Source organism: Tiliqua scincoides, chromosome 4, assembly GCF_035046505.1.
Source record: "Tiliqua scincoides isolate rTilSci1 chromosome 4, rTilSci1.hap2, whole genome shotgun sequence".
Classification (NCBI taxonomy): domain Eukaryota; kingdom Metazoa; phylum Chordata; class Lepidosauria; order Squamata; family Scincidae; genus Tiliqua; species Tiliqua scincoides.
The window spans coordinates 54,256,734-54,383,763 of record NC_089824.1 but is presented as its reverse complement, the minus strand read 5'-3'; the positions used below and the strand labels follow the sequence as shown (position 1 = coordinate 54,383,763).

The following is a 127,030-nucleotide window of genomic DNA, read 5'->3' as shown; positions in this document are numbered from 1 at the left end:
TTTTGTTTGTGTATGCTTTTTTTAATTAACAGTCCAAACCCAGGCTTATTGCCCCACTGAGAACTAGGCTAAAGTCTTGCGTTCTGCAGTTACATGAACATCTCTTCTTACATCATGGCATTGTTTTTCCATCTACCTAACTTGAGTTACATGTACAATATTCAAGTCTGATCTGATTCTCTCTTGGGTTTCTATGTCAATGCATGTGAGGGCATCAGTTGTGAAGGCTGTGATTCAAATAGGTAGTTTCTGCACAATGTACATGGCCATGAAGTCCTGATTCTTTTCTTTTAGCCTTTTTCATGTATATTGTAGGGAAATCCAACTATCTGATATACATATGCCTTTCACATTTGATGCCTGCCATGTGTATTGTGTATTATTTTGTACTTGGGTATGGCTACTCAAATAATGTATGGATTGGCTATCCATTGTGGTTTGTACAAGAGTATTTCACATGTACCCTAAAAGATCTTTATTCCATTTTTTTCCATGCAAAATCTTTACTACTTGACTCCCTTTTAAATATTTTCTTATGAAGCAAACTTTGTGTTCTGCCGCTAACTTCAAATGCTCAATTCTTTCTCTCCACCTTTGTTTAATAAAATATGTAGTACCTTGTTCTGGCTTGGCCTCTTCATTTTAAAAATATATTAAAAATATATTAATATATTTTAAAGAATATTTAATATTCGTATTAAAATATTGTCCTTATGTGTCCCTAATTTACTTACACATATTGAAGCAGTATTTTGGGAGCATTATTGTGTGATCTAAGAAGATTAAAAAATGACTGTCATAGCACTCTACAGATACAGAGGGTGTCAGCACTAAGAGAGCCATTGAGTTTTAGAGGCGTGTAAAGATTCAGTGAATAAAACTTGGACATTCACCATTTTCATTTGAAAATGGCAAACTGTTAGATTAGAAGTTGTGACATTTTAGGAGTTATCTCACTAGAAAAGGAGTCTCTAAACTTTTAGGCCAGAGGGCCACATCAAATATCTGGCATGGTGCTGAGGGCCGGAAAAATAAATAAATTTTAAATATAAAATTTAAATAATTACTTCAGACAGCCTCAGGCCTTCAGATGGCCCCAAAAGTCACTTCTGGTTTTTCAGGAAAACCAGAAAGTGATGTTTTTAGGCCTTTAGAATGTATTCTGAGGGGAGGCGCATAGCCTCTCCGGTCCTCAGAACACCCTCCAGATGCAACTGGAGCCTAGCTCTGGTCACATTTGGTTGAGCGGCCAGAGGCTTGCCATGGGCTGAATAGAGGCTTGTTGCGGGCTGCACCAGGCCACCAGGTCAGGGTTTGGAGACCCCTGCACTAGAACACTTGAGAGCAGAGATACTCATATTGGCTTTCATGACAGATGTATAGATAGACTTCTGAATCTGACACGGCGTCTGTAGTAATGCCCAAGTTGTATTTTTGTAGCATTTTGTTCAACTTCATTATTAGCATTAGAAAGGATTTTCTCTTTAAATTGAATTGGCTGGAGTCCCTGGGTTGGGTTTTTTGTATTTAGGGTTGTTAGCCTTCCCCTGATAGTATCAGGTTTTGGCTCGCTGACTTGCTTGCTGTGCTTCTCTCCTTATAACTACACTATAACCTGTCCTGGACCATGCCATAGGTTGATCTGTCTTTATTGAATAGTCACGTCCTTTTATGTGTTGTTGAACTTAACCAATCTTTAATTCTTTCCAATCAAGTGACTTTGTTTGACAGTCTATAAATGACTCAAAGTTTAGAATTTCTCTATGCCAAACTGATGATTGAAAATATTGCACCTCTGTTTTTAGGTACCTGAGAAGATAATGTTCTTGAGAATATATCTGTGACATTCACCTGCAGATAACTGAGGGCCCAATCCTATCCAACTTTCCAGCATCAATGTAACCTCAGTGCAGCCCCAAGGTAAGGGAACAAATGTTCCCATACCTTGAGGAGGCCTCTAACTGGCTCCCTCCTACAAGATGCAGTGCACACCCCAGTGGCATGGCTGCACTGACACTGGAAAATTGGATAGGATTGGGCCCTCAGTTGCTGCAGGCTTACAGGCCACAACAGCATCAGAGACAGTATATTCCTGCCTGTATTATTCGTTGCAATGAAGAATTCCACATCTATAAATACAGCTTTTACTCCTTGCACATCTTCAGGCAATGCTAAGGTATAGCACACAATTGCTTATTTACCTGTAACTTGTCTCACAAGCCATCTATCTTTCCTTGTAGTCTTCACTCAGTCACTTGCCTTTGTATCCCCAAATATTCCGAGTTAGTGAGAATCAGAGCACTCTATTCCAAATAAGGAATTGTATGGTAAAATACAATCCCACAGCTCTGACGGTCAAAAGATGGTATGAACACACCTTTTTAACAGAAGCCATCTTCAGAACCATCAGGTCTGCTTTATTTAAGGGCTTCCTCACACACTACATGTTCATCCCAAAGAAGTGTGAATGTGCCTGAAAAATGCATATATGTGCTGCTTGGGGTGAAGATCAACTGCAGCTCCCTGTTGAGTGTATACCTGATGGCAACAGGTTTGTTCCTGTGGAATATGTGTAATGGTCCTTGGAGCTCTGTCGTGTCTTAGAAGCAGTAAAAAAAAAAGGGGGGGTAACATCTTAAGGGCTTCATAAGTTTGCATTAATTGACTGTCGGGAGTATATTCACCTTGGCATTAAGAAGAATTGATCAGCAGAATTAAGTAGCTTAATGTTAAATCTATGTTAAATCTGGCATAGGTTTCATTATATTCAGTGGAGTTTATTCCTGGAAAGTGTGCATAGGAATGAAGTAACATCGACATGGACTGCAAACCTATACATACTTACCCTGGGAATAAGTCCCACTGAACTCATTGGACTTACTTTTCAGTAGACCTGTGTAGGATTGCTCTGTTAGATGCTAGGTGCCATCCTGTGCATGTTTACTGGAAGCAAGTGCAGTTGTATTCAGTGGGGCTCCCTCTCACTTTGTGAATAGAGTTGCAGCCTAAGGTGGATCCAGATGAGCATTTTACCCCCCCCATCTGTATGATCTGTGGTCAAACCTACCTGCTTGCCCCACAGGATGCTGCGATTGGCTCAGAGAGTGGATCTGTGCACATGGTGGTAGCACCTCATTCCTTGATAAGCGGCCTTCTGTATCCATTTTTATTTAGCTTAAGCTGGAAGGGAAAATATCCCATCCACTTTCTTAGTAGATGAATCTAGAAATGGTAACTAGAGCTAATTTACTTTGCATAGAATGCAGTGCCTTCTACACAACAATTTGTGTCTCAATAAGTCAGCTTAAAACGAGAATAGAACAGCTGGTTTCTCTGGGATTTAGGCAAATACACCATCTTAAAATAGTGCCTTCTATAATTAAGAGTGGTGTGCTTTAATGAATCATTATGCTGAAGTCAAAGCAGCAGCTTTTCCTCTTTGGGATAATTTGTGAGAAATGGTGTTATCTACTGTACCTGCAGTGCTAACCAGAATTTTCCTCCCGGTACTTTGAAAGTATTAATTTCTGAGTAAAGGAGGGCAGTATAGTTTGTGCCTCCACTTTTATTTAGAGTGAGCCAGGAGAGAACAAGGGAGGTGTGTCAGTATCAAGCCAACAGTGCATTGAAAAGAGCTGGACAAACAAGACTAATGGGTGCAGAGTTAAGCGCATGTTTTTGTAGAAATCCATGTGTGCACAACCACAATTGTTGCGCATTTTTAAACATTAACACATGTTCCCGAAACAAGATAAAATACAGCTGTAGAGAAAGCATGCATTAAAGCAAACGTGTACATCAACATAATTAAAAATGGAGGTATAATTAATGTAAGCAGTATAGTCCGCAAGCTTATTATGCACTTCAGGGTGAACGTGGGAAGGAAAGGCTGCTGTCTCAATGAGTTCACCACATAAAGGCTGACCGCAGGGAGAAGAGAGCAGAGCGATGGAAGAGATGGAGGGGGAGAAGCCTGGGCTCCAGGTGTGTGGCACACTGGCACAGTGCCTTCTTTGCACAATAGGTGTCCAACGTTAAATTCATTTTCAAGGAGGAAACGGTGTGTCATGCTTGGTACAGATACTTGTGGCTCTGTTACCTGCTCTGCAACATGGGGGTGCTGGACCACAGGGCAGGGTGAGTGGCTTTGGCTTTGCTTTGAAAGAGACTTGTGTCCCCTGGTGATGGAAAAAGGTGAGCCTTTCCGCACAGGGCAGAAAAACCCGTATGTGTGAAGCAACTGATGCTTGCTGTTGGCCACCTGTAGGGACCACAGGAGTATGATGCAAACGCAGTCCTTTCAAGCCCCATTATCTTCAATGGGAGAGTTTTTAAGCAGGTGCTCAGCTCTGACGTCAGCAGGACTTGAAAAGTCTTTGCTTTGTTTGCCCCTGCCCTATTCTAGATAAAAAAAACACATACATAATATATTAAACATACTTTATATGTGTATAAAAAATACACAAATACGACCAGGTGCACTTTTCCCTGCCTATTCCCTTATTGGGGGGGACGGGACACGCAGCTTTCCTTGGACGCTTTGGCTCATGCTGTAGTATGACGTGCGCTTTGTGACATCATAAATGCACCCGCTCTAGCCCCGCCCACAAAGACGCGCCGCTATAAAGAGCCCCTCGCGCTCCTCCCCCCCTCCAGAGGAGGCTCCGGCAAGGGGCGAAGAGGAAGCTTTAGCGCCGCCTATGAGCGAAAGTTAAAGAAGGTGGGCGCCTCTGCAGAGCGAGGGCAGCGCTTTGGCTTGGCTGGGCAGCCCCCCAGGGGCGCCCTCGGGGTTGGAGGGGAAGGCGCAGGTGGAGAGAGGCGAGAGGATGGCCAGAAGGGAGAAGGACTCGCTGGACCCTCATCGGGGCTAGCTCTGTTTGCTGGCTTAAGGATCAAGGGGGCTCCTTAGCAGTGGACTGTAAGCCTGTGCTCTTAAGTGGTTTAGGATGGCACAACTATGAGAAACCTGGCAAAACTGCTGTGTGGGGCACGCTGGCTTGAGACCTGATACCTGTCTGTGTTTCCATGGTGCTTTTAACACGAATGGAAGACATTTATGAGTGCACCCCCAACAGAAGACAAATTCCCTGCAAGCGGAAAGCCAGCCCATCAGGGACAGGAATCCTTCTTCATGTGCTAGTTTTAGAAACTGCCTTGTGCGAGTAAGATTATTGGTTCCCCCTAACTCATTACTTACAATGACTGGCAACAGCATTCCAGGGTTTCAGACTGGGGTCATTCCCAGCTTTTCTGGGCTTTGCTAGGAATTGAAACTGCGACCTTCTGGATGTAAAGCAGGGGTGACACCACTGAGCTGCAGCCTTACTAGCTTGCTACTTGCAGGGGTTTCTTTTACGGGGTGCATTCAGAAGAGAGGCCATGTCTCCTCTTTGGGATGTGCAGTTGCAGCTTTGTACATGCCAGGCTTCCCCAGTGCTATTTACCCAGCAGTACTCCAAAGTTGGGCTTGTGTGATGGCACCTGCCATGTGGTGTTGGGGGAGAGAAGGTGAAGCCGCTCAGTGTTCAGGATTTAGACCTTCACTCCATTTCTTTTTTTTTTTTCCCCTAGTTGTGAAATTGCAGTTTTGTCTTCAGAGGGCCATGATGCACACTGCAAAGCCCCGGATGGTCGTTCCGTACGGCCTGAAGACTCTACTCGAAGGAGTAAGCAGGGCTGTTCTGAAAGCCAGTCCCTCCAACATCACTGAGTTCGCTGCCGTCTATTTCAGGGAGCTGATTGTTTTCCGAGAAGGTTTGCGTTTGCTTTTTTCATGTCAAGTCTTTTATTCCATAGAATAATTCACTGCACATCTGCACTAGTATCACCTTATTGGCAGCAATGAAACTTTATCTCTGCCAGATGTTAGCAACCCCCTCCCCCATCTTTGTAAAATGGAACCTTCCAAATTAATTGAATGGGCCTTTTCAACTTTCCTTTCCAGATCATCCTAATTTGGACATTAAAGATCTGGTTAGAGAATTTCATCTCACTAGAGGTAAGAAATTACTAATAAGGCAATGATTCCTAGGGCAGACCCATGTGCTATATATTCTTCTGTGATTTTTGAATTACATATAATGCAGCCATTGAGACCTCATACGATCAAAAATCACCCCTCTATCTTTTCCCTGGTGGGGAGAAAGCGGTGTGGGCAGCCAGGAAAATTGAGTGAGGGAAGAGGATGAACAAGTCCCTATGTCCCCACCGGATGCATGTCTTCTGCTCCAAATCATAGCCTCTGCAGCATCATCATGCCTTGAAACACACACCACACCACACCACACACTCAAAGAATAATATAACTACATAGAGTACATCATTCTACTCTCAAATGATGGGATGGGACAAAGCAGCAAAACTGAATTTAGAGAGTCTGCACTGCATGAACTGTACTCTGGGTTCGCAAAGATCAGTGCAATAAGCTTAGTGCAGCCCCCTGCTGTATCAACAGAATCTTTATATGGAACCCTTGGCTAGGCAGAAATTGACCTGGAGCAAACAAAAAAAGATTGGTGGACCACTGTGAGATATAGGAAGCTGGACTAGATGGGCCTTTGGCCTGATCCAGCGGGGCTCTTCTTAAGTTCTTATGTCTTATGGAAGCAAGAGGCAAGTCTTCCTCTTGCAATTCTTCTGTTTTTTTTATTGGTAGTCTCCATAGACTACCAATAAAAACATGCATGCATTGCTGCATGTTCCCTTATGGCTATGGGGGCCATCCAGATTTCCTGTTCTTCTCATAGCTCTTCCTATTGCATCAGAGACTGCTGTGAAGGGTCCTCCAAGTTACTAGAGAGATTTGGGGTGGAGGCAATGCGAACTGTAGTGGAAAGCAAGTGCTGCATAAGGTCCAGAGTGGTGTGTGTGCACATGTGGTTTGTTCAAATTCCTCCCATTGTTCAGACAGAAGATGCAAGTGAGGCACCCCTGTTTTTGATGGGCTATGGAGATCTCCTTGGATGTCTTATGGGGAGAGGAGGAAGTGGTCAAGCCTGTAACCAGAATTGGGCATCATAGTGGGAAGTGGGGAAATAGCAACAACCCAAATCCAAGTAGTCGAATGCAGTTAAAGTTAGTTATATCATTAAGGGTGCAATGCTAAAGTGCCCTTGGGCCAGTGCAAGTCTCTTGTGCTGGCCCGGGAGGATCGCAAACATGCCATAAAATATGCTTGTACCTCCATTTAAGTTGGGTAGGGCGGTGTAAGGATGTGTGCAAGCCTCCCTGCACTGACATGGGCCCCAGGACAGGTGAGTTTGTGCCAGCCTTTCTAGGCTGGCGCAAGGGTCTAGGGGGGTGTGAGAGGGCAGGGAGGAGGTGTTTCAGGGTGGGGGAGGAGGGCAGGGAGTGCAAGTAGCCTGGCACTTATGTTGGATCCTAGCTCCATGCCTGGGCCAGTCCAAGGCTGCTTGGATTTGTGCCACCTCTATAGGTGGCACGAATCCAAGTAGCCCCATTGGGGCTACTTCAGAATTACCTGGGGTAAAGGCAATTGTTTCCCCTTGCCCTGGGCTGGCCTGCAGTCAGCCCTAAACTTGCGCTGGATACAGCACAGGCCCACCGGCCTGCCTATTCCAGTGCAAGTTAGGATTGCGCTGCCCAGCATTTTAATCAAGCAAGGGGAAATGTTTAATGCATGTTTGTTACTGACTGACTGTTCAGTGTGAGTCACTCATCCCTTTGCTTTCATCAGTGAGAACCCAAGAAACAAAGCAAGTTTCTGTTTTCCTGAACAAGTGTGCAGAATATGTCCTTTGTTTTTTTCCCCCCCTTTGTACTTTCATGAGGAAAAGAGGCCTAGTTCATAACTCAGTTAGGGAAGAGGTGCAGCTACAGATCCATGAACCCATCTTGGGATAACGCTTTTCACAAAACAAAAGCAATAATATCAGTCCATCTTTCTCCCCTTTCAATCACCTGACAACTTTTCCTGTTTGTATGTGCTCTTCACTCTTCTATTGTTTTTCTGTTTGGGGGAACAGAGGGAGTATAATTTTAAATTTGCCTGTTCTGTAGTCGTCCCCCATATCCGTGGGGTTACACTGCTGCTGCCACTGTGGATACCCAAAACTATGGATTGTAGCAAACTGTATACTTAACTGTGGCACTGAAAGGCATTTTGGGACACAATGCTAAACAAGAGGTGATTCACAAATTCCCCCCCCCTCCTGAACTGTTGCTGTCTCCTGTGTTTCTTTGTCTCCTGTACTGTCCACTTTCTGTTAGCATTGTGTTGCTTGCAGCCCTCCAACCTGCTTTGTGTTAGTGTTGCACAGGGCTACTTAGAGGAAGCGGGTTGGAGGGCTGCAGTCAATGCAATGCTAACAGGACGCGGACAGCACAGGAGACAAAGAGACACAGGAGACAGCAATAGGACTGCAGAGACAGATAAGTCATTTGCGTGATGAGGGAATTTGTGAACTGTGGATAAGGAAAATCACAGATTCAGGACCCAAGGATGGTGGGGGGCTACTGTATTGGGGAAATATGCAGCAACTTCAACCAGACAGCACATGGCAGTTGCTAAATCACAGGGACCAGGGGTGTCAAACTCTTTTCATACAGTGGGCCGAATAGCATTCATGATGCCTGCTCAGAGCCAGAAGTGATGTCATTAGGCAGGAAGTGATGTCATTAAACAGGTCAAAACCAGAAATAAGCACTCTGAAGAGAAATACACAAATCTTGATCATATTTCATGATATTGGAGAGCCCAATTATCATGCTGGCAACCCTTTCAGCAGTGACACCTCAGCATAGCTCAGCAGCTGAGAGCCCACGGGCCAGATAAAAAGCTTCTGTAGACCACATCCGGCCCCAGGGCCTTATGTTTGACACCCCTGACACAGACCATTCTGCTCTTGGAAACTTGTCTGCCTCTATTTCCTTCTGGTCCATTTTGTATGTTCTGTGGGGAGTTGCCTTCTCTACCACAAGAGGGCCACAGGGTGCCTTTAGCTTTTTTTTTTTTTTACTTGAAATCTTCCCTTTTTCTGCCTACTGCTATTTTATTGGTGATATTACAAAATCACAGTGCTGAGAAGGGTCTGAAATCTTACCCTGTTATCTCTGAAATCTTGCATATGGGGAAATCTGCCTTTAAAAATATCCAAACAGCTGATTCCAAGAAAATAGCTAGAGATGTCTTCTATTTTAGTGGCATTGTGTGATGTTAGAGTTGACACCACCAAGCCACTGTATAGTTGTCATTTCATGATCCAGTGATCTAACAGTCTTTCCCTGGTGTGTAGTAATCTTTTTTTTTTTTTTACCAGGGGGGAATCTTCTGAAGGGTGAATGCATCCCTTTTGGAGCCTCCCCTGTTCAGAGATGGTTATTCCAGTTACGCATAGAACTAAAAAAGAGAGGTATAGGACCAACAGGGAATGAACATCAAAAATTGGGTGGGGTGGAGCCTCCAATTGGTGCTTAAAGTAAAAGAATTCAATTTTGCAGTCGAGTGTGCCCAGTCTCTTTCAGTGTGTCACTTTTTTCAGGGTCAAGAACATTCTTGTACTGTACTTATTATGGCAATTCATTTAGAGCATTTCCAGTTGTGTATCTTTCATTTCTCTGGGCAGCCTTATATGTTCTGGACTTCCAGGCTGTGGTGATCCAGCGCTCTAGCCCGCCACTCTTTTTGGTGAACCGCCTTAGTTGCCAGGAACTCTTGGGCCAGCTGATCCATTCCCACCCACTCCCCATCCATCTTCTGTTGCATTGCTTATTTTAGGGAATTCCTCTTTTGGACTAGCTAGCAAGGCTCAGTGCAATTACCAGATTACTGTGCGGCCTGAGGAAACTCTGAATACCCCAGAAACCTCCAGGTGGAATTGCCTTTGAGGCTGGTGCTGTAAAGAGAAACACCTGTCACTTGGAAGGGGCTTCTTTAGATTGCTCTGTCAGCAGGACAAACCATTTTGTGCAGCTGTCTGGCCTGCAGATTGGGGGACTTGGTCTTTGCAATCACAAATATGATTTGTGTCACCAAATGTGTCCCTTATCCATAGAAGTAGCTTGCCATATGCAAATAGAGCTCCTCCTGTGGTGGTTATTTAGTGTACATCACCCCTGAGATCAGATTCCCAGGACCTGGGTCTATCATTTGGTAATACTATGCAAAGTGGGGATGTGAATTTAAGACATTTGTTGACATGGAGATGACTCTATTAGACTCACATATGATTTTGTAGGAATTCAGAACTTGTGGAAAGTGGTGGTCCGCAATCATTCCATAAGGAATGAAGTCATTGTATAAAAAGGGGCCAACACTGTTTGGAGCAATATTAACTTCTCCATAGATGGTCTATCCATGAGACCAACTGACACAGTCACCTCAGATTGTGGATTGGTGGGGGCATCTGCCTGCACCCGCCCCTCCGTCATGCCTCCTTCTTTGGTTTCTTGGATTGGAAAAAGAAGAGGGAGTGTGGGGGAACAGGAAGGTGGTGGGCTACAGCATCGGAGAAGCTTTAGCTTTCCACTCCCTTCTCATCCACACTTCCTCTTTGATTCCCTCTTCCTTTTCCAATCCAGGGATCAGGAAAATGGTGGAGGCAGCCAATAGTGTGCTGCCAGATTTTTTGGGGGGTGGAATGGCACATTGCAGTGCCTTAGGCACTGAGAGGTCTTGGGCTGGTCTTGGAATCCCCAGCTAGCCTGCTGACTGTGTTGCCTTCCTTGTGCTTGAAAAGGTGGTTTCAGACAACCAGGCACCACATGACTGCTGCATATAGGCGCCGCATGTGCTGGCTGCATCCACAAGGCAAGCGACTTCAACATTCTCTGCAAAGTGTGAACATGAGCTGGCCATCCTTACTCCATGGCCAATTGTGACCAAATCTGGCATCCCAACTACAGTCCTGAGATTCTAAGCAGTTGTTGTTGTTGCTGTGTTTATGGTGCTTTTCAACAACAAAAATTTCAGTCACTTACACAGTAAAACAAACAAATATATAGTTCCCTGTCCCCAAAGGGCTCACAGTTTATAAAAAAGTAGAAAACCAGCCAACAGCTGCTGAGAAAGATGCCATGCTGGAGTGAAGAGGGCCAATTGCTCTCTCCCTGATAAACACAAGAGGTCCTCTGCTTTGAAAGGTGCTTCTCTGCCCATTGTGGCACTTGGATGTATAGAACCAATCCCAACTGTGCCAGCCAGCTGTGATCACATCATAGCTGGCTGCCTGAGTCTCCATGGGATTGCCAAAAAAGAGCAGTAAACTTTTGTGTTGGGTGAAAGTTCACCCTACTTTGCTTTTCAGAGAACTTCTTTTAACTTGGCGTTGTGTTTGTTCTCCTGCAGTAGAGGGATGGGCCGAAGGAACAGGAGCAGCTGTGCCCCGCTCCAAAAGGGCTGACATTGGCGATGCATTTCGGGCAGATCTAGACCGCACACCTATGTCTGACGAACCCAAACGGAAGGAGAAATCGACTGACACCGAAGAGGACCAAATCAATGAAGAACCAGAACGGGAACTGAGCACCAAGACGACCCAATTCCCATCAACCGTGGATGACTTTGTAGAAAAGGCTGGAGACGAGAAGGGAGCAGGGCTGGCCTACGTCCCAGCTGACCCGGCCCAGCTAGCCGCACAGATGCTAGGTAAAACCGTTGAGGCTGTTGTGTCCGAGGCCGAATTGAAGGACGTGGCCATCTCTGTACAGACCCTCCCCACCTTGTCCCACAGTAGAGCGGACATTCAAGCGGCATCAGCAGAAGGGGCTGCTGTTCAAGAAGAAGCCCCGACACCTGCGCCCGCTCCTGAGCCTGAACCTGTGCCTGCAGAAGCAGAGCCAGCACCAGAGCCGGAGCAGGCACCAGAGCCCGAACCTGAAGTATTGCCTGAGCCAGAACCAGAGCCAGAAGCAGCAGCTGCCGAGGAAGCACCTGCGGCTTCTGCACAGTCTCCCCGGGCTGCGTCAGCCGCTCAGAGTCAGTCCTCCGTTGCCGGGGAAGTAGCTCCCTCAGGCAGTCAGGCTGAGCAGCCCCCCGCTGACATAGTAGATGTAGAGCCCGCCACCACAGACCCCTTGCTGGAAGAACAGCCGCCCCCGGCACCACCACCACCTCCTCCTGATAAAGACCTATTGCAGGCTGTTTCTTGTGCCAGTGAAATTGAGGTCACTTCCGACCTAGAGTTCACGCCCATGTGTGACGACCCCGATGCTGGTGGAGAGGCACCACCACCACCTTACGTAGAGCAGTTTCCGCAGCAGATAGTCATTCCTTTCATAGACACGGTAGCTTGTCTCTTAGACCCATTAAAGGCTTCACTAAATGCAGGTCAGTTTACATGTACTAGTATTCTAGATCCATCTGCAGCTGGTGCAGAATGTGACCCTGGCAGAATGGATGCTACAGAGGAACTGAGAGCAACTGAACCAGGTTTTATTATGTCAGGTAAGAAAGTCAAGCTATTTCTGAAAGCTGTCTGTTCCATGTTGTAGTCATAATTGTAGCTCCCTAAACTAACCAACTGCTCCGTCTCCTCAAATGCAAATCTGCTGGTGGGAGCCCAGTTGAAAGCAACAGGGCTTGTTCTGGGAGAGTGCCTTGAGGACTGGAGCCAGAATGATTTAAATGCAAGCACCCATGGCAGTGCATCGTGGAGACCAATGATTTCTCTCTTGTGCTTGGGGGAGTTACAGGCCCCCGCAGTTCTTGCTTAGCTAGAATGTGCATGTGTGGAATGTTCCCCTGTGGGTTGCTTCCAGGTGTGTGGTTGGCGCTGAGTAAGCTACATGACGTACCTTGCCTGGGTGTTGCTTGCCCCAGTTGTGGACTCCAACCTTATATTGTTCGTGTTGATTCCTGCAAACAGATTGGGCCGGGCAGGCCAGCACCTAAGAAGGCAATTACGGGGAGTCATGAAACAAGTTTTGGCCTTTCTGAAACAAGGATTAGCTTTCCTCATCGTAGATCATGCCTCTCGAATCAAAATTCCAGACATGCTCGTGGTGGCTATGGGAGAGTGATGTGGGGGGCTGCAACATGACATTTTCCAAGTATTTCATGTCCCAACCATGGCACTGACATTGGTTTTTGCATTTAGAAGAAATGGTGGTGGTTGCCTGCATTGTCCCATTAGGCCCAGTCTTCTGCATTTGTCTACAGAGAATGGACTAGTTGCTTGTTACTTAGAAGGGCAGAAGTTTCTGCAACTGGAGAGACTGGCTTCATGACACAGCCTCTTTCCCTTAGATCAAATTAATGCATATTGCTGTCTTTCACTGACAAGTCAGAAGTCCATTCCTGTTCTCACCTGGAGAAGCTCTCCTTAACACCTTTTCTCCCTTTTCTGAATTTAGTCTACTACTATAACATTGCATCCCAGTAGAGAGGTAGGTAGTTAAGGTATAAAAAGCATGTTACAGAAGAGAGGGCATTGGGGACACACACACACACACACACACACACACACACACACACACACAAGGTTTTGGCATGGCTGGACAGAGGGAACAATACCATAGCTGTAGAAGCAAAACTTGTGGTTGGCGAGCTGTTTTGCAAACTCCGATCTTTTGGGCCACTTCCAATGGTCAGCAGAATCTTGCCTAACTTTTGCAACCAACAGGAGTACCTATAGACAAAAGTGTCCAGTTTTGCACTTGTAAGTCCGATTTAGATTTATTCCAAACGTTTAAGAAGCTGGTTGATTGGGATTGGAGTTGGATAGCCATCTCTTTTTGCCCCCAAAACTTTTGCAGCAACTCAGTGATGAGAAGGCTGTAGAGCAAAGTCCTGGGAAGAGAGTCAGTGCATTATGGCATTTGCATTTTGGACAAGCGAGAAAAAGGAAGCCTTCCGTGGCAGAGAAAAGGATTTAAATCCACCCACTATCATGATTTCATTCAGAAAGTGCCTTTTGGCTCCTAATTCCAGCGTTGCTCAGCCATGCCTGCCTCCCCCCTTCAAGGCCCTCTCTTCCTGATAACATGCTTTCTTGCGGCATAAAGTTGTATGTAAGGATATGCAATATGACTACAGTTTGTTGCTCCTAGAAGACAGTCTTTCACGGCAGCAAATTTTTCTTTAAATTTTTATTTTATAGCCATGGCAACAAGCGAACCAGGACAACCACCACCATATTCTAATGTGTGGACTCTCTATTGTCTAACTGATTTGAAACAACAAGGTCGTAAGTCACCGCCACCACCTCCAGCACCCCTTCCGCCTGTTGGGACTGGTGCTTCTGTTCCCCAGGCCACCCTATTCCTATCTAGTGGTAAGGACCAGCCGCAGTATCTACAGCCGCAGATGATATCACAAGGTCAACCACCACAAGTGTCCTCTCCAACTTATGTGATGATGGAAGATGGGAAGAAGGGAAATGCACCACCTTTCATTTTAGTGGGCTCTTCTGTTCAGAATAAACAGGACTGGAAACCGATCCCTGGCCATGCTGTCCTTGCACAGCAAGACACCGGTGGTACTGTGAGGAGGTTCGCTACAATACCTGTACCGGTCGCCAGGGCAGCAGATCCGAAAATGGCCAACCCCAATTTTAACCCTGCACAGGATAGCGGTAGACCTCCAACTCCAGTTTTTCTTTCAGTTGCCATACCACTGGAAGATGTGATGAATGGGAAGAAAGTCACAGGAGCTGGGGATAAACCACCTTTTGCAGGAAGCTATGGTATAGCAGGAGAGATCACATTTGCCTCAGTACGCAGAACGGAATAGCAAAATGGTACGTAGATTACTTCACATGTGCTTAAGAGCCTGGTGGAGAGACCAGCCTGGCAGGCATACAGTTTGACATACATGTGCACGCACACCAAATTATATTTATGTATTGAAATAAAGGCCGGGTATTCTGTAGTGGGCTACGTTCTTCATACTCTATTACAAGCTGATTTGAAAGCATTCCTGGATTCTAAAAGATGTTTGATATGAAAGCATCCAATGGAGACATTGTTTCTGGTTCAAGCATACTATTAGTTTCTCAGTATGCCCATATTCAGAACCCTCATCAAACCCTTAGATAGTATTTTGTTGGTGTGGTTTTTCAAACTTGGGAGCTGATATTAGAAGAAGGCGCAAAACGACATTGGTGCACTAGGTGCACATATCTGTGGATGACATTCATAAGCCCTAATGTGGAGCTAAATTCCACAAGTTCACTGGGACACAGCCCTTGGTCGTGTCGCCAATCTAATAATATTATAAACCAGTTATAAAAAGGGGGAAAAAGCATTTTTGCTGGTTAGTTGTTTTGTGGAGGCTGAACCTGAACAGCTCATTGCTGAATTAAAAGGCCTAGTGTACAGACATCAGAACTGTGCCTGTACCACCCATTGTTGATTGCAGTGGAACTGCTTTAAAACTAGCACTAACATCTTAATTGCTTTGATGAGAATCTTTGTCTTCAGGTGTTGACTAAACACCTGACATTGGCTGGCCAGCTTCTGAGAAATAGCCTTGAAGATTGCTTCCTCTGTATCAAAACCTTTTGGCATTGCCTTGCTTTCATTTGGCATGCTCATTATCTAGCATGGTTTAGAATTAAGATGGACCACAGAATACTTGCTGCAGGTTGGGCATCCCTAATCCGGAATTCTGATGTATTCCCAAAACTGCCATTTTTTTGGCGTGCCAACATTATTAAAAAACAACCTTTGACTTTTTTGACTGCTGCTGGGTGCCTACTGACATAGTGCAAGGCATGCTGGGGCACTAAGGGAACCCCAAACCTGATGGCTCTCTTAGCTCACGCCCCTTGCCACGAGCATGTCTTTGGTTCCAGCATCGCTACAGAGCTCTGCAAGGCACTGTTGCTTCCCCTGCTTCTCTGCTTTGGGTCTGCTGAAATTTCACATTCTCTCAATTCAGGTCACTACTGCTGCTGAGAAGGTACTAGGTATGCAGATATAGTACACCAAAATTCAGATTGTGGATTTTTCTGAAATACTTCCTAAGCATTTCACATAAGTGATACTCAACCTGCGTAAGACTTTTAGGTTGCTGACAGTACTAATGAATGAATGAGTTCTGTCTTGAACCAAAGCAATTTTCCAATTGCTATTACATGACGCTAAAAGTGGTGCGTATTTGTAAAACCAGGACATGGGTGCAGGTTTATCTAGAGACTAAAAAATGTTGGTCGGTAGTTCATTTTTAAGCAGGGTGGTCAGTGGAAACTAATTTTAATGATCCGTCAAATCTTGTCTTTGAACTGGTGAAGGCAAATCAGAGGTAACAAACTACCAGCTCTAAAACGTCACATGCAATATGCTCCATTGTGATGTTTTATATAAAAGGATGTACAATGGCATGATCTTGAAGGTTGATTATTAAGCATAGTGTGCAGTGGTAGCCCCATAAGGAGAAAGTAGAATTACAAATAATTGGGGCAAATCTGCAAAATTGACTAGTATTTTCTAATGATTTACTGTTGCATAGCAATTGTAAAATGAAGGATGGACTCGCATTGATATGATGTAGCTGGTCAAATACAACTTGAGTGGCAGCTGTTAAAGCTACATATTTTAACTTGGTAAGCAGAAGCATTATGCTAAAACAGCTGTATGACAGGCAGGTGTGTTTTTTTAAACATGACTCACTGAAATGGTTCAAGGGTATGCTTGTAATGCAATGAGTAGCTTGCACATAGTAAGTAGAACAGCTGAGGGAGTTTATTTCATCCTTTCGCTTGGGAAATTGAAACCATGAATACTCCTGGTATACAAACATAGAAGGAACACATGCCTTTGGGAATAGATTCCAACAATAGAGTTGAACCTGACACTTTCCTCCATGCAAGGCAGAAAGCAGGGTCAGAATCAAAGGAAGATAACATGCTTTTCAAACTGTACTAGGTTTCTGCTAACTAGAGTTTTGGGCTAAAGATTAAGTGCACTGGTGTTGTGGAAAAACGCACTTAATGTAACCAGTTTGGAGGCTGAAAACTAATCTTGGGTTGAAGGGAATGAGTTCCTCATTCAGAGTTTGCCCCATGGATTGAACGCATACCCAGTTTTGCACTGGCGGACTGGGAATGAGCTGCAGGCTCAAAGGCCTCCTGTGCTTCAATTCAAGTTTCTCCTCTAAGACTCAGGGCACCATCCTAACTGTGCCCTAGGCACAGTCACTTGTGCTGGCCCAGGAGGGTTGCAAACATGCTGTAAAGTATGTTTGCGCCTCTGAGAGTAAGCTGCGCTGGCGCATGGAGGTGCACTGGCCCGTGGAGACCAATGCAGCCTTCATAGCAGCTGGAGAAGGTAGGTCTGTGCTGGCCGAGCTTGGCCAGTGTGGGGGGAGGTGAGGAGGAGTTTCAGGGTGGGGGACGGTGGGCCTGTGGGATCAGGACCGGAAGTTATGCCGGATCCTAGCCCCCGTTCCCAGGCGTTGCGAAGCAGCTCCTGGCTGCTCCGTTCTGTTTGGATCTGCGCCATCTTGTCAGGTGGCGCAGATCCCAGTAGACCCATTGGGGCCGCCGCGGCTCTCCTTGGGGTAAGGGGAAAGATTTCCCTTTTCCCCTGGCTGAACCACCATTGGCTCCAAACTTGCCAGCACAAGTTAGGATTGCACTGTCACTGTAGTTTGTCGTGGTGCCTGAATCAGCAAATGCAGGTTTGCATTTGACCTCCACGCCAGAATTTGAATCCTTCAAATGGTGGCTTTTTACTCTGAGCTTGGAGGACAAACATCTCAGTTTGCCAAGTCAGACATGACAGCAAACAGGAAACTGAAGCCATGTACAAGGTTGGGAGGATAGTTTCAAGGAGGCCCCAGCAGGATCTTTCAACTCCAGAATCCCTTCAATGAGTGAGGGGGTGGGTGGAAAGTACACAGCTGGCTAGTCAGAGAATTCTTCTAGCATTGCAAGAGATATCACTCTCTTTCTGTTAGGCATTCAGCCAGCCAAGTTTGTGAGCTGCTTGGAAGCAAAACAGAGTCACCCTAAAATAAAGTTGTGGTTTTCATATGTTCTGGGGACTCTTTAGATAAGTATGTTCTGGGGATTCTTTAGATAAGTATGTTCATAGGCAAGTTAAAAAAAAGTTTTATTTTTTTTTTTAAAGCTCCAACTTCCATTCTTCAGAATGCTGAGTTTGAGACAGGCTGATTTTATTTTTTTAATTATATAAACAATAGAGGGCAGGATGACAAGAGGAAACTGCTTGCTGTTCAAGCCCTTTAACAGCTTAAATTGGATGGGGGGTGTATTAAGATTAAGGGGCTGCATCTTGCAAGTTTGAAAAAACCTCTCTTCCCTGCACTCAACAGAGATGTTTCGTGGATGAGGAAAGTGACATTTTCTATTTACTAGTCACCAGAACCACCTTCCACTGGAAGCCAGACCCACATTACAACATCTAGAAATAGAACACCAGCAGAAGGCAGCTTTAGGGAAGTAAAATAGAAGAGAGAGTCCCTTCTCTTCCCCCCCCCCCCACTTGAAACTCCCTCTGCTCCCAGTCCAGGTTGGCTGAAGTGTCAAACACGGGCATTCCTTGCAGGAGTAGGGGATGGGGATACACTGCAGTGTTGTATTATGGCAGGTCCTGTGTAGGATATATACAATAGTGCTTTGAACTTTCATGGAAGGGGAAAGTATCATGTACAAAATAAAGGAATAAGATCAATTTTTAATATTCACTGCTACTGTTTTTTCCCCCTCCCAGATTGTGACGAGGTGCTGTCCAAATGTCACTCCAGAAAGGAAACCTGCATCTTTAAATAAAAATTAAACTAATCAATAAAGCACAATCAATTAAACGCAATCAATAAAGCAATGCAAGCAATCCAAATCTAAAAGCTCCTCTTTTGGGGGGATATACTTCCAATTGTTAAAATCTAATACTTGGCTACGTTGCAGAGAACTAAAGTCAGGACATTTGGATCAAAAAGGTCACACTATGAAAAGTTTGGAAAAAAACGTGAGTAGAAATAAATCTGACATAACAACGAAAGCTGCCTTTTCTTTATTATAGCACAAGCCCCAGACTAAAGATAATAAAGCATCAGATATTTTGTGGGTGTGTGCTCAGGGCTCACTGGGAGGAGGACACACCCAACAGTAATATGTTGAAGTGAATAAATTTTGCCCAGCCATAAAAGTAAGCTCCAGCAGGCTGTTAGGAAGGGCATATTTTTGAAAAGGGCTGTGCATGCAGAACAAGCAGAGGACACTTTGCTTATTATCCCTAGAGGGCAAAGAGTTGACAATCTGAATGGCACTTAAAGACTCTTAGGCTTGGGGGGCTCACTAAATTTTGAATTAACTCAGCCACAAGCCAAGTCAAGCTGACCATAACCTAAGGGAAGTGTTTAGAATGTTACACATATCACAATGAGTTGAAGAGCTGTGCAAGCAAATCATATATTCGAATCTGTTGCTGCCTTGTACACACAAAGTGCATCCTTGCTTCAACCTACTGCTTTTCCAGAAGTAAAACATTTTTCAAAAGGTGGCCTGCTTCCTGAAGCAGCTGCGTGTGACTTTGTTTTCTAAAAACTCTTGTTGCCCTTGCCAGCACAAAGAGAGGTTACCTTATATTTCAGCCCTCTCACCCCACATTACTGTCAATAGCTTCACCACTGGGCCTGAAGCTTATTGGTCAGGTCTGCTCCACGAAGACCTCTTCTCTGTACCCCCACTCCAATCAGCTGCAGGGCTAATGATCAGCTTAGATGAACACTTCAAATGCCAGCACAAACATCTGCTGCATGTGCTATTAAGTAGAGGTGTTTGTTTCTGGAGAGTAAGTAGGACAGCCTAAGTCTTACTGAACACAATGGGATTACTTTCAAGTAAGTTAATCAGTTTTCAAAATCTCTAGCCATAAGTGGATCTCATCTAAAACAGCTTTCTTGTGGCAACTTTTTCACCTTCCCCCCAGGTAGCTTGGACAGTCACAGCAACACTGAAGTAAGCTCACCATGTCAAAGCTATTCTCTCTCACCTTGTGGCAAATAGGAAGGGTACTCCCAACCCATATAGGTGCCATAGCATGGCCACTATACAATCCTAGTCCAGCCTCCTGTTTAACACCTATTTGCCTACTTGCCACTTTTTCAGGGGTGCAATCTGCTGCATTTTGACACCAGAAATGTTGTCTGGCTTTTGTAACTAGCCATTATTAGTGGACACTGTGGCCACCCCTCCTCCAATAAACTCAGAGGACTTGAACATATTTCACACAGAACTTTGTAGACACAAAGAAACAGCGAGAATCCTTAATGTCTCCAAAGCCTGCCATGAAATGACACAGATCTATTCCCCCTCCCCCAATTTACTGGCATGCTAGAGGATTTCAGACACGGTCATTCTTTCTTGCCCATGACAGGAAAGAGCAGGCCTTCCATCTGCGATGTATAGATCTTGGAGAAAGGCTCTCATATTTTGCTGGACAATCGGACAGGTGATCACCAGAATCTGTGCAGATCACCAATACCCAGCCGGTGACCACATTTGTTAACTTTTGCCCGTGCTACACAGACATTGTACTATGGTGTAGATATAAGATGTCTTTGTACAAAGTTGATACAACTGAAGAATAAAATGGAAGAATTAATGTCAGACATGTTCTCACCACCATTTCAGTAAACAATTCAACACCATTTGGGGGAGCAGTTCTGCAAAACGGCTGACATCTCCCTGACGCACACACCAAGAAATTCCAGCCATGGGACAGTTTAAAGCCTTTATTTAATAGCAATTAAATTATTCAGTTAACACTATACTTCCAAACAGCAATTAAATTATACAAGAGCAGCAAGCCCTCTGGAATTTATGTACTCAGTTTTATACAAATATATAATCCCATAAAGTTTAATGCACCCCAAACAAAGGGGTAAATCTGCTGTGTACAGTAGTCTCAGAGCTGCCTTACTGGCTTTGAAATGCACAAGACTTCTTTCTTGAGGGTCTGTGTCTGACAGCAATGACCCACATGTACTTGCAGTATCCCATTCCTCCTCCCCATCTCCAATAGTGCTGGAGCACCTCTCTTCTAGCGCATTGCAGATTTTTTAAAAAATACTTCATCATAGATCAGATTAAACTTTCAAAGACTCAAATGGCTCTTAATTCCTTAAAGATATGAGCATGGTAATAAAATATGAAAGAGCAAATTCAAAACACTGCACTAAACATGGAATAGACATTGCTGAGTAATGTTACCAGTTTATCCTACTTCATATCTGGGGGAGAGGGGAGGGACAGACTGGTGCAGGGACAGCAACATTTCCAGACTCACTATCCATAATCTAGTATTGCTTGAAGTAATGGAACGTCACCTTCAGAAAGTTGCCATTTTTCCCCAGGACTGGCATGCCCTTCTCTAACTTCAACGCCACAGTAGTATTGCATTTCATGAGTGTGCTTTTGATATTTCTGTCTCATAAGAGGTCTCAAATTTCCATTATGCCAGCAGATCTATCACTGACCTAAACAGACAGACAAAAGACCCAAAGGTATTCTGTTTTCCATATGACCTGGGACTGAACATTAGTTGTACTGCTTTCTTCAGCAAATACAGGTAGCTTCCCCCCCAAGTACAGCACCTTTAAGTGATGTGAGTGTGTGCATGTATGAGTAAGTATATATTATTTAGGAGAGGGAGTATGACAACAACTCCCAGCAACAAGCTTGGGTCACCATAGTTGCTGCAAAAGCTGCTTAATACATTCAATTAAAACTTGTCAGGTTTTTTTCTCTCTAAGAGTATAGGAACAAAAGGAAAACACTGAAAACTCATTAAGACTTATTTGTGTTAGCTTCAGGCTTCCCAATGCATTTTAATAAATATCAGGCAAATTAAAGTAGCTTCTGTCCCAGTAGTTCCCGGAGTAAATCCAGTCTTGTCCACCAGTGTAGGGATTAGGACCTTGATGGAACCACCTGGAGAGAGACAGATTATATATTTGTGAAAAGTGCAAATATGTTTACATTCACTAAGCAATACACACATCATTCAAAAGATATTCACACTCTCAAATGCTCATAAGAACAGGCTGGCTGGATCAGGCCCCTCTAACCCTAGTTCACATGAATGCCTAGAATAGTTCTAGTGCCTAGAACAGGGCACTAGTTCTAGTGCCTAGAACAGGGCACTGGAGTACACAGGGTTTAAAAAAAATTTCAAATTCTTTCTACATCTCCCTAGCAACATAATGGAGAGTGGAATAATGAAACAGTAAATCTGTTTACAGGAATAATTCCAACAACAACAAAAAACCTCTGTGCAGCAGTTAAATTTGGGAACCAACGCATTTGGCCCTTTGCCCAGTATTACTCTGGGGATGACAAAAGAAGCCCAGAACAGTCAAGCATTCATTTTTCCATGAAAAAAAATCAACAATGTCATATTGTCCTAGCCACTCACTGACTGTTTAAGCCTTCAGAATGGGACACAACCAGTGCTCAGTTTGCGTTTTTAAAGGACTCTGATTTGGTGAATTTTTCCGTTTAAGAACTGGAAGTTCAAATAGGTAAGGAGGTGAAAAGTAGTTTGACTGGGAATTTAAAATAATTCAGAAAATACATAGTCATGAAGGATAGGGGAAGAGGCCTGGACAAGTCATGAAATACCTTAGGAGGAACACATGTTGTAACATTTTGACATCAAAACAAATATTTTTAATGCAAGAAAGGGCTGCTTCAAAAGTTGCTTTTTCAATCCTTGAAACAAAAAGGCAAGAGCCTTATGACACTGACTTCAGCTATTCTGGTGTGGAAGCAATTCCACCCATCATGTACGTTGCACAACAGCCCAGGGTTACTCGAGTATAATCACCCACTGATCACATCCTGCTGAAATGAAGGAGTGATTGAAGGAACAGCACGGTTGCCAAGCATTTTTTCAATTGCTTCCAAAAACAGAGCATAAAGAATGATTCTGAACCAAAGCTGAACATTTTAGTAGTGACAAGTAGGTACTTTTTTTCTGTGACAATAAACATCATTTTAATCCTGCTTTGGCCAGATGTGTTTTAATGAATTGTTTTATATTATTTTATGAGCTGCTTGAAAACATTTAAGTGGAAGTGTGGAATTACTATTGTTAATATTTATATACTGCTTTTCAACAAAAAAGTTCACAGAGCGGTTTACACAGAAAATATCAAATTGCTAAATGGTTCCCTGTCCCAAAAGAGCTCACAATCTAAAAAGATGCAGAATGAACACCAGAAAACATTGATTATAAAAGAGAGCCGGGGTGGTGTCGTGGTTTGGGAGGTGGTTTGGGACTTAGGCCTGGAAGATCCAGGTTTGAATCCCCCCTCACCCATGAAGCTTCCTGGGCGACCTTGGGCCAGTCACTTTCTCTCAGCCTCACCTACCTCACAGGGTTGTTGTGAGGACAAAAGGAGAGGAGCGCTGTGTACGCCGCCCTGAGCTCTGTGGAGGAAGGGTGGTATAACAATGTGAAAAAATAAATAAAATAAATACTGCATGCGGGGCAAATAGGGATAGTTGCTCTCCTACGGTAAATATAAAGAGGAACACCACTTGAAAAAAGTGACTCTTTGACCTGTTTGCAGGGATATACAAATAGTTACTCTTGTTGACCCTCTTGGCTACACAGAGCCAGCCACACAGTAAACGAGATATGTTGCTCATGGATAAGATATTTGTCTTTTAGGCAATATACAGAAAAGAGCTATTCCAAATGACCCCTGCTAAACGGGCAAAGAGGCACCTTTTAAATTTCTCTTCCATAACAGGGTGAGAATTATCCTTATTAATCCCAGTTATAATGTCATTTCTAATGGCTGTTTGATGCTGTCTCCCTTGTGTCATTTTTTTAGATTGTGAGCCCACTGGGACAGGGAATCATCTTCGTTTCTGCTAAACAACTTTGAGAACTTTTTTGTTCAGATGTTGCACATAATTATTCATAATACATTTGCATTCTAAATTATGCAATGCAATTATAGGAGCTCAATGATCATTACTGAAGAAAAGGGCTTTAAATATCCTACTGATTAGGTACTAGCATACACAGAGCTATATTTGGGTTGAACAACTAAACTGATTAAAAACTGCACACATTTGGAGCATTTTTACTATTACAACCCATTAATGCTGACAATTTGTTATGGAGAGTGACCAGTGAGGTATAAGCTGTCCACAATTCGAAGAAATCCAACCCAGAAATGGTCAACAACCAAATTTTTTTAGTGTTATCGTCAATTGTCCATAAACAGTGTTTTCCAGTAAACATCATCTTGTCCAAGGCTGAAATTATTTTGCAACTATTGTTCCTGGTTATGAAAATACTCTCATTAAAACATGTTGTAACTATAAAACATTGCAGTGCTTCCCAAACTTTTTGGCACCAGGACCCACTTTTTAAAGTGACTGAGGCCCACTAGATAATGATAATGATTAAATATTAATTATTAATAATCAGGGCTCTGTACTCCCAAGGCTGCTAGAGACCTTACAAATAGTATGTGCGTGTAAACATTTGCTAGACCCTCCCTAGAAAGGGAGTTAAAGGATTGATTCCCCAAACCTTTACAGTCATTCCACAGTGCCCAGAAGGCTGAAATGGAGAGCAAAATGTGCAGTTAGGGACTTCCAGGCCACACATAAGGCTGAAACTGGGTTCACACATGATCTACGCTACGGCATGCCAATTGTAAAGATTGTAAGATATTGTAAGAGAAGATTGTAAAATATAACATTTTACTCTGGGGGTATGAAGATAATCTCATACTACAGGTGGGATATTATTTGTAAAGTATGTTCAGTAATATGCCAACTTGAAAGAAGAAGAGGATCATAGTTTGTTTTGCTCCTGAACTTTGTGCTTCATACTAACTGTCCTTTTTTTGGATTGCCTCAAAACCTTGTGCCTAGTTCCTTCAAGATGGCATAATTCCGAATGAGTTTTACGGCCCAATAACTACATGTCTTTACTGAGAGTATTTTCATAACCAGGAATGGTTTTCAAGTACCCTTTTCAGAATGAGCTATTTTCACAAAACAGTTCTGTTGCCACCCTGTTCAAGATACATGAAACAAAACTACCTCAGTTACAAAGACAGTGTGCATGTCAGATACGCGTTCAACAAAACAGGGAATTTCACATGATATTTTGTAAGAAGTATCTGAAACAGTGAAATGTGTATGCTTTCAAAGATACCAGTAATTGTTTCTAAGATTAAAATGTACAGTATCCAAGATTTACTTCCCAAATTCAAAAAAGTAAAATGCAGATAAAACACATTTTACGAATATGAATGCCAATGGTAAGTGACACATCAAATCTTGTTCAGTCATGAATACTGATATTTAGCACTAGTGAAATTTTTTCCACACTAGCACTTTGAATGTGTTCAGGCTTTAAGATTAAAATTGTGAGCTTTTCCCAAGTCTGTGTCCATCTTGAAGCATTGCTGGACTGACACGGAAATTAAGTAACCTCTCTTCCAAGATCACTGGGTACTATGTGGAGAAATTCTAGTGTCCCATCAAGTGGCCAAAAAATTATTGAATTTTTCCACAGCACACCTGTACTTTGTCCTGTACAAATAATGGATCTGTGCACTTGCCTACAAAAACTAACTGCACTTCTGAGAACTACTGAACAGAGGGCCTTACGAAAGCTTAACTTGATCATGAGTCCAGTGACAAAAAAATGTTGAAATCAAGCAGAACCAAGTAGCGTCTAATCCCTGCTATATACCGTACTACTATGTTAATTCCTGATTGAAGATTATGAAGCATTAGCACCTGTTACAGTTCTTAATAATGCCATTAGCCAGCAGAGTATAGCATTTCCTGGACTATCTTTCAACAAACCTGGATTTTCTTTTTGGCTTACAAACCTACTAAAGCAAGACCTCAAAACAAAATTCTGGAGTTAACCAATTCAAAATATCCAGCACGTTTATCAGCCTTTATTCTAGAGCTTGAGTGCCAATTTACTGACCTTGTCTTCCAGTCTTCCTCAGACTTGGACCTGTTTTTACGAGCAGCTCTTTGTTTTTCTTCAAGTCTTTTCTTCTCTTCACTGGCTACATCTGGTGAAAATTTTTTTTAAAAATGGTCTCAAGTACAAGTTATAAACTAGACAAATTCAAAAGTTGTTGCAATACTGAGAAAATGAGCAACAGGATAATTCTGATATTTTCTGGGATACAACCAATGTAAGAGTTTTGCCCATTTGTGAACTGGAATGTAGACTCTTCAACTATCTGTTTGTCTGAACTTGGACCAATGATCTCACAGTTATGATGCATCATGGAGGACACCAAGATGCAACTAAGATAATTTAGTTATTTGCAGCATTTCTGTATGTTTCTGCTACTTCAAAAATCCTAGCTTGGAAACCCACTGAAATGTTTTGTCTGTTACAGTAATCTCTTGTGCAAATGCATTTTTACTGGGGGGGGGGCAGGTTTAATAAGCAACACTGCCAACAAGATCATGCAAACAACCCACTGATTAAAGGCATATTTCTCATGCTGAAGTGCAACTTAAGACAAATACTTTCCAAGCAAAGTAGAAACCTTCATTTATGCACTTCTAAAAGTTGTAAGCACAATTAAAACAGAAGCGGAATTTCTGGTTTTGGTGCGCATATAACTTTCACTATTTAGAAGCTGTGGGGAGCCCTGCAAGCAATCCGCAGGGCTCCCCACACCCCTCCAGACCCTGAAAACATGCACAGTTAATTTAAAAATAGCCCCCCTTCCCCCGCAGGGGTGCAATCCTGGGGATCACTTTGCTGCCCCTGTCCCCGCAAAGACTTACCCCGGGAGTAGATCTCCCAGGAAGTTTGAGTACTACTAGTCTAATATAAAACAAAGTAAAATTTAAGGCTGCAATTCTAAACACACTTATCTGGGAGTTGGCTGCATTGGGACACAATGGGTCTTACTTCTGAAAAAACAGACCTAGGATTGGGCTGTCAGCATTTCCTACTTAACCTCAGCCTAGTCTTTATCACCAATGCTGGTATTCCTTTTGGGGAGCTTCCCTTAACAAAACAAACCTATACATGAAAGGTCTGTTCTGTCAAGTGTAGCACTGGGACACAAGCATTATAATAGTTACTCAGTGTATATACATTTTGAACTACATCTTTAAAATTACCTATTTCACCATTTTCCATAGCTCTTATATCTGGTCGTAACCTGCAGTCCGTTTTGGGAATAACACTTTCCATTTCTTGATCCAATTCATTCAGAGCCATAGCAAAGGTAGTGAAGTTATACATCTAAAAAAAAAAATACAAGGGCATGCTTTATGAATGTCCTTTTGTTTTATAAAGGAGTACCAGCTGTTAATAGGCTTTTACAATCTCAGAGGAAGTATCCAGTGGAGCTCCTCAGGGATCAAGTCTTGAGGCCTTTTTATTCAATTTTTTTTGTTACAGTGACCTTGGGGACAGCAGCAGGAGTGTGTTCACGAAATTTGCTGGTATCTACAAGTTGTCCAAGAGACTTTTTTAAATGCAGAAAAAAGATCCAGACATTGTGAAAAGGAACAGGAAGGACTTTAAGGACTACAATTAACATCAACATACATAAAGCATTAAGCTGTGCCTTTAAGAACAAATATTCATGTTATTGGCTGAAGGTTCATAAGTTGGAAGCAAAAGACAACATCAGATCCTGGAACTTGTTAGTCATAAAATGATTATAAGCAGACTGTTATGGTCAGCCTTTACAGACTGGAATAGAAACGAATCAATACTGTAGCCTTTCCCCACCATAATTTGCAGTTTGTAACTAGGCATAAGGAGGAAAAAACTAGGAAAGAACAGCCAATCTTTTGGTCTTGTACAAAATATTTGACTACGCAACTCCGGTACACATGTAGAGGGGGTGGACAGTGGAAGAAGAGTATTTTGGCTGAAGTTTTCAGCCATTAGTTCTTGAATCAAAACTGAAATAAGTAACTTGAAACTGGAAATCGAGAGCTTAAGAAACAGCATTCTAGAACCAACAACAGCTCCCATTTCAAAACACAATGATTTTTATTCTGGTATCTCAGTTGTGGCCCACTGGGATAAGGAAACATCATTGCTTGCCTACCCCCCACAGTTATGCTGTTGGAATTCTCTTTCTTGTAAAAGATAGCTACAACATAAAACACATTAGGTGCTTTTGTGTTTGCACTTCTGTACTCAATAGCAGCTCTGGGGGAGGGGGTAAGTCAAGTCAGAGAAATGGGGGGGGGGAAGGTTAGATTTTCTCCCCTCTGTGCTATGACCCAAATTTGTGCCTTATGTGGCTTTCAGTAAACGCAAAACAGGAGACACATTCAGAGATCTGCAATGTGACATCTAGATTGGTCCTGAGAAAGAAGATACACATATCTAAGAAAGTTAAACTGCACGTGGAGGATGGGAATTGCCTCTCTCTTATGTTAACATGACATATCTGAAAAGTTTTTTTAAAAGTTTGAACTGCCCATCAGCAACGACAGTGCCTGTTACATCACCCATATTACATACAGCAACCACATTAGTGATGGAAGTGTCAATGGGGAGGGGGAGAAGAATCACATTTAACTACTAACACCAAATTACAGCCTGACTGCTGGGTTTCTGCACTGGAAGCACAGTTCAGGGCAAAGAGATCTGTATTCTAAAACTTCCAATTCACCGGATAACCGAAATTACAAGTGGCCCATCATTTCTCAAAATACAACAACAGTGAAATACAGCAAACATTTGTATCAGCTCCATTAGGGAACAACAAACTGGCAACCAGACCTACTTTTAGTCCAGGTTCTTCCTTACCTGTGCTGAATTTTGAGGCCTTGGAGTTATCCTCCATAATAAAACACTCCCAGGAATAACACACACACTTTCAGAATCTGGCAAGGGCATTTCATCTGGTTCATCAGAACTGCCAATCTACAAGAAGCATATGTAAAAATCCAGCATATGAAGTTCAAAATGAATAGAATAAATAACAGTTTTCAAACACTTCTAATCATTATCAAAGAGACAATATCCAAGAGAAGGAAGAAGGTCTAAAATTCTGGTGTGTGCCATTTGTTTTGGTCACCTTAGAAATCTATCCAAACTAAGAATTTTACATAGTCTAAAAGCACAAGCTAGGTTTAGACAAAGATATTGAAATAAATCCTATACCTAGTATTGTAGTCTTGTTTTTATTGTAAAGTAGTGTATGAACGCGCAGACAACCAGCTCGTGCACAGTAAGGTCAATCTTTTCAGCAGATGTGTGAGAAAATTCTTCAGTTCTTTTAAATCAGTGCTTCTTAACCACTGGTATGGGTAGAACCAGTGGTACGTGAGGTGGTGTCTGGTGGTACTTGCTGGACCCCTGCTGCCCAGCAGCAAGACCAGGAACGTGACACAACAAACAGTGGTAGAAGGTGTACTCAGTGGGCAGAGCTCCAAAGCATGCTTTTCCATGATTGAAATAGTCCTTCCATCCACCCTGGGCCTATTACTGGTGTTGGTTGTATCACATCTGGCCTGCCAACCCAGAAGTAACTGGTAATTGTGTATCTCAGTATCTGTGGGAGTTCTGTTCCCAGAAGTCTGCATATTTGGGCACCTGAAATCCTCTGAACAGAACTCTGCTCTGGTAATGTCTGGAGAACCTTCTGAGGACCAGGGATGCCTCCCCGGCTGAAAATTGCGACTTCTAGTTTTCGGCTGAAAACCGAAAGTTGTGATTATAAGTTTTCTGGAGGCCTCAGGTTGGACTCACCCAATGGTTTCAGAACCCACAGATGATCAAATCATCGAATGACCATATACAGGTGGGCTATCTGTATTAGGGATGTCCCTTTAAGAACTCAGAGGAGAAAGATGATATACAGGGCAAGGTTATTGCAGTAAAGGATATAAAGTGCTGGGAAATTTTATATCTAGTTCCTCAAAAAGTTCAAGACATCACGTAGCAGGGAATATATAACAGGGAGACTTATAACAGGGACCCTCATTTCTCTATTTCCTGTTCATATTCTGCTAGATAATTGTTTATTTTTTCCTTTCTTTTTAAATCTACTTCTCTGCTTTCAGTCTAAGATTTAGCCACTCTTTCCTTCTGACTCTGCATCCAAAGTGCCAACAAACCATAGCACAGAGTGTTGCACCACCCTCCAAGGTCAGTGGGAGGGGAACATCCGGGAACTCTAAAAGAATGTGGGGGGAAAGGGGCATGTTATAAACCATGGTTTGCCTGTATACCTGAAACACAAGCTAAGTTATAGTTAAGAATGATGTTTGCAACAATCATTGTTTCTTTTTCTAATAGAAAAAGCTAGATGAAAATTTGGAAGTTCAGCTTCTACAGGGGTTAGTGGTATCACAGCTTCAAATCCCTGCAATTAATAAACCTGCTACTCTCCTGTTCCATTTTTCCTTGTAAATTCCAACTATATCTATGAGCCAAAGAAAGTCATCTTATTTTAAGCATTTTGTGTTATGAATTTTATTCCACAATCACAGCAATCTTCTGTTTAACAAAATTTTGCTGGCTAGATAACAGGCATATATGAATGTTTTTCTTTTCTTCTCCTATTCCCCTGGGTTCTCCACAGGTGCACTCTTGAAGACAGTAGCAAATCTCTAGAGCTTTTTCCTGCTCTTGGTAATAAGTACTGAAAACAGCACTGCAGGTAGCAATCATGAGAATCACTGCTGCTGGGGCCTTTATAACAAAGACATATTCTGAAGTAATAAAACAAAAGGCAGCAGGACTAGACAGGATCTAGCCAAAGTTCTTTTAACCCATTTCTGACCAGTCCACAGGTGTACAATGTGGACTTATTTTGTATCTGAACGCACTCAGGATACTCCTCAGCAGGAGGGGGTCGGGGCCTTCTTGTAGTGGGGGATTCGATTACTAGAAAAAATGAGAAGGGGGTTTGCGACGGATGTGAGGACCGCATGGCGACTTGCCTGCCTTGTGCAAAGGTTGCGGACATCACTTCTCATCTAGACAGGCTGGTAGACAGTGCTGGGGAGGAGGCAGCGGTTGTGGTGCATGTCGGCACCAACGACGTGGGCAAGTGTAGCCAGGAGGTCCTGGAGGCCAAATTTAGGCTATTAGGTAGGAAGCTAAAAGCCAGGACCTCAAAGGCAGGGTTCTCTGAAGTGCTACATGTTCCACGCGCAGGGCCAGCTAGGCGGGTAGAGATCAGGGGTCTCAATGCGTAGATGAGATGGTGGTGTAGGGAGGAGGGGTTTAGATTTGTTAGGCACTGGGGAACGTTTTGGGACAGGTGGGGCCTGTACAAGAGGGATGGGCTTCATTTAACCAGAATGGAACCAGACTGCTGGCGCATAACATTAAAAAGGTGGCAGAGCAGCTTTTAAACTGATCCCTGGGGGAAGGCCGACAGGAGCTGAGGGGCATCTGGTTCGGGACTCCTCATCCCTATGGGACGAGGATGGGGAGGTTGAAGAACAACAAGGTAAAGGCAGAGTAGGAGAAGAAATTGGGAATGGTAGCGTGATGGGATGCGATAGACGGTTTGGCACAGTGATAGGATGCGGGGACAAAGGAGTGAATAAGCAGCCCATTCTGGGGCATTCCATGTACAAATGCTTTTATGCAAATGCCCGAAGTCTCCAAGTAAAGATGGGAGAACTGGAATGTCTGGCGACAGGGGAAAACATTAACATAGTGGGCATAATGGAAACCTGGTGGAATGCAGAAAATCAATGGGATACCGCAATCCCGGGCTATAAACTCTACAGGAGGGACAGGGAGGGGTGTGTTGGAGGTGGGGTGGCCATTTATGTTGAGGAAGGGATAGAATCCAGCAAAGTAGAGACTGAAGGTGGGTCCGACTCCACCGTAGAATCTCTGTGGGTTAAATTACCAGGCCTCAGGAGCGATGTAATACTGGGGGCGTACTATTGTCCTCCAGACCAGAAATCGGAAGGGGACCTTGAAATGAGGAAACAGATCAGGGAGGTAATAAGGAGGAACAGGGTTGTAATCATGGGGGATTTCAATTATCCTCATATTGACTGGATCAATTTGTGTTATGGTCATGAAAAGGAGACTGGATTCCTTGACATGTTAAATGACTGTGCCTTAGAGCAGCTAGTCATGGAGCCCACCAGAGGACAGGTGACTCTGAATTTAATATTGTGCGGTACTCAGGACCTGGTTAGAGATATCAATGTTACAGAGCCGTTGGGGAACAGTGATCATGCTGCGATCCATTTTGACATGCACATTGGGGGGAAGATTGCTGGGCAAATCTCTCACAAAAACCCTTGACTTCCGACGGGCGAACTTCCCTCAAATGAGGAGGCTGGTTAGAAGGAGGTTGAAAGGAAAGGTAAATAGAGTCCAATCTCTCCAGAGTGCATGGAGGCTGCTTAAAACAACAGTAATAGAGGCCCAGCAGAGGTGTATACCACAAAGAAAGAAGGGTTCCACTAAATCCAGGAGGGCGCCCGCATGGCTAATGAGCCAAGTTAGAGAGGCTGTAAAAGGCAAGGAAGCTTCCTTCTGTAAATAGAAGTCTTGCCCTAATGAGGAGAATAAAAAGGAACATAAACTGTGGCAAAAGAAATGTAAGAAGGTGATACGGCAGGCCAAGAGAGACTATGAGGAACACATGGCCAGCAACATTAAGGGGAATAATAAAAGCTTCTTCAAATATGTTAGAAGCAGGAAACCCGCCAGAGAAGCAGTTGGCCCTCTGGATGGTGAGGGAGGGAAAGGGGAGATAAAAGGAGACTTGGAGATGGCAGAGAAATTAAATGAGTTCTTTGCATCTGTCTTCATGGCAGAAGACCTCAGGCAGATACCGCTGCCCGAACGGCCCCTCCTGACCAAGGAATTAAGTCAAATAGAGGTTGAAAGAGAAGATGTTTCAGACCTCATTGATAAATTAAAAATCAATAAGTCACTGGGCCCTGATGGCATTCACCCAAGAGTTATCAAGGAATTGAAGAATGAAGTTGCTGATCTCTTGACTAAGGTATGCAACTTGTCCCTCAAAACGGCCACGGTGCCAGAGGATTGGAGGATAGCAAATGTCACACCAATCTTTAAAAAGGGAAAGAGGGGGACTCGGAAAACTATAGGTTGGTCAGCCTAACATCTATACCGGGTAAGATGGTGGAATGCCTCATCAAAGATAGGATCTCAAAACACATAGACGAACAGGCCTTGCTGAGGGAGTATCGGCATGGCTTCTGAAAGGGTAAGTCTTGCCTCACAAACCTTATAGAATCTTTGAAAAGGTCAACAGGCATGTGGATGCGGGAGAACCTGTAGACTTTCTGAACTATCTGGACTTTCAGAAGGCATTCGACATGGTCCCTCACCAAAGGCTACTGAAAAAACTCCACAGTCAGGGAATTAAAGGGCAGGTCCTCTCATGGACTGAGAACTGGTTGAAGACCAGGAAACAGAGAGTGGGTGTCAATGGGCAATTTTCACAATGGAGAGAAGTGAAAAGCGGTGTGCCCCAAGGATCTGTCCTGGGATCTGTGCTTTTCAACCTCTTCATAAATGACCTGGAGACAGGGTTGAGCACTGAGGTGGCTAAATTTGCAGATGACACCAAACTTTTCTGAGTGGTGAAGACCAGAAGTGATTGTGAGGAGCTCCAGAAGGATCTCTCCAGACTGGCAGAATGGGTAGCAAAATGGCAGATGCGTTTCAATGTAAGTAAGTGTAAAGTCATGCACATTGGGGCAAAAAATCAAAACTTCATATATAGGCTAATGGGTTCTGAGCTGTCTGTGACAGATCAGGAGAGAGATCTTGGGGTGGTGGTGGACAGGTCGATGAAAGTGTGACCCAATGTGCGGCGGCAGTGAAGAAGGCCAATTCTATACTTGGGATCATTAGAAAAGGTATTGAGAACAAAACGGCTAATATTATAATGCCGTTGCACAAATCGATGGTAAGGCCACACCTGGAGTATTGTGTCCAGTTCTGGTCGCCGCATCTCAAAAAGGACATAGTGGAAATGGAAAAGGTGCAAAAGAGAGCAACTAAGATGATTACTGGGCTGGGGCACCTTCCTTATGAGGAAAGGCTATGGCTTTTGGGCCTCTTCAGCCTAGAAAAGAGATGCCTGAGGGGGGACATGATTGAGGCATACAAAATTATGCATGGGAAGGATAAAGTGGACAGAGAGATGCTCTTTACACTCTCACGTAACACCAGAACCAGGGGACATCTACTAAAATTGAGAGTTGGGAGAGTTAGAACAGACAAAAGAAAATATTTCTTTACGCAGCATGTGGTTGGTCTGTGGCACTCCTTGCCACAGGATGCGGTGACGGCATCTGGCCTGGATGCATTTAAAAGGGGATTGGACAAGTTTCTGGAGGAAAAATCCATTATGGGTTACAAGCCATGATGTGTATGTGCAACCTCCTGATTTTAGAAATGGGCTATGTCAGAATGCCAGATGCAAGGGAGGGCACCAGGATGAGGTCTCTTGTTATCTGGTGTGCTCCCTGGGGCATTTGGTGGGCCGCTGTGAGATACAGGAAGCTGAACTAGATGGGCCTATGGCCTGATCCAGTGGGGCTGTTCTTATGTTCCACATTTGATCCCTGTTGCATATATGCAACATTGGGCAGAAATGGCTTAAGCCACCCTGATTTCAAAGAAAGTTCAGCATGTGCCTGAATGTCCTCCATTGAAATCCAAGGGGCTTAATCTTAGATCTTACCCTGTGTCTTCTATTAATAAAACGAAGCATTAGAAGCACCAATGTGGCAAATAAGGCCAATGATTTCAGAACTGGCAGATATATGGTTTAAGATTATCTGAGGGTCAAGTTCTAACAAAGATCCAAGGGTAAAAGCATAATCAAGGACAAGCCAAGTATCAGGTTCTAGATTAATCAGAAAAGAGGACAAGGCAAGATGGAGTCCTTTTGGCACCTTCTTGGTCCAATGCTGAAAGGCTAAGACCAGGGATATTTTTAAAAGGGTATAAACCCTATCGACTGTACAAGTCATAAGAACATAAGAACATAAGAACAGCCCCACTGGATCAGGCCATAGGCCCATCTAGTCCAGCTTCCTGTATCTCACAGCGGCCCACCAAATGCCCCAGGGAGCACACCAGATAACAAGAGACCTCATCCTGGTGCTCTCAGCCCGTTTCTCCTGGGCTGACTGGCTGAAACGTACCTTATGGTATCCTAGCCTATTCCTTCTCCTGTTCTCTCTTCGTTACTCTCCTTGGACCTACAACCAGCAAAATGGCTGGCACAGATTCAAGGAGACCCATTGGAATAGTGGAGAAACAAATGCCCCTTACCTTGAAAAGACCTCTGTGACACCCTCCCTCACAGGAAGCAGTGAATGCATCCTGCGTTGGCAGGGTTTTTTTTTTAAAATAAGATTGGGTTATTGTATATTTTACTATTGTCTCACCTAGTGCTATTTCATGTTAACTACCAAGTTATTCAAGGTATGCATTATATTCCCAGTGAATAAAAGTGTAGCTTAGGGTGTGCCTACGTGTGCACAAAGCTGGCTAAATACACATAGACGGTTGTATTTGAACCTCAATTTGCATGACGAAGGCACTTCCATTTGTGCAAGGAAAGAGATGACTTTTGCTAATCCCCCCTTCCTCATCTGCTCCCTGTGCCACATTCCATACTGTTTCAGTGAAGTGGGTCTGTCGTCGTCTCTCTCACACATACACACCAAGCTCTCAAAATTCGATTTTCAAACAGAACTTCAGAAGTTCCAGAAATCTTCTTACGTACCCAAGAGAAAAAAACCTTCCAAAAATGCTTGACTTGTCACTGCTAGATAAAAAGTTAGAGCAAATCTTCCATTACTACTTACATTTACTAAGAACATCATAGTCACCAACAAAACCAAGAGTACTAAGTGCAAACACAATATTGTTGCTCTGCTACCTTTTAATGTAATACCTGCTTATTGTTTTTCTTCTCTTCTGTGTTCTTCTTGTCATTTTTTTTGTAAGCGTCAAATGTAGCAAGGTCAACACTGTACAAACACTCGGTCCATTTCCCATAGAGTGCACACAGTTTCTTTTTGCTGTAAAAAAAAAATCCCAAACACAGCTAATTTTGGAAAAAGCTGTAATATTTTGACTTATTCTACTATTCAGGTTTATACTTGGTACAAAGCTTCAGATGGCAGTCATCCCTCTGACATTAACTCATATTCTAAATGTGGAACATGAATTCCACTACTAAATACTTCCAGTCACTTTGGAAATCCATTTTAGAAGTAGAAGCAAAAAGAGTTCATTTACCTCTTGTCCTGAATGTAGCCTTCAACTTTGTGCAGTTCCTTTCCAAAAAGGCCACATGGTTTGAAATTTAAAATACATTTGTCACCAGTTCTGTGGAAAGAGGGTTAAGACTGCAGTTTAAGGATCTTGTAATGCATGCTTTTCCCATTTCAACAGCTGGCTGAACCATTCAAAGAGCTTCTAGCTATCAAACTCAGGTCTCTTTAGCATTCAGCACAACATATACAGTATATATATTGATTCTTCTTTGGACATTTAAGATTTACTATCAAGGCAGATCTTTGAGAAGAACGAAAGAAAAGATCTGGAGTCTGTCTAACAGAAAATAGTAACAGTGTTCCTTGATGTGGGTAGGAAGTATCTAATAAGGAGAGTTCTTCTCCATGTTAAGGTCCTGGCATAGGAAATATAGCTGGGACAAGCTTTCGCACTTTCCCAACCATGCTTTAAATCTGAACAACCAACAACCTAGAACAACAACAACAACAACAACAACAACTTTATTTTTATCCCGCCCTTCTCCCCAAAGGGACCCAGGGCGGCTTACAACATATTAAAAAAACAAAAACAGATTAAAACATAATTTAACAGATAAAAACATATTAAAAACACATTAAGAGAAACCATAAAAACAGTAATCAGATAAAAGAATAAAAAGAGCATAAAACAGCAGTTCAAGGAGGAATCACGCCTGTAAAAAACTAAAAGATGTATAAAAGATGTTAAAAAGGCCATAGAGTCAGAAGGCTTGTGTAAACAACAAGGTCTTTAGGCCTCGCCGAAAGGTCTCGAGGGAGGGAGCCATTCTCAAGTCAAGGGGAAGGGAGTTCCATAGCATTGGTGCCACTACTGAGAAGTCCCTATTTCTTGCCGCCGCCCCATGTACCTCTTTAGGCGGCGGCACATGTAAAAAGGCCTTCTCTGATGACCTGAGAGGACGAGCCGGATTGTACGGGAGTAGGCGATCTCTAAGATAGCCTGGCCCAGAGCAGTACAGGGCTTTAAAGGTCAAGACCAGCACCTTGAATTGGGCCCGGAAACGAATGGGCAGCCAATATAGCCCCCGGAGAAGCGGACTGACAGAGTCAAACCGCCTAGCTCCAGTGACCACACGGGCCACTGTATTCTGCACTAATAATCTAGGTAACATGACAACAGTGAATCTTTTAAGCATCTTTTTTTATTGTGCCTTGGAATTATTGCCCATTTTGCAGATACTTAAATGTAGCAAGATCCACTTAAAGACAAAGTAGCAAGTCACACTTCCTGCTTACTTGTGATTGGTTATTTCCATATTGCCATACTGCTCAATCCAAAGCTTGCCCACAATAATATTATGCACACAACATGTAGGATTTGTCCACGTATATGCTTCATTGTGCCTGGAGGGGGGTAGGGAGAAAAGAATGAACACACATTAGAACCTTTACAGAGGGTACTTAAAACTTGCTTATGGAAAAAGAACATAGTTCCAGATGTTGTCTTTTTTCTGCCATTGGCAATCAATCAAGTTCAGAGAATGTACTGGCCATAGATAGAGAACAAAAATAAACAGAAAGGTTGATTTTGTGTGTTCTTCGACATTGCAGCTCCACTGCATTCAACTGTTGATGGAAATGCAATATTTCCAGGTCAAAACAGCTCCTGGCAACTACAGCCCAATCTGCACAGCTGCCTTGCCTTAAACTATCTTTCCTGCGTCATCGGTCCTATGTCTGCAGGCCAGTTAGGGGAGTAGACAGGGAGGAAAAATTAGTTTACACAATATTGCAGTAGGGTTGTTGCTGGAGGCCTTGAAGCAAACGTCTGCTTTTGGCCCCCATGGCAAGCAGTGCTTTTCCCATGGTATGTATACACACGCTAACCTCCCACCCCAACTCAAGCTTAGGAAGTACAGGAAGGAGGAAGACTAGACATGCTCTCATTGCAGTAATGAGGAAAGTGCAGCACATTGGGGGAAGAAAGCATGCACTCCGTGCTCCAGAGACACACAGCGACAGAGCAATTTGCTTCAGACAACTGTGTTGCCATCACTTCCCGCAACTTTGTGTCTGCTAATGGGCTTTCTAGAGCTCTCCCCAGTCATCCCAAATACTCTCTGAGAAAGTTAGTTTGCAGATGAAAAGGCGGTGATAAAGTGAGAAACCCAGAAGAGCATGTTATTCTACTAGTACCTAAAAGGTTGGTATTGGGGCTTCAGGAATCAGCCAGTTAGACTCTCAGTCAGTGTCTGGCCTGGCCACCCTTAGATGCTGGCTATGCTTGGCAATACATATAACCTGGCATTCAATCTCCATATGCTAAAGCAGCCAAAACCTCTCAACATGCCCAACAAACTTACTCGAGAAGTTTCAGAGTTATTATCCCTTTAGGTTCTGCTTCAACACTCTTCCCCCAGAACTTGAGCTTAGGATAAATGGAACCATGAAACACAAAGTCGTTATTCAATCCTTCGGCATAAAAAGCACTGATTGGTGGGTGATGACTAACTTGTTCTGAGATGAGTCTGAATCCAAGATCATCTCTAAACACAGAAAGAAAGTGATTGGTTGAGCAATCTTTGTAGTTTGTTTCTAACAGAGAATAAAGAGAGAATGATACAAATTAAACAATACAAGAAGGATTTTCCTTGGATTAATTTCAAGTACGTTCAAAGGGGCAAATTATATTAACTTGACAGAACTATAGTTTTATGCTTGCAAAGCATGTTGAATATGGAATAGGTGTTAATGACCTGCCAAATTAAGGTTTAAATATTGTCTTCACTAAGTAGTGACTAAATACTCCAGCATACTACAAAGTAGGCACTGGCTAGTTTCAGCTAGTTGGTCCATGGCCCTGTAGAAATATTTGGGCCAGTTCATTGGCAGACCCAATTATTACCTGATCAGTTCATAGGTCTCTCCAAGTAACGGGTTGAACGGCTTTCCTGTACGTTCCCACTGAGAGGCAACAGCAGAGACAGCAAAGGCAGCTATACACTGTTGAAAAAGTAGGAACATTTAATATGTATTCTTTGAGTTTTGAAGCACTACATCCTATAAGAAAAGGTAATGTTCAGGGAAGGCAGGAGCATACATTACAATTTAAAAAGAAAAAAGGCAAGTCATCAACTCTTTTTTAATTTTTAAAGAAGCACTACTTTAAGCCACCACAGCAGGTCAGATATTAAATAACTGGACTTCTTCAACTCTACGGAGGTCAAGTTAATTTTATTTCAGCAAGCGCTCTTTAGATGCTATAGAAACATGGCTCTCCCTTGCCTCTGCATCAGGAAAGTATATAAGTTCAAAGAACACCAGATAGAAGTTCTTGAGGATAAGAGTACCTGCATTCTTTCAATTGAGTCAGAAAGCAAGCTGGCTTTGTGGATTAGGTATGTATGCTCCATATATTCCGTTAATCTCTGCAGGAAACTCAGCGGCTCATTAAAAATGACTGGCATAGTGATCTTGGACAGCTCCTAAAAAAGGAACGTAAAAAGCAGTATTAAATTGTACACAAGCTTAAATACCATACTGCCACTATCAAGATAGTGACATTTTAAAATTAAAGACAGCATGTTGACAGGGGAGCAGCTGGGGGAAGACTGCATGATATAAAGGAACGGAAGTGCCTCCTAAATGTACCATCCCCCCCCCCCCGCATTAGGGTGTAGCCAGACATGATGCTGGAAAGCCTGTTTTGTTCTTTAATGCTTAATAGCAGCTGTGAGGGCTCCCAAGCCTGACTACAACTTTACAGCCAGGGAAAGAATTAAATCTTTTCTCTTCCAATACCATTTTGCTGATAGTAGCTTTAGTGGTGGTTTTCATCTGCCACCCAAGGCAAGGTTTACAGGAACCCTTAGCTCCCAGTGTCGCATCTAATTTGGCACATTAATAGTTAATGTATAGTGCAAGATTTCTGCAGGGGATGTTCAGGTTCAAAGCGCACTCAGCCATGACATTTTACTAGCTGGACCCCTGGAACAGATAGCCAGTCTTAGCATAGCTTACCTCACAGGACTGTTGTGGGAATAGAGGGGGGCACACCATGCTCACTCTGAGCTTCTCAGAGGAAGGATGAGATATCAACATTACAAAATAAATGAAGTTTAAGTATTAGCCAGATGCCAGTCATTGAAATCATTCAATTCAAAACAAAGGGCAATCACTTATTAGGGCTTGTTTTATGGAGACTAGCTGCTGCCATCTGAGGTAATTATGCATTCATGTTCACAGGGTAACAGGGTAATTATTAATTAGGTTTTTAAAAATGTACACAGTTCTCAAGAGGAGAAAATACTGTTGAATTAAAAAACCTAATAGGCCCTGCCTGTTATGTTTACAAGTGAATACTGCATTTAGATATCTGAAGAGGCTCTTGATTCCTGTCTTTGACATGGTTATGATTTAAGTGTTTACATGCAACTGCAATTGATATTCTGTGATGTTGCCTATTGCTAAGGGGGAGGGACAAACTGGTACATGACTGATTGATTGATTGAGACTTTTATTGGCATAAAACAATTTCCAGGAGATAGAGACAATGGACAATATAAAATACACACAGTAAAAACATGAACGTGATTAAAAAAACATCAAACATGATACTACTGTACTCAGGGCACTAGATAAAGCAAGTGTGTGTGTGGGGAAATTATGGGTTATCCCATTTTAACAAATTATTGGGAATGATAAACTAAACTAACACAGTGTAACTCCTGTAGCTTTGTTAGCTACATTAACTATTATGCACCTCATCAATTCATATGTTTTACTTTTCAAGTGAGTAAAAGCTCTTTTAAATGGGCAAGGCTACAGTTTTGGAGAGGCAGCAGGCAATGAGTTAATATCTTTTCTAACAGGGTGAAGGGTTTTGCTGGACTGGGTATGAGATGAATTCAACAAAATTCAAGTCTGCTGCAGTCAACAGGAAAGTAGAAAGGAAAATAGAATTTAACAAACAAAGCATAAGAAATCCACAGTAGAAAATCATTACCTGGGCTACAAACTGGTACATGAAGACAGTGTGATGCAGCAATTGGCCTAGGGCAGGGGTGCCCAAACCCTGGCCCTGGGGCTTGCAGCCCTTGAGGACTCCCAATGCAGCCCTCAGGGAGCCCCCAGTCTCCAATGAGCCTCTGGTTTGCTGGAGCCTGCACTGGCCCTATGCAACTGTTTTCAGTGTGAGGGCAATTGTTTGACCTCTCACTTGAGCTGTGGGATGAGGGTTCCCTCCACTGCTTGCTATTTCATGTCTGTGATGCAAAAGTGGCAGCAAAGGAAAGGCCAGCCTTGCTTTGTGCAAGGCCTTTTATAGGCCCTGAGCTATTGCAAGACCTTCATTCATTCATATAAGTTCATCTTTAATATATTCATTTATGTAAACTTATGTACATTTATTCAAATTTTAAATGTAAATGAATTCTTTTCAGAGAGTGCCAGAGAGTCAGAGAGATGATGTGGCCCTCCTGCCAAAAACTTTTGACACCCCTGGCCTAGGACTAGGGAGACCTGGATTTAAATTCCTCCTACGTCATAGGCTCACTAGTGGCACAGACCTATGCAAATTTACACAGAAACCAGTTCCACTGAGTTCAATAAGATTTATTTCCAAGTAAGTGTGTATAGGATTGTAGTTCAGCCAATCACAATCTTTCACTCTATTCTACCTTGCAAGGTTGTTGAAGATAGAAGATGGGGTCCATGCATGCTTTCCTGAACTCTTTGAAGGAACAGTGGGATATAAGTATGACCATCAACACCCTTCATGCACATTAGATCTCTGTTACCTACCTTCAGTGTTTAATGTCACCAATTTTTGAACTAGGGTTTTCAATCCATTGCTCATACCAATGCTCTACACTGAGGTCAAATGTCTTCAAGATTCATAAGAAAACTTGGTAAAAAAATATAGGGGATATAAATTTTCAGGCATTCCTTACATTTCAGTGTAATTATTTCTTGATAACACACACCTATTTCTGCTTCATTTCCTTCCTTTGGGGGGCATTAAAGAATGAGTTCCAAATATTCTTACTATGTATGGCTGGAAGAAATTCACTGATGCTTAACATGCTTATGATACCACAACATGATTGCTGGTATCATGATTATGGCAGTTACTCAAATAACTCTGGTTATGTAGCGCTATATGCCCTGGTTTCACTTTCAAGTGAACTAATTCTAAGAAGGAATCGGGTTCATGCTTTGGTTTCTAGAATGTTTTTCTGACTGCAGCAACACACAACATTCTTTTGAAGGGATCCGAAATATCAATATTTCTTCAGTGTTTTAGCAGCTAGTAGTATACAGTTAACTGTATACTACTTGGAAAATGTAGTTAACTATATTGTTCCTTACCAAATATTGGATTAGGTAATTCTTTTTCTAGAAAGGCCTGAAAACCACCCACCTCATCCCTTTATCCCACATTTACTTCCCATTGATTTAATGAGGCTTAAGAGCTTAATTCTGCCCTTAAGAGGAAGACTTAGGGTCCAACCTGAGCTGTCTGTGACAGATCAGGAAAGAGATCTTGGGGTGTTGGTGGACACGTCAATGAAAGTGTCGACCCAATGTGCGGCGGCAGTGAAGAAGGCCAATTCTATGCTTGGGATCATTAGAAAAGGTCTTGAGAACAAAACGGCTAATATTATAATGCTGTTGTACAAATCTATGGTAAGGCCACACCTGTAGTATTGTGTCCAGTTCTGGTCGCCGCATCTCAAAGAAGACATAGTGGAAATGGATTACGGGTTACAAGCCATGATGTGTATGTGCAAACTCTTGATTTTAGAAATGGGTTATGTCAGATGCAAGGGAGGGCACCAGGATGAGGTCTCTTGTTATCTGGTGTGCTCCCTGGGGCATTTGGTGGGCCGCTGTGAGATACAGGAAGCTGGACTAGAGATGGGCCTATGGCCTGATTCAGTGGGGCTGTTCTTATGTTCACAGGTGAGTTGCTAGTGATTTGTGCAGACTTCTTCACAAACCAGAGAAAGTGAAAAGAGTTATAATGCTGTGAAACAGTCTAGCAGCAGTTTGCAGTGCTTTGTATAGTACCCACCACACACACTTAGGACAGAACCACACAAAAACCCACAGTTAAAGTATGCTACATGTATGCAAATATTTATTTTATTTTTCACATTTTTATACCAATAAAGACTAAACAAATAGATCTTTATCATCCAAGCTGTTGCATAAAGATGTGAATGTTTTGCAGCTCTGTGTGGGCTATGTACTAGTGTGTTATGGCATTTTTATTTATTGTACTAACTTTACTTTTTTATATTGTAGTTTTAATTGTTTTTGTATGTTTCTTGTACTGCAATGTCAAGCTGTCTTTATTTTTTTTGAAAGATGGGGAAAAAATCTTTTAAATAAGTACATGAAATATCCACCTACCATTCCAATGCACTTTCTTAAGATGCTCCATATACTGAAATCATTTCTAGAAAACATCGGAGAGGGCAAGCTTGTCCTAGAGTGTAGGGTAGAAGCAGATCAATCAAATCAGTTCTGAAAAACCATGCTTCCAGAGTTTTAAAATATTTGCAGATCACAGATCTACTTCTTTGTTACTGAACTCTGGCCGATCAATATGACTAAGAGCCAACCATGTCCCTTATTTCACATGTGTAGTCAATGGTGCTCAAACAAAATAGCTGCTGAAATAATTCACTAGAAGCCACTGTTATATACATACTCTATTGCAAATCCTCCAAATGTGCTGACCAGTAGCAAGCAAAACTGATTTATGAACAAAAGCTGCAGATCAGAAGCATTTATCTACCTAAGAACTTATTTTCCATCTTTGGGCTCTCAAAAGGGCATCCAAGGCAACATTGGTATAACATTTAATTATAATTTATTGTGAATTTTTGAATTTTTGTGAGCCACCTTGGTGACTCGTTAGATCAATGGCTTCCAAACACTTTTGCATTGGAACCCACCTAAAATAATTTAATTTTACCAGCTGCTCAAGTCTCAATGGCTATAATGGTGATTGGGCAGCAGTGCTCCCCCCCCCCAAGTAGCAGGTTGCTTAACCCTAGATGCACATAGTTTATTACGCCTTGTCAGTTTCTCTACCCATGAAAAACTGGGTCATGATCCAGTGGTGGGCCATGGATTCACAGTTTGGGAACAGCTGATTTAGATGGAACCCAAAAGGTAGCATATACGTAATATTTTAGATAAATAAATACATTAGCCATATGTTCATAAAACACATGGTCTGAAAACAAGGCTAAAATAAAAAAAAATTCCTTATAAAAATATAAACACAGTTATACAAACTTCATAAATCAACATAATTTTTTAAAAAGGGCAAGTCACACATTACCCCAAGATCTATTTAAGGTTCAAATGCATTTTGTAAGGAGCAATTATAGCTCGATTTAAAGCAATACTTTGAGACAAATACAAGGAAAGAGTTAAGTTGTGTACATATGAAAAATCTTTGAAGAGCACAGAGAGTGCTGCTCTTTCTAGGCAGTGCTAACAGTTTTGATAATTGTATAAATGTAAATTACTGGCCTACCTTTGGGGTGGGGGGGGAACTCATTAATTTTTTTAAGCAGCTGCTTTCCCTAGTCCCACAACTCAGTGAAATGACAAAGGTGACTAGACTGGGTCACAAGCTGGTTCTGGTCTAACAAAACTCAAATCTAACAAACATTTTCAAGAAGAGTTCTTGAAAGATACCTTTGCATGGCTCTCTCCATTGCTGATGCCTTTTAAGGCTACATGTGTTGGTGTGGGCGGATACTAATCTTTTACAGAATGTTTAAAAAAACCTCCCAAAACTATAAGAGAAGTGTTTGACTTCTTAAGGGCATGATCCAATAGATTCTTGTGTCAGTCACACCAGAATGCAGACAGGTATTGTAGCAGTGCTAAGACATGCCTCTGGAAGCCAACTGTGACCTTCTCCAATCTCCTATAACAGGCATAGAAACCTGAAAAACCAATTTGACTAGAGCAGGGTTGTGCATACCCAGGCCTGGGGGCCAGATTCAGTGTTTGGGAAAATCTGTCCGCTCAGTGAGTGGACCTTTTTGTTCTATTCTCATGCAACTTGTCCTCCTGGTAGATCTGAGCACCAACCAGGTCTGGGGACCAGAGCCAGTGTTTGGGTGAATCCGTCTGCCCAGTGAGCAGACCTTTTTGTTCTGCTCCTATGCAACTTGCCCTCCTGATAGATCTGAGCACCATGATGCTCCGGGCAGTTGCAACTGCCCAGACATCCTGTCACACAGCCTTCTGGAACACCAGGCAACAGACATGATATCCCAGAGCGTCCTGTTGCCCAGGTCTACCAGGAGGACAAGCTGTGTGAGAGAGGAACAAAAAGCTGTGGTCCAGAAGGGGTTCGCATTTTCAGAGGACCACAGTCACAGCTAGACTAGAGGAACAGAAAAAAGCAGACATGCATATCATCAGCACCAGAAGTTCTAAAATCCTGCCTCCAACCCTCTGAAAAGCTACACAGCCCATATCTCAGTAATAGTCATGGGATGTGTCTTCATTTTCCAGAAACAGAAATAAAAAAGTTGTTTCAGCAAGTACTCACTTAAAAACAAAGGAACACTATCACTAATTTTTTTTATTTTAGATCTGGGCACGCAGTCCCAGGATTGCCCATCTAGCTCACTTGAACACAGGGCAATCAATATTGCATTTCTAATTCACTTCAGTGTTATTGCAAGGATTGGGCAGGCATACTGCAACCTGACACAAGCTCTTATGATACATCAGATAAGATGAAGCTATATTTATCCAATATCTATTGTGTGAAACACATTTCCCCATCAAGGCAGTAAAGCCAATGAGTGTCTAAGAAACAAAGTAACAAACATATTGTAAGCCATTAGGATGATACAGTTTTAACTCAAAACAACTGTGTTCCAAGTTGAATTCTCATGCACTTGCGTAGCAAGAGATACTGCACTGTCAAGCATAATTTGCTTGATCATAATTTGCTGGTCAAAATCCCGTCTTCTCAAACAAATTTTTTAAAAATGCAACATAAAAACTCTGTGTTTCACAATGTACACACATTTCATGTTATTGATTTTCTCACAAGATACATAGAGAGTGGTGTATCTAGTGCCAATGGAAACTGCGGCAAACTTCTTCCATCGCCCTGCCCTTGGCTGTTCAAAGACATGGGTAGACCTGGCCTCCACCTTGAGATCCCCTGGGGAAAGCCAATTCTAACTGACATTTGAAGGGACAGCACGTTGGCACCTCCAGATAGTGTGCACCTGGGACAGACTGTCCCCTTCACCCTGCACCTGGTATCCTGCTGCAGAAAGGGTCTCTGTATAGCTGTGTGGGTCCCTCATATTCTTCTAGCTAACTACATACACCAATGATTAGAAGGGGCACTGGAGAAAGGCATTCCTCACAATCCTAACTAAGTAATTGATCTAGGAATAAACTGCTGTAGTCTCAAGCGATAGGGAGACAGAATTTAACTTAGATCTACCTCAAACAAAAAACTTTCTGGATTATCATCGTACTTGTGGAACTGCTTCTGGGGATCTATTAAGCAGATCCTACCTTAGAAAAGGGGATTGTGGTGCAGTAGACCCCCAGAGTCTTCACTCCCTTCTCTTTCCTCCTTGAGGGGATATCTTCTTGTGCAGCCCTGGACCACACTTTGGGAGGCCTGAATAGGGAAATCTGCAGAGTTGCCAAGATCTTCTCTTAACCCCATTCCCCCAGTCACATGATTCCCCAACACCTGTGCAGTTGAGTAACACAACTTTTTCCCAATTCCACTGAACATTTGCAGTGCTCCATTGTGCCTTTAAGACGGTAGGCCTCCAAGGAGAAATGCATGAGGCAATACATGCACTGAGTTCTTCCAAGCCTAACCAACTTTCCCTCTCTTCCGATTAGGTTGCAGTTTGCTTACATCTCACTGTTAGGACTACAGTCCAGCCAAGATGGAGGTTAACAGCATCCTACACTATCAAGTCTCCCAGATACTCTTTTATGGGCAGTAGTTTGGTCAGCTCTGCCAACGTTCACACCAAAACCTCCATTAGTTTCCTGCCTGGCACATTATGCTTATTCAAATGTTAGTATTTCATTTTAAACGACACGTCCATCACTTTATAACACAGAAGATGCCAAACCCCTAGAAAGAGCGCCCACGTGCAGAAGCAAGCATAAGATTAAGTTAGTTTTCTGCCATTTTCTACTGCAATTAATGTTAGATTGCATGAGATTGAGGAAGAAAGAAATGACTGCATCCCGATGATAAAAAAAGAGCTAAGGACTTGTTATGCACACCTTTAAGCACTGCAGCCTTTTGCAGAAATAGGATAACATGATTCTAGTAGATCATTCAAAAATTTTTTCCTTTAATGACTGCTTTTCCATGTTATTCCAATGACTGCTTTCCCATGTTACAAGCTGCAGTAACCGCATCTACTAGAAAGCATCTTAAGTCACGACTATGCTACATATTTAAAACCTGGTTAGACTGGAATGGCTTTCCCCAAAAAATGCTGTAACAATGGGGAGCATTCCTTGTTTGAGATGGCCGCAACAGTTTAAGGCAGGGGTATCAGACTCATTTCTTGCAGTGGGTCAAATTGCATTCATGGCACCTACTGAGAGCCAGAAGTGACATCATTAAGCAGATGATGGCCAGAAATAAGCACTTTGTTCTCACATAGGAACTCGTTAGCTGCACATGACAGAAGAGAAAATGTGCAAATTTTGTCCATAATTTCAAGATATAAGCCCAATTATAATAGGAGGTGGATAAATTGCTTCCAGGGGCCACATCCACCCAAAGGGCCTTATGTTTGGAATCCCTAGTTTAAGGTTTCCTGGAATGGGAGGACCCATTAAGAGTAAACCAGGTTTAAATGTGTAGTATAGACATGCTGCAAATACATATTACTTGCTAATGTATACTGTGCTTAAGGTCTTTAGAGGTTTCTTCTCTTCTCCCCTTTAGAGAATTTCTAGTTTTTCCAATCCACTAAACTAAGAGTACTATATCCGGGAATGAAGTAGGAGTCCCTTCACAGGGATGCAGGCCTGCATCCAGTTTACATTTTTACTCCATTGATGGGAATCAGGAAAGCCCTTTATTAGGACTAGTGCCAATCCTGGATATCTGAAAGAAAATTCACAAGTAAGATAAATGTTGTTTCAGAAACAACCTGCATAGCTCTAAAACTCCTTAAGAAGATACTACCATATGCTGGTTTGCAACCTCTGATTAGCAGTACGTACTTATTAGAACCCCATGGTCAGCTTAAGTTTCTAGATGCTCAGAAATCAGTGCAAAGCGCAGGAAGTATTTTGCAATCTGCAAATGTTTAGAAATATGTTAGAGTGCAAGATGTTTACTACATTTATAAAGAAGCTGGCAACAATTTTGCTTTACATTACTGTACTACTTTTTGTGCTTATACTACTTTAAAAACAAAAACAATTTGAGATCTAAGAGAAATGAGATTTGAAACCAACAAGAGCAGTTAAACTATGAATTTACCTATTTCTGTAGCATTTCAGTCAATAAACAGGGAAGATTTATTTATATTAAGAAAGAAATGACTTCAGTTTCAATCTTTCAAAGTTATTTATAAAAAAGACAAGCTAGGTTTAGTTTATATGCTTAACAATGCTTTGGGATAAGGTCTCAGAGTACTCTTACCACTTCAGTTTGAATGGGACACACAAACCTAAGAACAGAGGTCTTCATACTCCTTCAGATTACATCAAGTATCAGGTTTATTTTAACAACAGTGCTTCCCCCCTTTTTAAAGTGCTATGAAAATAAGCAAAAATGTGATAATCTTCACAACTGGCCAGGAGAATTTAGGTGTTATGGTAAACCAAATAATTTTTTTTAAGACTAAATTTAGCTAACAATGTTCATGAGAAGCCAAAAGATTGCTTAAAAGAGATCTAGAATGCACCAGGGCAAGAAGATACTGAGCTATATCAAATCCCCACTTTGAATCTCGTTTCTGCTAGAAACTCACTAGATTGCCTTAGGCAAGCCACTCTCACGTCTTCAGCTTTCAACTGTAATATGAGACATACTACTTACCTGCCTTATAGGTTGTTATAAAGACAAGGCAACAATTGAACACTCTCCAAATATTTTCACATAAAGTAAAATGCTATATATAAAGTTATCACAATGATGTCCTGAGTATTACTGAATATGTACAGACTTTCCTCGCCCAAGCCAAAGTCCCAAAATGTGAATGAAATGTCTACTTTCTCAACATTCCTCAAATTTGTTCATGTATTCAACAGATGGACGATGATGAAAAATTTCAAGAACCATAACATGCTGATGATCTTTTACATATATCAATTGGGTAACAACTGAAGGTGATTGCTGGTGACAAAGCAAAAATAAGACCTATTCCCCGTACATGAAGTTGGTTTTAGTTTCCCCTTTGCTGACTAAAGTTACTTCTGGTGTTCATGGCTGAAATGCACAGGAAAACGTTACAACATTTTGATAACTACGTGATGTAGATATATTTGCTAGGTGAGTGTTGGTTGGCAACCTTCAGTCTCGAAAGACTATGGTATAAACCTACAGCACCTGGTATTCCCAGGCGGTCTCCCATCCAAGTACTAACCAGGCCTGACCCTGCTTAGCTTCTGAGATCAGACGAGATCAGGCATGTGCAGGGTAACAGTTGCACCAGATATATATACACACACCATAAAGATTCTCAAAGCCTAAGTCTGTAGGAACTGAGACTGATCATGGACCCATATCTCCCCTTGAGAATTTGGGCAACAAAATTCACCACAACCACCACCCCAAGCAGTTCAAATATCATGCCTTCCATTGTTAGCTTGTCAAAACCTCCAACAACTATTTTCCTTCAGCTAGATTCAGGGTACTATAAGATGATCAACCACCTAAAGTTCCTTACCGGATTGCTTCCCCACCTCTCCTCCTCAGAATCAGGACTTTATGAAATTCATAATGATTTGGAGTACTTAAAATTTCAGCATATGTACCTGGTCCCAAGACAAAAAGGGAGAAGCATCCTGCCCCACACATTCTCTACATTCTGCCCTTCTGCTTCAGTAATTAGTGCCAATTACTTGGCAGTAGTGGTGTGGGGTAAGCGTCCAAAGATAGCTAAACAAGTACAGGAATTAGGGGGAGGGAAGATTAAAGTGGACCTCCCACATTCTTCCTTTCAGTAAAGGACAACAAGTTGCCTACTCACAGTGTTAGCAAAACATGAAATCGTTAGCCGGAAGGAAGCCTTCCTTCCTACCTTCAATCATAAAAGATATCTGAGAAGGAGAGCTACAGCCAATTAGTATCATGTCCCCCTACATAAATTGGGCGGGTTAGGACAGACAAAAGAAAATATTTCTTTACTCAGCGCGTGGTCAGTCTGTGGAACTCCTTGCCACAGGATGTGGTGCTGGCGTCTAGCCTAGACGCCTTTAAAAGGGGATTGGACGAGTTTCTGGAGGAAAAATCCATTATGGGGTACAAGCCATGATGTGTATGCGCAACCTCCTGATTTTAGGAATGGGTTAAGTCAGAATGCCAGATGTAGGGGAGAGCACCAGGACGAGGTCTCTTGTTATCTGGTGTGCTCCCTGGGGCATTTGGTGGGCCGCTGTGAGATACAGGAAGCTGGACTAGATGGGCCTATGGCCTGATCCAGTGGGGCTGTTCTTATGTTCTTATGTTCTTATGTTCTTATGTTCTTAAATGAACAACAAGCTGATGAAAAAACCAGTTTACATGTTACCTTTCTGCAAAACAGTTTCTATGTTCACATATCTAGGTTAACATAAAATATACATATTAGCAAGATGTGTGACTGACTCACTGATTACCCTGCTGTTGGTATCTCCCATGCCCATGTCCTTGTAGGGCTTCTGAATTACAGATTCAGTTAAAGGGTCCCATTCTAGAAGTTCAGATTGCAAGAAAATATGTTTTACTATTCAAAATCCTCACTCTAGGTTTATTAGCAATCTTCATTGCCTCCTCTAATTGTACACTCCAGAGAAAAACCAAATTCAGCATAGTTACACATCAGAGTCAGAGACTTATAATACTGTCTTATTCATTCTAGCATAACATGAATTCATTGTATACCTTGGGCTAGTTCCTCGTTTTCAACACTATGGCAGAGTGACCAGTACTACAATAATGAGTGTGTGTGTGGTGTTCTCATTCTCATCCAGAACCACACACAGTACAGGTGGAATCTGTTTATCTGTAGATCTGGTTCAACATGGGTCCCCGGACCGACACTGAGCCGGACTTTTTTCCACCTGAACCCTCTGAAGGGGACTAGAATGGCCAAAAAGGCAAAAAAGCTCCTTCTGGTTTTCAGAGGGAAGCTTTTCCAGGTTTCCTAATGTCTTATAAGGCATTAAAAACCATCACTTACAGCAGGGGTGCTCAATAGGTGGATCGCGATCTACTGGTAGATCGAGAGGCAAAATGAGTAGATCGCGGAGTGCCGACCCCCCCTTTCAGGTGCCTCTGGGAGGAAACGCCGGGAGTAAGGCCCATTGTACTCAATGGGGCTTACTCCCAGGTAAGTGTGGCTAGGATTGCAGCCTCACAGCCTAATCCTAGGTATGTCTACTCAGGAGTAAGTCCTGTTATACTCAGTGGGGCTCAAGGTACACCAACATACATTGTACACATAAATGTTATGTTGTGATGGCGTGAACATTGTAAAAAAAACTCTGGTAGATCTCCAGGCCTTGCTGGGTTTCAAAGTAGCTCTCGAGCCAAAAAAGTGTGAGCACCCCTGACTTACAGCTTCCCTCCAGAAACCAGAAGTAGCTTTTTTTGGTCTTTTCGGCCATTCTGAAGCCCACAGAGGCCACAAGATGTACGCAGCCTCTGTGGGCTTCAGAAAGTCCCCCCCAGAGGCGACTAGAGGGTCCCCTATGGAGGTTTTAAGGGGCTGAAAACTGCAGATTTGCTTATCCACAGTTTTTGGCATCCATGGGTAGTTTGAGAACAGATCCCTCATGGATACCAAGGCCCCAACTGTATAGACTTCCACCTAAAGCTTGTCTGAAAAGCAGATGATTCATCAAACATGTACTATAGTTCTGTTCAAGACAGACTGCTCCTCTCGTATGTTCTTATCGAGAACAACTATATTGCATGCAATTCCAAAATTTTGGCTCAGTGTCTATTTTATGCAAGATGAACATAACTGCAGTTTAAGTGTCATGACATATTTATTTACAACTTTCACCATAAATATTTACTTTAAAGCGATACAAGTTAAGAAAAAGGATTATATTAATAACACAAAACATATTTTCCCCCTCACACAAGTTATAACTCTGTAAAAACCCAAACATTGCTAAAACATAGTCCATATATATTTAAGTTACAACTGTAGTGTAACCAAATGACAAGTTAAGCAAACAGAGCCAAAGAATCCCAAGACAACTAGAAACACTGAACAGCTTAATCCCCTGATGCTGTTTGCTCCAAGACAAAATTTAGATCCATTTTCCCATAGAGGTCTGACAATCTGCATCAATATATTTGCAGACACCAATTCCCAAAGTGGTATCAGCTGACAGGTTGGATATTGCAATACAAGTTTGCAAAAAGGTGTTAGCCAGGAAAGTACAATAAGGTGCTTGAAGGTTTATTTTTCAAAGAAATGCATTACTGCCATGTTTAAAAACAGTATCCCAAAGCCCCTTTTAAAATAAATAAAATAACAGAAAAAATTATTCAATAATTACTGTTGAATGCAGAAGAAAGCCACTGAACAGGAAAGTGCACTAGGGCAAGATTATTGACAGGAAAAGCTAGAGATCAAAAAGCATAATGAGAGACACCTGTAGTGGAAAGTGAAGAAATGCCAGGGGACTGGAGAACAAATAAGAGCTTGGAGGCTCTAGTCACCTCTTGTTTACAATTTTGGTAATACAGTTTTACAACAAGCCTGGTGGAAACCAGCCAAATTACTGTTGTTTCCTATGCTTAAGTCTATGGCAAGCTTATCATTGTACTGTAACATAAAAATATTGAAGTTGTTTGATAGAGAATCCTGACTATTATCTTCTCAACAATTTGCAGACAAACAGGATGGATATATACCAAACTGCATTACAAAATTTTTTGCTCCAGAAAGGACAGGTGAAAAATAATGAGTTTTAACTATAACAAAGAATGCAAGGTTTGGAAAAAATGCATATTTGCCAAAGAATGTTATCATCCCTAGACATTTTTGAATTTTTTTCTAAACCTACCAAAATAGTTTCTGAAGCAGTGACTCAACTCCATTACACACAAGAGCCCTGGCCACATATTGCTTTGAACTGAATGTGTTAATTGAGCTACTAGCAGGCATTCAGGTGTTAGTACATAAGAGAAAGCAATTACTGAAGAAGAAGCCTGGTTTAAACTCCCATTTGCAACAAGAATGAAAAAAGTCACCATCTATATAAAAAAGAAACAAGTGCTAATTATAGATTAAATTTAAACCATGTTTAAATCAGGAAGCTGAAGTGTACACATATTAAATTGTCCCTGCACTGAAACTTGAGAAACAAGGTATTTGTTACATGTAACTGAGGATCTATTGCCCTCTTTACATGCAAAAAAGTTAAGAATAGATGAAGCTGATAATATGTGACATGTTTATGCAATAAGCAAACTTTTTGCTTATAGGTACTTTGACTATAAACGTGAATATATATTGAAATATCTGGCTAACAGAAACATATAACTAACAATAATGCAAAGGAGATCAAGTGAGTAAGCCGTAAGAGATGTACATTAAAAAAACATGAAGAAACAGTGGTATTGATTTCAGTGAGACAAATTTAAATGAGTTAAAACATGCACAGTTAAGAATTAATGTATTTAGTTATCATCATAGCATACTCATAATTTTGTAGTTCATACAAAAGAATTTTAATGTTGAGAAAAGGTGTCTTCATAGCAATCAAATCCTGTTCCACCATTGAATTCAGAGGAAAGGCAAAAAAAAACAGGTCCCAAATATCTTTTATAGACATACCAGATGGGTTCTGCTTTGCATGATAATAAAGAGTAATGTACACCCTTTCTCCAGTCACCAAGTAAAAGTCCTACCTGTGTTTTTTTATGCCATTTGAAAGAGTCTCTCCACTTTTACAGGCTTTTTCTTCAGACATGCTGGATGTTATAGTATCACTAGAATCCACGCTGTCTTCAAATGAGTTGCTTGTCACAGTTTCAAATCCACTAAATGATTTTTCGGATTCTGAATCTGCAAGACAGGTGAACATCAATGGAGCAGACTTCAAGGCTAGAGACTTTCCACAGACTAATGGACACCTTTCTCACAAAGAGCACTGAAACCTAAGTAGCCTACACTGTACAAATGATAGCATTTGTCCAGTAAAAGCTTATTACTAGCGGAGGCCAAGTCTCTAGCAGAACATTGGTTAGAAAATTGTACAGCACCAAGGATTATGAGCTGGATGGTGAACTTAAATCAGACATCTAAACAGTAGCAGCAAAACATTTATCACTAATTTTAGTATTGGTGCAGATGCAATATGGCCCATCCCTTAACCATGGTTAAAAGGATAGAAAGGAGTTATAGGATAGCATTCCTTCCCAGCCCCTCCCCTCTTGAGGATGAAATCCCACCTGCTTTAATTATAGTTTACTACAGCAACCTCCCTGTCTTTGGTCTCCTAGTAGATTTTTACCAGCCAACGCTCCTTTGCCAAATCATTCATCTCTCTAGGCTGACTAGGTCATACTCTCCTTACATTCCTTCACTGTCTCATATCTTGTTACACTCCTGCCTGTGACCTATGCTCCCCTCTTTCAACCATCCTCAAGTCTCCTGCTCCCTGAAACAACTCTGCCCTTTCTCTTTTGCTGCCCTTTGCTTAGAACTGCTTCCCAGAACACCTGTATGGTGCTTTTGTTTACTTCCTTCAAAACTCTCCTTTTCTGTGAAGCCCTTGACACATTGCCGTAGCCTCCACTCCCTAATGAAAGCAAACTTCAGTACGTACAACCAAAACCAAACCAAAAATGCACATGCTTCCCTGTTTATTTTTGCCTCTGTTCCCTCACTTGTGTTAATACATATTATAGACTGTAAGCCCTTTGAGGCAGCAATCTGTTCTGCCATTCCTTGTAAAGCACCATGAACATGATAATGCTGCCATGTTAATAATAGGACACCACCTTTATGCTCTGCTAATTCTCACGAGGATCCACTTTTAGTTGTAGGATTTGAAATATGTATGGAACAAGACTGCAAAATAGGATTGCCCATTTCATGTAACCAGATAAGATGTTTACATTAAATATTAAAACTTCAAAACTCCTCCTTGCTTCAGTCCTTCCATATGAGGAATCAGTCTTGGACTCCATGTGTATGACATTTCACATAGCGAGCCCTACAGTTGACAGTTGAATATTCACTGGCTGCTGTCTTGAACATATGAAGCTGCCATACCAAAACAGACCATTGGCTTATCTACATCAGTACTGTTCACACTGCTTAGAGCAGCTCTTGAGGTTTCAGACCAGCGGCGTAGCTAAGCGGGTGCAGGGGGTAGCAGCTGCACCAGGCATCAAGCTTTATGGGGACAACAAGCTGAACTTGACACTAGTGACCAAAAATTGTGAAAATCTTCATATGAATGAATAATACCATCAAGTTATATATCATTGGAAAGATAATTTAATGCAGAGTGCAATGAGACAAACAGCACAGGAATATCTGCATCCTACCAAAGTTATGGCCAATTAACCAGAAAATAAAAACACAACTGACTTGTGGAACAAAAAGTGGATTTGTTTAACTCCAAACTGACCTATGAGACTGTTTGTTCTGAGTGCCAATGAGATATTATTATGATCCAACATGGAACCAATAACTTATTTACTTAATTAAATTTCATTTTGTCATGCGGGGGACTTCAAAATCTTCTTGGTTGCAGATAGATGCCTTAGCTATGCCACTAACTGGGGGGAGGCAGCAGAGCAATTGGGTGGTGAGCTGCTGGGGGAAGAGGTGGGTTCCTCCCAATTTTCACTTTTTAAAAAGCCTGGGTGTGATGTCACTTCCAGTTGTGACATCACTTCCGAGGCAACATTCTGAGCTTGGCACTGGGCTACACGAACATTGGCTACGCCACCATTTCAGACAGATCTTTCCCAGCCATTATGTGGAGATGTCAAGGACTGAAGCCCTTTGCAATGAAAAGCAGGTGTTCTGCCACTTAGCTATGGTTGCTTCCTCATCTTTTGGCATAAAACATTTTCAACACAAGGCTCCTTCAAGTCAAGCTATCACAACAAGCAAGTATAGAATCATCAACAGAACACTGCGAAACAAAGCTGGCCAGCAGCAGCCCAAACCAATAACTAAGGACAAATTTTGTTTAGTTAAGTCGTAAAATGAATGGTAATTAATTACCACTAGAATACGTAAGCCAGTGCACAAAGGAGTGGCAAGCGATCACTTTTACACATGAAAGTGGAGGGCAAGAGGTCTGGTCTAGCGGGTAGAGCCTCCGTTAGCCCGAACATAACATCAGAAGGTTGCCAGTTCAAGGACACCGGCAGCTCCCTGAAGAGACCTTGAAGCAGCTGACAAGCCGAGCTGAGTGATTCCGCCTGCTCTTGGTGTGAGCAAGAAGTGTCTTGGCTGCCCTCCATGTGAGAGATGGAACTGCTTGTCAGCCTGTGTGGGAGAACTGGAGGCCAGAAGTGAGACCAAACCAGGAAGATCTATTCTGAAATGTTGTTGATTCTTGAAAGAGAGAACCTCTATGATTGTAAAAATTCCCTTGAGGGATTTAGAAACGCCTGCCTATGTAAACCGCCTTGAATAAAGTCAGAGGAGTAATCCAATGACCAGAAAGGCGATATATAAATACCGAGTTAATAATAATAATAATAATAATTATTATTATTATTAATAAAGTAAAAGTATGCTTCTATCAGTCAGTCGAACTACTGCAGTGTGTAGTCATACACTCATCAGTAGTACTATTCTACCAGTATTACAGTTACTGTCAAGGAGTGCTGTGTCCCCCAGATGCTCTTCTGAATTAGACTCTACTATGACCACAGAGGTTCTATATTACACCCAGTATCCGAACATAACTGGTAAAGATGCAGAACTTCAGTATCAGTCAGGATACATGGGGAGGATGACAACACAGACCTTTTATAATGTATATATGGCATGTGCTGCAGACAAATCTGATCAAAAGGAAACACTGTTTCCCCATATGATGACAATGTAAAACATCAAGAACTGCAACATGTTGATTTTTTAAAGCAGGGGTATCCAAACCCCGGCCTGGGGGCCAGATGCTGTCCACGACAAGCCTCTATCCGATCTGCGGCAAGTCTCTGGACCCCTGCAAGCCTCTGGCCCGCTCAACCGAACTTGACCAGAGTTGTGCTCCAGTTGTGTCTGGGGCCGGGGAGGCCATGTGCCTCCCCTCAGAATGCCTTCTAAAGGCCTAAAAACATCCCTTCTTGATTTTCCTGAAAAACCAGAAGTAACTTTTTGAGCTGTCTGAAGACCTCAGGCTTTCTGAGGCATTGTGGCATGTTTGCAATAGTGCACACTGGCAGTAAGCTGGTGCGCACTGTTTAGGATTCGGCCCTTAGGCAGTGATGTAGCTAATGATTGTGTAACCTGGTGCCAAGCTCAAAATGTTTCCCCGGAAGTGACGTCACAACCAGAAGTTATTTCACAATGGGCTTTTTAAAAAGTGAAAATTGGGAGGAACCCCCCTCCTCCCCCAGCAGCTTGCCACTCACTTGCTCTGCTGCCTCCCCCCAGTCAGTGGCATAACTAAGGCATCTATCTGCTACCTGGGGTCAAAGAAGTTTTGTAGCCCTCCCCCAGACAAAAATCAAATTTAATTAAATAAATAAAAAGTGTGCCCCTGACTTGTTTGAAACACTATGCTGGGGTGAAGAGGGATGGTTATTCTCCCCCTGCTAAATATAAGTAGGACGCCACTTGAAAAAGTGCCTTTTTACCCAGTTAGCAGGGGTAACTATATTTTGATACATGGAAATAAGAGATCATAATGACACCTTATTAGTTTCATGCTGTATCATAACATGTCATTGCAACATGTCAATAATATAGTAACATGTCATTGGCTCTAAGAACAATCAGTCTCATAGGTCAGTTTTTAGTTAAGAAATCCACTTTTTGTTCCATAAGGCAGTTGTGTTTTCATTTTCTGGTTAATTGGCCATAACGTTTGATAGGATACAGATATTCCAATGCAGTTTGTTTCTTTGTATTCTGCATTAAATTATCTTTCCAATGATATATAACATGATTGTATTATTCCTACATACCAAGATTTTCACAATTTTGGTCACTAGTGTCAAGCTCAGCTTGTTGCCCCCCTAAAGCTTGATGCCCGGTGCAACTGCTACCTCCTGCACCTGCTTAGCTACGCCACTGCCCTTAGGCAACTATGGGGACAACTACATGCTGCAAAGAACATGAGTTAAGTTTACTTAGAATAGTGTTGAAGAAACTGCAGAAGAGGGATGAGTAGGATGGTTTTTAATATTGCTCACCCCTCGCTGAAGTTACAGTCAGGATTGTGTCCTTCCTGTGTGTTATTTCTAAAAGGAAAAAACTTCCCAATATAAAACTTTTTTCTGCTCAATTAATTTTTATGCAGGTTTCCACCCGCATGCAATACATATTCAGAGGAAAGCTGGTCTACCCTACTGACATTATCCATAAAGTTGAGAGGCCTAATTCCTGTATCCTGTTGGAGACATGGTCCCGACTTCTATTTGCCTATTCTAAGATGCCTTTGAAGTCTTAGCCATTTGAATGGTTTCAATGGCAGCAACAGTATTTGAAGCCCTGATTTATTATAGTGCATTTCTTACACCTGAAACATAAGTCCAATTCAATTTAAACTAATGCATTTTTGTAGTTCAACCTAGTAACATTTTTAATTGGTTTTCATACACAAAATGTGTGTATTGAAGTTGTTACCTGCCCTAAACACATATTAGCATTTGCTCAATACTCCTCCATAATAACTTACTAGCTTATTCTTGTCTCCACTTAAAAATGGAAAGGAGATAAAAGACAGTGAAGAAACAGCCCAGTAGAAAGCATGGCTTTTGTAGAATTATTAGGTTATGCTAGAAACTAGTGTTCACATATTCACTCCTTGTGGAGCAGATATCTCACTGCTCCAGCTCCAACAGTGAGAGGTCTTTAAAAGCCCGTAAACAGATCTTGTCAGGTTGTATGTACCTATATTCCTCTTGAACAAGAATCAGACTTGTGCAACCACTTTTGCCTTTAGGATTCATTTGCCAACACTTATCCTTTGGAGTACACTTTCCTTTGACACACCCTAAATCTGGGTTTCCCAAAATGTGGGTTGCAATCTAAGCATGGTGGGTTGTGAGTGCCCCCCATCCACCCACTGTTGCTTCAGTTCAGCTTTGAATTGGACCCATTCTGGAAGCATTAGAAGGTCTGGAGGCTTCTTTCAGGTCACGCTGGGCTGGTGGCCCATTTTCTTGACCTCCATAGGCCTCAGAATGGCCCACAGAAGCATCCAAAAGCAACTTCTAATTTTCAGATTGAACTTCTGGTTTGACCAGAAGTTGCTTCTGGACACTTCTGCAGGCCATTCTGAGGCCTACGGAGGCCAACAGAGTGGGTTGCTGGCCCAGCAAGACCCTGAAGGGCCCTCCAGAGATTCCTAAGAGGGCCTTGCCCCATGAGGAGGAGCATCGCATTGTAACCCACTGCAAAGGAGAAGGTGGGTTGCAGTGCTGGGAAGTTAGGAAGCTACTGCCCTAAACCCAGATTTACTCTTTGGAACAAGAACCTGCTTTTTTGCTTGTTAACCTGAAGTGCCATGTTAATCAGTTGTGCTATATTAAATACTACCACAACTCAACCCTAATCTTCAAACTACTAGGATTTTAATCATTACGAATCATAATTAAAACACACAATTAAAAAGTCATGGCTTGTCATGAATTCAATTTTAAATATATCACACTTACCTGAAACAGCATCATAGAATTGTTCCTCACTAAGGATGCTCAAAGGTGATGACCCTTTGACTAGTGACTGCTCTAATTCATGGTGTTCAGTGGCTAGTGTTTCTAGTGCTTCTGATAAGATCTTGTTTTTCTCAAGCTCATGCTCCAGTTTCAGATTCCTCACCTAAAAGTAGAAACAGGTATGAATAAAATCTCATCTTTCCTAAGAAAGTGAGACTCATAAAGTTACTTCAAGATTAGGGTCTAGTTTGCAACTAAACCATGTCAGCAAGCTCTTAACAGTAGACTGAGGACACAAGTTAGGTGCTTGTCTTGTGGCTTTGTCTCACCATCTAAAAGTGGTGAGAAATGTACAAACACAGAGGCTTAAAGAAAACAACTGGTCTATTTCAAGGCATGATGAAGGACAACATAAACTTACTATATGCTTATTCCACCTTTGCAAAGTTTACAAAACTGCTACTGTGAACTTGAGAAAGCAGAACAGTTAAAAGGTAGCTTAAATATGACAAAGAGCCCTGCTGGACTTTAAAGACAGACATACTTGTTGTGGCATGAATTTTATAGGACTGAGCTTCCTGGAATTAAAAGCTTTTCAGAAGCATGATAAACCAGACTTGCCCGTTAAACCTACAGGAGTTAGTGGCCCACAACATTTTTTTTTTAACCACTTCAGTATAAAACATTTGTTGGACACATGCAGCACCAATTGCCTTCTGATTTATTACCAACACTTCCTTGCTTTTAGCTTTTTTTGCTACCTTAAGAAGCATTGCTTCTTGTAAGCAATATTTGCTCACCTTAAGAAAGCAAGTATGTGGGAAATCCTTGTCCCTAGATCAGAATAGAGGTTTATCTGTTTTACATGTGGTGGTACTTCCCATTAGGGATCAGGTTCAAAGTTGGGGATGGCGCGAATAAGTTTTTAATTTTTATTTAATAGAACAAAACGCAAGATGAAGAGAAAAGGTGAGATTCTAGCACGTGGTTACAAATTCCATTGAACAGAGAGCCCAGCCAAACACAGAAAAATCAATGAATGAAATCCATTAAGAGTCCACTATTGAAGACAGTTACTTCAAATAGAAAATTACTCACCATCACTATTGGAAGCACCTATAAAGGGATACATGGCAAAAACTACACATGGTTCTTGGAGATATACACTTTACAGTGACAGGTTGCTCTTAAAGCAGGATGCTGATCTTATTACACAACAATCCTCATCTCATTCTCAGAACAGACAGTCATTTTTCCTGTTTTACCAGAGAGGGAGGTAGTGGTGAAGACAAGAGCCTCTTGCCTCCAGGTAACTAACGAGGTTTGGCTTTGAAACCAGTCTTTCAGATTTAATACTTCAACCACTGGTCTAAGGGCAACAGCAGCAACTCTCCAAAAGGTTCGTGTTCTCAAACAACCTGAACCTTCACAAGCAAATCTTTACTAGAAATCTAAGGCAACAGTGAACATAGAAGATTCCAGAATTTACCAAGTGAAACACTCATGAACAAACCCCCACTTTTTTTTTTTTTTTTTTAAGTGAACACCCAGCTTGGATTTCTTGGGACACTGCTGAGAGCTAGTTTTGTAGTATGATTAGTGAATACATTCAAAACCACATAAAACATGTCTTTTTTTTCCTTTTTTTTTTTAAGAAAAAGCTAATCAAACATTTCAGCACTTCATATCAGGGACTCCCAATTAAAGGAGGCATCTCTGTCATAGAATGATAAGGTGGTTGACGCGCATGTCTGAAAAACTTGGCCAAAAACTACAGCAATGCTTCATACCAAGTGACTCAATGGCCCTCAAAGGGACACAAAGTCATTAAAAAAATATAGGCTTTTTAAAATAGAGCAGCCATATCACAATTCCAACAAATGAAAGCCTATAGAAAATAGAAGGTCATAGAAATTAGAAGGGCAGGTGGGAAGAAATTCCTGGATTAAGAAAGTATTCTTCCCTTTGCTTCCAATTCCCCACAATGAAGACAACCAATGATAAAAATAATATCCATCAGTTCCATGAATGACAGAGGCAGTATACATGCTCCATAAACCCCATAGCTCAGATTAGTAAGAAGCATGACTATCACTGGGGGGGGGGGAGGTCTCCTGCCCTGGAAACAAGTTCATGTAGGGTGCAGTCCTAACCCCTTACGTCAGTGCTTTCCAGCAGTGGCACAGCGGTGCCAATGGGACATGTGCTGCATCCTGCAGTTGGGGGAAAATCATGGAGGCCTCCTCAAAGTAAGGGAATGTTTGTTCCCTTACCTCGGAGTTGCATTGCTCTTATGGCGGTGCTGGAAAGCACCAACGTAAAGGGTTAGGATTGCGCCCGTAGTGTGCACATGCGCACAAACAAGTGTATGGCTTGAAGTTCAATTGCACAGAGATTCTTATGCAGAAAGCTACAACTGTAAAGTTCTTGCATTTTAAACAAACGCCTTGTGACACTGAAATATCCTTCCATTAGAGGACATACACAGTTCAATCTTATGTTTTTCCCTACCACAGCATGCAGCTGAGCCAAAACAGGCAGTGCTGCATGCGATGGTGGGGGTAGCAATCAGGAGGCTTGGGAGAGGTAAGTGAAAATATTTTTGCCAATGCATCGAACCTTGTGCCAGCTCTGTAGCTGAAGCAAGTCTGAGGAGATAAAGGGAGCAAGCTGGTGGTCCCTGGGGAGGATACCATCCAATGCAAGTTAACCATGCTGAGTGCCGCCATCCCCTTCTGCCTCCAATATGCCACCTGCTCTCCCCGTTCTACCTTTCCCACCAATTCATTTCCATTTGTGGGCCTTCTTTGCCCCATCACTGTGCACAGAGCCTATGCATCTTCTCCAGTGGCGGTCTGGAAGCACATGGCTACATGTGTTTCTGGACGAATAAAGGCTGTTCATGACAGCTGAAAAGGATGTTCCACCAGTGGATTAGATCGCAATTCTACATTCCAGTATTTAAGCAAATGGTGTAGAAGCCTCCGGACTGCCCTCCCACCACCCTCCCCACACACCCACACTGCCTGGCACAAATGTACCTGTGCTGACTGGCGCAGGGAAGTGACCTGGCGCAGCCGAGCCTGCACATGCCTTCGCACTGGCCCAGTTGGCTCTCGAGTAGACGCAAACATATCTTATGGCATGTTTGCGACACCCTGAGCAGCATGGGACAACCCTGTGCCAGCACACCACCCTTTTAGGATTGCAACCTTAATTATTTAACTCCCTTCCCCCTTGGTGTCTTAAAATTATTTAAAATCAACCACCGTGTCCCTATGTATTGTAAACACTGGCAAAGTGGTGAGGGAGAACAAGAGTCTATACTATGCCTACAATCCAGTCAAGTTAAGCAGTTCTATATCCTATTCATTTGAAATCCTCCATTTCTATTTAATTTTGTGAGGGTGAATCAAGGAGTGAGAGCTTTGGCTATTTGTGCAGACTACAGTCCACAAGTTTCTTGTTTGCAGTATGGACACAGTACATGTGAAACATTTTGTTGAAATGACTGAATGCTGGGATAAGGGATTAAGTCAGACAGAACTTTAATATAAAGCCCCAAACTAAGAAAGAACAGTCTAATATTATGTTCCACATGAACATTCTCTTGACAGGTTAGTCTTAGTGTTTCTCAAGTTGTGGGTCGGGATGCACTAGGTGGGTTGTGAGCCAATTTTAGATGGGTCCCCATTCATTTTAATATTTTATATATTTTATTTTTAATATATTAGACTTGGTGCTACCATGGTATGTAACTGCAATTGGGAAAATGTTACACATCTGTACTTTTAACAGGCTACTATGTTATGCTTTTAACAGTGATAGTCAAGGGGACTTACTCTGGATAAGTGTGGGTAGGATTGCAGCCTAGGATTGTTAAAAATTATCTTGCTTGATGACGTTACTTCCAGTTATGACATCACTTACAGTGGGTCCTGACAGATTCTCATTCTAAAAAGTGGGTCCCGGTGCTAGAAGTTTGAGAACCACTAGACTAACTATTAATGGTTAATTCATTTGAATGACTCTTTATGTCATCAATTTATATTGTAGCAGTTTATATTGCATTTTATATTGTAGCATCCAAGTACAATTAAAATTAATAGTTAAACATATTGTGGACTAAGGTTGCAATCCTGCACACTATTTCCTGGGAGTAAGCCCTATTGAACACAATTGAATTTACTTCTGAGTAGACATGCATAGGCTTGTGCTGTTAGTCCAAATGACTTTACTCACCACTATTGAGATGAGTATGCCTTGCAAAGTTGGTTCTTACTTCCAAGTTTGAGAAGTTCTTTCACACACTTAACAAATGCAACACTAAACCAGTTTTTGGCCCCAGGCTCACACACGCACTCTGACATATGGGGATAGATAACTTGCAATCTTTGTTAGTGAAAAGGATCACACTAGACAAATAAAGACTTGTGCTTGTCTGCAAACCAGGAACAAACTCACATCTGCAAAGCTAGTTTGAAGAGAAGTGTACGCCTGGTCAGATGAAGAGCAAACTATGGTTTGCTGCAAACGAAGATTTTAAGCTACTATGTGAGGGCACCCAACTGATTTTTGGTTTGGTATACAGCTAAATAGCCCCTTAGTATAACATTTACTTTCCACATTTTTGTACCACCCTTCCTCCAAGGAGTTCAGAGTTGTGTACATAGTTCTTTCCTTCCTTTTGCCCTCATAACAACCCTGTGAGGTAGGTTAGGATGAGAGACAGTGACTGGCCCAAAGTCACCCTGAAATCTTCATGACTGAACCTGGATTTGAATGTGACCTTCCAGACCCAAGTCCAACTCCCAAGCCATTACATCTGCTTATTATAATATAGCCCAGCAAGTTACTTTTGCAGTTACGTACTAATTTTCCAGTCTCAATTCAAAAGCTGCAAGAAATAGAGAATGTAGGTTAGATGGGCTCTTTTTATCCACAGGTTCCAAACCCATGGATTTGACTTGCCGTGGCTTCCAAACCCATGGTGGAAGGCCCCACCTGACCTCCTGGATGCACCTTATAGTTAGGTCTGGGAGACTTTCAGAGGCCTTGAGAGCCATGCTGCCTCTCTGGGCCTCAGAACACCTCTGGAAGCAACCAGAAGATACTTCTGGAGTTCAGGCGAGAGCCCTGACTTGCAGACTCTGTTATCTGCAGGTTTCGGCATCTGCAGGAGTTCTGAGAATAGAATCCCTGCGGATGCCAAGGGCCGACTGTACCTCTCCTTGTAAACTTGATTCCTCAAAATTCTTTGATTTGAAACACATTAAAACTAAACCGAAGCTATGTTCAGTAATTTTATAGCATTTTACAATCCAGCCATAGTACTTTGAGATCTACTAAGACAATCCTATACCCACTTTCCTGGAGTAAGCCCCATTAAACCCAACTGAACTTACTTCTGAGCAGACAAGCATAGGATTGTGTTGTAAGGTGATGTATTGCATACCTTCCAGAATCTTTAGAATGAGAGAGATGAAGACCTGGTACTCAACATTTTTTGCCGCATGCTACAGTAGCAATACAAGTGCATTTTACATACTGGACCTGAGCATATCTACAGCTAAAAAGAGTCCAATTACTACCACCACCTCCAGTAACAAACTATCCTTTTTCTATTTGTAAAGTTCTCTGTGGAACCTTGCACTCTAAAGCACATTCTAGTCCTGGCTGAACTTTTATGATGTCACATTCATGCGCCAGCTCAGAAGATTCAATCAGCACCAAAATACATTACAACTGTTTTCATAAGCAGTGAATTGAGAAATCATGCAGTGTAGTGATAGTGTTGGACTAGGACTGGAGAAACCCAAGTTCAATGAACCATGAAGCTTGCTCAGAGACTCTGAGCCTAGCCTACTACCATCTTTCAGCCTAACCTACCTCAAAGGGTTGCTGTGAGGATAAAATGGGGAAGGAGTGGGAGAAAGAATCTTGTATGCTGCCTTGAGATCCATGAAGGACGAACATGATAGAACAGCGTTTCTCAGACTGTGGGTTGGGACCCCACTAAGTGGGTCACGAGCCAACTTCAGGTGAGTCCCCGTTCATTTCAATTTTTTATTTTAAATATATTAGACTTGATGCTACCATGGTATGTGACTGCATTTGGGAAAATGTGACAGATCTGTGCTTTTTATAGGCTACTATGTATATTCTTTCAACAATGATAGTCAATGGGACTTACTCCTGGGTACGTGTGGGTAGGATTGCAGCCTAGGATTGTTAAAAATTTTCCTGCTTGAAGATGTCACTTCCAGTCATTACATCACTTCCAGTGGGTTCTGACAGAATCTCATTCTAAAAAGTGGGTCCCGGTTCTAAATGTGTGAGAACCACTGTGATAGAAAAAAATGAATAAAAATAGAGCAGCTTACATTCACATTTCTAGAGATGGCTGTAGTTAATAAAAGAGGTAAGAGAATGCTATTGGAAATGGTTCTGAAACCTCAAAGCAAAATAAATGTTAAGGTAGTGTTTTTCATTCTTATTTGTACTTCTGTTTACAACAATATATTCTCAGGTCAACAGCCCAGTTCAGATGTTACATTTCCAGTCCAACCAGACACTGTTTGTTGAGCTGGAATTGAGTGACAAGCTTAAGCACTCTCTTCTCCCCTTATGCACATTCAGTTTAAAGAGACTTTATTAAACTAGTTGGCAGGACATCTGAATTAGGCAACGGGCAGCCCAATCCTGAGCTGCCAGGGGCACCCAGGCTCGGTGGCACCGAGAACGGCTGCCGCCAGATCCTGTGCACCCTGTGCTACTGCGGGAGGCGCCTTGGGAGAAGGGATTTTCATTCCCTGCCCCGGGTAAGGTAAGCAGCCTGCAATGGTAGCCCTGGGTAGCCGGCAGCCCCGGTAAGGTAAAGGTGCCTGTGTAGGGCACGGGGCCCTCCATGAGTGCCTTGGATCCTACTGGATGCAAGCAGAGCTCCATGGACCCGCCTCCCTCCCCACGTCACGCCAGTCCACCCCCTCCCCGCGTCACACCTCCCCCCGCCCTCTCTCCGTGCCCCGCCAGCCTCCTCCCTCCCCGGAACGCCTCATCCCCACCTCCGCTTACTGTGCTGCAGATCGGTGGTCCAGGAGACCACTGAGCCGCAGAGGCTGCATGACCGCCCCGCGCTAGCCCACCACTGGCCGGTGCTGGGCTAGCACGGGCGGGAGCCTGGCGGTGAGACTCGCAAACGTGCCTTACGGCCTATTTGCAACAGTGCTCAGTGGCACGAAGCCATGCCGCCAAGCACAGGATTGTACTCTGTGTCATGAATACTACCTACAAACCAGGATTATACTGGCATATTTTTGAAACATTTGTTAGTTTAGCCAAAAAATAAAGTCCACATCTTCATATAAATACTTATAATAATAATACTGTTAATAACAACATCTCACATCTTCCAGGCAGCATGTCAAAAGTGATGAAGAGACATCTTGCAGCACAAAATGCACATGCTATTTATAGCTGGGATATAACTCCTAAAGGACCATTGTAAACTGGGATAACAGAAAGGCACAAGAGATTGCTTTGTCAGCCTCTGAAACCCTCTGAAAGTCTATAGCAGCGATTTTGAACCTTTTTCATCTCACGGCACACCGACAAGGCACTAAAATTGTCAAGGCACTCCATCAGGTTTTTTTCACTGACAAGACACATCGTGCTGCTGCTATGGAGCTCTAATCCCCCAACTGCCTTATTAATAAAGGTCCCTCCCCAAAGTCCTGCAGCACATCTGCAGCACACCAGTGTGCCATGGCACAGTGGTTGAAAATTGCTGATCTATAGTATAGCTGAGGGAAACTAGAAGTTTGTACCTGCGCTTGAGATTTCCCTACATGAGCTCTGAATACAGTACTGAAAGACTTGATGCTGAGTCCTCAAGAACATACTAATTAGAACAGTGGCTCCTAAACTTGAGTTGCGGCTCCCCAGGGAGCCATGGAAACCAGCCAGAGGAGCCAAAGAATTCTTATGAAAAACCCACCACCTGTGACAATCAAGACGACCCTCCCTTATGGGCCATGTAATCTGTTTATTGCCCTTAGGGTAATCAAGTGGCCAAAAACCCATATAACCACCTGACACCCCTCAGGTCTTCCCAATTCCACTTACCAATTGCTCTTTAACCGTAGAGCTTCCAATCTTGGTAGCCAGGTCAAATTTGGAGAACCCTCCCTGGAACCGTGCTCCAGTCTGAGCCCCCTTGGACTCAGCTTGAATCTCTGAGCAGGCTCCTAGTACTGGGTCTCCAGGTTCCACCCAGTCACACTGGATTAACTCCCACAACCAGTCCCCTTTGCTTCACCAGTCCCAATAATCCAGTCAGTTGTAATAGATAGGATTCATTGAATATAATGAATACAGACATTCACTGTATCATACAGTTATACAGACAGCACTGTATCAGTCAAAGGTTTTAGAATTAAGGATAGAGCATACCAATACAATACAACACTCAGCACTAATAAAACAATAAAGAAATAACTCCTAATTCTAACTATCACTCACCAAAGTCACAGATTTCCAAAGCCCAGTCTAACCCATCTTGCTGCAGTCAAGTTGGGTCCCTCTTGCCAGAATGGTCAAAGCTCAGGCCCCCTCAGCCAGAGGCAAAGTGAGAACAAAGAAAAGCTCTTTCCCCTCACCTTTATAGATCTCCCGACCTACCTACCAATCAGAACTCTGTTCCAGCCAAACATTCTAGGAGTGGATGTGCCACAAGCCTTCTTACTCATGGTGGAATCTCCCCTCCCAACCTGAGAAGTTCACAGCTGTACCTTGTTGTTAATCAAGTTGGCCTTGAAGCCCACTTGGTAGTTGGTATGGTATTGAAAAGCCCTGTGAAGCAGCCTGCTCCAGTTTTCTCAGAGCTAGTATGCACTAATTAGAAGTTGGTTACAGCTGGGGCCTTGAACTCAGGCCTAGCACCATGGCTACAAGAAGAAACTTTCCCTGTTCAGATGTTACCTGGTTCTCAATATTCACTTTTCTGTCACACCACCCTATACAATGTATGGGATTGTAGCCCTTATGGAGAGCAGCAGCCAATGGCCCAGTAGGTCAAGGGAGCTGCCAGTCAAAAAAAGTTTGGGAATCACCAGGTTAGATCAAAGGAAAATGAGGGAAGGAGGGTGACAACAGTGGAATAAAGGGGAGGGAGAAAAGACGTAAAGGATATTTGTATCCCACCCTTCTCGTCCTGCAAAGTGCTCAAGGTGGCTCACTACATATTTCTCACCTTTTGATCAAAATGATTTTGGAGTCATTTGGTTTAGATTCATTAAAAAAATATGTATATACTGTACTCAGACAGAACTCTCCATAATAGGTGCCTACCCCCACAAAACATAATATAAAATAGATGGAAGGAGGAAGTAGCAAAGGATGATGTGTGCATCAGTTACATATAAGGGAAGAGTTATTGTTGAGCATGAGAATTAAGCCAATGGCTTAAAATATAGGTTTTGGAGAAAAAATTTGAAGAAAGTAAGAAAGGTGGCATCCCATGCTCAAAGAGAGAATACGAAATTCATTGATTCTTTGGTCATCAGATACGGTATTAACACCACAGGTGAATTCTTGTACACGTAACCAGACTTGACTATTTTAAAAAATCATATCAACATGTACTTTCCAGAAATGAATGCAAAATTAAAGTCTTTTCACATATTTTTCCTTCACAGGTCATTTCCATATAGGCAATGTGTGTTGCACAACCACAATGGGCAACAAATGCACATGCCTCTTTCACTCTCTGTACTGCACTCATCAGATGCTACTTTGCACGTGAGGGGACACAGTTTCCTACTCTGAAAGGATATCCATGTAGGAAATTCATCATGGCTAACAAGGCCCTGAGATAATCTAATAAAGGGGTGTCAAACCCGTGTCATGGAGGGCTGAAGTTAGCATTCATGGTGACATCATTAAGTAGGAAGTGACATCATAGAAATAAGCACTTTGTTCTCACATAGAAACTCATTAGCTGCAAATGACAGAAGAAAAGATGTGTAAATCTTGTTCATATTTTCAAAATATGAGAGCCTAATTATAACTGGGGCCGGATAAATTGCTTCCAGGGGCCGCATTTGGCCCACAAGCCTTATGTTTGACTCCCCTGTACTAATAAGTACATAAAAAACCCTGCTGGAGCAGGCTTAAGTTCCACCTATTCCAGTGTTTTCCCACAGTGGTCAGCCAGATACTTCTAGTGACCTCATAAACAGGGCCTGAAGGCAACAGCGCTTCTTTGTTTCCCAGTAACTGGTTTGCTGGGGCATATTGGTCTGAACCTGGGGGTTCAATTTATGTTGGTGAACGGCCATTGACCTATCCTCTCAAAATAGCTTCAGCAAGTGGTACAATTGAAAAGTAAATATACAAATTTTCATTTGAAAATGATTATGAGAAAAACTACTATAGAAACTGTAGATAAAAGAAGCACTACAACAAAAAGAAAAAGAGTAAAGGCCACCATTGCTGCAACCCTCCCAAAAACTGGTCTATTAAAATACTCAGCTGAGTGAAGCCAGTTCCACAAAAAGTAAAAGGACAGAAGTTATGTTAATTCAGATGCCCAAAGTATGCACATTCACTTGTGTCACTGAAGTCAATGGGACTTACTTTTCAAAAAGATATCGCATTTGCTAGATTACTACTTGACTTCTGCTACGTGATCTGAGTGAAATGATCAGCTTTCAACCTCTCAGTGTCTCAGAGTCTCTATTTCATACCTCTGAAATACAAAATTATCTGTTTTAAGATTGGCACATACTGCATTTTTAAAGCATCTATATCAAGTTTTTCCTTCTCTCTGATGAGCTGCCTTCCCAGGCTAAGAGACCCATTTACCCAGTGGCTGTTTAGTCGCCTCTTAGGACAAGTACAGCCAAACTGAGGGCCTATTCTATTTTTTTAGATTGTGAGCCCTTTTGGGACAGGGAGCCATTATTTATTTGATTTTTCTCTGTAAACCGCTTTGTGAACTTTTAGTTGAAAAGCGGTATATAAATACAGTTAATAATAATAATTAATAATATTCTTATTCCCAGTCCCCAGAGGAAAACTCTGATTCCAAACTTCCACTGCCTTGTGGCTACATACAGTTATGGAAAAGGCTTCAGGAGTCAACCTCGAGGCAAAATCCGGAGCCAGAGTCCCTGAGGCAGTCCATGGCTGAACACAGTCACGTTCTGGCAACTCCTGTGACGCCGCTGGAACCAACCGTATTGGCCTCTGCCTTTCCATTGGACCATTTCAGTGACGTGGAGAAAGGGGGATTTGCTGCATGGGAAACAGTCTATCCTCCATACCTACTTTACCCAGGCTTCGTGCACTGGAGAGGACACTCTGTTCCAGAACCACCGTTCAGAGCGTGATACTATAGTCTTCCGAGACTGAAGGATACCAACATGGATATATCAAGTTCCATTCTATAGCGCCATCACATCCACCAGCTTGTTTACCAGTATCTATGCACCGCTACAGCGCTATCACTGAAAACCAACATCGGTACTAAACTTTGCTCCAGAACATTTCTCAGTTATCTAGGAAGACAGATGTACAACTCCTGACTTTCGCTATACAGTAAAGCAGTGTTGTGTCAGTGAAGCAGTACTGCAAGCTATACCTTTGCCAGTTGTCTCTACTGAAGCTCAAGTTGTCAAAACAGAAACAGATTTAAAAGAGTCCCAGTTACCAAATACCCACACACAATCAAACCACACATTCAGCTCCTGGTATGTGTCACGTGTTCTTGTCCAAAGTGTTGTTTCAGAAGCACATCAATGCAAAGGGGAGGAATTTATTCCAATGTCAAAAAAAAAAAAAGGAGGCCAGAAGAAAGCTACTCACTTTCAGGCAATATCAGGAACCACAACCAAAATTCGAGTATGTGTACAGTGTCGCTACAAAACATGCTTTTTGGAGGGTGTTACTAGGTTAGGCAACGGCTTGCATAAATGCTAGGGAACCATCAAAAGATATGCCCTTTCACTGGTGCCAGTTCTACCCTCTGTCACCCTCTCCAATGGGGTTCCTCATGGAAGTGCGGTGGGTGGAGAGGCAGTGAGGCACAGCCTCCCCACCGGAGTCCTTCAAAAAGTGCCGCCACCCTGTGAGGCACCCAAGCACCCACAACCCACGCGTGGAGCAGGGCGGGCAGAGAAGGCAGGCAGAGCGTGAGGGTTGTGGGTGCTTGGGTGCCTCACAGGGTGGCAGTGCTTTTTGAAGGACTCTGGTGGGGAGGCAGAGCCTCCCCAGCCAGCACTTTTCCAAGGACCCCGGTGGGGAGACTACGCCTCCCCACCCAACGCAGTCCCTGTGGCTTCTGCACCAATGCCAAAATGAGGCAGACCCCGCGCTGCAAGCAAACCCAGGCAGACCTACCTTCCTCTCGTGACTGCGCTGAGGGTCAAGGCGCGGAACTCGCCCAGGCAGGGCAAGGCACCAAGCCGGTGCAGGGCTGGCCGCCTGGCCAGAGAGCGCGCGCGCTCGCTCGCTCGCTCCCCCCTCCGACCGTGTCAGGACATTGCTGCAAGGTCTCCACGGCCGCTCCAGTCACCTTCCCTGCCCGCTCCCAGTCGCGGTGGCAGCAGCAGCAGCCTCCGCCGCCGCCTGGGCTCGCTATCGCTGCTGCACCAACACCTCTGCAGGGCTTATCGCGAGAGCCAAAGCCGGTCCCTCAGGCCAGCCGCAGCCTCGCCGCTCTCGGGCAGGAGACCAGCCGCCGCGTCCCGGCCCGCGCACCTTCTCATTGCCCGGGCTCAGCAGGCGCAGGCTGCAAGCACAACGCCAGAGCCCGCAGCCCTTCCCTTCCCTGCGCTGCTCGCGCCACACTCCGCCCCCTCCGAGGCTGGGGCTGGCGAGGACCCACTGCAAAGGACAGGGCTGGGGAAAGTTTGTTCTCCTTCAAGCCCTCCCGCTCCTCCCAGGGCCAGGAGCGGCCGGATGCACCGCGTAACAGGATACCCCAAGCTGCTGCCGCCCGGGCAAACTTACGCCCGGGTCCTAAAGAGAGCTTCGCAAAGAGTAGGAGAGCTACAGTAAGCCATTTCTGCCCAACGTTGCATAAACGCAACGACGATCAAATGTGGCCAGCCCACATGCATACACAGGTGCACACGTCTGACCCTTTACCGAGGGGTAGGGCAGCTGCATCAACCTAGTTCTGCCCAACATTGCATATACACAACAAGGATCAAATGTGTAGATCTGTGGGCTGGGCAGAAATCAGCATCCTGCTTTCTGCAGACTTGTCTGGCACAAAAAACAACCAGGCATGTTGTCTTCCACACAGAGTGAGCTTTTTAAAGGCTCCTTCTGTAAGTTCTTGCCGGACTTTGCTCTCCTCTTCCCTCACCATTTAGCACAGCCACAATACTCAAACTTCAGCAAAAAAAATAGGGATGCTGTTGTGGCACACCCACAACACCAATGATCCACCACTCTCCACATCATCATCAGCTGCAGATTCTTTTCTCCTTATCTGTTACTGATCCGACCTGATCTGTTACTCCCATCTCTCTCCCCCTGACTTCTAAAGCAGGAAATCTCTGGTTGAATGCTTATGGGGGTAGCAGAAAGGGAGTAAAACTAAGGAGTAGTGTCCATGTCCATACATGCCTACTACAGTTGGGATTGCACTCCCCCCTCCCCACATTTAGTGTCTAGAGCAGCCATTTTCAACTGCTGTGCCACTAATAGTCTGCAGGTGTGCTGCGGGAGTTTGAGGGAGGGTCACTTATTAATAGGGCCATTGGGGGATGTGAGCATCCCACCAACAGCATGATGTGCCTTGTCAATTGTCAAAAAAACTGATGGTGTGCCTTGAAAATTTTAGTACCTTGTCAGTGTGCCCTGAGACAAAAAGGGTTGAAAATCACTGGTCTAGAGACCCTGCAGAGGAACTCATGAGCACACATTTATTTTTAAAAGGGCATCTTCAACATTTGTGCCCAAAACAAAATAAAGGGCAATTTAGAGCCGAATCCTAGGCATGTCTACTCAGAAGTAAGCCCCATTATAGTCAATGGGGCTTACTCACCACAAATGGAGATAGGATTACAGCCTCACACTACCTCACAGGGTTGTTGTAAGGACAAAGGCAGGGAAGGAACTATGTATGTCACTTTGAGATCCGTGGAGGAAGGGCAGTGTACAAATGTGAAAAATAAATTATGTGGTGAAGCTTCTTGTTCCTGCATCTCCATGCTAGGAAATGCTCCATGGGTTGAATTCCTGTCTGTCAAAGTGTGCATTCTAGGCATTAGATCCTCTGTGAGAAAGACAATGACCCTATATTTCTTTAAAAAGAAAAGCTGTTCAGAAAACAGAGTATTGTCAAGCAAAAGCCTTAGTTCCACCATTCTCTCAGCAAAGTGGCTGCTGCCAAAAGAGTATAACTTGTGTGCAAAGTGTTCCACACAGCTGTGAGAACTTTTGAATCCTCTCCCTTGAATCATATGCAAACCATAGCAGCAAGCCCAACAAATGTGTGGTATTGGCACAAATGCTTCTCTTTTGGCCTTGAGCACACCTGTGTGGAAATGGGATGCAAAATGCTGCCTCAGCTTTGCGGGATCTTGCAGTCAGAAGTTAGTTCCTCAAGCAGTCATGCCACTGGTAGAACACTTGAATTAGATCTAAGCCTGAACCTTAGCAAGACACCAATTCTGGAATGCCTATAACATGATCATGGGGAAAGACACTTACACAGAGAAGATTTAAATGGGCATCTTCTTAGGATTGTTTTATGTTTGGGGGGGAAGGACTCAGAAATGCTTGATAGACTTAATTTAAATAAGCACAGTTTTATAAGCATAGATTCTTCAACACAAGAAGAATCATGTGGTTTGTGCATTCAGAAATGGACCATACAGATGAAAGTGCTCCAACAAGTGTTTTTTTTTTTTAAACCATAACCTATGAAGCCATTTGCAATAAGAACAAAGTACCCATATGTGCTCAGCTTACATGTTAATGAGAAAGGGTGGCAGAAACCAACAGTTATTGCAGAGTCCTTATCAGGGCTCTGCATACATTTAATTTGACCTTTACCATTTGACCTTTACCATATAACATAGTTAATAGAATAACAAAGGACTTACCCAAAGATTTCAGAAACTCATACATGTGTCACAAAAACACACACACACACCCTGGGATGCTCCTGTGCATGAATGAGGTAAAGGGCAGAATACAGTAGTCGAGATGTGTGGTCTGATGGATAGTGTGCCAAGGCTGACACAATTCAAACTCAAACATGTCACAAGCAGAAACTGAAAGTTCATGCAAGCAAATAGCTCAAAATAACAAAAACAGTGAAGCAAGCCATTTGACTATAAGCTAGTGTGCATACAGTCACCCCTCATCTTAAATGCAGTTGACTTGCATGTCAACTACGCATGCTCAGCAAACAAAAACCAGAGAAAGGCAGTTTAAATAATGCAGGTACTTCTGCATTTCACTTACTAAATACATGCCTGAAACTGAGTGCAAGATCAGAGAATGAAGTTGCTGTTCCCTCTGTCAGTCTCAGTTCCAGCCTGCCTCTCATAATTTTTAAGGAGAGACAGCACGTATTTTTCAGATGCAAGAGATTTTCAAGGTAATTTCAAGTATACATGTTTTTTGGCTTTACGCTCCAATCTTGGAATGTATCCTTCACATAAGACAAGGGGCAACTGTATATGCACAATAAGTTGTTTTCTACCATTTACTTCTCTTGTGTTTTATTGTACTAGTGCCACTTTTCCAAGTATCAGCTATTGTGGATACTACTTTTGCAAGTGCCACCACAGCCACCAGAGACTGTCACTGTGCACAGGAGTCGGCAACTTGCCCCACAGTTGTTTGCTATAGCAACGGAGAGACATGTTCAATTGCTGCTACTTCCTGACTTCTCCTTTGCTCTGCACCCTTCTTCCCAAAACCATGCCACTTTGGATGGACCAGGTACTTAAAGAGCCACATCTTGCCCATCAATGCATCATTGCCCCAGCCACCTTCACTTTCAGAGAGGTTAGGCGTGGCATAGTAGTACCGTACTAGTACCACTGGTTGAAAAGCACAGATTTAGAGGACAAGCACCAAAATAACAGAGTAACCCAAGGTCAGCCAATGAATCCACAGAGAGAATTCTTCAGCAGGGTAGGGCCTCTGAACACAAGCAGTATTTCCCTCACTGCTCAGCAACTGTAGTCCTCCATCCTCACATGCTTAAGCAATCGAGTTTACAGTGTAATGGCATATGTTCCACACAAATTAAAGCCTTCAAAAATGAAAGAGCTCACTCACTCTGTTCCCAGCAAACTAGAGAACACATGCATTCTGTTCCCCTTCACATAACATCCAGGACTGGTGGTTTTCTCCCTGAGTGGTTTTCTCGTAAGAATCCCCTCACCCCACCTTTCTTTTTCACTCATTTAGTTTGGACTCAAACCAGGGCTTAGCCCAGAAATCTTAAAAGAGATATTAAAATACCAGGGCTGAGACTGGGAATGGGGAAAGAAAGGTACCTTCTCTCACTACTGAACCACTGCGGTCTTCTACTTCTCCATTCAGAGAAGAATTCAGGAGCAAGCTGCCTCTGATTACATTAATACTTAAATTGCAGCTTTGGCTGGCTTTCCCCCCAACCTCAGCAGATTGGAAAAAGACAACTAGCAAATGGTAAAAGTATTTGACCATCAAGACTTCCGAAAGAAAAGATCAGACAAAGAAGACCTGTGAGAACTAGTGGTGATGCGACGTTTTTGGCATAACTATAAGGCAAAAGGATACTGTATACAACATTCCTGTGGACTTGGACCCCATATTCCTTGGGCTTCTGTTTTAGCTAACACAGGCATGTATTAGTTCAATCCCCTTTCCCCACAATCCAACACATAGTTGCTTCTTTAAAAATTGGGACACTTGGTCAGTGGGGGCTCTTTCCAGAACAAGGCTCTGGAAAGAAATTGCTATTCCAGATGAATCAGGACATTTTGGAGAACTAGGAAAATTTAAGCATAATTCTTCAAACCAACCAACTTTTATCTTATCAGCAAAAGCCTAAGCCTAAACACCAATTGTGAAAAATGAATACTATTTCAGTTTTATTTGTATCTATGTCTATAAAATTTAATTGGCTTTCACTGCACTTGCTTATGCACTTTTTAAACAATTCAGTGCCGTCTGGGCATAACATAACCACAAATTAAAGCTGAATATAGGCTTTCAGTAGCTTACTAAGGAAATGCACACTTCTCTATTTCAACCCACTACAGCCTTTTGTTAAAGAATTACATTTGCAACAATAATTCAAAAGCCTTCTAATTGTTCTGCAATATCAAAACACCCTTTTTGAAGACTGCCCATTTGTGGCATTCAGTGACAGTGAGGCCATTTCTAAAGCAGTACCCTTGGTTCTGTTTTGCTGTTGACTCTCACTCTTTTGGAACAAATCCACCTATATTTTAATACCAACTTTCCTTTTAAGTAATCATTCAGCAATAGTTATAGTTCACTTGTACTGTGTGCTTACTCAACAAGACTAACAAGTTGCATTTTTGGTAATAGTTTATAAAGACTAGTAGAGTTCTTGAAATTTAGACATGCAACAATTCCCCACACACACAGCCCCAAAGGTAATAGGCCGAGATATAAACTCTTATTTTCTATTCTCAAGTCTGATTTCTCAGAGGCTACAATGGGTTCACTGTGTGGGCCGCATCGTCACGTAACTGGTGCTGAGAGTCACGGTCAGCACAAGTGCCCTCAGTTGCAAGTACAAATTGCTAAGAAAAATACAAAGCTGAACAAAGATTAATCCACTCATTACTACCTTGGAATAAAGTTATTTCCAACAACTAACTTTCTCAGCTTTTGTACATTTGTGGTATAACACAGCAGTCGATATTACAAGTTTATCTTGTAATGTAATAGCAGTAACATTGTTGCTTTATTTACCCCTTTACAGCTAGTTTAAAGTGTAGATTTATATAACCCGCAGATCAATCATATGCTTGTGAATTTAGAAGTAAGTCCCAGTGAGTTTAACAGCCTACTGCCAGATAAGCAGGTATACGACTGCAGCCCTAATTAGTACAGTAATCAACTCCTGTTGTTCTAACTAAAGGGAGATGAAAATACTTCTCCCAATAAGGCACAGGTACTTGAGAAAACTGGCATTCCAATGCACAGCCTCCATTCCTAGACTTTTTTGCTTTGTCCAGATGTTAAACAGGATCCTCCAGTTCCATTAACGATGTCCTGCTGTTAAAAACTGCATTCCATTTCTCCAAACACCTTGGGCATCTTTCCCAGGGCTGTGTACTTGAGCAAAACTGCATTCTATTTAAATATTTGAAGCCCTACAGGTACACATCATCCCACAAAATTACAAGAACTATCCTTCAGCAACTACAACTCAGGGGTAGAACCAAGAGAAAAAAACCCCCATAGAAAATGTGTTCTTGTAAGACTTGTTCAGTAAATATCTGCCATTATTCTGACTCCCCCAATAAGCAGACCATGCAGAAATACCTACCCCTTCCTGCTTTGCAAAGAGTTTGAGGCAACTGCTTAGTGCTTCACAAGTTTCTTTTGATGTTTCAGACACTACTTCAGCTTTCTTGAGTAATGAAGCAGGCAAGCCTTGAAGGAAGGGAAGTACATATGAGATTGGTTGCTGTTTTCTTCCAACTTGTTATTGCTTGTATTTGTAGCACATGCAAGTTAAAATGGCCTCATTAGGGTGTCTCACAAAAGTTTAATCCCCTTGCCTCCTTAGCCGAAGAGATCACACAGGAGACAATTTGAAAGATATGGCTTAAAAGGGAAAAAAACAATTTCAGGTTGGAGCAGAGAATGGTTCACTGGTTCCTCTAATGAAGACTAGAAAATATATAGGTCATGATTAGGAGGAAGCTATCTTGTCCATGAGACCAACTCAGACAGTTGCCTTGGGTGGCAATATTGGCAGGGGACACCTATTGTTCGCCTCTGCTGCTCCTCATCTTACTCCCCCCCTCCCCACAAATAAAAATAATTCAAAAAGGAAGAGAGGATTGTAGCCAAGCAGAAGAATGGAATAGTGGGCTGAAGGTAAGAGCAATGTCATCCAGGAAGCAGCAACAGAGGTGATAGCTATCCTACTGCCAGGTGAGAGGTGACATTTGTCATACTGCCTAAGGTGCTATGAGATCTTGGGATGGCCTCAAGGAAGCTGCTAGATACAGTCTACCAATTCTATTACAACACAGCATTAGGAGAATTGAGACAAAGCTTATGACAGTCCATCTTATTGAAAAGAGACAATACCAGGCAAGACAGAAGGAAGTCTTTATGTAACAGTTACCACCCTACAGTAAGTGAATGTATTTCATGCTAAATGAATGAAACGTGGGGACACATCTCTTTGAATCAGCTCCAACACACTCAAATTCTCTAACTAGGTCTGTAGCCACATCAGTGTACAACAGAAAAACCAGCTTTAATACCTCAAGGATTTGATTGTAAACACTGGACCTCAGAATCCATTTCTATATCCATTTCCTTGGAACACAAGTCTCCCATACAAACTTTTAACTGGGATTCTTTTTAGCTGCGTGAATATAATGATCCCTCAAGTCACTAGCATGGTCCCAGACATTTCTCAGTTAGGACCTCTAAACCAGGTGGGCTTAGGCACTTTTGTGTTATCCTCCTTGGTTATAATCTGTACATCATCTGCGAAATGTTGTGAAGTTTTAAGACTCCCCCTTTTGAAAAAGGAGTAAAACATCAAGCTGCAATCCTATATACTTCCCTAGGTGTAAGCCTCACTTAACACAATGGGACTTCTGATTATACTTAAGATGTGGTTTCTTTTAATATCTTAAAACCACAAGAGCCAAGTATACTTGAAAGTCATAGGCCTACAAAAACTGTACACCCGCTAGATTCTCATTTCTTAATAGTAAATATGAATTTTGTAGGACGGAGTTCTATTCCGAAAGCAGTGCAGAAAGTTTAAGTCTTATCACTCAAAGAGTTAAGTTGCCAAAATTTAGACAACTGTTCCTCTCAACAAAACCCTTCTCATGCCACCTTTCTACCAGTGCATTACATACTTGATCAGCAAGGTGTTACAGGATTGCAATATTTATAAAATATGAAAAAGATAGGATTAGTAGCTGCTTTAATTCCATATCTTATGAAATATTCAACCAGTCTGTCCTTTCTGCCCCTTTCACGTGTTTCTTCCATGTCTCAATTACGAGTTTTAGCTTTTAAAAAAAATGCATATTAATTCCTGCAACTAAGTGTACCTGTTACAGAATTTGTAAGCTTTGAAAAATAGAATAAGAATTCTGCAGAGAAATAGTTTAGACTTGCAGCTATTATGAAGGCCAAACTGAAACCTTCTGAGTAGACAGAATAGCAATGGTTCTGTATTTACTGAGAAACTGATATACCATCACTTTTTTACAATTAGATCCAGAAGTGTTTTCAAAGCAGTAAAACAATTCCCTATTGATTAAAGGTTACCTTGTGTGGTACTATAAGACTTAATCATGGAGAGGAAGCTGGAAATCTCTTGATCTAGTCTCTGCTGGTACATCTGTGCACTCTGAAAAATAACACAACTATTTAGCATGCAATGCAGAAAGCTTCATGCAGAATAGGAACTGAATATTGTTTATACTGTATACATTTTTGAAACATGCAGAGCCCTTCACCTGAATCATTTTGCTGTTGCCCTTACAACAACACTGCAAGCTAAGTAAGAATCATTATCCACTTACAGCTGGGGAACTGAGAAGGCTGAAGTGGAGTGGCCTACCTAAGGTCCAAAAGGGGGTTCATGGCCAAGGTGAGGCTCACTGAACTGGGCCTGATTTGGAGCTCAGTTTCTTGGTCACTTTGCTACACCATCTTGAAAAGCAAATACGAGAGTTGTCTTCAGCTGGATATTGATATCATTATAAAGCTTTCAGAGGGCCGAACTAGAGGAGACATATGACATCTGCAATCTGATCTCCCACCCACTTTTTTTTCCTTAGCAGTCACAGGAAGGGGTCAGAGGTGGATTGGACAGACTCCTGTGCTTGTGTGGGGAGGGGAAGGTAACTCCTTTGCTTCATTTTCCCAATGTGTATTCCCCAACCCCAGCTGTTATTTGCTCCATAACAGAACATATGGGACAAACAGTGTTGGGGAGGGGGGGGAGGATAAAAATTCCATTATGAAGTAGCATAAGGAAAAAAGGCTACCTGCCTCTCAGCACCATAGTCCAATTCCTTCCCCTATCATCACTTAAAAACTCCACTGTCTTATCTAACTTGTTCCAGTATTTCAAAAAGAAAGCAATTCTTATTACCTATATATGATCAGTCTCTTGAATATTACAAAAAACTGTGTGCAAAAGTTACATCAGGACTAGTGGAAAACTCAAGATCTATAAGATTCATCTATAAGATACCACTATATAGAGCAGGGGTGCTCAATAGGTGGATCGCGATCTACCGGTAGATCGCGAGGCAAAATGAGTAGATCGCGGAGTGCGGACCCCCCCCTTTTCAGGTGCCTCTGGGAGGAAACGCCGGGAGTAAGGCCCATTGTACTCAATGGGGCTTACTCCCAGGTAAGTGTGGCTAGGATTGCAGCCTCACAGCCTAATCCTAGGCATGTCTACTCAGGAGTAAGTCCTGTTATACTCGGTGGGGCTCAAGGTACACCAACATACATTGTACACATAAATGTTATATGTTATGATGGTGCGAACATTGTAAAAAAAACTCTGGTAGATCTCCGGGCCTTGCTGGGTTTCAAAGTAGCTCTCGAGCCAAAAAAGTGTGAGCACCCCTGATATAGAGCATTCAAAAGTAGTGCAATTAAAAATACTGTATTGCTAGCTAAAATTTGGGCCACTATATCAAAATGGTTCTCTTGATTACTTACCTCCTTAAGATTTAAGAGATGTTGCTACATTGCCCCCCCCCCCCCCAAGAGAATATAGGTGGCAGCACTTTTTACCAGGTCAGCATAGTGACATATACAGGGTTCTACTTTATCCTCAAAAGTCCACATATTCCTTTTGCATTCAAGATTGTACAAGATAGTCTCATAAGTCATGTGTACTTGTGACTTGGTACACTTCTGTCTGAAGTGTTAGAATTAGTTAACTGGCAGTGCAATCCTATGCATGTATACTCCAAATTAAATCCCACTGTGTTCAATGGGGCTTCCACCTAGGTAGCAAAATATAGGATTCCAGCCAAGTGAAACTAGCTTGTCAGTGGTAACTCATTGCTCCTTTAAATAGTAGTTTTATTTTAGAATAGTTTTAAAATAGTAGTTTTAAACCCCTGGACAGGTTTTCATATTGAAAATCACACGGACACAAATTTCTGAACTAGAGCTCTCAGCTGCCAAAAGTATGTCTTCTAGTTTGCAGAAGTACAATTGTTTCAAGGTGACATTGCTGATTCTCAAATTTCACAGCATAAATTTTTTAAGGTGAAGCAAGATCCACTCAGAGCAGAATTATTAACTACTAGTTATAAAACGAGTAGTATGCAGGAATGCTTCACTAGAAACCATCTGCAACAGAACACCATGTCCTAGCACATGACTGGGCCACATCTACAGTCCCACACATACTATGCCCAGTGCATGTACTCAAGTACGTGCCTTGAAAGAAAGGGTGGAGAGAGAAAGAGACGACAGGAAACAAAGTGATATAGAATTAATCCAAAGTACTGAACTAGGGCAGCAGGAACAGTGATAGCAATCTAAGGGGCAAAGATTGCACACTCACAAATGGACAGTTATATCTAAGAATAAGATCAGGGAGATGCTTTTGGCTACTAATTATGTTCTGCCAGTAAACAAAATGTATTGGAGGAACAAGGATATGATTGTGATTGAGTTTACTCATTCCCCCTCCCCCTCTTGTCAAAACATTATATGTGCCCATTCCCTTTTGTTGAACAAGTAACCTTGTGGAGAGTTCCACAGCTAATGAAAACAGCTACTTTTCATATTAACAAGGGGCTTGACATAGACCAACCCTCATGTAAGCTTTCATTCATTGCAACAGGCAATAACCATTAATGATGTTCAGATGTTGTTCAACCTCTATAAAAGTTAACTTGCATGGTGGTTTTGCTCAGTGACTGTTCTTAGTTGCTCATTCAAAGTTGAACCCCTAGGGAACACTCTAGCTCAGAATTTAATACAAAGCAAGCATGTAAAAGCTTAACTTGTTACTTGCTCACCTATGATAAATTCACACTCCATCTTTTCCAGACGAACACATTCAAGAGATACTTTAGCCCACTTCTCTGCCACGCTTCCCCTCTTACTTTTCAAATCTAGAAAGCTGGAGGAGAAGGCAGCTGGTGTAACTAGGTAAGGGGAAGCATCTGGTGAAGCAAAGCATTGTGGAAAGAGAGGCAGCATTTGGTGTGCTACCTCAGGAATCAGGAGGCCTTGGGAAAGCCCTGTTCTTGGGTCTTGACTTCCTTCACCATAACTGTCACAGATTAGTTTTTTTTTTTAAATTTCTTGCTGCTATTCCAAGGCCTTCAATCCAAGACATAACAACCTTGTCAATATTTAAAGAAGCCAACTAAACTCAATAACATAGTTGACATAAGAGTTAGGAAAAGCAGGCCGATCAAACTTCAGGGATAATTTCCTGCTATAGTAGTTTGATTATCTCTTCAAACTGCTTTGTGAATTTTTTGTTGTTGAAAAGAGGGATATATTCTTAATAAAATGAACATCTAACCTACTGTAAGAGCTGTTTCTCCAGCTCTACTCTTATGTAGTAAACCAAATGACAAAAACCAATTACAAAAATTGTATTGCGCATGATAAATAATTATTTCTACATTTAGAAGTTCTTTGCTTCTAGAACATGGTTCCATTTTGCATATGAAATCTTGCATATCCAATTTTTCCTTGGGATAGAAAAGTTTTCAACTGACAGAAGATTTCATAAATTCTCAAACAAGAATGTAAAAAGAAATGTCTTTAAAGGCATTCAAAATGGTTGAGCTCCCTCTCCTGGTTAGAAATAGTAAAGACTATTTTATAACAGGGTCACATGGGAAGTGTTTTAAACACTAAACTGTTCACAAAGGCTATATGGACCAAATTATAATTTCCCTTGCATGTCCCCAGTAAGGATAAGTTAAACACAGATTTATAACATTAGAGCAATTTTTTTTTTCAAATTCCAAGTGAAACTTAAGTTCAACCACCTTAAGAGAGATGGGGTAAAAATTTATTCAGTTATAAAATACATGATGACAACTCAAAAAAATTAAAGCATCATAATAGTCTATACCAGTGGTTCTCAAACTTTTATCACCAGGACCCACTTTTTAGAATGAGAAACTTTCAGGACCCACTGAAAATGATATCATGACTGGAAGTGACATCATTAAGCAGGAAAATTTTTAACAATCCTAGGTTGCAATCCTACCATCACTTACCCAGGACTAAGTCCCATTTAGTATTATTGTTAAAAGCGTAACATAGTAGCCTGTTCAAAGTACAGATCTGCAACATTTCCCCAAATGCAGTCTCATACCATGGTAATATCAAGTCTAATATATTAAAATAAAATATTGAAATGAATGGGGACCCACCTCAAATTGGCTTGTGACCCACCTAGTGGGTCCTGACCCACAGTTTGAGAAACACTAGTCTACACAGTAACTTGCTCATCCAACTTGCTGTGTCAAACTCCAACTCTAGTTTGGCACAGCGAGTTTTTAAAAGCGCTGTAAAGATTCTTCTTATGCCATCGGGCTGCACAAAAATACCAGTTTTAAGGAAGTTCTATCAAAACATACATATTTATGTTAGATGATTATCTTAGCATAGCTTTTAACTAAGGAAATTCTTATCCATAAAATGGGCACGTGGCAGTGAAAGAAAGGACCAACTATTGCAGGGAATCGTGATATGCAAGTGCAATGCATCTTATATTGACCTCAGCAAGAGTTCTATCAATGGGTACTGGTTTGCTTTTTTCACTGTTTGAAGGAGGATTTTTCTATTCATACTAGGATTTTATCTTATTGAAGTGAATGCCTCCAATTCTCTCTTCTAGGAAAAAAGTAGACACATCTGGGAGCACTACTGGAGTAGAGGCAAACTCTGGACTCCGTATGGATGCACACACTTTCTACCCTAGGCGCAAAACTGCAGTCATTTAACTTTGCCCCATATGACAATGGGATTGGAGAGAGCTTACGATTCCAAGTAGTTTTTACTATATTCAGTGCACAAACACAGGCTGTTTGTATGTGTGTTTGCTGCCTCTTAGAGAGCAAATCGAGAATCTGGAGTTATTTTAAGGGTTTTTAAGACAGAATCACATGAAGTGTACTATGCTAGTACACCATGAGCTCCAGAAACTGCCTACTTACCTTTACTGAGTCTTGCAGCTCAGCAACCGATACTGTATTATCCTCTTCTTCATCGTCACTCAATTGTTCCTGTGTACAGTAGTGTGTGCTATATGCTGAATGGTCTTCTATAGCCTGCACCCAGTACTGAAAACAAGGAGAGAGAGAGAACAGTCTTTGCCATGTTTTAAACATATTACGAGTATATGCTAAGCCTTGCACAGATCATAAACATCCAGGGGCCTTCAGATGCCAATAGGCAACTAGGAGAGAGCGTAAACAGTCAGATGGCAATGGAGGCACAGACATGATGAGAGAAGAGTTGTTCAGGAATGGCTTTGCTTTTAAAGGGTGGAAAGTTCTTTCTTGTCTTTTGTAAGGCAGACAAAGCATCCAGCAAGCACATAATCAGATATTTCTGAATTAAAATCTTGTGAGCCATAAATTGTATGCCAGTAACTTCAAGAATGTAAATTATCAACTTTGCCCCTGTTCCTAGCTATGTTTCAGAGAGTATGCTTTGAGCCTGTATGTAGTAATGTGAAAATGGGATGCCTTAAATATTACTCTCCTCATTCTTATCTAAATGACTTGTTGGAACTTAAAAGTGATGTTTAAAACCCTAGGAGGAAGTGTTTCTCAGGCATAGAGAGTGGTCAAGGTACAGGTGCACAAAATAACACTGCTGGAACCAATTCATTTATAAGTGCAGGTTGGAGACCCTGTCTTCACCACCACCTCCCCTAGAGGGAGCTCGACAAAGGGCATGGGGTACAGAACATCAGGTTTCATTCTGGACCAAGAGAATAAACTATACTTCAAATATGGTGCAAATGGCCCTTTTGAGAGTCATAAACTGCACAGAAATCTGTCCTGTGTTGGATTTCCAAATCATCTAGTTCCCGACACTGGGGGGCTCTTCCAGGACACTCATTCAGAAGGACCTTCTTCTCTCTAGAGGATGGGGATTGCCTGGAAAGAATGGCTGGGCCCAGCCAGGTACCCTCTTAAGGCTGGAGCCAGCAGTCTTGAAGGTCATTGGAGTTGGCAGCCAGAATCCTGGTTCCTTGAACTCTGGGGCCTGCCACCTCCTATGTCTTTCCCTCACCTAGCCCCCTTCTTATTGCTCTACTATTTCTGCTTTTTTTCTTTCCCCAATCTCCTTAATTTTCCCTCTTCCACCACTGGTACTGTCTTCTAGTCCCTTCTGCTCAGCTCAAATCTGCTTCTTCATGCCCTGCTAGTCTTTCACGTTCCCTGTGATCTCCACCTGCTTCTTTCATCATCTGTTCCTGCCCCTACATCTTTTATAGCTGGTTACCTTTGCAGACTCCACCCCCCTCCTGATCACTACCCTGGCCAGTCAGCATGGTCTCCTGACGGCTTTGTTGTGCCCAGCAATGACATCATCCTCACGTGTCCAGGATTTGACCAAATGGCAGGAAGAGCCCTGCAGCTCTATGGGGTGCCAGAGAAAACCACAGTACAGCATTATAGGAAACCCAAAAACTGCTTCAGCACCAAGTTGATGGCTCCTATTCAATCATACTTAAACAGCCGTTTTTCTTCAGACTTGGATCTACAAGTTACTAAATAGTATAGTATACTATTACAAATACTCACATCTCTTGATTCCTGTTGATTGGTCTTGGGAACTTTAAAACTGTGAACTGTGTTATCAAAGCACTTGACTGAGAAGAGGCAACCATCTGAACTTTTTACCTTCAATAGAAAGCAAAGATAGGAAGTCTGCAGTTGGAACTCATGCTGTATAGAAATTACGTCTGCAGTGATTCACGGGTTAAATACAATAATAAATCAACATTCCCGTTTCTCTAACTCTTGTGCTCTCCCTGCAGTTGCTACTCTCAGATTGGAACCAGAGTGACAAAACCATAAATGCAAAGGGCTTTGTAAAAACAATGCTGTAGATGCTCTACCTCTCACTAAAACTGTACTCGCATTTTCATATTAGGAAAATATATTTGGTGGAATAAACACACACATGTTTATACTTAAAGTCAATCAAATCAACTTAATTCCCAGTTTCACTCTGGACTATAAAAAGTATCACCTTCAGACATTTTACTTGCACAATGCATAATACCACCTGAATGACTTCCATTTTATTCAGGGCCACATGCACACTGTTATTCCATGACAATGCAAAAAGAAAAAACACAGAATAAGAGCCATTGGGCACAAAGTTCAGTAGCCCAAAACCCTACAGTTTAATTTCTTTACAATCACACATTTTTTTAGTTCTACACTAACAAAGAGAGCTTGAAAATGCAAGGGCAGTGTCTGGTGCATCTCTAAAGTCATGGGGAAGCTCCAGTAGGACTCAGGGCCCAAACCTATCCAATTTTCCAGTGCTGGCGCTGCTGTGCCAATGGGGCATGCACTGTTTCCTGTGTTGGGGATGCAGTCGTAGAGGCCTCCTCAAAATGGGAACATTTGTTCCCTTACCTCGAGGCTGCATTACGGTTGCACCAATGCTGGAAAGTTGGATAGGATTGGGCCCTAAGAGAGCAGAAGCTTTCAGTATTCTGCATAATTCCTTCCATATGACCTGCAAAAGCAGAAAACTAAGCAAAAGTTTGCTTAGCATTCAATACTTCACAGGTCAACAAACTGAGCAGAGAAAAATGCTGAAATGCTTGTTTTACTGCAGTGCTTGCAAAATTTGAGTTCTCCCTTTGTTTCAGCTTCAGTACTGATTGTATTCCTGAGTTTGAACATGAATTCTCAGATCCCTCCAAGAGTCAATGTAACCAGCAGGTAAAGATGGGTAAATCAATTTGTTTTGATAAGTTGGTTATCTGGCTGGAATCTGTGGAGTAGGTCATAGAAAGTAGATCAACAAGAGACATAAGCTAAATAAAGAGAGACCTTGGGAAGAATATACCAAGAGGCCCAACGTAACAGACTTTTCCAAAAAGATCAAGGTTCATCATCATCTTCTTAGAACTTTATATATGAAGTGGACAACAAAATTGTTTTCAACAACCCTTGAGGACAGTTTACAAAAAAATTGCTTTTTTCTAGATATATTTCATGGGTATTCACTTGTAATCTCAACACCACTAGCCCATTTTGTCCTCACATGGCATTTCAAAGTGCCTACATACATGGCATTTCAAAGTTTAAATTTGCTTACTGTGCAAATAGCTTGTGTTAGATGTTTGCATCCTTGGCGGCGATTGCTATTTCCAATATCAGCCCTTCAAAGAGACAAAGCAAGTAATTCATCATCAATATTCCCACCATCAAAAGGGTTTGAGAGCTGATCAATTTCACACTTACTGTTTTTGGTACCAGGAGAGAACTCCGTGTTCCAGTACTACCCAATATGGCTTCCACCCAAAAAATCTTGAACTCTTAAAGAAAGAAAATATAGAACACACAGTGCATTACTTCATCAATAACTGACTATGGCCCAAATCCCAACCCACTTTCCAGCACTGGCATAGCTATGCCAAAGGGATGTGTGCTGCATCCTGCAGTTGGAAGGCACTCACGGAGGCCTCCTCAAAGTAAGGGAATGTTTGTTTCCTTACCTAGGAGCTGTACTGCCCTTATGTTGGTGCTGAAAAGTGGATTAGGATTGCGCCCTATGCCTCATAAGTTATTTTAATATTACAAGGAGCAGACAGTATTGCTCAAAGGTTATGCTGACCAGTATTAATGGAGTTTATTCTAAAGGCTGGAAGTTTATGCCATTTGCTCCATTATACTAGAAGCCATGTTTACTTGAAACTTTTAAAATGTAGTCACACTAACACAATCCAATGCATGGCAACTCAGAAGTAAATCCCACTGAATTCATTAGGTCTTACTCCCATAGAAGTGTATATAAGTTTGCAACCCTAAGATATCAAATGGGTAATGTCTGTAATATCATATTAGGGAGTGAAACCCTGGCAGTAACCAAGAGTAACAAAAAAAACCAACCAACTTTTTTTTCTTTAAAAAAAGAAAATCAGAAAATGAGAAATTATACTACATCATGATGTTGAAGCTCATCAATAAGCAAAATATAGATCTTGTTTGATAATACACAAAGATGAAAATATTGATCTATCAGGGGAAAAATTGGAATACTAAAAAGGTGGGTAATATCCCCATTAGGAAAAGTAGTGACCAAGTGTTTGAGTTTTATAGAACTCTTAATCAGCCTGGTTCTTAAATAGGCAAGATGTTGAAGCCTGAAAGTCTGTAGTATGCAACAGGAGGAGTTATGCAGTCCTATTAGAAACACAGATCCTGGAAAGCTGCCTTATACAAAGTCAGACCATTGGTCCATTTAAGCTCCATTTAAGTTAGTTGTCAACACTAACTGGCTGCAGTTCTTCAGGGTTTCAGACAAGACTCTCTCTGCACCCTTCTTGGATGTATCAGTGATTGAATCTGGGACCTTCTGCATTCAAACTCTGTGTTCCAGAGGTTCAGAGAACCACACTAGGTGCTAAGCAGACTTCAGGATTCAGACTTTGTTTTCAAAGCATGAGGAGCTACCAGTATTGCTTCTTCTTTGTCCAATTACCCTGGGTGCATCTTAAAATTTGGCCACTACCTACTGAAGTTCAACACATTATGTCTGCAAAGCTCCTACTGCACTATGTCTTAAACATAACTAGCTGCACACTTTGAACAGCTCTCTCCAACCCCTTTTTGCTCAACATCCAGTCTGATGACTAGTTCTGAACAATGTGAAAGCTGGCTCACCACTCTAATATTTTATCTGTTCTTTGGACATTTTTATTTCTTCCATACTTAACAAAAGAGTTATTCTATCTCAAGAAAAATTATTTCAAGTCAAAATGCCACTGGAAGAAAGCTACATTTAATGTACTACTGAGAAATAAGCCATAATTCTTATGAAGGCCTTTTCAAGGTACATCAGTAAAAGTACATTTAGTAGATTGTTCAAAGTACAGGTCTGTAACATTTCCCCAAATGCAGTCACATACCATGGTAGTATCAAGTCTAATAGATTAAAAATAAATATTGAAATGAATGGGGACCCACCTGAAATTGGACCACGGCCCACAGTTTGAGAAACACTGCTCCACAGCAACACTGATCTTAGAGCGCAAGGTTAAATTCTTATAAATCTAGTATGTGGTTCAGATAGCCCATGTTTTATGGGACATCATTAGCAATGCAAACAGCCAGGGCTGGCCCTTCCATGAGACAGACTGAGGCTGCAATCCTAACCACGCTTTCCTGAAAGTAAGCCCCATTGAACAAAATAGGACTTACTTCTGAGTAGACCTGGTTAGGATTATGCCCTGAGGCAACTGCCTCAGGCTGGAGAGGGACATCCATCTCCATCCACTCACTCACTTCCACTGCTCCTTCTCCTCTTATTCCATGAATTTAAAAAGGAGAGTGGAGAACATTCTAGCCCATTATTCTCTTCTCCCACTACCTGGATTGAAAAATGAAGGGGAGCGGAGAAAGAGCCAACACATCACCAGGTAAGGGAAGGGAAGCATTTAACATGACACCCCAGGTCCCAGGAGGTCCTGGAACAGCCCTTGCGGAGTCAAGGAAGTCAGAAGTTTTATTGTGTACTGCTTGTCTTTAAACTATCCCAGTATTAATAAGGAACAGACGTACCATGCAAGAAAATGAACTTGGATAGGAGCCTGTACTGGATGTAAGAGGACAAGATGTTTCCTGGTGTTAGCACAAAGACAACTATGCCTGCCTTAAAGAGCCACAATCTCAACAAAGCAGCCAAAAATCAGTTTGTTGGTATGGATTCTGCCTAGCTATCTCATTCCTAAGGTATACCTGAACTAAGATAACGCAATATTGTATAAGGAGAGAGAAAAAAAAAAGAATGAGTTAGGTACCTTCCAAAGCAGTCCTTCATATTGTTTCAAAGGTTTGTTGATTATCTACAAAAGAATGGAGATAGCTTTTTCGGTCTTGCGGAGCTCAAGGCAGTTTACACACATGCACACCCCAAATGTTAACAGCCAATAGCAAACTTAAACAGAGAAAAACCAAGTATAAGTAAATCCACATTAACAGTATTTATAATACATATTCTTTTGTACCCACCTTTCCAATGCCCCCTCCAAGTATTTGTTTCATTTCTATACCTTGGGCTAAAGCAAAGGGTGTCTGACCTGCTCAATAGAGAAGCAAGATTTACTTCACAAGATCTTAACTAGAATCAACCAATACAGTGACATGCATTCACCTGGCTTCCAGTAAATATAAACATTACCAGGTGCCTCTCTCCAAGAGTCCCTGCCATCAAAGGTCAGGCAGGCAGTATACAGAGAAAAAGCCTTTTCTGTGGTGGCGTCCCAACTCTAGAACATTTTTCAAGGGCTGCTTGCCTGATGCCTACTTGGTGAGATTCAGACACCTGATGAAGATTTCATTTGCCTGACTTAATAGTAAGGCATTTTAATGCAGCTTTACATTAGATACTATTTTAATTGCTTCAATCATTTTGTAAGTCATCCCTAAGAGCATTTTTATTATAAAACAGAGTATACACTTTAAAATAAAATTTGATTAACCACTTTTCTGTTGCCCAAAGCATCATACAACAACAAAACTAAGGGACAATTAAAATAAACCTGTTACATAAAATAAGCAGTAAGAATATACTAACAGTAGGCAAATGCTTGTCTGGACAAAAACAGACAGGCCTGACGGGCCCCCTGGGAAATGGATATGCACAGCTTCAGGGCCACCACTGAGAAGGCCCTGTTCTGGGAAATCACCACTAATGCATCTGAAGGAGTGGGACCCAAAGCACAGAACCTGCAGAGGCTCTCAATATTTTTTACACAGCAAAAAGAAAATTCTTAAGGTATCCTGACCCTAAACCACTTATAGCCCAATCCTATCCCACGCTGGAATGGGGGGGCTGACTGGCCTGCCCTGTAGCCAATACAGGATTGGGGCTGGTTGCAGCTCAGCTTAGGGCAAGGGGAATGCATTCCCCTTACCCCAGGTAATGAGAGAGCAGCCCCAAGGGGGCTACTCAAATCTGTGCCACCTTAAGAGGTGTTGCAAATTCAAGCAGCCCAGAGCTGCTCCAGGCCGCCCGGGGCCAGGATTAGCATCTGGTACAAGTGCCGGATCCTGGTTCCACCTCCCACTGAACCTCTGCCCGCCCTCAGGCCTGCCTCCACAGACCCATGCACTGGCCTGACTCATCCAGGGCGGACTTACCTCTTGTGTCAGCCCTGTGGAGCTTGGGCCGGTTTCCCTCCTCAAATAGTTGCATGAAAGTGCTTTATGTCACATTTGTGACACCTTTGGTTCGACGCAAGGGACTTGCGCCGGCCCATTTCAGTTCTTGGATTTTTCCCTTAGTGTCTTAAGTAAGATAGTAACAGTACTTTTCTCTTTCCACAAAAATAAGCCTGTTTTTCCTTAAAAAGCAGAAGGTCACATTCAGTTGCTTTGAAGCACTGCTGAAATGCCTGTTTTACTATTTAACCTGGATCTTCCTTTTCAAATTAACATGATTTCAAATATGCTACTGACTGAACCATGCCCAACTTTTTTTTTTTAATAAAATCAAGGAGGATAAGAGAAATGTTTTGAGAAAACTGTAATTAAGAGAAACACTTCAGGAAATCACTTCAGCATTTGTTAGGACTGGTTAAGCCTAGGCTTTGCAAGAACTATAATAAGATTAGAGGCTATTTGTTTTTCATCAATGTTCGGCACTTATTTACCAGCGGCTTGAAAACAAATTAAAATTTTGCAAGTTCAAGGCAGTTTATGAGCTACACTTTTTACAGTGCTAAAGGGAAGTATTATAGGCCACCTTGATAATATTTCATTTCTGGTTAACACACATTTTCCATCTCTTTGCTATTCAGGTGAGGGAGGCTGGAAAAATTATTTAAATAATGCTTTTGTCACTTACCATTTTTGTTCTTTATTTTAGGGTCTGCTCCACATTTTAGGAGTTTTAAAGCACAGTGTTTGTGGGCGCGGTATGCAGCACAATGTAGTGGAGTATTTCCCATCGGATCAGTGCAGTTAATATCAGGAGGCTTTGGCCTGTTTAACTAAAGTTGAGAAATGGTCTTTAACCTTGCCGACATATTTTGGCTAAATTCAGCCACTGCAGGAAAGATAATCTACGTTAGTGGTTAATGGCCCAGTCCTGAGTTGCCCAGCGCGTGGGGCTGCAGCGGCACCAAAAATGGCTGCTGCTGCATCCTTCCCCCAGGTAAGGCTAGTAGCCCCACAATGGGGCTACTTGATTCTATGGTGACCCAAGCGTCAGCGTAGAAGCAAGAATCTGAGTGTCAGGAGGGCGACCTGACACAGAGGCTTAGGATCCCTAGTGCACTTCCTCTCTGTGCTCTTTCTGCCTCGCCCACCCTGGGACACTTCCTGCCCGCCTGCCCCCACACCCCCACCAACCTCTCCGCTGCCCGGCAGTCCATGCAACCATTGAGTGGCAGAGCTCTGGTGGTCCACCAGTGCTCCACCGGCAGTGAGTTGGCATGCACTGCATAGGATTCGGGCCCTAAAGCAGGCATCTCACCAAGTGTACTCGATCATTCCACCTGTCTAGAATTCACCCTTGCCCTCTCTCCCACCTGCTAGATTTAAGGAATATTTAGCATCACACACACACACACACACACAGCTTTAACACATCAGATCTTGTTAACTTTATGCATACCAGTGCTGTGAGTTTTCCTGTCTCTCCTTCTCGAGCAGCTCCTAGGAGGAGTTCCTCAAGTTTTCTTTCTTGAGTTCTTTCCACAGCTGATTGCAAAATGCAAATATTTTATCAAAATGACATCCTCATTTTGCAGGTTTTGACTTTTGTTTTAGTACTTTAGTTTCCAATGAAACTGTGATAAACTTTTGTGGGTTTCCCCCACGCCCCATGCCCAGATTAGTACCGGATATATCATACAGGATTTATCTCCCTGTTCTTGAGCCTCTTAAGCTCCAGCACAATGTAGGTCAAGTCCAGTTCAGCAGCAGAGCACATTTTTTGCAGCAATCAAGTCCCAGGTTCATGGCCAGTTAAAGATCGAAGGTAGCAAGGCTGGCAGTCTCCTGCTTAGGTTGCATTTCAGATAGGTAGACTTTGCTGGCCATGCCATCTTGATGACCAAAAGGCCAGTGATGTGCAAATCATCACATCTTCATCAAACCCTACCTCACCCCCCTCCCCGGCATCCAGATAAGGCACCCTGAAATACTAGACTATACTATGCATTTGAGTCAGTAGCATCTGATGCCACTTCAGAGAAGTTCAATGGCAAACCCCGACACAAAGCTATTTAAGTTCAAAAATTGACAACAAAACTCCATGTGGAATGGTCCCTGCTAAGACATTGTCTCTGCACCACCACACAGGAAGCTGTTTTCTGGAGACAAGGAAAAATCCATGCTACAAAGCTTACATCAAGCTGCTGTGTATGCTGGTTGGAGAGCCAAAGATGTTCTTTGTGTATGCAAAGACCCTAGAACCTCCTGAAAGGTTATTTTAGAATAAGCACAAAAGGGTTGCAAGAGAAAAAAAAAGCACAGGAAATCCAAACTCCTTGTGTTTGCGCAAGGAATAATTGCCAAAAAAAACTCTAATTACTAGCAATAAGGAGGTACTTTGTGGCAGCAAAATAACTTTCTGCAACTCTTTCTCACTGAGCTTCTGATACTAGCAGCAGCTTCAAGTAGCTCTTGAAGAACTGATAGCATTCTTGATGATGACCAGTTCCCGCAAGTTGCTCCCCCGAGAATGCACTAGTAAATAACTCTGTGTCATGTACTCTGTGTGATATATTCGAAAGAACAAAAGGGGGGGCAACAGGATTCAGTTGCTGGAAATAACACCAGAGATTCAAACTATTCTGAAGCCACTGCTGCCTTCAGAGGCATGGCAGCATGGCAAAAAAAAGAAACAAGCCCCACTGTCACCCCTCGTTCCAAGTATTGTGCAACTCTGCTGCAAGTGCAACTTTGAATACAACTGCAGACAAGCAAACTCCTTGGAGCTTAACGTTAAACAAGCAAGAGTTCTTGATCACCATGGCCAAATATTCTCCAAGAAGAAGGAGAAGCCACAATGTTTCCTACTGAATGATCAAACCAATTCCCAGCTGCAACTATATGAAGCTCATAAGCTACACATAATGGATACCTTCTAGCATCTCTCTTATTTCTTTATCATGTGTAACATCTTTTGCAGTTTGTCCATTCCCATTGACAATGGAAGTATCAGCATCATGTTCCAAAAGCAGCAGAACCACCTCCTGAAAGACAAGTTTAGTACCATTATGTACTTTGTAACCATCATCCACAGAAACCTCTCACCTCTTTCATCAAGTTTAGCATTGCTTCACTTTTGTTCTGGAAAGTGAATGTCATGTAGTGATCGAACCACAGGTAAAAAAAATGCAAACAGGGAAGTTGTCAAAGGCTAGAACCCTATATACACTTATCTGGGAGTAAGTTCCATTGAAATCAGTGGGGTTTCTCCTGAGCTGACATACATAAGATTGTGCTGAAAGTGTCTGCAAGGAATAAAAGAACTCACAGGGAACAATCTCTCTCTGAAGACACACAAAAATCTAAACCCTAAAAGAAGGATAATACATCATGGTCTTTACTTAAGTTCAACTTAGGTACATTTCTACTTAAGTTGAAACATCCAATTCTTGCCAGCCCAGCGTTACGGTATAAAAGCACCACTGAAGGATGTACTGCACTAGCACAAAATATGTGCTACAATATGTGTGTATACATACTGCACTATACACACGCAGTGGTGTCACTAGGGTTTGTGTCACCTGGTATGGGAGGCCAGCATGTCACCCCCACGATGGATCTCCTCCCATGCAGTGGGCAGGGCGATGCGCTGGGTGGTGGGCATGGTGATTTACCATCAACCCGCCCCTGCTGGCTTTTTGGCTGTACCTTTTGATAGAACGCAAATATTTCAACACAGTTTGTTTCATTGTATTCTGTATAAAATTACATATTGATTGATATATGGCATGACGGTATTAGTGCTACAAACTGATTTTGGTCACTAGCGGTGTCACACCCCCCCCCCGGGTGTCACCTTACTAACACCTTACTGGTTCCATGCTGTGTTATAACAACATCTCATTGGCTCTTCAAACTGTCAGTCTCATTGGTTCATTTTGAATTAAGGAAATGTACTTTTTTGTTACATAAGACAGCTGCATTTTTGTTTTCTGGTTTTTTGGCCATAACTTTTGATAGAACAGAGATATTTCACTCCTTTTTTCATTGCATTCTGCTGTAAAGTATGCATCGAATGGTATATAACATAATGGTATTGTTCCTACAAACCGCGATCTTAGTCACTTGCCTCCTATATGTGTCACCCAATGTGGTCCACGCCTCCCGCACCTCCCTAGTGAGACCACTGTACACACCCTACTCCAACCCCAAGGTCCAAACAGTGTGCTTAAAGGCACATTTAGTTAGACCCTTCAGTATGAAATTTAATATATCATTAAAGAGATAGAAAAACATTCCCATAATTAGCTTGGACTCTAGTCTCAAGATGTCCCACATTATCAGAAGCACTTCCCTTAAAAAAAAAAAAAGACATTCAAGCTAGTTCTGTGCATTCAATATCTGGCTAATTTTTCAGAGCAGGGAAGAGAAGTTTTTGATCTTACAGAACCCCAGTTGCTCTATGACCCCTGACCCATGCCTCAATTCTTCTACTTCCTCTTCCCACACTTTTGCACACCATATCAGAGTGCACAGCTAGATATAGGATTGCAGAGCAGTAATCTGATAAGATAAGTATTTGCCCATCTACTAGTTCATTAGCCCCATTTTTTTTTAAACACAAGTGCAACCATTAGGCATTGCTGTGCTTGTGCCACACAATTAAAAGAACATGGTAGATAAAAACATTTATTTTACCTTGCGCCCAGTGAAGGCAGCACGATGCAATGGAGTATCCCCCATATCATTTAGCACATTTACTTCAGCATCAGCCTACAAAAGGAAGAAGATTCAGTAGTGTTTGACATCCTAGTCCATTTGCTTAATTTACAAACATAAAACTTGCAGTGATCAACCATTTGACCTAGTATTTCAGACTTTTTAAAAGCTTCAAGATGCAATTATACTCTAAGACTGCAATCCTAACCACACTTTCCAGAGAGTAAGCCCCACTGAACAAAGTAGTACTTACTTCTCAGTAGACCTGGTTAGGATTGTGCCCTAAGTAGTTAAGGGCTATTTGTCTTCTTTTAGCTGGAGATTTAAATTCTGAACTTCAGATTCACTGCCTTCAATACTATTTCCACATGGGATTAATCTTAGTGCTTAGGGCTATAAACTCTACAGAAGTGACAGGGAGGGGCGGGTTGGAGGTGGGGTGGCCGTTTATGTTAAGGAAGGGATAGAATGCAGCAAAGTAGAGACTGAAGGCGGGCCCGACTCCATACAATCTCTATTGGTTAAATTACCAGGCCTGAAGAGCGATGTAATACTGGGGGCGTACTATCGTCCTCCAGACCAGAAACCGGAAGGGGACCTTGAAATGAGGAAACAGATCAGGGAGGTGACAAGGAGGGACAGGGTTGTAATCATAGGGGGCTTCAATTATCCTCATATCGACTGGGTCAATTTGTGTTCTGGTCACGAAAAGGAGAATGGATTCCTTGACAAGCTAAATGACTGTGCCTTAGAGCAGCTAGTCATAGAGCCCACCAGAGGACAGGTGACTGGATTTAATATTGTGCGGTACTCAGGACCTGGTTAGAGATGTAAATGTTACTGAGCCATTGGGGAACAGTGATCATGCTGCGATCCGTTTTGACATGTGCATCGGGGGAAGAATACCGGGCAAATCTCTCACAAAAACCCTTGACTTCCGACGGGCGAACTTCCCTCAAATGAGGAGGCTGGTTAGAAGGAGGTTGAAAGGGAAGGTAAAAAGAGTCCAGTCTCTCCAGAGTGCATGGAGGTTGCTCAAATGAACAGTAATAGAGGCCCAGCGGAAGTGTATACCACAAAGGAAGAAGGGATCGACTAAGTCCAGGAGGGTGCTCGCATGGCTAACAAGCCAAGTTAGAGAGGCTGGAAAGGGCAAGGAAGCCTCCTTCCATATATGGAAGTCTTGCCCTAAAGAGGAGAATAAAAAGGAACATAAACTGTGGCAAAAGAAATGTAAGAAGGTGATACGGGAGGCCAAGAGAGACTATGAGGAACACATGGCCAGCAACATTAAGGGGAATAATAAAAGCTTCTTCAAATATGTTAGAAGCAGGAAACCCATCAGAGAAGTGGTTGGCCCTCTGGATGGTGAGGGAGAGAAAGGGGAAATAAAAGGAGACTTAGAGATGGCAGAGAAATTAAATGAGTTCTTTACATCTGTCTTCACGGCAGAAGACCTCGGGCAGATACCGCTGCCTGAACGGCCTCTCCTGACTGAGGAATTAAGTCAAATAGAGGTTAAAAGATGTTTCAGACCTCATTGATAAATTAAAGATCAATAAGTCACCGGACCCTGATGGGATCCACCCTAGAGTTATTAAGGAATTGAAGAACGAAGTTGCTGATCTCTTGACTAAAATATGCAAATTGTCCCTCAAAACGGCCACGGTGTCAGAAGATTGGAGGATAGCAAATGTCACACCGATCTTTAAAAAGGGAAAGAGGGGGGACCCAGGAAACTATAGGCCGGTCAGCCTAACATCTATACCGGGTAAGATGGTGGAATTCCTCATCAAAGATAGAATCTCAAAACACATAGATGAACAGGCCTTGCTGAGGGAGAACCAGCATGGCTTCTGTAAGGGTAAGTCTTGCCTCACAAACCTTTTAGAATTATTTGGAAAGGTCAACAGGCATGTGGATGCAGGAGAACCCGTGGACATTATATATCTGGACTTTCAGAAGGCATTCGACACGGTCCCTCACCAAAGGCTACTGAAAAAACTCCACAGTCAGGGAATTAGAGGACAGGTCCTCTCCTGGATTGAGAACTGGTTGAAGACCAGGAAACAGAGAGTGGGTGTCAATGGGCAATTTTCACAATGGAGAGAAGTGAAAAGCGGTGTGCCCCACGGATCTGTCCTGGGACCGGTGCTTTTCAACCTCTTCATAAATGACCTGGAGACAGGGGTGAGCAGTGAGGTGGCAAAGTTTGCAGATGACACCAAACTTTTCAGAGTGGTGAAGACCAGAAGTGATTGTGAGGAGCTCCAGAAGGATCTCTCCAGACTGGCAAAATGGGCAGCAAAATGGCAGATGCGTTTCAATATAAGTAAATGTAAAGTCATGCACATTGGGGCAAAAAATCAAAACTTCACATATAGGCTAATGGGTTCTGAGCTGTCTGTGACAGATCAGGAGAGAGATCTTGGGGTGGTGGTGGACAGGTCGATGAAAGTGTCGACCCAATGTGCGGCAGCAGTAAAGAAGGCCAATTCTATGCTTGGGATCATTAGAAAAGGTATTGAGAACAAAACGGCTAATATTATAATGCTGTTGTACAAATCTATGGTAAGGCCACATCTGGAGTATTGTGTCCAGTTCTGGTCGCCGCGTCTCAAAAAGGATATAGTGGAAATGGGAAAGGTGCAAAAGAGGGCAACTAAGATGATTGCTGGGCTGGGGCACCTTCCTTATGAGGAAAGGCTATGGTGTTCAGGCCTCTTCAGCCTAGAAAAGAGGCGCTTGGGGGGGACATGATTGAGACATACAAAATTATGCAGTGGAAGGATAAAGTGGCTAGAGAGATGCACTTTACACTCTCACATAACACCAGAACCATGGGACATCCACTAAAATTGAGTGTTGGGAGAGTTAGGACAGACAAAAGAAAATATTTCTTTACTCAGCGTGTGGTTGGTCTGTGGAATTCCTTGCCACAGGATGTGGTGACGGCATCTGGCCTGGATGCTTTTAAAAGGGGATTGGACAAGTTTCTGGAGGAAAAATCCATTACGGGTTACAATCCAAGATGTGTATGCGCAACCTCCTGATTTTAGAAATGGGCTATGTCAGAATGCCAGATGCAAGGGAGAGCATCAGGATGCAGGTCTCTTGTTATCTGGTGTGCTCCCTGGGGCATTTGGTGGGGCTGCTGTGAGATACAGGAAGCTAGACTAGATGGGCCTATGTCCTGATCCAATGGGGCTGTTCTTATGTTCTTAGTGGGAGGCAATTTTAGGAACTATAAAAGAGAAGTTTTGGGCTAAACACTTTAAAATGGCAAATGTAGCCAGTACAGTAAAGATTATTCCTGATATATGCTGCACTATCCTTTGTAAAGGTTTAATATATAGTAAGAAGCTTGGGCAAACTCTCTTCCCCATGTCCACAGTCAAATGCAACCTAATTTGATCTAGATTTCAGTTCTAAAGCTTACTATGTTTCCTTTTGCATCTGGGAAAGTTACAATCCCAGTGTGCCACGCTTTTTCTGCCTTAATCCAATTTTTTTTTTTTTAACTTGGCTTCATTCAGCTCAGCTTTCTGAAAAGAGTTGCAAAGAGGTCAGAATGAGCTACACATGCAGTGGAACTAAATGGGATTATGTGGTTTAACAATTACAGAGCTGTACAGAATTCAAGATTAGTCAGGAGGCCTGGTTTCTATTCCAGATTGCTGTCGATAGCTCAGATGCTGTTTATCTTGGCATGTCAAGCCAACAAGCTGTTTATTTGCATTCAGCTCCTTATCTTTCAGAGCCAGACACCACTATTGTTATTGCTTTATTTGTTAACTTTTTTCACAACACTGCTGTGAGGTAGAATGGGCTGAAATATAGGCCCTGGCTCTAGGTCACTCAGGAAGCTTTGTGGCTGAGTGAGGCTTTGAACCAGGTCTTTTCAGTCTACATCCAACAATGCTGCAGTGGTCTGTTATTTATAACTTGTTGTGTATTAACGAGACCCTGTCACCCTAATAAAAAGCCTCTGTATGTGTAACTTGGTGCTGGTTTGGATGAGTCAGCATGGGCAGCATCTCTGTTTCGAGCTCAGTAATTTACATGTCTACATGAATGGTTAATGGTGAACCAGTTTGTTTGACCCTTGGCTAGGTTACCATGGTTGAGATGGAACATACCAGATCCCTACTGGGTTTTGCTTATACCATTACATTGGTTTAGTCCAGCAGTTCTCAAATGTTTTGGTCTCTGACTGGAGTTCTTTCCATTTCTTACAATGGTTTCAGGAAGGCACAGGACTCCAAGGAGCACATGTTGAGAAATGATGGTCTATCCATTCATCTGATCATGATCAAGGGGCTGACCCAGAGTTTTCTACCTTCAAATTAGTTAACAGAAGGTTAAATCTTGATCCTTCCCAAATCCAATAAAAGAAGCTGTTGTTCGAATCAGCATGTTCTGTACCAGCACAGCACAGTAGAGGTCATTTACAGTGGGACCTCGGTATCCTTGGGGGATCCATTCCAGAACTTCCCGTGGATACCGAATTCCATGGATAATGAACTCTGCACAGGGCCCACATGGCACCACAACTACTTACTTAGGTGGTGCACAGCCTCACCATGCCTCAGAATACTTCCAAATGTGACTGGAAGTCACTGGCCTGAATGGAAAGTACCTTCTGGTCACATCTGGGAGGTTCTCTGAGGCAGTGGCGTAGCTGGAGGAAGGGCGAAGCGCTTAGCCTGTCAGGGAGGTGGGTGAGCGGCCCCTCCCTTCAGAGCAATTCCCGGCAGCGGCGGGGAAAACGGAGCTGTACAGCTCTGTTTCCCCCCCTGCTGGGAATGGCTCCGAAGGGAGGGGCCGCTCGCCCACCTCCCTGAGAGGCTAAGTGCTCCACCCCCCTCCCGCTATGCCACCACTCTGAGACCCTCCAGCCATGGGCTCAGTATCTGCAGATATTTAGATCTGTGGATGCTGAGCCTGTGGATAAGGAGGGCCCACTGTATGTGTATGTATATGTCACTGAAATCCTATACTGACACTAAAAACACTAGGAATGACCTGCTGGATCACCAAAGACCCATCTGCTTCAGTATCTTGGTGAACACTGTGATCCACCAATTGCCTCTGGGAAGTTTACAAGCAACAAGCAAGTCATCTCTCTAAACTTCTGGCAAATTCAAGAGAAAGACTTCAGTATTTTTAGATTTTCGATGCTTAACTAGGAAGCCTCTTGAAAAAAATCCTACTCTGTATTTAACGTATTTAATATTTAACAAAAATATTAATCCACACAGAACAAAACAAAACACAAAAGTTATACCATCAGCAGATCCTTGACTACACTGGTATGTCCAAAATAACAAGCAAGGTGAAGAGGTGTCCAGCCCAAGTTAGACTTGCTTCTGCCTACAGGTACAACACAAGTATGACAAATTAGGATATGACAATGGAAACAATATCAAAAGCCAAATTTCATCAAAGAATGGTAATTACCTGAAACTCTCACAGCTTTCTGCAGAACTTAAAAAAAAATAATGACCAATTACATGATAATTAAATGGGATGTTCAGACATGCTCCCTGTTTAGTAGGTGCATATGTTCTTCACATATGTAGCTTTCCATATCCACCCCAGTTCTTGTTATGAAAAGATTATCTCTAATAAGCCACTAGTCTAGCACAATGATTCCCAAACTGACTCACGACCCACCACTGAGTATGTAACCTGGCCGGAGTGGTGGTCCAGGACTGGCCCAGTAACAGGGTCCCTAATGGTGCTGCAGTGGACACAGCGCCACGGGGTCTCAGCAATATTTGAGTGTGCCGGGGGGGCTGCTGAAGCATCCACGAGGATCCTGGGGGCTCGCAGCCTCCTCCAGGCAGCTGCACAGAGCTCCAATTGTGTTCACTCGCACAAACCAGAAGTGAGCTCCATTAGGCAACTGGAGCTCTGTGCAGCTGCATGGAGGGGGCCGTGGAAGGGGTTGCAAGCCTCCAGGACCCTCATGGATGCTTCAGCAGCCCCCCCCCCCCGGTACACTCAAATACTTCAGGGACCCTGCGGTGCTGCAACTGCTGCGGCGCCATTGGAGCTTTCTCCCTTACTCCCATTCTGCCCCGCCCCCACAGGACTTATGAGGTTCCCTATTACCTAGTAGGCGTTTGGGAACGTCTGGTCTAGAGAGAAAGGAGATTCCCCATCATCCACAGAATGCAAGCTACTTTTGTCACCAGACTATGAACATTCCTTCTGTCAACCTAGAAAAACTTACTTTAAATTAGCAACTACTCTTTCATGTCTCCCCACCAACTCTGTTTTCATTGGTATCCAATGAAAACTAAATTGCCATATATATTGTTTAAGAAGCTTCTGTATGCTGATATTTCCTTGTGCTGTCCTGATGCCCTTTAGGATGCAGACTTTATTGCAAAGTACAAAGGAGTAAAGAGTTTCAAGTAAAGATTCACAGTCAGCATGAGATTATTCAGGATACTATAATTCAGATATGTTTATGTAGCAAGCTGTCACAAAAATAGGCAAAAACTGGCCAACAGGAAGAAAAGGTAAGATTCTAAGAAGAGATACACAGGATTATTTTCTTGTATGTATACACAAGACTAGAGTTGTTTACTTGTTTTAAGTGAAGATAAAAGTAACATATTTAATTAATGCCCGTGTGCCAAGAATTGAGACTACCCCTATCATTGCTACACAATAGGATATTTCTCCTATATCCTGCATGTAAGGTCTAAATCCCATCAAGATGTCTAGGCTGCACCACTTCAGACAGAGGGGACTTGCATTTATGGAATGCCCCTTCATCCAAAACAGAAAAAAAATTCTCAATACAGAAAACAAAATACAAGTGGAAAGGATTCTGGCCTAACCTTCTTCACAACATGCCATTTTTCAACCTGCAGAGAATTATTTTATGTGGAGTAGCATTCAAGTCAGAAGTAGCTTGGTCTAGTGGATCTCGAACTTTTTAGCACTAGGACCCACTTTTTAAAATTTCAATCTGCTGGGTCCCACCGGAAGTGATATAATTAACCTGGAAGTGATGTCATGGTCAGACGTGATATCATCAAGCAGGAAAATTTTTAACACCCCCATACAACAAAACCAAATCAATTAAGTAACTAAGTAATCAGAAATTTACAATAAGCAGAAGTTTAAAAATCTATTTAAAAACAAGGATGAACCCTCCTAACCGTCCCAATCAGTTGCTGATTTGTTTAAAAAAAAATTCCCCAAACATCCCAAAGGCCGCAATCCTATCCACTTACCCAGGAGTAAACCTCATTGACTATCATTGTTAAAAGCATATACATAGTTGCATGTTAAAAGTATAGATCTGTAACATTTCCCCAAATGCAGTCACATACCATGGCAGCATCAAGTCTACTAAAAATAAAATACACATTGAAATGAATGGGAACCCATCAGAAATTAGCTCAGGACCCACTAGGTGGGTCCTGACCCACAATTTGAGAAATGCAGGTGCAGACACAGATTTATCATCTCAGCAAGGACACTGTGATAGCAGCAAGGAAGATAGGCTAAAAGCACTTGTATTTGAAAGAGTAGATCACAATCAAGGCATTTCGTCAAATCTTTATAACTTGGCAGACAGTTGGCGCTGTGGCCATCTTCCTTAAGATGCAATTGACATAAATTGTCCTGGATCTGCTGCTTCCACCTCTGCCATATCATGCTAAAAACCACTCTTACCATGCTCCATTGCACAGTTTCTGTGAACTGGGTAGTATGGAACTTCCAGTTTTATTTAAATGGAACACAAAGGAGCTATTGTGGCTTGTAACAAGCTAGAAATCAGCCTGACAAGTGACCAGCCAATCCTGGCTTGTTCTAATCAGAGGTCCGTCCCCCCCCCCCCCCAAAACAAGCCACAATTTGATACAGAGATAAATCATGGCTTCTGGTCATGACTGGTTAGGCAAAACTCTGGTTAGAACAAGCAAGGATCAGCTAGCTCACACAACATGGCCAATTCTGGCTCATTACAGTTCACAATAGGAAGTAGAATTATCCTCCTCTTGTCCATGTGAAGGACAAGGGACATTGTGCAACATCATGGTTTAATTCCAACTTTGTGCAACGTCTGCACTTAGATTATTACTCTAGTCTATTTTTGAGCAGCTTCCAGGCACACTGTACAACATTGGTTCCAAATGAACAATGGAGTCTTGCCATCACCACTTTTATAAACAATGAAATAGGCTACCAGATATTACACAAAAGGTTAATCATACCAACCTTTGCAGTTGATGTTAAAGTTAACATCTCCTTTGTCCATGGTTTCCAACAGTTGCCTGACCTCTTCTAAATTCCCATTTCTAGCATTATGAAGAAGCTGCTGTTCTGCTTCTGTGCTCATCTCTAGTAAGATACATAAATAAATTATTAATTACTTGGACCAGCATAAACAAAAGCAATGAGCCAGTACCTACTTCTGTTAGCTGGGAACAGAGACTGCTCTAGACACCACAGCTTACCCAATTTCACTTACAGGATACAGTTTCGTTTTTCCTTTGGAGGCTATTATATAGTCCCTTGACTTCTAACGAAGCGCATAAGAGGAACCATAAGATGCCCTAGTGGGTTTGTAGAAGGTTTGTGCACAACACTTTGGGCGTCACCTGTTTTCTGAATAGCTGATACAAATAATTTTACTGGTGGTATGTCCCCACACTTTGACCAACTTTGCCTAGTAAAACCAGTTGAACCAGTTATGCAAATGTCCTCAAAACAAATATTTATTCAATAATCTGGGCTACCCCTGGTCAATAGTACCCCCCCCACACACACACACACACACAAAGAATATCAAAGATTTGCTCGAGTCACGTAGTAGGACATATATCCCCATGAACCTAACTCATTTTGGGAATTTGACCTGGAATGTTGCTAACAAACATTTGTTACCAATGTAAGCTAAGAATTATTTTTCTGCCTATTGAAACTAGTATTTAGACACTGTACATTCAGGTATCTGAGTAGCAGTGGCATTCCTAGGGGGTGCAGGCCGCACTGGGTGACACACCAGGGGGGTGACATGCTAAAATCATGGCTTCAGGAGCTACCCTGTCATGCCATACACTGTTGGATGCAGACATTCCAACGGAATGGAATGCAAAAATCAGAATTGAAATAGCCCCTTTCCGTCAAAAGTTATGGCCAAAAAACCGGAAAGAAAAAATGCATGGAGCCCTATCGAAAGTCAAAGTGAGCCGTATTGCGCATTTACTCACAAGTAGGCATACTTGGCATAGTCCATCGAAAAGGGCAGGCTGAGAGGAATCCAACGATCCAATGAATGCAGCCCCAAAAAACACAAGAAGGAGGCCTCTGCCTCTCTCCCAGCTGCGAGTCTATTGAACCGAAGCCATGTGGCTGCGTTTACTCATGAGTAGGCAAACTTGCATTAGTCCATTGGAAAGGGCAGGCTGAGAGGACTCCAAGGACATCAGAATGGTCCTGATCCAATGAATGCAGCCCCCAAAACACCTGAGAAGGAGGTCCCGGCCTCCCAGTTGCCCTATTGAGCCCTATGGAAAGTAAAGCAGCCTCACGCCGCGTTAACTCAAGAGTAGGCAGACAAGCCTTGGTTGGTGGTCAGGTCAGGCAAAGGGGAATGTGAGGACACCAGAATGGTCCTGATCCGAAGGAGCTGCTCCAGAAGGCAGCCCCCCCCCAAAAGAGGCTTCAACTGGTAAGGGGAGGTTTTCTATTTTGCACTTGCAAAGCCAGGGGGGTCTTTATTCAGAACTTTAAACTGGGCACTGGGGAGGGCTGAAGATCTCACTGATTCTTTTTGGGGGGGGGGGGTTATTGCAGGCAGACTACAGAGTAAGTTCCATTGACCACTATGGGACTTACTTCAGAGTAGACATGCATAGGATTGGGCTCACAGGCTGAAATCCTACCCACACTTTCCTGAGAGTAAGCCCCATTGACCACTATGGGACTTACTACAGAGTAGATTCACTTGGTGGAACAGGACTGGATCCCCCTTATTTAATTATTTCTTTTCTTTTAATTTAATTATTTATAATTATTTATTTTAATTTGCTTGATGATGTCACTTCTTGAGAGCCAGGGTGGTGTAGTGGTTTGGGTGGTGGACTTAGACCTGGACGATCCAGGTTCAAATCCTCCCTTAGCCATGAAGCTTCCTGGGTGACCTTGGGCCAGTCACTTTCTCTCAGCCTCACCTACCTCACAGGGTTGTTGTGAGGACAAGAAGGAGAGGAGCAGTTGTGTACACCGCCCTGAGCTCTTTGGAGGAAGGGCGGTACAAAAATGTGAAAAAAATTCTGACCATGACATCACTTCCAATGGGTCCTGGACAGATTGTCATTCTAAAAAGTGGGTCGCAGTGCTAAAAGTTTGCGAACTGCTGCAATAAGGTGTTAGTAAGTTGACATGGGGTTTGTGTGTGTGAGACACAAGTTTTCAAAATCACTAAAATCAGAGTTTGGAGGAATAAGACCATTCTGTTATATATCAAACAATGTGTAATTTCATGCAGAATGCAATGAAACAAACCACATTGAAATATCTGTGTTCTAACAAAAGGTACAGCCAAGAAACCAGTGGGGACCGGGTGATGATACATCACCACGCCCACCACCTGGGGCGCTGCCCCACCCACTGCATGGGGTGACACGCAGGACTGGGTGACGTGAATCCTAGTGACGCCACTGCTGAGTAGCTTGTGACATTGCTGTAGATCTAACATTAAGTGACATCCATAAGAGTTTACTCTTGCTTTCCTTCATTCCAAGGAAGGTTTGTAGAATCAGAATGAACTGGGTTATTGCCACTTAAGAGAGCAGGTTTGTTTTGTGTTACTTGAAGTTCTTAGCTGTGGAAGAGAGCCAATAAATGTTCAAAGAGCAGACATATGCACTTCATATTTCTTTAAGTGCCTCAAGTGAACTGGTCATATACTGTACTTAGTAAGGAAGAAATATTGCTGTACACTTTACACTTGGACAAGCAGGGCTCATTTTTTTTTTTTTAGGGAGATTTGCTAATGCCAGGAGGACATGCCCACGCTTCAAACAAGAGAGCAACAAATTTTCTCAAACAAGCAGTTTGGGAGGTGGAGGAAAACCAGACTCTGATAAGAATACAAGTCACCACAAAATGCTTAACGGAACAGCCACATTGCCGATGTGGCATGTCCCTATAGAGCCAGACCACAGGCTGAAGACACAAAACAGACAGAACAAACCACTCTTTACATATTCACAACACGCAGATTTCAAGTGAGATAAGGCAGACAGATCTGAGAAAGCAATTTCCCAATTCTAAAGAACTTACTACAGCTAGTAACCAAATTGTTGTTGCAAAGAAAAGCAGTTAGCAAAGCCATGTATTATGAATGGCCCTAAAAGAGAAGCATCTCTTTAAATCTTTGACAGCATACCCAGAATACCATTTTGCAGGGGGGGGGAGGGAGGGGGGAATGAGGTGCTGTTACCTTCATGTATTATGTCCTGCTTCTGGGCTCCCTGGAAGCATCTGGCAGGACAGTAGGAAGCAGGATGCTGGACTAGTGCACAAAAGCCCTGCTGGGTTGGGCAAAAAGTTAAACTCCCTGACTCTTCTAAAACTTACAGTGCAATCTCTTGCATGTTTACTCAGAAGTATGCCTTACTGAGTTCAATGGGACACACTCCCAGATAAGTATGTATAACATTGCAGCCTTATTCTCCTTTCCAGAACTTCCCCAACTCCACCCTCCTTTGCCTATTGCTGACTCCACTCATCAAATCTGCCACTAGACTGAATTTCTAAGAACTCCCAATGAACTAATGCGGTAGTCACTGAAATCTACCTTAAAGAAAGGGGCAGGGAGGGAGTCTAAAAGTTGCTTCTTGTCCCTATGGAGAAGAAAAGCCATGAGCATCCTTGTGGTTTCTATAGAGTGACTTGAGTAAGCACAGCAAAGTTAAATACCTTAATCCAGTGGTTCTCACACATTTAGCACTGGGACCCACTTTTTTGAATGAGAATCTGTCATGACCCACTGGAAGTGATGTCATGACCATAAGTGACATCATTAAGCAGGATAATTCTTAACAATCCTAGGCTGCAATCCTACCCACACTTAATCAGGAGTAAGTTCCATTTACTATCATTGTTAGAAGAATATACATCTGGAACATTTCCCCAAATGCAGTCCCACGCCATGGTAGCATCAAATCTATTAAAAATAAAATATTAAAATGAATGGGGACCCACCTTAAATTGGCTCATGACCCACCTAGTGGGTCCCAACCCAGAGTTTGAGAAACACTGCCTTAATCATAAGCTACTGACTATAAATGGAACTTAGTAGCAGACAGAGGGTCTCTAGTTAAAAATGGACAATATCTACAAACACATGGGTGGGAAGGGGGAGAAACCAAGAATGGCTACAAAACAGTATGCAGGCCCTAGATTACTATGACTCTACCTTTTTTTTTTTTTTAAAGTTCTTTGGGAGCTGTGTCAATGTTTGATTATGTTTGCACAGAGTGTCCCTATACATTGTTCCAACACAGCTCAAATTGACTTTATCTTCAGTGCTTGGGAGTTCAGGGTTTCTGCACAACCAAGACGATGTTGGTTCTGCAACCACCAGGAAGCAGTTCAAAACTCTTTTCTGTCAAGTCACAAACAAAGGTGTACCATTACCTATCAAAAAAGCATAGTGTTTGAATGGTTTTTAACCCTGAAAGACAAGGAATCAAGCACATTCAGCAAGTTCTGTGCTGAACAGTCAACATAGAAGCCTGAGATATAGTAGACCCTGATGGGTCTTACACCTTGTCCTAGAGATCATTCATTGACAGAATATCATGCTTCAGACTCACAATGATTAAATAGTCATGTTTTAAATGAAGCCTACTATTGAGCTTTCCTTTACATAACAGGATGGATTTCACATGAATTAAACAGCCTTCCCTTCTATTTGCATTGCTTGTTTCAGATGCATGTTTTTATTCTCTCATGACAGCATATTTTCTAACACAAGTCAATTCTGTTTACCAGAGTTCCCCAATTCTCATCTGAAGCCAAGAAGCAATATTTCCAGTTACTTTGCTCAGCCTTTTCAGACAGTAATGCTGTAGTAAGGTTCTATTCTCCCCCCACTATTACATTCAACAACCTGCTGAGCAAGTTGAACTTGTTCTGCACAACTCTGTTTCAATTTATAAGCTAAAATTAAATTCTCATTGGATGCTACAAACCACACTATCCTGAGAAACACTTTTTTTGCTTTATTTTTTTAAGAGGATTACCATTCAGATTACTTTTCCTGCAGAATTCTGAAAGATCAAACTCATTTGACTGAAGTTTAATGTAGGTGAAAGCATGACAACAGGCCTTTAGTCAAAAAGGTTCTGAGAAGTGCTTGAAACTGACATGCTTACGCAATCGAGACTGGAAGTTGGAGACTAATTAAATGCAACTTAGCTGAGTCAACAATTAAGATCAGGCTGTGAGTGAATGGATATTTTGGTGGTTCTTTTATTTTAGGATATGCCTACAGGTTCCCAATTTAAAGTATTGTGATATGGTTCTTGTGATCATTTTAACATGTGATCATTCTAACTCAGGCACATATGGTGCTTCAGTCAGTTCTGTTCTGCTGTTTGTCCACAGGACAGCTATAATTGACATGGTGGATCATCTGAGCAGCACAAGTTGCACAGTTGATGCGTTTCTCACAGGCAGCACCATGTTTGAATGGGGAAAGGGAGAGATAGTGCGAAGATAGGCATTTCCCCCAGGATACTTTCCATGATCTCAGTCATTATCTCAGAACTGGGAGTGCGCCCTAAGGCACAGGCTGTACTAAAAGACATCATTTAATTCAAAGTTTCAGAACAGAAGGCAAAGCATCATGGGAAGGCTGGAAGTTGTATAACCCATGTTTGGTTTCATAAGGTGCTTCCACAGCAGTTTCTCTTTGGTACAGACACCACTGACTCCCTCATTTTTTCCTGAGAATCCAGGCATTTCTCCCAATTTGCTGCATGCCCATTTTTTTCCCCCATCCCTCTTATATGTGGTCTAAAAGACTAAATAAAGGGGGGGGGGGAAACACACTATTGTTCTTAGCAATTGCCAGAGATTCTATTGCAAGGATAGTGCCATTATTATGATTATTTAAATAGTGCTATCAGTATGTACAATGTTTTACAACAGAAGAGAAGACAAGTCCTTGCCCCTAGGAGTTCACAATCTAAACAGACACAAAGGAGATGACAGAGGGAGGGGAGGGAAGTGGTGTTAGGGTAAATCAAGAGGGTATGCAATTATTTCTTGTATATAAACTAGAGATTAAAGATACTAGGGGACAGTGCCACAGGCGATACCTCCTTTTTTAGTTCCTTCAGTACCCCACCTTTTCTATGCAGTATTTAGCACTGTCCCCTAATACCTTTCACACAGGGTTCCAGGCATGAGTGGCAAAAAAGAAGAAAGGATGGAGGGGTCTGAACTGATACCACACGACTGTATGACTAGGTTTGACATGTCTGTGACACACATGGTGAATATGATCAACCTGTCCATCCTTGTAGCATTACCTGGTCCATGATCACCCTTTTGCAAAGTCTTATGACTGTTTCAGGGCAAATTCAGGTTATAGAGGCAAGAAATTGATTGATTTAACTCAACCTGTTTTAGCCATGAATCTGAAGCATAAAAAGCTTGTCAATTCACTTGTTTTCAAATTGAGAGGTACACTGGTTGCAACATTGCTCTAACATCTACAAAGACACACTGCTTTTCCAGGGGGACGGGATGGACCAAAGTTTTCCATTGCTCCTGTTACCAGTCTCATTACAGATTTAAAGTAAAAAGGAGGTGAAATTGATGAACTTCTCATTAATTTCACCTCATCTTTTTGCCTTCATTCTCTCCACTAAGTAACAGTAGTCATTACTTGAGAAATCTTCCCAGAAGAGGAATTGATACAAGAAGTTCCTCCAATAGCACTGGCAACTGCCGCTTTAGTTATGGGGAGATTTTTCTCAGATCACCTATATTGCTTTGGGGACAAACTGGCACTATGAAGAAAAGACCATTTAAAGTGGGGAAAATGGTACAAAGGAAAACCACTAACGTTTATGGTTAGTTAACTATGCTATTCCCAGCATAGCTTGTTTTGGTGAAATGGAGGCAAGTCCAGTTGTAAGCACATCTCTTCAGTGAATTTTGTTTTTAACACTAAAGGAGAGCCAAGTCAGATCAGGGTTGTGATATAGAGTAGGAAAGAAGGCTTTAAAATTTCTTTCCATGCTAGTTTCCTTAGTCAAATCCACATTCACTCACCCAAAAACAGTTTGCATTTTGGGAGTACCTGTATGTTTGATACAAACAGCAGCAGAGGGAGGGGAGGAAGATTTGGTTTAGGGAAATGGCGAAGGGGGAAGAGTTCAACAAACTAATAAGATTAAATCTGCAGCAGCTGTCAACTGACTGTTCACTAAACTAAGAGCAAGTAACATGTAGCCCACAAGCGAGTCACATGCAGCTCTCTCTCTCACCCCAAGAACCTAGATCTGGCCCACAGGAGGCTGGTAAAATCCAGTTTGTCTCAGCTTCATGCCTAAAAAAAAATCTAATGCTAGAACTTCTAGATGTAGATGCAGAGAGGAAAAAAAATGACTAAAGAGCAATATCAATGTGTCATTTTTAAAAGTCAGTTTTTAAAAATACATTACATGATTTTTGAGGAGCCTTTTGGGACCACTATGTGGCTGCTAAACTCTGGTGATACAGGAGAACACATTACGCTTCCTACATGCTTAAAAAGTTCCTCCCTCCCTCCCTCCCCAATCAAATAAATACCACGTAAGAAATAATACAGATCATATGACAGCATTGGACGGGTGCAAGATGTCCAATTGCCATTGCCAGCAACCTTCATATTTACGTTGGCTCTGTTTTGTTTCAATTCATTGCTGTTATTTTAACCATTGGCCATCAAAAAGACATGCAATCAAATGCTGGTTTGTACATTCCAGGTAGCTGAATTTCTTACATTACATATAAAATGTAAATCCAATTCTTCCCACTCAAACAGTTATTTGCAGTTTAGTGCTAAGATCATATGTATTCCTGAAACAGAGATCCTACATAGAGAAAAAGTTCTTGACTTTTTGTATTGGTTACAGCTGCAAGGGAAGAATAACCATTGCATGAAGTAGTAGTCATCTGAATGAATGCTTACAGTATTGTTTTACAGCCAGCACAATTCTAAGCTGTTTTACTCAAGTCCCACTTATTTCAGTGGAGTTTGATCCTTAAAGCTACAATCCTGTGCTCATAGGAACAGTCCTGTGGTTATATTTCTCAAATTCTTTTTGAGTGTCATGTGGAACAAGATTCTCACATTACAGAAGTTCCAGTATTTAAGATTGGATTCCAGGGTTCTGTTTGTAAGTTGTTTTGTTCTTAAGTCCACTACTACCAATGAAAAATGTCATTAGCAGTACACTATTCAATACTATGAGGTCTTAACTTGAAGTGCAGGCTAACAGGGGCTGCTGGGCCTGGCTGGAACAAGGTGGGAAATGTTCCAGAATGCTGGGAATGGGCATGAATGCCATCTATGGACATATGACTTGGCATGTTTGTTTCTTGGAAGTTCTGAGGCTGAATTATCTTAAGTAAGGGAGCTCCAATAAACTCTCATTCTTGTATTGGTTACAACTGCTAAGTAATTCCTGCAAGTATTCAATTTTTTTAACGCTATTTTATACTACTTGTTCCCCATCTTTCTCTGTGAAGAGAAAGCATTTTCTGTTATGCTTCCATTATTTCTTTCAAAAACTTGTCAGCCTTCCCAATCACCTCTCCTACCCGCTCAATCTTCTTTCCATAAGGAAAGAGTTCCCAAACTGTTGAGTCGTGGCCCCCTGGGAAGCTGCGGAAACCAGTTAGGGGAGCCACGGAATCCTCATGAGAAGCCTGCAGCCCTGTATTGCACTGTAGCTCTAATGGGAAGCTGCTGCCAATGGCCCAGTAGATCAAGGGAGCCACCAGTTGGAAAAAGTTTGGGAACCACTGCCATAAGGCGCTGTGCATTTTCCAAGGGATTATTTTTCTAATGAGCCGATTTCTGTTAATTTGGAATTCTGGTCTTGTCCAATTTCAAATTGTTTGTGTACTTTCTCACCAAAGTGACAGAACTTTCTGTGGGCGCAATCCTAACCCCTTATGTCAGTGCTTCCCAGCACTTGCATAGTGGTGCCAATGGGGTGTGTGCTGCATCCTGCAGTTGGGTGGCACTCACAGAGGCTTCCTCAACGTAAAGGAATGTTTGTTCCTTTTCCTCAGGGCTGCATTGCCCTTATGTCAGTACTGAAAAGCACTGACATAAGGGGTTAGGATTGTGCCCTGTGTTGTCTTTTTCACCAAATCTACTATGCCAACACTGAAAATGTAAGCACACAGGTTCAACTTTCCAAAACAGAATCCTTCCCCCAAGACAGCCAAGAATTATCTTCCCAAGAGTACAATTTTCTACACTAGCCACCAGGATGCCAGAAGTCTCACTTTATTACTAATTGATATATTTGAATACTTGCATCACTGTCATCTCACGTACTTGCCATGTAGAATTTGGAAACCTGTAGAAGATTCTCTCATACTGTGCTCACCTCAAGTCTTCAACTGGGCACAATCAAACTACACCCCACTAGGACTAGTTGCAGGTAAAAACTCCAACAGATATGGCATTATATTTTGGCATAGATATGATTGTTTTATTCACTTAACTCTTGTTAAGAGGAACATGATCTCCATTAGCAACTGCACCACTCATAATCAAGGGTTAATCACTACTTTTCCAAAAAAGAAGCTTGCTGATCAGACCACAGAACTATGTAGCCCTATATCCAGTTTCCAAAAGTGATCTGCCAGATTCCTCTAGAAACCCAGAAGGCATGGAAGTTAACAGTCCTTCCACATTTTCTGTTTCTTTGTAATCAGTAAAGTCATTTCTTTCTGAACATGTCGCTCCATATATCCTTTATGACTAATAGCTATTGACAGACTCCTCTTTGTGAACTTGACATCTTTTAAAGCCATCTAAGCCAGTGGCCATCACCACACCTCGCAGCAGTGAATTCCATTAATTATACATTGTGTGAAGGGTACTGTCTGTCCTGAAATTGTACTCAATCAATTTTATTAAATTGTTCTCTCCTCTTTACAGGAAAGATGCTCAACCTCATGATCATTTTGTCAATCCCTTCTACACCTCTTCCATTCCCATGGTTTTCTTTTCAAGATGAGGTATACAGAAGGCAGGAGGTCTGGTCTAGAGGGTAGAGCCTCCGTCTGCCTGAAGATAACATCCACAAGGTCGCCAGTTCGAGGCCACCGGCACCGTGCAACCTTGGAGCAGCTGACAAGCTGAAGCCGAGCAATTCCATCTGCTCTGAGCGTGGGAGGATGGAGGCCAGAATGTGAAGCCAGATCGGAATGAAACACCTGAATGTAGTGATTCTTGAAAGAAAGAACCTTCTTTCAAATTGTAAAAATCCCTATTTAATAAGGGATTTAAATAAAGCCTGCCTATGTAAACCGCCTTGAATAAAGTCTTGAATAAAGACCAAGAAAGGCGGTATATAAATACCTGTTATTGTTATTATACAGAACAGTACACAGTTGTCCAGAAGTACTCATGTAGTGAAATACTAAATGTGGAAAACTATATGACACTAATTCTAGCCACCTTGAACACCTCCATTGGGAGGGGAAATGCAGGGTGAAAATATCATAAACAAACTGATATAATAAACATATCGTATCATGATATGAAATAATATGATATGATAGGAAAACGTATCATATTAAAAATAACAAATTGAATTTGTTTATGATATTTTATTATCTGATATGATATCAGAGATAAGAGATATTCCTGCATTTCAGAGGTAAGAGATCAGAGATTAGATCCATAATATCAGCTTTACAAATTAGCTCACAAAAGTTTAGTGGCACATCAGTGACCTCAAAGAAGAAAGTCTTTTACCAAAGTTTCCCTTCCTTGATGGGGGCATACTTGCCAGTCAAATGTTATTTACAGACCTACACTGTTTTTTTAGGTGATCTATCCCAAATTATGCCATTTTCCAAGGCGGTTTTGCTATTCAAAATGTGTTAGCCATGATGGCGAAAGACTATCTAAGAAATGAAAGTCTTAGTTGTGTCAATCATAGGTAACAAATCAGCATGCAATTGCATCTAGCAGCGAGGAAGCCTTGTATGTTATTAAACAGATATGGATACGTTAACCCAACATCTAACAGAGTCTCAATACATTGCAGGAAACTACAGTTTGGTCCCCCAAGATAGAGATGTAATTCTCTGTGCATTCATTTTAGTAATGCTCCATGGAGATGCTGCTTCCTTAAAATGCCAATGTTACCAAATGTCACATCCCACTATGTTTGGATTTGTCGTTCCAGCAAAGGGCATGCTTCCCAATTGCTTCCTACTGACTAGTTGAAAATATAGACCCAACAAGGAAATGGGGACTTGATCAACACTCATCTGCTGTATTTGCCTCAGCTACCTGAAACTGGGGATGGGCGAGTATTAACATGAAAAGTAGCTGTTGAAGGCTACAACTTGGACTCTTTTGGTGGCAGACAGGCAACAGGGAAAATGTTGCCGCTGACAGTAAGGAGTTAGCTGGAACCCAGTCACAGAAAAGTTAATTAGTAATGAAGCAACAAGAACAGGATACAGAACTGTACCCTGCAAATTGGCAAGCACTTTTTAAAGTGGTGGTTAGCAGAGGGAGTGCAACCATCCTAAGCATAGCATCTTTTTCAGTGGCTGTTTGTGACATTTTCTTCATGTCTCCTTTTATGACTGTGAGCCCCTTTGGAACAAGGACCTTCCCCCCCCCCATTGCTTCACTATGCAAATCACTGTCAGATAATTTTTTGTTGAAAAGTGATATACAAATATTCTTAATCAGAAATCATATCAGTTGCTCTAATATCCACATGTGGTTTGGATGACCAACATTTACACACATACAACAATAAACACACAATTAAACATGTAGAATAAATTCAGAGACAAAATATTTATTTATTCCAGCATGTAGCTCATGTGTACATTCTGTGCACAGCCATTGTTAAATCAGGCTGCCTGTATGTCCATGATGGCAAACACATGGACAACATAATGTCCACATTGGGTTAAAGATACTTCATTGTGAAATGTACAACAGCATCCTAAATGAGTTTACAAGCTGCAAATTTTAAGTTGCCACCTTGCTTTCTGGTAATGCCCACATAATGGTAATGCTTTGCCACCTTGCTTTCTGGTAATGCCCACATATGCCTTTAGCAGCTGCATGACAAATGCATTCAGCAGGTAACTACTCCCAGAGGAGTTATCATCTTCATCTGTTGCAGCAAAACCCAAGAAAGTTTTGTGTTACATTACAGATTTCAAACTTTTTGGAGTAGAGCCCATTTGATGTAGAACGTAGTTCGTGAAAATTCATGTGACAATAAGTGTGATGGTATCACAAAACTCTTTCTTGGATTTAGATTCAGTTGGTGATGCTTTTCCTAGGATGAGATAACCTTCCTGTTGCCATTTATGCATCCACAAGGTAGTCACTCCAAACAATTCAGTCCACTTATCATGAAAGGCTAAAGACAGTCATAGAAGATGACTGACTTTTTTGTGGAGAGCAGAGAAATTTATAACAAGAAGTTATAAACAAGTATTTGCACTTTTAGACAGTCTGCCAGAGACTTTTGTGGTTTCCCACTGAAGTCTTAAAGGAGGCCAGGAAACACGCTCCACTATCATGGGATGCAAGGACATGCAGTGGGTGGGGAGGCAGGTGAGGCAGAGCCTCCCCACCAAAGTCCTTCAAAAAGCACCACCCTGTGAGGCACCCAAGCACCCACAACCCATGCAAAGAGCAGAGAGGGCAGAGGAGCAGGCAGGCAGAATGCGTGGGTTGTGGGTGTGTGGGCACCTCACATGGTGCCAGTGGTGCTTTCTGAAGGACTCTAGTGGGGAGGCTCTGCCTCACCTGCCTCCCTACCCACCACATGTCCCTGGTGGGATGCACAGCCCAGAAGTGGACAGGCAAGTCGAAGAGAGCTGGCGAGGCTGTCACTTTGACCAGCTGCCACACGCAGCGGCAGGCGTGTCAACTCAGGAGCAATTCTCACCAAGTTCAAAGAGACGGAGGCTCCAATCCCATCCACACTCACCTAGGAGTAAACCCCACTGACTTTTACGGTACTTACTCCTGAGTAGACATGCATGGGTTTGGGCTCTGAGGCTGCAATCTGTCCACACCTACCTGGGAGCAAGCCTCATTGACTCTTACTCCTGAGCAGGCATGCCTAGGCTTGGGATCTGACTCCCAGGGGCGTAGGAAACTCGCAGCCCCTTGGCCCCAGGATCCCCTCTCACTACCCACTAGGGCTGGGCGTTCCCTTCTCCCCCTGGGCGAGGAGAAGCGCAAGAGACAAGACGAGCTCCCCCCCCCCCCCAAGAAGCAGCGCCCTTCTCAAGCTCCGCGGACCCCGCTCAGCAGCAGCAGCAGCGCTCCTCTCCTGGTGCGCCTCCCCTGCGCGCAATCGCTCAATCGCTCGCTCACCCAACCAACCTCTGGCGACGGCTGCGCTGCAACACCAGGCGGGCAGCAACTCCGTTCGACCAACACAGGAGCCCTCTACGAAACCGCAGCCGCTCACTCTCCCCGTGCTCCGCCCCTCCCGTCCTTTTATAGCGCGGCCCGTCGCACGTGACTGCCTGCTGGTGCTCGCCAGGAGCGCCTCCAAGCCACTCCTCCGCCGCGCTGCCAGGGCTGGGATGAGCCCCAGAGGGAGCCGGTCGGGAGAGGGTGGCGAAGGTGGCGCTCCTCCCCGTGGCGGAGCAGGGGAGGGTTTCCAGGAGTGTCTCCTGCGCCTCGCTCTGATCCTAAGAGGCCGAGTTAGAGCCCAAGCCTATACCTGACTGCTTAGAAGGAAGCTCCATTGTAGCCACTGGAGGTACAGGGAAGTGTGGCTAGGATGGCATCCTCACAGCCCAGTCCTATGCAGGTCTACTCAGAAGTAAGTCTCACTGTAGTCAGTGGGGCTTACTCCCAGGAGAGTGTAGCTAGGACTGCAGTCTCAGAGCCCAGTCCTGTGTAGGTCTACTCAGAAGTAAGCCTCATTGTGTTCAATGGGACTTACTCTCTGGGAAGTGTGGATAGGATTGGGCCCTCTGGATGGTCCAATTCAGCATAAATCAGTGTTTCTCAGGCCACAAGCCTAACCAGGTCTACTCAGAAGTAAGTCCTACTGTGTTCAATGGGACTTACTCCCAGGAAAGTGAGGTTAGGATTGCAGCCTGAGAGCCCAATCCTATCCAACTTTCCAGCACAGGTGCAGCCACAATGGGACTCCGAGGTAAGGGGTCCCAAAACATTCCCTTGAGGAGAATATTAGGAGTCCCAACATTCCCTTATCTTGAGGCGGCCTCTGTGACTGCCTACCCACCACAGGACGCAGCGCATGCCCCATTGGCACGGCTACACTGGCACAGGAAAACTGGATAGGATTGGGTCCTCAACCTCCACCATACCACTTCACAGCCGTACCACTTCACATGGTCCACCTATTCCAAGTATGTAACTGGCAATGACACCTATTCCAGGTATGTAACTGGCAATGACATCATTGCTAGTCACTTCTGGGTGGGGAGGCCAGATGCAACACAAGGAACACCCAGTAAGAGGCTCAGGGTGGACGGGAGGGTTCCTGAGCACAGAAAAGCATACTTTGGAGCCCCCTACTGCTGTTTGTTGTGTCACATTCCTGGTCTTGCTGCCAAGTGGCAGGTGTCCAGGGGTCCGCAGAGTACCTCCAGACACCAACTCAAGTTGGTACCTCAGTGGTGGTACCCATACCACTGGCTGAGAAACACTGGCATAAACCCATTCTCACATATCCTCTTCTATGTAGCCATCCATCTTGAAGTCACTTTCTTTCCAAATGCAAATTTTCATATGCATCAAAGTCTTGTGAACAGTTCAGCAACTATCCCACACCCATTGTGCTTGCTTGCTTGCTTGCTTAGCATAAGATAATATTAGCAAGGACTAAGAGCCAAATCTTATCCACTTTTCCAGTGCTGGTGCAGCTGTGCCCATGAGGCATGCACTCCATCCTGTAGTGGGGATTCGGTCACAGAGACCTCCTCAAGGTATGGGAGCAAGTGTTCCCTTACCTCAGGGCTGCATTGCAGCTGCACCGGTGCTTCAAAGTTGGATAGGATTGGGCTCTTAATCAGTTTTAAGCAGGGCTTTATTTCTAATGGAAGGGGGGGAGGGGGAGGGGGGACAGACGGAGTTCTGGCACCTTTTTGCAGGGGCCCCTCCCCTTCTAGGGGGAGGAGCAAAACAGAGGCAGAGTAGACAGGCACAGGATTGGACTCTAAGGCTGTCATCCTATCCACAGTAAGCCCCATTCACTAGAGTGGACTTCTGAGTAGACATGCATAGGATTGGGCTCTTAGGCTGCAATCCTAGGCACTTTCCTGGGAGTAAGCTCCATTGACTAGAATGAGACTTACTTCAGAGTAGACATACCTAGGATTGGGCTCTTAATCCTGGCAGAGATATATATCTGCACCCATTTTCACATACTAAGGGCAGGTGAAAAGGGATTCTACGTGTGTACAACATGCTGTCCAGCCTTGCCAGAGATCTTCCTCGTCCTTCCCCCACAAGCATGCCCTCCACCAGCCAGCATTTGCAGCTCCTCTCCAGCAATGCACAGCAGCTGCTCAGGGCAGCAGAGAACATACAATTGCATGCCAAGCGCCTTCTCAAAGACACAGAATATTCTGATACCAGAATTAAACCATATTTAATTGCTTGTTTGCAAATGTAGCTGTTTCTATGTGCACCTAAGGACCCCTCTCGTGTAAGAATTCCTTTTTTGTTCTTACTCCCACAGTTGCTTAGAGTAATTTTACTACATGGAACTCATGTAAGCCATTTTTCGGAATCCATTCACTGCTTCCTCTCCTCAAAGTAGTGCCACACTACATACTACATGCTACAAGTGCACCTGTACAGTATTTTCCCCCATGTGTAGAAAAAATAGCTAGGGGGAAGGGGATGTGGAGATTGACAGCCTAATCCTATGCATGTCTACTCAGAAGTAAGTTCATCTTTAGGGGGGAAGCACATATAAAATATTTTATTTCTCCAATAAAAAATGGTTTAAAAATAAAATAAATAAATAAATAAAAGATTAACAAGTTGTGAGTTCCTGCACCTTTTTTCCACAAAAAAAAAGCACTGATTTTAAGTACCATGGTTCTGCTAAGTTCATGGTCACATATTCAATGGAATTTATAAGAACATAAGAAGAACCCTTCTGAAGAAGGCCCATCTAGTCTAGCTTCCTGTTTCTCACAGGAAGCCCGTCTGTATCTCCCTGAGGCCTACCAGATGCCTGAGGGAGCACACAAAACAACAAAACATCTGCATCTTGGTGCCCTCCCTTGCATCTGGCATACTGAGGTCGCCTACTGCTGAAATCAGGAGGTTGCACATACCCATCATGGCTTGTAACCTGTGATGGACTTTTTCTCCAGAAATTTGTCCAATCCTCTTTTAAAGGCATCTAGTCCAGATGCCACCATCACAACCTGTGGCAAGGAGTTCCACAGTAACTCCTAAGTATGCATGGAGTTGCAGGTTTCTTTGGGTGCAGTGTGACCTAAACTATCTCAGTAGTCATATACTATGTAGAGTTGGAAGCTGGCTAGATAGAGCAATATTAGTAGAAATTCATCTTAGATTAAAAATAGAAAGCTAAATATAGAAATCTGTGTAGAGCAGCAGTTCCCAAAAAAATCGGAAAAAGTGGTTTCCCAAAGAAATGAGAATTGGAAGAGGGGCCTTCTGAAAAGTGGAAACTGAAAACTGGAAGAGGGCTCCGATTACAAATCAGAGAGATTAGAAGCAGCACAGAGGCTCACAGAGCAGGCCTCCTGGATGCTTCCCAAAGCCAGCACAACCCCCCAGGTAAGGATACAAGCCCCAGGGTCTCCACGGTGCCACAATCACTGTGGAACCGCTAGGCTTCTGCCCCCGTCCCACCCACACAAACACTTAATATGTGGAACCACTGGTATAGAGTATACAGTAAATCAGTATTAATAACAATAACAACAACAACAACAACAACAACAACCTTATTTTTACCCCGCCTTTCTCCCCGGAGGGACTCACGGTGGCTTACAAACAAGGTTAAAACAAATTTAAAAACATAATTTAAAAACAGATAAAAACAACAACGTATAAAAACAGTAGTCAGATAAAAAAGTAGTCGGGTAAAAGAGTATAGTGCAGCAAATTATAAAAGGATCAGGCCTGTAACCAGATGTTAAAAAAGATATTAAAAGATGTTAAAAAGGCCAGGAACTCAGAAGGCTTGTCTAAACAGAAGGGTCTTCAGGCCTCGCCGAAAAGTTTCAAGAGAGGGAGCAGTTCTTAAGTCAAGGGGAAGTGTTGGTGCCACTACTGAGAAGGCCCTATTTCTTGCCGCCGCCCCACGTACCTCCCTAGGTGGCGGCATTTGTAAAAAGGCCTTCTCTGATGACCTAAGAGGACGAGCCAGATTGTACAGGAGTAGGCGATCTCTAAGATACCCTGGCCCAGAGCAATATAGGGCTTTAAAGCTCAAAACCAGCATCTTGAATTGGGCCTGGAAATGAATGGGTGGCCAGTGCAGCCACTGGAGAAGCGGACTGACAGAGTCAAACCGCCTATCTCCAGTAACTACACGGGCCGCCGCATTCTGCACTAGTTGCAGTTTCTGAACCGTCTTCAAGGGCAGCCCCACATAGAGCGTGTTACAATAATCTAGCCTCGATGTCACCGTGGCATGGATCACCGTGGCCAGGTCTGCACGATCCAAGTATGACCGCAGCTGGCGCACCAGCCAAACCTGAGCAAAGGCCCCCCCAGCCACAGCCGCCACCTGGGAATCCAGGAGCAGCTGTGAGTCCAGGTGGACCCCCAAGCTGCGGACCTGCTCCTTCAGGGGGAGTGCAACCCCATTCAGTGCAAGCCGATACTCCAGCACCTGCATCAAGGATTTCCGAACCAGGAGAGCCTCTGTCTTACCTAGATTTAATTTCAGCTTGGTAGCCCCCATCCAGATCCTCACTGCTTCCAGACAGCGCTCCAGGCCCTCAACCACTACCCTGGAGTCTGGAGGAAAGGAGAGATAGAGCTGGGTGTCATCAGCATATTGATGGCACCCCACTCCAAACCCCCGGATGACCTCTCCCAGTGGTTTCATGTAGATTTTAAATAGCATGGGGGAAAGAATTGAACCTAGTAGCACCTCAAGGGCCAGGGTATCAAACAGGCATCCCCCAGTACCACCATCTGGTACCGATCCTTCAAGTAGGAGCAGAACCACCGCAAACAGTGCCTCCAACTCTCAACTCGGCCCATCGGCCCAGAAGGATACCATGGTTGATGGTATCAAAAGCCGCTGAGAGGTCCAGCAGGACCAACAGGGGCGCACTCCCCCTGTCCAGTCCCTGGCGTAAGTCATCCACTAAGGCAACCAAGGCGGTTTCCGTCCCAAAGCCCAGCCTGAAACCAGATTGAAAAGGATCCAGATAATCCACTTCATCCAAGACCCTCTGGAGTTGAGACGCCACTACATGCTCAATTACCTTGCCTAGAAACGAGATGTTGGAGACTGGCCGGTAGTTGTCTAATACAGTGGAATCCAGGGATGGCCTCTTCAGGAGGAGGTGAACCACTGCCTGTTTCAAAGCATGTGGTAACGTCCCTTCCATCAAGGAAGAGTTGACCACCCTCCCTGTCCACTCAGCCAGTCCACCCCGGGCAGCTCTTAGCCAAGCTGGGCAAGGATCAAGCAGGCAGGCAGATGGCCTCACACTCCAAAGGAGTCTGTCCACATCCTCAGGCTGTACAAACTGAAAAGAATTCCACAACACCGGACAAGCAGTTGCCAAGGGGACATCGTCAGACATTGTCAATGTGGCATCCAAGTTGTGACGAATACGATCAATTTTATCTGCAAAATGTTGTGCAAACACGTCACAGCGGCTGACTGTGTGTTCCTCCTGGTCTACTGTGGGGGCCTGATGGAGGAGGCCCCATACCACACGGAACAGCTCTGCCGGACGGTTCTCAGCAGACGCAATGGTAGCAGAGAAGAAAGATCTCTTCGCTGCTGCCACTGCCACGGAGTAGGCTCTGTAATGATCTCCACTCCATGTCCAATCAGATTCATCACAAGTTTTCTGCCACCGTCACTCTAGACACCTGCCCTGCCACTTCATCATTTGCAGCTCCTCAGTGACCCAAGGGGCTGCTCCGAGTCTGCGACATGGCAGAGGTCGCTCCAGAGCAATCTCATCCACTGCCCTGGTCATTTCCCCATTCCAGAGGTCAACCAGCCTAAACCTTACCAGGAAGTGATCTGTCCATGACAACGGAGTGATCTTAACCTCCTCTACATCCAGACCACTACCCCTGTGCCCAGCTGTAAACACCAGGTCCAGCATGTGTCCTGCAGTATGTGTTGGGGCCACTGGTATAGAGTATACAGTAAATCAGTATAGTTCCGTGGTTCCTATACGTTTGAGCACTTTTTAAACATCACTCTGGGCCCAGTCCTATCCAATTTTCCAGCACCGGTGTAGCCACAATGCAGCCCCAAGATAAGGGAATAAATGTTCCCATATCTTAAGGAGGCCTCTGTGGCTGACTCCCCACCACAGGATACAGTACATGCCCCATTGGTATGGCTGTACTGGTACTGGAAAATTGAATAGGGTTGGGTTCTCTATCAGGACCAATCTAGGTTTATCAGACTTTTTAAAAAAGAACTCTAGAAATAATAAAGAAATAATATTTGTAAATAATAACCAGAAAAAGGACCCACAAACATTTATCTCTCTATATTTACACATGCTTGCAAACTTCAGGAGCTCAGCTCTTTGACAGCAATTAGCAGCTTCCTTTCAAACTGTAGGAGCTGAGCTCTTTGCAGGGTAATTAGCAACTATGGCACCTGATTTTTGAATAGCCTCAGGGTTTAAAGCAAATAGTTATCTGATCTTTCCACCACCCTTTGGCAACCCACCAACAATCAGGTCACAACCCACCAATGGGTCCCAACTCACAGTTTGGGAACTGTCAGATTTAAATATGTGTTTATATTAGTCACCTCATCTGATTAAAATAGGTTTGAATATGCTCCAGAAACTATAGGATTATCTTGTTTTAAATGAAAACGAGCACACACAGAAAAAGTAATGAGGAGAATGCACTCCCGTGTATAATTATAGCAGTGCTAAGAAATAATTGAAAGGGTGAGTGAACAGGCTTACCTGGTAACTGAACTTTCAAGAGGTAACAATAAAAAATGTTTGTCTTATTAGCACCTTTCTTTGTATCAGAAGAAGATATTGCTGTATGGATTAAAATAATCCATAACAAGTTCCATATACGTAATATCTTAAAAATGCACACATTTTTATGAGCTCTAATTCATACATACCTGTACTCTAGAAAACCTGCAACACTGGAACATCTAAGGGCAGCATTTGAAGATATGTGTGTAACCATCTCAGCACACACAGTAGATGTCTGCAGATCCTGGGCAACCTAATCCTGAGCTGCCCCAGTGCACAAGGCTACCACAGCACCAAAATGCCACAGCGGGTGAAGGGTGAATCGTCTCCTTCCCCCAGGTAAGGGAAGTAGCCCCACAATGGGGCTACTCAATTCCGCAGTGGCTCTTGAACTGGTGCAGAATCAAGGAGTCCTGTGTCAGGCCATGGGACTCAGAATGCAGTGGAGCTGAGCCTTCCAGTCGCGTTTGGGAGGTCTTCTGAGGCGCGGGGAGACCTGAAGGCTTCTAAAAGGCAGAGGGCCCACTGTAGATGCTAATGGGTTAAGCTACTACTTCTGTGTACACCATATACAGTATATGTGCAAATTATAGCATAATAAATTTGACACTATAAAGTGTGTGTACATTTTCTTGGTATGCCCTATATTTGTGTTTAAATCCTCCTCTGCAGTTTCTGCTCATAACTGCCAGACTTCAGCATTGCCCAATGTCTTCATTGCCATAGGGTAATTTTGCAATACCTCCATGATACTGCTAGAACTGGAATGGTGCAGGAGCATGCTAAAGTCTTGCAAATAGATCCATACCACAATAATACCCTAGGGTGTCAAAACAGTAATTTCCTATTTGATAAGTCTTGCAGAGTAGGCTGGGAGCTACAGTACAGTGAGAAAACTATTCAAGAGTTGGCAGGAATAGCTCTTCCAAGATGAGACATGTTTGAACTAGGAGCTATGAAGAAACCAGGATGATTCATGAAAAGGGTGTATACAAGTG

At 42.7% G+C, this 127,030-nt stretch overlaps 2 protein-coding genes and 1 pseudogene across 5 annotated transcripts; 1 reads left to right on the top strand and 2 right to left on the bottom strand.

The window, feature by feature from the left end:
- Positions 1–5,606: 5,606 nt before the first annotated feature.
- Positions 5,607–14,689, top strand: CABYR (calcium binding tyrosine phosphorylation regulated). Its single transcript, XM_066624430.1, has 4 exons — positions 5,607–5,754; positions 5,945–5,998; positions 11,306–11,605; positions 14,058–14,689. The coding sequence occupies exons 1-4, from the start codon at positions 5,607–5,609 to the stop codon at positions 14,687–14,689; spliced, it is 1,134 nt and encodes a 377-aa protein (XP_066480527.1).
- Positions 14,690–20,641: 5,952 nt separating this feature from the next.
- Positions 20,642–119,312, bottom strand: OSBPL1A (oxysterol binding protein like 1A). 4 transcript variants are annotated; one of them, XM_066623449.1, is made up of 28 exons: positions 119,236–119,312; positions 105,825–105,947; positions 102,868–102,953; positions 97,560–97,634; positions 95,794–95,905; positions 94,321–94,406; positions 93,550–93,694; positions 91,713–91,780; positions 91,502–91,546; positions 88,944–89,017; positions 88,798–88,861; positions 87,261–87,359; positions 85,659–85,784; positions 80,761–80,842; positions 78,779–78,885; positions 60,238–60,400; positions 54,292–54,448; positions 43,578–43,653; positions 39,512–39,646; positions 39,067–39,164; positions 38,525–38,707; positions 37,458–37,565; positions 36,184–36,273; positions 35,837–35,963; positions 28,717–28,833; positions 27,063–27,186; positions 25,897–25,987; positions 20,642–21,854 (listed from the first exon to the last, which is right to left on the bottom strand). In XM_066623449.1, exons 2-28 carry the CDS (start codon positions 105,943–105,945, stop codon positions 21,752–21,754), a joined length of 2,862 nt encoding a protein of 953 aa, XP_066479546.1. In that variant the 5' UTR covers positions 105,946–105,947; positions 119,236–119,312; the 3' UTR covers positions 20,642–21,751. The 4 variants fall into 4 exon arrangements, with proteins under 4 accessions (XP_066479546.1, XP_066479547.1, XP_066479549.1 ...); XM_066623450.1 differs by lacking the exons at positions 91,713–91,780; positions 94,321–94,406; positions 95,794–95,905; ... (2 more) ...; positions 105,825–105,947; positions 119,236–119,312 and having other exon boundaries at positions 93,550–93,583; XM_066623452.1 differs by lacking the exons at positions 78,779–78,885; positions 80,761–80,842; positions 85,659–85,784; ... (10 more) ...; positions 105,825–105,947; positions 119,236–119,312 and adding an exon at positions 72,637–72,807.
- On the bottom strand, positions 49,756–49,875 carry LOC136650741 (5S ribosomal RNA; annotated as a pseudogene).
- Positions 119,313–127,030: the final 7,718 nt, after the last annotated feature.

Bases quoted from the DNA above. Each gene is read 5' to 3' on its own strand.
- CABYR (XM_066624430.1), top strand. From the start codon at position 5,607: ATGCACACTGCAAAGCCCCGGATGGTCGTTCCGTACGGCCTGAAGACT. The intron at 5,999-11,305 runs GTAAGAAATTAC...GTTCTCCTGCAG, and splicing joins AGAATTTCATCTCACTAGAG to TAGAGGGATGGGCCGAAGGA. The intron at 11,606-14,057 runs GTAAAACCGTTG...TTTATTTTATAG, and splicing joins GCTAGCCGCACAGATGCTAG to CCATGGCAACAAGCGAACCA.
- OSBPL1A (XM_066623449.1), bottom strand. From the start codon at position 105,945: ATGAGCACAGAAGCAGAACAGCAGCTTCTTCATAATGCTAGAAATGGG. The intron at 39,165-39,511 runs GTACTCTTATCC...CTTTTTCAACAG, and splicing joins ACTCAATTGAAAGAATGCAG to TGTATAGCTGCCTTTGCTGT. The intron at 28,834-35,836 runs GTATTACATTAA...TGCTTCTTGTAG, and splicing joins AGAAGAAAAACAATAAGCAG to ATTGGCAGTTCTGATGAACC.